This window comes from Vicia villosa, linkage group LG6 (assembly GCF_029867415.1).
Source record: "Vicia villosa cultivar HV-30 ecotype Madison, WI linkage group LG6, Vvil1.0, whole genome shotgun sequence".
In the NCBI taxonomy this organism is placed as follows: domain Eukaryota; kingdom Viridiplantae; phylum Streptophyta; class Magnoliopsida; order Fabales; family Fabaceae; genus Vicia; species Vicia villosa.
In genome coordinates, this window is record NC_081185.1 from 111,387,267 (window position 1) to 111,531,445 (window position 144,179).

General features: G+C 34.6%; 10 protein-coding genes, 1 long non-coding RNA gene and 2 pseudogenes across 14 annotated transcripts; 7 read left to right on the top strand and 6 right to left on the bottom strand.

The window, feature by feature from the left end:
* The first annotated feature begins 8,414 nt into the window (after positions 1-8,414).
* On the top strand, positions 8,415-12,573 carry LOC131609603 (FT-interacting protein 3-like). Of its 2 annotated transcripts, none has more exons than XM_058881348.1 (2): positions 8,415-8,712; positions 9,346-12,573. In XM_058881348.1, exon 2 carries the CDS (start codon positions 9,355-9,357, stop codon positions 12,385-12,387), a length of 3,033 nt encoding a protein of 1,010 aa, XP_058737331.1. In that variant the 5' UTR covers positions 8,415-8,712; positions 9,346-9,354; the 3' UTR covers positions 12,388-12,573. The 2 variants fall into 2 exon arrangements, with proteins under 2 accessions (XP_058737331.1, XP_058737330.1); XM_058881347.1 differs by having other exon boundaries at positions 8,415-8,708.
* Positions 12,574-15,339: 2,766 nt separating this feature from the next.
* Positions 15,340-19,260, top strand: LOC131612099 (exosome complex exonuclease RRP46 homolog). 2 transcript variants are annotated; one of them, XM_058883913.1, is made up of 7 exons: positions 15,340-15,542; positions 15,744-16,060; positions 16,153-16,173; positions 16,251-16,323; positions 16,410-16,477; positions 18,383-18,515; positions 18,654-19,260. In XM_058883913.1, the coding sequence occupies exons 2-7, from the start codon at positions 15,746-15,748 to the stop codon at positions 18,767-18,769; spliced, it is 726 nt and encodes a 241-aa protein (XP_058739896.1). In that variant the 5' UTR covers positions 15,340-15,542; positions 15,744-15,745; the 3' UTR covers positions 18,770-19,260. The 2 variants fall into 2 exon arrangements, with proteins under 2 accessions (XP_058739896.1, XP_058739895.1); XM_058883912.1 differs by having other exon boundaries at positions 15,710-16,060; positions 18,654-19,255.
* A 3,309-nt stretch (positions 19,261-22,569) lies between these two features.
* Positions 22,570-24,638, bottom strand: LOC131614344 (tyrosine decarboxylase-like; annotated as a pseudogene).
* A 3,307-nt stretch (positions 24,639-27,945) lies between these two features.
* On the top strand, positions 27,946-29,631 carry LOC131609605 (large ribosomal subunit protein uL2x-like). Its single transcript, XM_058881350.1, has 2 exons — positions 27,946-28,460; positions 29,160-29,631. Exons 1-2 carry the CDS (start codon positions 28,021-28,023, stop codon positions 29,497-29,499), a joined length of 780 nt encoding a protein of 259 aa, XP_058737333.1. The 5' UTR covers positions 27,946-28,020; the 3' UTR covers positions 29,500-29,631.
* A 778-nt stretch (positions 29,632-30,409) lies between these two features.
* LOC131609607 (uncharacterized) lies at positions 30,410-33,731 on the bottom strand. Its single transcript, XM_058881352.1, has 2 exons — positions 33,081-33,731; positions 30,410-31,065 (listed from the first exon to the last, which is right to left on the bottom strand). Exons 1-2 carry the CDS (start codon positions 33,639-33,641, stop codon positions 30,583-30,585), a joined length of 1,044 nt encoding a protein of 347 aa, XP_058737335.1. The 5' UTR covers positions 33,642-33,731; the 3' UTR covers positions 30,410-30,582.
* Positions 33,732-38,790: 5,059 nt separating this feature from the next.
* On the bottom strand, positions 38,791-47,068 carry LOC131609604 (kiwellin-1-like). The gene is made up of 2 exons (XM_058881349.1): positions 46,508-47,068; positions 38,791-39,273 (listed from the first exon to the last, which is right to left on the bottom strand). The coding sequence occupies exons 1-2, from the start codon at positions 47,066-47,068 to the stop codon at positions 38,791-38,793; spliced, it is 1,044 nt and encodes a 347-aa protein (XP_058737332.1).
* Positions 47,069-49,039: 1,971 nt separating this feature from the next.
* Positions 49,040-52,862, bottom strand: LOC131614345 (uncharacterized; annotated as a pseudogene).
* Positions 52,863-53,818: 956 nt separating this feature from the next.
* On the top strand, positions 53,819-54,494 carry LOC131609606 (kiwellin-1-like). The gene has a single exon (XM_058881351.1). The coding sequence runs from the start codon at positions 53,819-53,821 to the stop codon at positions 54,383-54,385; it is 567 nt and encodes a 188-aa protein (XP_058737334.1). The 3' UTR covers positions 54,386-54,494.
* A 1,929-nt stretch (positions 54,495-56,423) lies between these two features.
* On the bottom strand, positions 56,424-63,886 carry LOC131609608 (AT-hook motif nuclear-localized protein 9-like). 2 transcript variants are annotated; one of them, XM_058881353.1, is made up of 6 exons: positions 63,320-63,886; positions 61,828-62,329; positions 60,283-60,350; positions 59,680-59,811; positions 59,373-59,534; positions 56,424-56,919 (listed from the first exon to the last, which is right to left on the bottom strand). In XM_058881353.1, the coding sequence occupies exons 2-6, from the start codon at positions 62,246-62,248 to the stop codon at positions 56,665-56,667; spliced, it is 1,038 nt and encodes a 345-aa protein (XP_058737336.1). In that variant the 5' UTR covers positions 62,249-62,329; positions 63,320-63,886; the 3' UTR covers positions 56,424-56,664. The 2 variants fall into 2 exon arrangements, with proteins under 2 accessions (XP_058737336.1, XP_058737337.1); XM_058881354.1 differs by lacking the exon at positions 63,320-63,886 and adding an exon at positions 62,440-63,249.
* A 13,444-nt stretch (positions 63,887-77,330) lies between these two features.
* LOC131609609 (serine/threonine-protein kinase BSK3-like) lies at positions 77,331-81,579 on the top strand. Its single transcript, XM_058881355.1, has 12 exons — positions 77,331-77,570; positions 77,710-77,762; positions 78,630-78,888; positions 78,992-79,212; positions 79,471-79,606; positions 79,704-79,837; positions 79,911-80,016; positions 80,138-80,223; positions 80,352-80,540; positions 80,667-80,816; positions 81,003-81,116; positions 81,212-81,579. Exons 3-12 carry the CDS (start codon positions 78,807-78,809, stop codon positions 81,464-81,466), a joined length of 1,473 nt encoding a protein of 490 aa, XP_058737338.1. The 5' UTR covers positions 77,331-77,570; positions 77,710-77,762; positions 78,630-78,806; the 3' UTR covers positions 81,467-81,579.
* A 216-nt stretch (positions 81,580-81,795) lies between these two features.
* LOC131614346 (uncharacterized) lies at positions 81,796-83,039 on the top strand. The gene is made up of 2 exons (XM_058885943.1): positions 81,796-81,818; positions 81,878-83,039. Exons 1-2 carry the CDS (start codon positions 81,796-81,798, stop codon positions 83,037-83,039), a joined length of 1,185 nt encoding a protein of 394 aa, XP_058741926.1.
* Positions 83,040-95,635: 12,596 nt separating this feature from the next.
* On the top strand, positions 95,636-97,123 carry LOC131612100 (uncharacterized). The gene is made up of 4 exons (XR_009287282.1): positions 95,636-95,907; positions 96,025-96,149; positions 96,355-96,826; positions 96,945-97,123. It is a non-coding gene; the product is annotated as an uncharacterized LOC131612100 (long non-coding RNA).
* Positions 97,124-137,853: 40,730 nt separating this feature from the next.
* LOC131612101 (subtilisin-like protease SBT4.3) lies at positions 137,854-140,089 on the bottom strand. Its single transcript, XM_058883914.1, has 2 exons — positions 139,675-140,089; positions 137,854-139,550 (listed from the first exon to the last, which is right to left on the bottom strand). The coding sequence occupies exons 1-2, from the start codon at positions 140,078-140,080 to the stop codon at positions 137,854-137,856; spliced, it is 2,103 nt and encodes a 700-aa protein (XP_058739897.1). The 5' UTR covers positions 140,081-140,089.
* Positions 140,090-144,179: the final 4,090 nt, after the last annotated feature.

A 144,179-nucleotide genomic window follows, 5' to 3' on the forward strand; every position in this document is an offset into this window, starting at 1 on the left:
TGAGTATCATTGTTATCCATGTTAAAGTTTTCATATTTCGATTATGGTTAAGTTTTAACGCGAACCAACGATACTAATAAGCTTCTGAGGTCAATTAGAGCAGGTCTAACGATCTATATTAAAGCTTCAGGTCCTGAACCATAATCCACCATTGTTGAGGGTTTAAGCTTGCCAAGCTTCGAATCCCATGTGTCGGGGCGCTTTATGCAAAACGAGTATCATATTCATGTCCAGGAGATAATTTTAATGTGATTTGGGTTATTAAATTTCGTGTTTAATCGTGTTTTTTGCAAATTTCATTTTTTTCAGATTTTGTTACGGAAAATTGCAACAAAATCCGCAGCAAAATCCCAAGTAATATCCGCAGCAAACTTTGGAGACGATGATGAATAGTAACCTGAGATGGTTGACCGCACGCGTGGCTCGTGAGATGTCCTCCATTGGCCAGTCAACCAACTATGTTTCTCTCACCACGTCTGATTGGATGAGGCGTGAAGTTATGGGCCCAGTTTGACTTAATTTGGAATTTCCCGTTTAGTTGCTTGTTACATATTTGATAATTGTTTCTTATTTAGTTGACAATCAAAAGAAGCAGCACAAGTGGCGAAGGTGCTCATGTGAATGACCAAGAGGACCTGGGTTCGATCCCATCGTCCTACAACTTATTTTTATCAATTGATTGGTCGTGTCTGTCCTTAAATCCCACGCGCCCAGCCCCATGCGCGCCTATCATACACTCTCAGCGTTAGCCAGTGGATCGTTGTGGGAACCAGATCAGAAGGATCGCAATGCACGTCCATCATAGACCTGCAATCCGTTACCATACTGGATCAAACGCAAGAAGAATGGGCTCCTCTTGCTGGGCCTGATTTTTTATTCTTCACATCCCTTTTCCAGACTACACCCCCAGGTTTGTTTAAATATTTATTTATTTATTTATTTTTATCCTTTTATTTCCTTTTATTAACCTGTTTAAAATTATTTTTTTAATTAAAATCAACCATTAAAAATATATAAAAAATGTTATGTAAGTATTAATTTACTAATTAGGTTTTATCAATTTGATTTTGGTTGAATTTTAATTAGCTAGTAATTAGTTTTATTAATCTAACATTAATTTAATAATGATCATTTAGACTTAGGATTATTTTCACTTATTTTTCGTACTTCAAAACTCAATTCTCGCGATTCTCTTCTCATCTCTGAATCCTCTTGATTGTCACATGTGTGGTTATTTCTTATTAATTTAATTTTTGTTATTTAATTTCTAGAAACTATGTATAGGTTCCAAGGTTTCTGATGTAATAGTTAATTAGGTTTTTATTTCCTTGCACTTTACTTTCTGCATCTCCCCGACAGGTTTTTATTGTAATCCCCCTCCCCAAAGCCATGTAATAGCGTAGGACCTTTACTTCCCGCAATTTATCTTCCATCAATATATTAACTGTGTGGTTAGTAATAATAGGGAGTGATAAGATTGTTAATTAATTTAGATCACTAATTTTACAAGATAAATATATCTAAATTGAATCACCTGATTGTGACACACACACACACCTTCATGGTAACCTTTCTTATGCTGCCTTCGAGGGTGCAGTTACCGTGCATAGATAAAAATCTATGCACCATGCATATATTATTATGGACCCTTGGATCAAATTCTAGACATCAATTGTTATTACTCAATACTCAATACTCAATACTGGATTAAAAACATGATCCAATGACTTATGTAGGCTTATGCATGGTGCATAAGTAAATCCTTATGCATATTAGCCAAATCCTGCCTTCGATATAAAATAGTCAAGTCCCTCAAGCGTGGGGATGCCTTAGCAAATGTTGCCCTCAGTTTATTATCATCATCAAAGATCATAAGTCCCTTTCAAGTTGCCTAAACAAAAATGATCTTGTCCCTCGATGTTGCATCAGTTAAATGATGATCGTCCCTTTCGAATGCTAAGGTATCCTCATTGGTTGCCTAAAATGACTATTACATCCTTCCCTAAAAGACTACTTGCCGTCCTTATGGTATGGATAGCCTTATGGCAAACGATGACTCTCGATGACCCGATACATCCAATGAAAAGACTACCTACCCTCCTTATGGTATGGATAACCCTTTCAAACGAAAAACTTAAAAGAACAAGAAAGACTTAAACTTAAGGTAGGTGCTCTTAAATGCTTACTCATCATTCAATTTCAAATACGTTTTTCCACTTCTTTTCAAAGAATATTTTCAAAAAGACTACGCTTATTTACAAGCTAAAGTTCTTATCCAAATATTTTCTAAACACACACGACACTTTCCAAACTTTTCAAACAATTCAAAGTGAGCTAAGCAATTAAGAGCCCATGGATAACCATGGATACAAAGGGTGCTCATACCTTCCCTTTGTATAACTTACCCCCCGAACTCAAAATCTTTCAAAGGTCTTTCCTGTTCTTTTTGCCTTTTCAATTGGATAAAATAAAAGTCGGTGGCGACTCTTGCTATCCGCAACATTTAAAAAGTCAATTCTCCCACCGTATTACAATAATAATCAAGTTACTATTAAATTTATATGCACGACCTTGTACAAGACCAGCCGGGTATGCAACAAATAGTCTCAAATTTTGGAGTTTCAAATTTTAGGTCTAATTTGTTCATTAATATTAATAGAATAATAAAAATTCAATAAATTAAAAAAATACTATGAAAAAAATATAATACATAAATAAATAATATTAATTAAATTTTAAAATAATTATAATTAAATTTATTTTGTATTAATATATAATTATATTTTTATATATCATTTTTAATTATTATACAATTATATTTTTTATTTCAAATTCAAACAACTTTTTAAATTAAGACGAAACCTTTAAATTAATTGAGCCGATCCTATGCAAGATTCATGCAATAATAATAGAATAATTAAAAATCTTAAACTCTCACAGTAAGGACATGACGACTTGAAAATATGTTTTTAGTAAGTCTTTGTTTAAAACAAAAGAACCCTCAACCTTGATCTCCTAAGTCCTAATGGCACTATCAAGGAAAATGATCACCAGTTTTTGTAAGACTTTTAATGGTTAGAAGAAAATCAACTACCATGCATTTTATTCTTTTATTACTTTTTCTTCCGAAGACTATTAAATAATTAATCAATCTTATAGGCAGAAAAGACAAGGAGAAGGACGTTGGATGAGTACATTGACTTTTCATATAACTTGACTAAAATTTGCTACCTAACTTTTTAGTTTATTAGCATGATTTTTATTTTTCTATATTATATTAAGTTTTGTGTATTTGGGTTTCTGAGATGATATATAATCTTAATTTTTCTAATATTGATTTTAACGTCGTGACTATCCACTCCCAAATAAATAAAACAAGAGGAAGACTTGAGCTATTACAAAACTTTGGGTTATATGTTTATTTTGAATAATACAAATGGTAGACTCTCTTCTCTTCGTTCATAAATCTTTTGTGTATATCCATACACCTCATTGACCATTTTATTTAGAGTGATCATATGATATATAGTGTATGATGTGAGATATGTTGGTCAATGGATAACAATATAAAGATAGAGAAAAACGAGTTATCGAATGAATATTGAAGAACTAAGCTTCTTGTTTGTGGTGAATTTTTATTTATCCAATTCAAAAAGTTGGGTAAGATTATCCGTAGTGTAAAATGTATTAAAAACGACGAACAAATGTAAAAGTTAAATGGTGTTATGTAAGATACACGACCAATCTTTTTGTGACGTAAAGAAGTTGTCCTTTTTTTATAGTAACTTTTTGTAACTGTTCATTATTTATCTAGTAAAATAATTTTATATTTCTTAACTACTGATTAAATAAACACTATTTATTATGGGCCGCCATAGTGTTCATTGGTTTGAACCAAACTGGAATCCAAACCAAACCATAGTGTTTGGTTCAAATATTTTTTAGTTCGGGAAAAAATCGAATCAAACCAACGAAACTCGATGTTAATTGATTCGAGCATCAGATTTCTAAAACTTTACCCGCGGGCCGTCTACCCGAACCAACCATAACTAATTTGAAAATTTTATATCATAATTATATGGAAACTAGTATAAAGTATTCAACTTCAAGAAGGAAAAAAAAAAGAAATTTCATTTGTGACATTCACAATCTATATGGAGAAACAAAAAAATTAGAGATTTTATATTATCATTGAAAATTAGTTGATGTAAATTAGATTTTTTTTAAAATATTGGTGCACATTTGTTTTTAGTGTATTCGATTAATGCGACCCAAACCAACCCGTTGTTTCTCGGTTTGGTTCGGTTTGGGCTTTATCTCAAAAATGTGCAAATCCAATCCAAACCAATCCATATATTTTTGATCGGTTTGGGTATCAGATTCTCTCAAAACCGAACTAAACCGGCCCGCGAGAACCCCTAGGGACAATGATGATTCCTCGAAGAATAAGCAGTCCCTAACCAAAACAATTGATTTTTTGATCTGGGGGAAGGGAAGCAAGTAGAGAAGAACAAGAGGTGCATAAAGGGAAGCGTCAATACATTGCATCCATCATAGGAAGCCCCTCACGAGAAAACGCCCCATCTAAAGGGACGACGAAATGAAAAAATTGTTGTAGGCTAATATTTTTATAATTAGTTCGGCATAGAATAAAGTTGTATTTCTTTTTGCTATCTAGCATATGATGGAGGAATATGGAACCTACCCTATTTTTCTCGATTTCATTTTCCAAAAACTAGACTGCAGGAGCGTCTGATTTTTGGATCGTGCAAAAGTTACTTTTTCTTGGGAATAGGACATGATTCATTATATAATGAATCAGCCTACAATCAGGGTGAACAAAACCGACGTTGAAGGGGTTCTAGATGAGGGACTAACCAAGAGAGAGTGAACATGAGTGTCAAAATTAAATTCATTACCATCAAGATTGATTTGATCAAAGTCTTGTTCGATGAATGGTAGATTGCAAACTCATGCAAAATCTTCGAGAGATAGAATGATGGGGCACTTCTTTACTTCGGAGTTTATGACGCCATCTTTGTACGTGAGATTTGCACAAAGCATCCTTACCACTTCATGGTATCTCTCTTGAGGTTTCTCAAAGACAAAGTCCTTTAGACTGGAAAAGTTGAAGGCTTCTATGAAGGAATAATTCTTGAAAAGGTCTTCACCTAAGTGATGGGATGCATTCAATTCTCTATCTGCATTTACCGATTGAAATTGTTTTCTCGAGCTTGAGAAGAAAAATCTTCGAAGAAGTAGGAAGGTGATGATTAAGAAGATTGGTTCTTTTTTAGGCCATTTGGAGGTGATTGTGGATGATTGAGATAGCTAAAAGGTTTCTAATTCAATGGACAAGAGAGAGTACGATGATATGAGAATAGTGAGAAGTTTACCTCTATATATAGCTTATATCCAATTGATTGGAAGGATATGCCAATCGATTGGAAACCTCAAAATTAGTGTGTTAGCTATTGCATTTATGTCTCATCCAACTAGTCGACGTGATGAGCTCAAACGTTTAAGTTTTCTCTTTTTATCTTTTGTCCAGAGAGAATTGGGTTTATCTACTGTTTTTCCATTTACTTGGTAAGTAGTGATAAAAGGACCATTGATTATGGTTTCTCATGATTCAGAGTTAATATTTTGAATAAACATTATAAACCTATTTTTCCACTGTTTAAACTTAATATTATTAAAATGTGGAGGTGTATTTAGAAAAGATCTTTTGTTGGAAATCATCTTCCTTCTAAGACGATTAGTCTTTGGATAGAAGTTAGGCTATGATGTCACTTGTTGGACATATGACTTCACACACAAGAGAGGGGGGGGTGAATTATGTGTTTCATAAAAATTTAGGTTTGAAATTTTTTTTGGATCAAAATAAGAGTTTGAAAATATTTTTGAAAAGATTTGAGAATAAGCAACAGAAAATAAAAATGCATAAATTAAAAAGTTAAGGGAAGAGAAAAAACGCTAGGAACTGTTCATGTTCAGTAAAAATCGACTTAGTCTCATTCTCAAAATTTAATCTTGAGAGTATCCAATAAACTTAAGAGCTTTTAGTAGGTTAAACTCTCAAACCCCCCTTATATAAAGAAAACAAAGTTTATGGCTAATTTCCAATCAAATAGTAAACACGGTAGACATGCAGCGAGTCTTGCTTCCAAATGATGGATTAAAGTTGTTAGTATTATTTCTACAAGAAATTAGAACGATTAGTCTTCAAGCTTCAAACCAAGATTTTACACAGGCTGATCTCGAACCCGGATCATCTTTTAATATCAGGCTGAACTTAAACAAAAACAAGCTTGTAATATCGGGCTAAGCTTGAACCTCGATTTTATGTTGGGCTAACAAAGAGCCTATGAGATTTTAACATCAGGATTATCTCAAACATATGAATACTTTCACACGGACTAAGTCTTCGAACCGAACCGATGACTTAAGTAAATCCCCGATAAACAGAAGCTTTTTATAGGATAATACTTGAACCCAAAATAAAACAATCCCTTAATGAATGAATTGTTCAACCAAGGTAAAAATAAAACTTCCTTAGTGAACTTAAAAATCTACCCTTCTAGAGTTACAACTTCCTCACTCGCAAAAGAACTTTCTCGAGAGCACTACAACTAAACTTTATTGATAATAAGTAAAAACAAGTAACCCTCGTTAATTATGCAACATACCTCCATAAATTTGCATATTGCTTATCATCATCTCATTAAATAACCTTCTTTGCAATCAACTTTGTCTTCTATGCTCTAGCAATAGTAATCCCCACAGAGTAATTTTGTCTCATTTCTTGCATAATATCACGAATTCTCATTGTCTCAGAACTTGGTCACCCACTTTGAGTTTGCAGATCTATTATTCAAAATCCTAGCACATATGTGGGTATCCACCAATGTCTTTATAACATAAATATACTTCTTGTGGCCCACTTTAGAGCAAAGAGCTAAAAAACCACATTTAGCCTTGCATTCTACCCTTACCCTATAACTCTCATTTTTCACAAAGCTAATTTCCTTCCCATTTACTGACCACTCATGAATTTCATCTCTAAAATCAGCAAGAGAATTAAATTTTATACCCCACTTAAACTTGTAATCCTTATTGAGCTGCTCTTTCCTAAAATTTTCAACTTTGGCCCTTTATCATCATCAGATTCATCTGGATATGAGTTGTCCAGTTCATCATTAACATATTCACCATCTTTAATTTTCTTTTTGGAACTACATAACAATCTTGTAACTATGGCGCCATCATTTATTGGTAGATTAAAATCAATTCCATCAAATCCATCAATAATAGCAGTAGTTTTATCATCCTCACTATCATCAAAGCCTTTAACACTTCATCATCAAATCCTTCCATATTTGTCATCTTATTAATGCACTTAGGCGCCCTTACTTTAAGTTCTATGTCATTGACGTCATGTTCCAAATAACTATCACCATCAACTTGAGCTGCACGAGCATATGCAACAAAATCGTATACATCATCATCCTTACTTAGCTGGAATTTTTTTCAATCTATTTCAAGAATTTTCGTCCAAGCCCTATAACTTCATTCTTTATAGCTTCACCCCTTAACCAACTTATGAATTTCAAACATTGTCAAATTTTCAACATGTTGTCCATAAACTCTGTATAATATATCATTCTCATTGACCCTTATAAATTCACCTCCATGGTGAAAAATTACATTTAACAATTGTATGTTCTGTAAAAGGAGTTCCAAACAAAATTCAATGTTCTGCATTCGACATTACATTCACTATAGAAAGAGAGTTAGAAAAAACTTACCTCAGGCATTAGAAGCTTCAATGACGTCTTCATGCTCCATCCTCGTTCTTCGTCTTCGTGCTCCAATGGCATTCTTCGTCTTCATGTTATGTCGCTTGTCATTACACTTGGTCGTCTTCTTCGTGATTTGGGAATTTCAATGAAACCCTAATTTTTAAGGGGGGGGGGGGTTAATAAGAACGATAGTCTAGTAAATAAATAAATTAAAATGGATAATTGAAAATCATAAAAAATACCACATAAGATTAAAATAAGATTCTAAGTTGAAATAGTCAACCAATGAACCATACACACGGAATCTAGACATTAGAATAGAGTAATCTAAAAAAAATCTTACATGGATAAACTGAAATTCGCTAATATTACGAAAGGTATATTTAACCCAAAAAAATTTAAAGAAAATAGATTGTCTAATAGAGACAAGCCTAATTTCCCTTTTATACCAAAGAAATTCCTATATTATTTATAAAATAAAATAGCAAGAGTATATATAAGATTAATAATTAATAAATTACATATTTATTTTAAAATATTTTAACGCGGTTAGAATTGAGACAAAAAAAAAAAAAAGCGAAGCTAAGACCGAGGTTGTTTGTTGGTGTTGTTGTTCTCTTAAACTAAACAAACAGAAAGAAACACCAGAAACATAAACAAACCAACATTCTCATAAGTAATACTATTGCAACTCTATATCTCTGATCAAAAGGGTTAGTCAAAGCATGTCATTTTCACGACTCTTTCTCCCTTTCTCTCTTATTTAACCATAGGAACCATCCCAGAACCCACTCCTTTCTTCCCCCTTCTCCTCTCTCTCTATGTTATACTTCCAAGTTCCAACCTCACAAAACCGTTTCTAACTTGCTTTCACTCTTCTTTCTCACCTCTTCAAATCATACCCTGGTAGGTACGTTTCATCTTCTTCTTCTTCACCCCTTTCAACTTGCTGCTCAGTTATTACGTGAACCATTTTTTTATATTTCACTTTTTAATCTATACAAAAGGTTTATTTATATTCTTGTCTCGCCTTTTGGTAACAGAGAGTTTTCGGATTGGTTGCTTTTTGGTCTGATTTTCTGTTCTCAAATCTTCTTTCTTGCTTGTACTTGATGTATGCCTTGTTTAACACGTCAATATTCATCTCTTTTTTCCTTTGACTTTTTATTTTTCTTCCTTGTCTATCAATAGTATTTCACAACATATGTTACTTACTTTATGTATAAGATTCATATACTGGTGTAACTTATGTATCTCAATTGTGGTCGATACAGGTGTTGTGACACTGATTGCGGTCGTTGCGGTGTAAATTAACCATAATTTGTTCTTTAACATAAAAACGTTGAATAACAATATCGGTATAGTCTGCGGATACCGTTTTGTCGCGGCCGTTTTTGCGGTCACGGACCGCTTTTTAAAACCTTGGTCAAACCATGATGATATCTGTTATCAAGCAAATATCATGTTTTTACTTGATGGATGAAGATTACAAGGTTATTGAAATTTATATGTGATAATAGTACTCTTGAATTTTATATTTCAGGTACTTTCGATGAACAGTCTCAAGCTTGGTGTGGAAGTTATTGGTGCTCATGACCTTGTGGCCAAAGATGGACAAGGTTCATCTACTACTTTTGTAGAGCTTCAATTTGATGATCAGAAATTTCGTACAACAACTAAATATAAAGATCTTAGTCCAATTTGGAATGAGATTTTTTATTTCAACATCACAGATCCAAGCAATTTACCAAATCTCAATCTTGATGCTTGCATCTACCACTTTAACAACAAAGGCAATGGCTCCAAAACTCCCATTGGTAAGGTTAGGCTCACTGGAACCTCGTTTGTTTCGTATTCTGATGCTGTTGTATTACACTACCCTCTTGAAAAGAAAGGCTTTTTTTCGGGGACAAAAGGCGAACTTGGTTTGAAGGTGTTTGTTACTGCTGACCCTTCTTTAAGAGCCTCAAATCCTCTTCCTGCTATGCAAGAACCAGTATTCGACGGATTCGTTAATAATACTGATGAAAGCCTTACACAAGATCAAATACCGGTACCAGCTTCGTTTACGAATCAAATCCTCAACAATGTGTTGAAAAAGAAAAAGGAGCCAGTGCACACATTTCACAACATTCCTAAGTCAAATGATGGAAAGGAAAAGAAATCATCAAATGTGGCATTTGGGATGCATGAGATGAAATCGGGACAGTCTGCTCCGAAAGCTGTTAAAGCGTTTGCAGGCGCTGCAACGGACTATGTACTGAAAGAGACTAGCCCTTCTCTTGGAGGTGGAAAAGTTGTTGACGGAAGAGTTATTCGCGGGAGTAATAAAAATCCTAGCAGCACCTATGACCTTGTGGAACCAATGGAGTACCTTTTCGTGCGAGTTGTGAAAGCTCGCGACCTTCCGAGGAAGGACTTGACAGGTAGCCTTGATCCTTATGTGATAGTTAAGGTCGGAAACTTCAAAGGAACTACAACTCACTTTGAGAAAAACCAAAGCCCTGAATGGAACCAGGTGTTTGCATTTGCCAAGGATAATCAACAAGCAACTACTGTTGAAGTTACTGTCAAAGACAAGGACACAATACATGATGATCTTGTTGGAACTGTGAGGTTTGATCTGTATGATGTTCCTATACGCGTTCCCCCTAATAGTCCTTTGGCTCCTCAATGGTATAGGATTGTGAACAAAAACGGCGAAGTGATGAATAATGGAGAGATAATGCTTGCTGTCTGGCATGGCACGCAAGCTGATGAGGCTTTTCCTGATGCTTGGCATTCTGATGCAATGTCCCCCACTGGAAGCTTTTCAGCTAACTATGCTCAGATTCGGTCCAAAGTCTACACTTCGCCGAGGTTATGGTACCTGCGCGTGAAAGTGATCGAAGCACAAGACTTGGTTTCACCCGACGACAAGTCTAAAGCCGTGGATGCCTTTGTTAAGGTGCAACATGGTAACCAGGGCTTCAAGACGAAAACGGTTCAATCAAGGGTCAATAACCCGCAGTGGGATCAAAGTACACTGTTTGTTGCGGCTGAACCTTTTGAAGAACCTTTGATCATAACGGTCGAAGACAAGAACGAGATTATTGGCAGTATTGTAATTCCTCTCGGCTCTGTTGAAAAGCGCGCTGACGATAGATCTATCCGTAGCAGGTGGTATCCACTTGCAAAGTCCATGTCATCAGCAATGGAAGAGGGGGAGAAGAAAATGAAGGACAAGGAAAGAAACAGGTTCGCGAGCCGAATCCATGTTAACGTCTTTCTTGATGGTGGTTACCATGTGCTAGATGAATCGACTTATTATAGCAGTGATCTTAGGCCTACTTCAAGACAACTTTGGAAGAAACCAATTGGTGTATTGGAACTGGGAATTCTGAATGCTGATGTTCAACCAACAAAAATTAGAGATGGAAGAGGGGTATCAGATGTGTACTGTGTGGCAAAATATGGTCACAAATGGGTGCGAACTCGAACGGTCGTAGGCAGTCTAAACCCGAAATTCAACGAGCAGTACACTTGGGAAGTTCATGATCCATCCACAGTTCTCACCCTTGGTGTGTTTGACAATGGACAACTCAATGATTCCGATGACAGCAAAGATTCAAAGATCGGTAAGGTTCGGATAAGGCTCTCAACGCTGGAAACTGGTCGTATTTACACACATTCTTATCCGTTACTGTCGCTGCAAAGTTCCGGTCTCAAGAAGATGGGCGAGGTTCATTTAGCCATCCGTTTCTCATGTACCTCAATGACCAACATGATTAATCTGTATTTCAAACCACATTTGCCAAAGATGCACTACACAAAACCTCTCAACATTTTCGAACAAGAGAAGATGAAACTCCAAGCTATGATCATTGTTGTAGCTAGGCTTAGCAGAACAGAACCACCTCTTAGAAAAGAAGTAGTTGAGTACATGTCCGACACAGACTCTCATCTATGGAGCATGAGACGAAGCAAGGCGAACATAAACCGTCTGAAATCCGTTTTCTCAGGACTAATCTCAGTTGGAAGCTGGTTAATGGAAATTTCAACATGGAAAAACTCTGTCACCACAGTATTAGTCCACATCCTCTACATGATGCTTGTTTGTTTCCCACAACTCATTCTACCAACCATGTTTCTCTACATGTTCATAATAGGCCTATGGAAATGGAGGTTTCGACCGAGGTACCCTCCACACATGGACGCGCGACTTTCTTGTACTGATGTAACAAATCCAGAAGAATTCGACGAAGAGTTTGATCCATTTCCAACGAAGAAAAGCCAGGATATAGTCCGTTGGAGGTACGATCGGCTGAGAAGTTTGGCTGGCAGGGTCCAAAGTGTTGTTGGAGACATAGCGACACAAGGTGAGAGGCTTCATGCATTGCTGAACTGGAGGGATCCTCGTGCAACAACTATATTTATGTTGTTTTGTTTTGTGGCTGCGATTCTGCTGTATGTGATACCGTCTCAGATATTGTTTCTTTCGGTTGGATTTTATCTTATGAGGCATCCTAAGTTAAGGGGGAAGTTACCACCTGCGCCGGTTAATTTCTTCAGAAGGTTGCCTGCTCTTACTGATAGTATGCTGTAAAAGTTGAGTCTTATGTTTTTTCTGGAAGTGATTGTAGAAAATCTTTGGGTTTGTTTGTTGTCTATTGAATCATTATTAGTGTGATGTAAATGTACACATGATGTGAAAAATTGCAATGTCACTCTTGCTTTTGTATCTATCGATCTGAGAAATTCTTGCATAAAAACGCATATACTATCCAGTAATTTTTCACATCTAATGTGTCTCAGAATTTTTTTTTGGTATTGTTTTTTCCGATATTTCTTTAAACAAATATGTTTTTTAAGTAAACAATTGCACAAATAATCATTATTTCAATAATAAAAATTAGATTTACTGAAAAAAAATGATATACCTGTATGTTTGCTTGTCTTTTCAGCAAATATTTTTCATCACTTAATTCTAAATCATGTGCTTCCACTTCGACTATCAATGTAAAAATTACAAATTTATCTGTGATAAACAATTATATATATAAACTTTTATTAAAATAATACTTATAATAATATGCAGAATGACCGTAAATATGATTGTATCAATGGATTTTCTGAAGATCAAGTAAATAAGAAAAATATATATAGAAAAAGAATTTAATTAAAATATACTGAAAATGTAATTTACAAAGTTAATCATAAAGGTATTTTTTGTCTAAAAAATTATGAAGAAAATTTTCAGCTTTTTAACCTACGTTTTGTCAGTTTTAAAATTACAAATAATCATTAATATTTGAACAAAATAAAATAAAAATTATATAAACGACAAAAATCTACTATTGATATAATTATTTTTTTAACAGAAATAAATTATAAATATTTTTATAAACGGAAAAAAATTTATAATTGATACAAATATTCTATAAACGGAATTAAGTTACAAATATTTTTATAAAAAAAAAATCTATTGTTGATACAATTATTTTTATAAATAAGAATAAATCACAAGTAATTTTATAAACTCTACCATCAATATAATTATATTTATAAACGAGAATAAATTATAAATATTTTTATAAATGAATTTAAGTATATTGGTGATACGATTATTTTAGTAAACGGGAACAAGTTACAAATATTTTTATAAACAAGAAAAGTCTATTAATTAGTTATACAAATAATAATAAATAAATAAATACTTTTATAAATTGAAAAAAATTATTTTTGATACAATTATTTTTATTGATTCACACGCGGTTTTAAGTGCTTATTTTAAATAAGATAAGTGTATTGTTGTTACAAATATTTAAAAAAACTACTTAGGTTAGGTTGATACATATTATTAATATATACTAGTAAACTACCCGTGCTGCCGCACGGGTACATTTATTTGATATTATATATATAGTTTGTTTAGATATTTAGAATATTGAATGATAAGTATAATTATATAAAAAATTAGATATTCATGAGTTTGTATAGGTTAAAATAATTTTGTATAGTTAATTTGTATTCAAATGCATATTGAAAGCAATTTTTATCAAAAAAAAATTTGTGTGAATTTAACTAATCGTGTTCCGTTACAAATAAGAATTGTTAATTAAAATAAATAGGTTATTTAATTGATAGTGCCCCGTGAGAAAAATAGAAAATTTTGACATTTGAAAATAAGAATTTTGTGTCTCAAATAAGTATAATGTCAACTAAAACAAAATATGTATTTTGTTCATAGTGATCCGTGAGAAAAGTAGAAATTTTGACATGTGAAAATAATTTTTTTAATAATTATGAATAATTTTGACATTTGAAAATAATTTTTTTAATAATTATGTTAATTCAATTTATTAAAATTGTGAGCGAAAAAATAATTTGTATAAAAAATTAATGATATTCATGAGTTTGTATAGGTTAAAATAATTTTGTATAGTAAATTTGTATTCAAATGCATATTGAAAGCAATATTTATCAAAAAAAATTTTGCGTAAATTTAACTGATCGTGTCCTGTTACAAATTTATTTAATATGATATAGATTTTATTTAAATATACATCTAAATTTGAAATGAGTTATTTAATTATAAAATGAATAATAATAATTTAAATTTAATTTGAATATTTGAAAATAAAAATTTTGTGTCTCAAATAAAGATAATGATTAATTAAAATAAAATGATTATTTTATTGATAGTGCCCCGTGAGAAAAATAGAAAATTTTGACATTTGAAAATAAGAATTTTGTGTCTCAAATAAGTATAATGTCAACTAAAACAAAATATGTATTTTGTTCATAGTGATCCGTGAGAAAAGTAGAAATTTTTTTTAATAATTATGAATCATTTTGACATTTGAAAATAATTTTTTTAATAATTATGTTAATTCAATTTATTAAAATTGTGAGCGAAAAAATTAAAATAAAAGTGAAAATATTAGAGAGAAAAATGCAAGAGAGAAAGAGAGAGAAAAGTAAGTAGAAATGAAATGAAAAATAAATGTGGAGAGAGAAGTGAGATAGAATAAGAGTAGTGTAAGAAAAATAAGAAAATAAATATGAATAAGAAAGTTGAAATGTAAGAAAGTAAGTGTAAGAAAAAGAAATGTGGGGGGAAATTTGAAATTTGAATGAAAAGAAGAAAAGGAAAAGGTGAGGATATGTGGGAAGTGTAGAAAAATAGTTGGTTTATGAAATGACCAAACTAACCCTTAGGTAGAAAATTAGTTAAAAAGGAAGGGCAATAATGTAAATGTGCAGGACTATTGTTTTGATTGCTAGATAGTAGATTTATGAGTATATGAATGTTTCTGATCCGTTCTGTACAATAAATTTTAAAATTGACCAATGAGATATAAAATTGACCAATGAGATATTGTGACGTGTAATATAATTCAGACAATATCTGTCCGACAGGTATGAAGAAAATTTTCAGCTTTTTAAACTAGTCAGTTTTAAAATTACAAAATAATCATTAATATTTGAACAAAATAAAAAATATATATATATATTTGAGGAGTAAGAAAATCTATACAAAAAATTAAAATGACTATAGTCAATACTAGTAATACATTTTTGAGGCATTTTGAACTACCCTAGTTTTCTCCCAAACAGAAACAAACATAGAACTGAGAACGAGCACAGTCGCACCCTCTCGCCTCCGCCGCACCGTCGCCGTCCGTCCGTTCCGCTCTCCCCCCTGCATACTCCTCTGAGTTCTCACTTGCACGGCGGCCGTTCCCTACTCAGAATCAGGTACTTTCAGTTTTTTTTTTTTACCTTTTCAATTTCTTTCCTCAATATTCCCTTCACCCTTATTTACTCATACATTAACTTTATAGGGTTTATTGTTAATGTGATTAAGGAGAAGTTTAATTAGTTTTTTTTTTTAATCTTTTCAATAAATTTTGATCGGAGTTCAGAACAAAGAGTGGTTTTATTTTATCAATTTTATAGAGATGGAGAGACCTGACGGAAGGACTCCCAATCAACTGAGGCCTCTAGCTTGCTCTCATTCCGTCCTCCACCGAGCCCACGGCTCCGCCACGTGGGCTCAAGGAGAAACCAAACTCCTTGCTGCAGTTTATGGACCTAAAGCCGGAGCCAAGAAGAACGAAAATCCCGAGAAAGCTTCCATTGAAGTTATTTGGAAGCCTAGTACAGGCCATGCCGGTCAAGCCGAGAGGGAGTATGAAATGATATTGAAGAAAACCTTGGAAAGCATATGCATTCGTACCATTTATCCTAACACCACCACTTCTGTTATCGTCCAGGCAAGTTTTTCGGTCCTTCGAGTTTATAAACACAAACTGCTTCAAGTTAAGAATGTTTTATTTCTTACCTCGCTTCTTTGGGTCTAATGCAGGTTGTCCATGATGACGGTGCTGTATCCTAATGAGATTAAGATATTTTATTAATATGCTTCGAGATCATATGCTTCTTTTTTCTTGACTTAATATTTAGCTTCTTCCATGTGCAATAAACGCAGCATGTGCTGCACTTGTTGATGCGGGAATACCTCTAAAACATCTTGCTGGTAGTAGAGACTTGTTGGTTATTGTTTTTTGGTTACTTTTATAGTTTCATTTTGTTAAGAAATAATTATTTCTCTTGTTTCTGCAGTTGCTATATGTTGTTCTGTAACAGATGATAATTGTATTATATTGGACCCTTCCAAACAAGAAGAGAAGGTTCGTATATTCAGTTTTGGTCAATTAAAGCATTTTTTATGTTCCGCTTATTTCTAGTGAACTAAGTTAGGTAAACAAAGTTTGTTCTATAATTTTGCGACTATGCTTACCGTCAGGCTCAGCGATTAAGAGTATACACATAATCTTATTTTGGTAGAATTGGGTGGAATCTCCTCTGTAAATCGTTTAATCATTTAAAGTACGATCTTTTGAAACTTATCTGTGATTCTGATCCCTGTTAATGAGTTATGAGTTTGCATGACTTTACTTATTGACTTTCTTATGCTATTATTTATGCAGCTATGCTTATGCATGCATTTAAACTTATATAAGTATTTAAGTGTGATTTAAGGTTTTCACGATTTTACTCCCCCTTTCCCATTTTGCGCGAAGTCTTGATTTAGATGAGTGGGTTTTGTCATACATGCTATGGGAAATCAGGGTTGATTGAGTTCATGGTGGGTGCCTCTGGGTGGGGCATTGTACTAGAGATTCTTACTATTCTAACTTCTACTTGTGTCAGTTGTGTGATAAGCTGCTATTAAGAATTCTTCCTTTACCGCATGGCGAGTTACAATTTCTTTTTTTGTGATGAAATTCTGCTATTGACATGTAACTTCATGGCTCTTTGTTTTTAGTTCTTCTGATTTAAAAATCCTGAACTCATTAATAGTTTAGTACTATGGGCATTTACTTATCCAATTTGTAGTTTGTGTGTAGTAGTATAAAAGTAAAACTGCCGGATGTGACACATAATTTTGCATACCAGAAATAGTTGGCTTCCTAATTGAGTTGGATAATTGCATGTATATTTACTGTGAAGTCTCCCTTGATCCTGTCTATGATACTCATACAAATAAAATATTGAAAAATTAAACCAATATTCAGCTATGTAAGTGAAACAAACTAATTCGAGTTTTGAGGTAGAATATGCATCCAATAGACAATGTATGGTTTAGTGCAGCAATAGTTGTCAGACTTGCGAGTGACTCAACTTGTAGACTCAGAGTCTAGGAGGTTAAAACGAGTTAGCTCACACTTAGACTTGTTTTCGTGATAGACTCGGTCAAACTCAGATAGACTCATTCAGATTCGGACAGATTCTTGAGTTTGAGGCGCGGTTATGAGTTTGGTGTGATTTTGAAGAAAAAATCCCAAAACACACTGGGCCCCGTGTAACCAAAAAAGCTTTAAAGGAAGTTAGACTTAGAAGACCTTTGTTATCGCCTCCTTTCATTTTAGAAGCTAGACATTCCATATGAACAACAAATCTTTCTCCCCCTCATGCATTCACAATGCACATTTCTTGTCATCTTTGGGCACCGCAATTTCTTGTCGTTTCACGTTTGCACTTGCGTGTCTCTTGCAATCTTGTGTTCATTCCTATGGTTTGTTTTAAATTTTCTGCTTTGCTCTGTATGCTGTGATGTGTTCTGTTGCTCTGCTTATTTGTGTTGATCTTTCAATTTCTTGCTCTATTCAATATGTTGCGAGTGCTTACTGCTTGTGTTGCTCACATCTGTCTGTATTATTGTTTGTGAGTACTCTAAAAATGGCCTTGATTTTTACTGTTGTTTTGACCTTTTGTTGTTCTGTGTTTTGAAGCAATGTTAATTTATTCCCTTCGTTTCCTTTGCTACTTTGATTGCTGTGTTATTGAGTTTGTTTTGACAAAAACTTTATTATGGAGTTTGAAATTGATTTTTTTATGTGAATTGGTGTTCTATTATGTACTACTCAACAAGCTTGAGTGCAACTCTGCATCTAGTATTTTTAGGTCACTGCCCATAAACGTGGCCTAGTTGTTTATATCTTCAGTTGTATAGACAAATTTATTAATTGAAGACCTTGATCCCATGTTGCTTGTGCCCCATTCTAATTCGATGCATTTTTGTTTTCTGGCAGAAAGCAAAAGCATTTGCCTATTTAGTTTTTCCAAATACAACTGTTACTGTCGTACCAGAGAAATCATCGCAAGGGGGTAGCGATCCCACGGCACACGGAATCATCACATCTGTTACACACGGTGCTATGTCAGGTATTTTGTTACACTTCCTTTAGAACTTCAATAGAAATGTTGATGCCAAGTGTTCAGCATGTTTCCATTTTTCTCAGCACTTGCCTAACTCTTTAATATTGGATATAATAATTGATTTTCTATTTAATTTTCTTTTAGTGGATAATTATCTTCATTGCCTAGAACGAGGGCGTGCCACAACTCAAAGGTTGTCTGAATTTTTGAGGAAGAACATAGAGCCAAAATCTATCCGCGAGGCATCCAAAGCTGGATAATTTACAAACATTTGTAGCTTACTTGTATCTAATTTTATCCTTACAAGGGTTGAAGAAGATGGAATTTTGTGTAGGACAATTTTGTGACATTTGCTCCATACCTGCTAGTTATCTAAATTTATGATTAGTTTTGTAGTTCTACAACATAATGAAATTGCTATTAAGATGATTAAGATGATAATTTATGTCTGATTATAAAATTGCCAGTTCTTTCATGATCTCTTCATTAGCTACTGTGTTGGAACTAGTTTTTGTGCTTTGTTTTGCTGCATAATTCTGCAGAGAACCGAGGGAATAATCAATTTACTGGTGTACACCATTGCAGCATGTGTTTTACCTTATGTAATCAATTTTCAAAGCATTGAGTACTCTTTAAGGTCTTTACAGAATGCCTCTTATAATACTCATTAACATTTTCAAATACTCTCAAGTCTCAAAATGAGTAACCAGATTTCCATTTTAAAGCGAATAAGTGAAATTTCTATAAATGATAGAGGGAATAATGCTAGCATCTTTATCTTGTATTCACCTTACTAAAAAACCATAAACAGACGGAATAATATTGAATTGAGAGTTACGCTAGTGCTAGTAATATGTATTAGATGTTAGAATTAGAAAATAATAATATCACTTTGAAAAGTTCAATCGGTTAAAATGGTGAATTCTTATTTATTCGATACAAGATGGAAAATGTTTTGAAAATAATTAAATATAATAAAATTAAATATTACTAACTTATTGGTAAATTATATTATTTAATAAATAATTGAATAAGATGAAATTATGTTACTAGCTTATAAAATTTGTCACTTTTTGAAATATTTTTCTTGTCATTTTAGGGGAAAAGAAGTTGCTTAAGGCACCATAAATATTGTTTTCTCACCTTAGTGAAAATTCGAAAATGCTCTGAAAAATATATTTTCAGACGCATTTCAAATATATCAAATATACATTTTTATTTTGTAAAAATAAAATAGTTCAAATATGTACTTATGCAATAAATTCGACAATGCACTTCCAGATAGGGATGACAACAAAACTCGTACCTGCGGGTACCCACCCGAATCCGTTTTGAAGTTGACGGGAAAAATCCGCTTTGACTGGGTTTGGGTTTTCCCCGATTATAAAATATGGGGACAGGTTGGATAATGGGGACACTAGTACCCACTCCGAACCCGCCCCGTTTATTTTATTGTTTATATTATTATATATTTTTGATATTTTAGAATATTAAATACGTGGCCAAAATTTTGATATTTTGATTTAAATTTATTATTTAAAATATTTGAAGTGTATGTATGAATTTTTTTGAAATTGTTTCATTTTATTATTTATAAAGTAATTTAATTTTGGAAAAAATAAGTATTTCTATTAAAAAAATTGATTTCACTAAACGGATGGTGGCGGGGCGGGGATACCCGAACCCGTTTAGGTCGGGTTTGGCTTTTAATTCTCCATCCCCAATTGGATTTGGGGCGGGGAACAGAGATTATTTAGAGATTCGGGTTTGGGTTTGGGGAAGGTAATAACCGTCCCCGACCCGCCCCGTTGCCATCCCTGCTTCCAGATGCACTCTAAATACATCAAATATATCCCTGTAAGTGAGTGACATCCTCATTTTTTGAAAAAATAATTGTCTAAAAATATGTTTCTAGAATTGGGTGTGGCAAACGGGCATTGCCCATTCCATTAAATCACGTCTTGCAAAAGCTCGTAAAAAGCGGAGTAGGACGAGTTTTGTTGAGGGTTTAGACCTAAAATTTTACTCTGTCTCACAAAAAATGTGTGGGGAGGGGCGGGCCCACGTGTGTAACATCCCAAAATTTGATTAATTTATTTAATCGAATTATTTATGTTTTTATTTAATCATTTGATATGGAGTATGTTTTTAATTAATTAAATTATGACTTTTACATGTGTGTGTGGTATATGGTGGGGTGTAGTTAGAGCTGTCAAAAGGGTCGGCCCGGCCCAGCCCGTTTCGGCCCGGTGGGCCAACGTGTGTTAATGGGCTGGGCTGGCCCAGCCCAATTGCTTAATGGGCCACATAAGATGAGCCTGGCCCATTTTCCAAAGGCACGTGCGGCCCGATGGGCCAGCCCGGCCCGTATTTCAATATTATAATTTTAATTTTATAAAAAGGGTGTAATGGATAAATGCAATACAACATAGGTAGAGAGTTATCATAAACGTATATAAGTGATGTTTAAAATATTTATCCATAAATATATATATGAATACCACAAAATCATCCATGTAAAAGTATAAAGTAACTTAATATTATCACCAATACTTATCAAATTTTCTCTCCATCTCACAACCATTTCCTTGATCACATCATCTTGAAAATATATCTTGATCCTCTTTAACTTTTCTTTATGACTTGAAAACACATTTAAGAAATCATATCTTATTTCAATCTTTTTTCCCCAAAATTTACTAAAATCTTTTTTATGGGTCAGCCCGAAGCCCGCTTGGCCCGGCCCAGCCCATAAAAAACATGGGCCCGGTGGGCTGGCCCAAACAGGGCCGCGTTTTTTAAGGTATTTTGCGGGCCGGCCCGCGCTAAATTGTTGGGCTTGTGGGCCGGCCCGATAGGCCGAGCCCATTTTGACAGCTTTAGGTGTAGTGAAAGTATTGATAAGTTGATAGACTAATTAGAGATAATTAAATTTAATATTTATTTTTAATTATTAAAATAATATAGAAGAAAATAGTGAATATTATTAGATTTTGATGGAATAATGAATTATTAAATTAAATAATAAAATAAATGAAAAATAAAAGTAGTAAGGGTAATGTGGGAATTATAAAATGAAGGTGAAATAGGGAGAACCAAAATAAGGGGTTTAACTTTGTTTTAAAAAGAGAAAAGTGAGATAAAGTTGTTTTACTAATACGTTGAATTGAGAGAAATAACGTAAAGGAAAAAGGAGGTAACCTAGGACTCGAGGTTGAAGAAGATCTTCATTGTTGTAAAACTTACATAGCTATAAAATCAGACAGGGGGTTACTCTAAAATATAATATTGTGTTAATTGCATGAAGGAAGGGGATAAGTCTTTAATCTCCTATAGTTTCTTTCTATATCCATGTTGCGTTTGAATGACTTGGTTTATGATTAGAAATAAATGATGATGATGATGATAATGATGATAATGATGATTCTTGTTGTAAATTAATGTTGTGTTGTTATTAGAAAATAGGGTTAAATGACTTTCACCCCCTGCAATAGTAGCGAGATTTGATTTTCCCCCCTATTAAAAAAAATTTAGTCTTCGCCCCTTAGAATAAAAGATTCTGTTTTCAGACACCCCCTATTCCATGTTTGCTGACTGGGCTGGGAGAATCTTGCTGACTGGCCTGCCACGTCATTTTTTTAATAGTTTTTTTTTATATATTATCTTTTTTATCTTTATTATTTTTTTAAAATTATTTCTATTAATATTTTTTAAAATTATTATTTTTTTACTTCTTTTATATATATTATATTTTTTTACTTTTTGTATAAATCTCTTTTACGTTTTTTCTAATTATTTATATTCATATTTTTTATGAATTATTTTTTTTAAATTATAAAAATATCAGTTTGGGCCTATACCCATTTATGATGCAATAGTAGCCCATTAAATAAGCTTGTTTACAATTTATTCACACTAATGTACTTTGGCTTTATAAACACTCATATTGTGTTTGTGAAAAACAATGTGGGACTTTTAGCTATTGCAACATGCTGTCACCATCTTTGCAACTTGAAGCAAACCCACCATAGCACCTTGAAGCAAACCCACCATTGTTTCATCACCCTTTGGTTTTTATGACTCTAAAATTTTGTGCATGAATTCCAACAATTTGAGTTGCTTTTTGAAGTGCACTGTGTGTTTGATCAGAACAATACACAACAAGTTTTCCGATATTTTCTTTTCCAATTTTAGAAAGCTTTTCATCTCTAGCAGCCACTAGTGTACACAAGATAGCCTCACATGTTGTACCTAACAAAACACCACCACCACCATCTTTAAAATTTGATGAAAAAATGAATGATTTTGGTAAGTTTAACATTTTTGCAAGCCAATTCATAACAATGGTTTCAAGCTCAGTTGCAGCAGGTGATGATAACCAATTGAATCCAACAACATTGAATCCATTGCTTAACATTTCATCTACAAAGCCTGCTATGCTACCACTACTAGGGAAGTAAGCATTATATGCTGTTGAACATCTTCAAGGATTGATTCAATGGATTCTGGTTCAAATGGAGGTGAAGATGGAAGTTTTTTGGGCAAGGTAACCAGGCTGTACTTTGCTTAAAATAAGATAGTTTTCAATGTTTTTGTAGTTTTCAATGGCTATGAAGATTGTGCAGCTTGCAATAATGAAATGAAGCTCTATGTATTTGCTTAGTTTGGTTGGAAACCATAGGCTTGATGGGTAGGATTTGAGAGAAGAAGAAGAGAGGAAATGGAGTTTGATGTTTGGAGTTTTCTTGACTTGCCTCACTCTCTAATAGTCCCACATCGTTTTTTTAAGAAAGCATATTAGTGTATATAAAGGTAAAAAAACATATGATGTAATGACTTGAAAACAAGCTTACAACAAATGGGTCATATGCCCATTATGTTACAAATTAAAATTTTGTTAAAATAATTTCTAAATTTAAAAACAAAACGAAAAAATATTAATTAATATATATTTAATAAAATGACAAATAATTAAAAAAAAGTAAAAAAAGAATTAATAAATATTTATAAAGTAAAAAAATAATTAAAAAATATTTATAATTCCACGTCAGCATCCAATACACAATCATCAATATATCATATGCCAAGTGTGAAGATTCCCTGGCCATGTCAGCACGAGGGGGGACACAATTTGGAATCTAGGTTTCTTAAGGGGCGAAGACTAAATTTTTTTTAATAGGGGGTAAAATCAAATCTCGCTACTATTGCAGGGGGGTAAAAGCCATTTAACCCTAGAAAATATATGTGTGGAATTTATGAGTTCTATGTGGTTATTGATTGATTCCTGATGTTGGGGATTGAATATGTAAGTGATGATGAACACAATTATGATTTTCATGGTGAATAGTTGTTAATGAGTAAAGTGATGGAAATTACATGTCAATTGATAGAATTAGGATGAAATAACTATAGGTAATTGACCTATAATAATAGATTTTTGAAATAAGATATTTTGACATGTTAGGCAATATGTTGGGTAAGGTTTAGAAATAATTGATTTTGGTGTACGTGCTAAAACTGATTATTTTGGAAAAATGGATCATGTCAAGCGATTGCACCATAATGTCAATCGATTGACCCTTTTAAAATTGTGAAAAATGAAAAGTGATCAATCGATTAATTGGGGAATTAATCAATTGTTCTTATCCAAAAGGTGAAATTTGAGAGAAACATAATGCACACAAAAATGAGAATAATCGATTGTTAAGTCATGTCAATCGATTGAAGCTATCCAAAATGTGAAAAATAACTATTTTAGAGTGAGCACAACCGATTGATCCCACATGTCAATCAATTGCTCCTTTATATTCTTAGTCAAATACTATTTTGGTCATAACTTGAGATTCGCGACTCCGTTGGCGCGATTTAAAGCGATGGAAAGGTAACGCGTAATATTATAAAGTGGTAAAGTTTTAAGAGGCTAAATATGATGTAATGACATGAATAATTGATGATAATTATATGTATAATTGTGCTGTTATGAGATGACGTGATTGGAAGATAATTATATTATGTGCAATATAAATGTGAATTTCTTATGATTGAGATGTGTGGGTTAGATGTTGGAACAAGTGTTGAATCCATCTTTAATGCAAGTTCGTTTACAGGTATACGTGGAACTATAATCATTGTTAAGTTGTTTTTGCTGCATTAGAACATGTCATACATCATATGTCGTCATGTTGTGAAAGAGGCGAGTCACAAATTCAGATCAGGGGATTAATGACTTGTTCGAAGCTCATATGAGAGGGCTCGAGATTTAGATGCTGGGACCCGGTTCGTATGAAGAACCATTGTTGAGTTGGTACTACATGCATTTAGATTTGAGTTGTTGTCTCATTGCATATACGTCTGCATTCTGACTTGTGGTTGGGGATGATTGTAAATGGAATTAATTGACTGAACCATTAAGTTGTATTGTTGATTACAATTGAGTCGTGTTAAGTTGTTGTGATTGAAATGTATAAAGTTGATATTATGCTTAGGGTTAACCATTGTATTCTTTTGCACTATTATATATTTTTGAGCGTATTCTCACTCCTTTTGTTATTGTGTTTGTGCGTTGATGTACGATGTGTACAGATACTCAAGATCAGAAGTAGTAGTTGTTGTGAGTTAGAAGGTGGCCTAAGAGTTCATCTTCGTTTTTTTATCATCATTGTACTTAGTGATTGCTATGATCTATCTGTAACATCGAGAACAAGGCATTTATTTTGTTGTCGAGTTTTTTTTGGATTGTGATAATTCGTTAAAGCATTTGTTTTGTTGAGATGATTGAAGTTAGGTTGATTAAGTAATTTCCGTTGCGAGTAATTGAACCAATGAAAGTACGTATGTTTTGTTTGAGTAGCATCCTAAAGCACTGATTAATTATTTTTAGATATGTTTCAGGATGTAGGGTGTTACATAATGGTATCATAGCAGGTCGGTCCATCCGACCAGGTTTTAGTATGTTGTTAGTTTCCTGTTAGTTGACTAGTGTGTGAATACTGTCGAATGCATTGTTTCCTTTAATGTTGTTTGCCTATATTTAGAGATATGGTTGGAGGAAGAAACAATGATGGAATTGCTGAACCTTTGGAATCATTGGCTCAAGTGATGGCTCATAATAATTAGAACAAATGGAATGCTGGAACTAATGATGAATTCCGTGGATTAGGAAAATTTAAGAAGAACAATCTGCAAACCTTCAAAGGCAGGCATGATCCAAATGGTGCACAAACATGGTTCCATGATATTGAAAAGATTTCCCGAGTAATGGCTTGCACTTATGAACAGAAGGTGTTATTGGTACTCATATGCTGTTTGAGGAAGTCAAAGACTGGCGGGACAACGCGTGCCAGAGCATGGAAGATGAAGGTACTGGGACACATGGACTGTTTTCATGGCTGAATTTTTAGAGAAGTACTTTCCATAGGATGTGTAGAGTAACAAAGAAATTGAGTTCCTTGAGATGACACAAGGAAATTCGACAGTTGCCGAGTATGCTGCTAGGTTTGAAGAGATGGTGAAGTTTTGTTCACACTATAATAGTGCGGGTGCTGAAGGATCAAAGTGTATCAAGTTTGAGAGTGACTTACATCCTAAAATTAAGTAAGGTATTGGGTATGAGGAGATTTGCCGGTTTTCTGTACTTGTAAATAAGTGCAGGATACATGATGAGGACATCAACACCCGTTCTGCTCATTATAAAAGTTTCAGTGAGAAGAAAGTGAAGGATAATAACTGTGGTAAATTGTATCTGACTCCGATTGACAAAGGGAAGTGGAAGGCTGATTAGAAATTTGCAGGTTGGAAGAAGAAAGGTGGGGGGGGGGGGGGGGGGAGAAACTCCTACTTCTATAAGATGGTTTAAGTGTAATGAGTTTGGGCATCGTAATTTTGAGTGCAAGAGCACAACTATGAATTGCTTCAAGTGTGGGAAGTCAGGCCACCCAATTGTTGATTGTAAGAGTAATATTGTAACTTGTTACAATCGGAGAGGGTAAGGTCACATTAGTACTATTTTCTAGAAACCAAAGAAGGCTCAATCGGGAGGGAAAGTATTTAATTTGTCTGGGACAAAGACTACTAGTGACGACAGGTTGATTTGTGGTACATGCTTTATTAATAATATTCCTGTGATTGCTATCATAGACACAAGTGCAACACATTCTTTCATTTCTCTTGATTGTGCTAAGTGATTGAATTTAAAGTTGTCTTATATGATTGGGAGTATGGTTATTGATAACCTAACTAATGGTTTAGTGACTACCTCTTGGGTTTGTTTGAATTGTTCGCTGACTATTTATGGTAAGAGTTTTTGGATGGACTTAATCTCTCTATCGTTGACTCAACTTGATGTTATCCTTGGAAAGAACGAGTTGGAGTTCAACCATGTTCATATCAACTGCTTCGACAAGGCCGTGATGTTCTCTAAGATTGGAGATAATGGAGAACTGATGTTTATATCTGCTAAGCAAGTAGAAGAATTATTGAAAGATGAGGCTCTATTATTCACAATGTTTTCTTCTCTGAATATCGACTGTAAAATTGTAACTATAGAACTATCAATTGTGTGTGATTTTTCTAAGGTGTTTTGAGATGATATCAACGATTTGCCGCTAAGTTTTCTATAGACTAAATTTTTTTGTGCAAAAAATATAAAGAAAAATATTTTTTTTGACACATTTATTAGAATGACATAACATGATCAATTAAAATAATGTAACAATTATAATAAATATTAATTAAAACTAATAATTAAAGAACAAAAAAGTTTCATTTGATAAAATTTGTCTTTTAGATTCTCTATACTGACATATCGCAATTTTTTTGTTTTAACATTTTATTTCAAAAGTTTATTTGAAGAGATTTTGAAATTTAACGAATAGTTTGTACTTTGTACACTATTTAACATTATATTTTATTGCGGCCAAAAATCATTTAACACTATACTAGTATATTTTTTAGACACAGACCTATTTCTTTTATATGTAATAAAAGTTGTCTTTTCAACAACAGAATAATAGAATAATCTATTTTCACCTCCACAATATTACCTCTCATCCCCAAAAGGTATAAATATATTGCAATATCCTTTTGAAAACACTAAAATATATAATTTTTTAAAATACAAATTGTTTGTTTTTTTTGAAAACTTTATTATAAAAAAAGTTAGAATATTGAATTTAAGAAAAATCAGAATAATTTATATCATAGAAAATTTGAATACAAAAATAATTCAATATATTTATTTTATCAAGATTAAAAAATGTATTTCTTTCTCATTTTCGTAAATTAAAAATGCAAATTTTTGGAATAATGGAGTGGCAGTGTAAAATCTAAAGCAGACTCTTTCAACATACAACTATATTGGGCTTCCATAACCCGGCCCATAAACACTGCCACTAACCTTCCCGTCCAATTCTCACTATATTAAAACCCTAGTTCCTCATTTCTCAGCCAAAACTAGGTTAGAGCCGTTTTCACTCTCCATCCCCTCCCCCAACCAATCTCCAGAACCCTAACAATGGGACGTGTGATTAGAGCCCAACGTAAGGGAGCAGGCTCCGTCTTCAAATCCCACACCCACCACCGCAAGGGCCCCGCTCGCTTCCGCAGTCTCGACTTCGGCGAGCGCAACGGTTACCTCAAGGGTGTCGTCACCGACGTCATTCACGATCCAGGTCGCGGTGCTCCTCTCGCTAAGGTTACCTTCCGTCATCCCTTCCGTTACAAGAAGCAGAACGAGCTTTTTGTGGCGGCTGAAGGTCTTTACACCGGTCAATTCATTTATTGTGGGAAGAAGGCTACTCTTGTTGTTGGTAATGTTCTTCCTCTCAGATCTATCCCTGAGGGAGCTGTTATCTGCAATGTTGAAGGACATGTTGGTGACCGTGGTGTTTTTGCTAGAGCCTCTGGTGATTATGCCATTGTTATCAGTCACAACCCTGATAACGACACTTCTAGGTATTGTTCTATCTATTCTGTTTTATTTATTTTACTTTATTTGATTATTTATAGTGTATTGTTTGGATGATTATTATATTTATGGTTCTTGATTATTTATTGTGTAATTAGTTTTAGTGTTTAATCGTAGATTATGATTTGAAATGAAAATGCTTGATCTGGAATTTAATATGTTCAATTTAGATTTGTCTTTAATTATACTTTAATTTGTTTTTAAATTGGATTAGTTGTTGAAATTTCTGTGTTTTAATATTTTGTTGATTAACAAACTGAAGTTTGATTTTGCATATTGAAATGTATGACTTTCATGATTTTATGTTGAATATTTAACTGGATTAATTTGAACTTTATGCTGTTTGATATTTGTAATTTAGTTCATTTGTTTATTTTGATAAAAAGTTGCACATTGTTTTTTTCGTTTTAATTTTGTTGTTGAATATCGGTAACAAATTGAAGTTTTAGTGTTATTAGGTCATTTATGGATTTGATGTTTCTACTGATTATTTTGAATTAATTGCTGTTTGGTATTTGTAAATTTGTTATTTTGATTTTGATTAATAATTCCACCTTTTTAGATTTCAAATTGCTTTTTTTTAGAGTTACTTTGAATTTGTGTTTTTTTTGTTTGTTTAATCTTTTACTTGCCTTATGATGGTATTATTGTGTAAGGATTGTGATGTTGAATTTGCCTTGTTATAGGATCAAGCTTCCCTCAGGTGCCAAGAAGATTGTACCAAGTGACTGCAGGGCTATGATTGGGCAAGTTGCTGGTGGTGGAAGAACTGAGAAGCCTATGTTGAAGGCTGGTAATGCTTACCACAAATTCAGAGTGAAGAGGAACTGCTGGCCTAAGGTTCGTGGTGTTGCTATGAATCCAGTTGAGCATCCCCATGGAGGAGGTAACCATCAACATATTGGTCATGCAAGTACTGTCAGGCGTGATGCTCCTCCTGGACAGAAGGTTGGTCTCATTGCTGCCAAGAGGACTGGTCGTCTTAGAGGACAAGCTGCTGCAAGTGCTGCTAAGGCTGACAAATAAGAAGTTTAAGTTTAGATTGTTTGAACCATATATTATTGCTTGTGTTCCAATTTTGATTCTCGTTAAACTGTTTCTGTTTTGTTTTGTGAACCTTTTCCCTAAAAATTTATGGAGTTTTTGTTAGACAGCTTATTATGGTTGCATCATTCTTCTTTACCGACTTATTAATTAATTGTGTTTTTGATGGATAAAATTTTTTTTGCATTGCAACATGAATTATCGACTTAATATGACTATCTTTAGGCTGAAATTCAACATGGCATCGTATGTGGGGCATTTGTTTTTACTGTCTTTAGGCTGAAATTCAACATGGGCTCGTATGTGAGGCATTTGTTTTTGCTGTCTTGTTAAAAATTTAATTGCTTTATCAATGTTTTGACTGAACATATGGTCAGTCTTTAATCTGGTTTAGCAACTGTTCATGACTATGCAATCTATTGTAGTAGTTTCATTTTATAATTCCAAGCTGACTAAGCTGTAAATTTTATCTCTTGTCTTAAAAGTTGTAATTTAGAATAGATTTAGACAAAATACAACTTTTAAAATTCTTCTGATGTTTTATTACTTCAATACCACCATTTCTGATTTTCCCCTATCTTTATTCTGAATTAGTAAAAAAAGCAGAGGAAATTCAATGAAAGGAACTTATTGATACTTTATTTTCATCTGTTATGTTCTCTTATAGCAATATTTGTTTGTCTTACGAACATTACATTTCAGTTTGCTTAATTTGCAATCCTAGGGATTTGTTAGATTGTCCCATAATGAGCAAATTTGTGTGTGATGTTTAAAAGTCAATGCAAACAAGAACACAATTGCAGGCATATCATAAGGTGATTCATTTCAATATTGCAGTCATATCATAAGGAGATGAAGTTAAATGTTGCAGTTATATCATCAGGTGATACAGTTCAAGTTTTAAAAACCATGGGAAATGTAAAAAACTCTTAATTTATAACAGAGGTCTTACTTGTAACAACATATACATAATATACACATAAGATGAGTAATTCAAGTACACAACATCAAATACTAGTAAGTATTACGCCACAAAAACTCAAACATATATTTCATCTTTTACAATCAAGCATCTGACCAAGTAATGTCAAGGCCACCCCATTGATCTTTAGACACACCTAAAGCTTTCCACACAGCCTTGGAAGCATCCACAATGTTGTTTGGACATGGAGGTTGGTAATCATGTTCTTCATCACACCCCATTGTAGAGTCACACTCATCAACAACCATGGCCTCAACACTTTTTCCATTACCAGTGATAGTAATCTTGTTCAAACATCTGCTCTTGTCGTTGAACCATCCGGTGGAAAGTGCAACAACTGGAGTGTCATCAGAATGGTACTGATTATCACATGCTGAAGGGCCACCTCCATCTCCACCTTTCTCAAAGCTATTAAGTGTGAGATAAGCTTTAGTATGAGTGGACACAGACGGTGAACACTCATAAGTTGTGTACATTTTTCCTCGGACACAACAATCAGAGTCATTCTCTTTGTTGCATTGTCCAGATGGAGCTTTCTTTCCTCTAATTCTACCGTTTGGACGACACTTGTGAGCTTGAGAAAATGTGCAACTTGTTAAAATAAGAGTAATCAATAAAAGAAAAGAAACTTTGGGGCAAAAACTCTTCATTTTGTTTATATAACTCTTAGTTCTTCTTCTTAGTGTTTGATGCTTTGATAGAGGTTTTAGTAGGGTATATATACTGTTTGTAAAGTAAATTGTTATGAAGAAGTAGAGGGTGGAGGTTAGTTTTTGGGTCAAGGCAATGAGTTCTACCTGCCGTGTTAGGCACAAATGACAACTACCACAATATATGATTTTGCTTTTGAGGTCAATGGACCAGTTCTATACTGTCTTCTTCATTTTAAAAGAAACAAAAAACAGAATCATATTCAAGAAACCAATTTGAGCAACATCCTATTTATTTATATCAGGCACTCAAAAGAACAATACAAACTACAAAACAAGGTACACATACAATGGAGTGCTTCTTCTCAAATACATTCATTCTTCTCTTATTCTTTTTCTTCTTAGCAAATTGTCTATGCATTGAAGCTCAAAAATGTCACCCTAATGGTATAGTTAAAGGTAAAAGTCCTTCGGGGCATTGCAATGACGAGAATGACTTATGTTGTGTTCCAGGTAAGAAATATCACACATATAAATGTTCACCGCTGGTGTCTAGCCACACAAAGGCGTATCTCACTCTTAACAGTTTTGAAAAAGGTGGAGATGGTAACGGCCCTTCGACATGTGACAACAAGTATCATTCCGATGAAACGCCGGTGGTGGCACTTTCCACTGGGTTCAACACTAAGAGAAGGTGCCTTCATAATATCACCATAAATGGGAATGGTCAAAGTGTGGTTGCAATGGTAGTTGATGAATGTGACTCATCAAAGGGGTGTGATGCAGAACATGATTATCAACCACCATGTGCCAATGATATTGTTGTTGCTTCAATGGCTGTGTGGAAAGCCTTAGGTGTCCCTAGGAACCAATGGGGTGGGTTGGATATTACATGGTCAGATGTTTGATATAACAAAATTTGATGCATTCTATTTATATCAGTATATGTTTTGATCTGTGAGGTTGTTTGTAATTTTTTTTACTGCTATTCTTCATATTTTATCTTTGAAATGTTATCCTATAAGTATATCTACATAGTTTATCTTGTTTCAAAAGTGAACTTCTTATTTGTTCATAGAACATAGTACCTTATATTAATTTTACCATTGATTCACCTATTTTTTCTTGTCTACATGAGTCTTGATGCGGTGAATTTACTGAAAATTTCATCAAGCATTATATGAAAATTAATCTTCATAGTATTGACGAGAAGCTATAATCAATTGTAGTAGAATTCCCCTTTTTTGGTCGAGGAAATTATTATTAACTACGGTGACATTTCTCCATCCTGCTGTGATTACTACTACATATCATTATAGGATCAGTTTTGAGGTCAAAGAACAAGTTGTACACTACCTACCTTGTTGTTTAACCAATTTCAACTACTGATTCTGGTAATTTGTTCTTTTCAATTCACAAAATATTGCAGACATCTGAAAAATCCCTTCACTCAAGGGTTGTCACAGATCATATAGAGTGGAAGACTACTTCTAATGGTAAATACACATTATAGTCCGTCTATAAACATTGTCTGGAGCAGAAATGCCTCAGCCAGTTTGCTTAAAACCAGTGGGAAGATACTTAAAGTGCAGCATGGATCGTGCCATGTTCATAAATTAGTCCAGCTTTGGTGTTGGAATCGGTTTCAGGTACAGTGCAGGCTCACTAGTTTTGGCTTAAACAAAATGGTTTCCGTCAAGGGGGTTCGGTTGCAGAATGTGAACACACCGATTCAATAACACTGTTGACATTTAAAACCATGGAAACCATGGAAAATGTGTCGAATTTTCTTAATTGATAACACAGTGCACACTTGTAACAATATTTACATAACATACACATATGACAAGGAATTAAAGTACACCATATTACATAAGTATTACAACACAATACAGAAACACTGAAATACATTTGATCTTCTACAATCAAGCATCTGACCAAGTAATGTCAAGACCACCCCATTGATTTTTTGGCACACCTAAAGCTTCCCACACAGCCTTGGAAGCATCCACAATGTTGTTTGGGCAAGGAGGTTGGTAATCATGTTCTTCATCACATCCCTTTGTGGAGTCACACTCATCAACCACCTTGGCCACCACACTTCTTCCATTAGCACTTATAGTAATCTTATTCAGACACCTGCTCCTGTGGTTGAACCACCCTGTAGAAAGTGCAACAACAGGTGTATCATCAGAATGATATTGATTGTCACATGCTGAAGGGCCACCTCCATCTCCACCTTTCTCAAAGCTGTTAAGTGTGAGATAAGCTTTAGTATGAGTAGACACAGACGGTGAACATTCATAAGTTGTGTACAGTTTTCCACGAACACAACAATCGGAGTCATTCTCTTGGTTGCATTGTCCTGATGGAGCTTTCTTTCCTCTGATTCTACCGCTTGGATGACACTTTTGCGCTTCAGAAGATATGCAACTTGTTAAAATAAGAGTAAACATTAAAAGAAAAGAAACTATGGGGCAGAATCTATTCATTTTGTATATGCAACTCTAGCTATGTGTATCCTCTTTGTTGTTGTTGGTGATTGATGATTTGGGGGGAGATTTAAGTGAGTATATATAGAGAACTCCTCTTTGTTTGTAAGGTAATTTGGTTATCTTTTTGTAATAACAAGAAAAAGAAAAAGATATATTCAAGTTAGATTTTGAGTCAAAGGTTTTCCATCTTGCCGTGTTTACTACTACATCATTATAGAATCACTTTTGAGGTCAAAGAACAAGTTCTACACTATTTACTAGGGGGTGTTTGTGGTTCAGTTTGGATCAATTTTGAGGTAAAAATTCATTTGATTCGAAGATAAATTTATTTGTAGTTCGGTTCAATTTTAAATGATTAATTAAAAAAATCCGATCCGATCCGTTCCGATCCAATTTCATACGGTTAATTTTAGACCAGTTTTTGAATATCCAAATTACAAATTTTATTATTGATTAAAATTATAAAAATGCTAATAAATAATAGATTTGATATAAATATACTGTATTAAAAATTAATATTTCCAAATGAGAATGATCGATTAGGGTTGAAACAAATGAAACAATAAAAATAAATAGATATAAATAAACTAAAAAATATAATTAAGAAAATAAGTATAATCAACTAATAAATTAACACAACGGATTATATTAATAAAAAATAAATAAGTATAAAATATATACTTGCGGATTGGTTTGGTTTGGAACGATTTTGAAAAATCAATATGAAATTTAATCCGGACCGTGAGGTTTTTTACAAAATGACATACAAACACATTCAATAATATTCGAATTTTTTGCGATTTTTCAACTTTTTCTAGAACAATTTGCGATTTTTATTTGAATCGGTTTGGATTTGAACACCCTTCTACGTACGTTCATATGTTTAGCGAATTACAACTAAGTATCTATTTATTTACTTCCTTTTTATCAAAATAAATGTTGTATTATAAAAATTATTTGTCCCAATTGGGTGTTGTTTTGCAAAATGAGTGTTGTTTATCCGTACCCTTATAGTTTTCAATGCAATTTTAATTTTTTTTGTACCTTTTATAGTTTTCAATGCAATTTTAATTTTTTGTTTTCAAATGTATTACTCATATTTACTATTTCTCTCATATTGCATTATGATAATTAGAATTACACCAATAAACAATAAAAATAATTTGATAATATTGTTATTCTCTCTTTTATTTATTGTATTTTCTTAACCTGTGTTAAAGTGTCAACTGTGAAACTTATTTTAGGACGGAGAGAGTATCTATTATCACTACAAATATTAAAATAGATTTTTTAATTTTATTAAAATTAAAAAAATTATTTATTTCACGAGTCACTATCAACCTAATATCTATTTTATTTTAATTAGTTATTATTTTAATTTGCGAGACAAAATCTTTATTTTTAAATATTATACTTTTTTTTACCATCTCACGGTTTTTTCGAATGATTATTTAATACAATTTATATGATTATTGGTCGTTTTACAATTTTACAATTAAATAAATCATTTTAAATTTTTCATAGGTATGTATATATATTTTATATTCCATCAAATAAATTTTTTATCTTACAAATCATTATCAGCGTAATATTAAATATTTTATTTTATTTTATATTTTCATACTATTAAATTCATATAATCATTATTCATTTTAAAATTAATAATTAATTTTAAATTTAAATAGATAATAGGTATGTAAGTACAATTTTATCGTATCAAATAAATTTAGGACCAAATTGATATTTGGGTAGTTGATATGTCAATCCTTAATTATGCAATATTTATTTTGAACACTAACAACAACTTGTTATTTATTATGTATTAACATGTAAAACATTTAATAAGTACACAGTTATTCGGTTGAATGATAGTTTTTAGATTCTTCTTGTAAATGATTTTCTCTAATGATTTATTCTCCGATTAAGAGTGCTGCAGGTTTTTTTTCTGTCTTTCCCGACAGATTGTTCTTTGTTGTCCATGTAAATTAATTAGTTTGTTATTTTTGTCTAATAAATTAAGGATAAAGTTAACATGTGCCTACATGTTAAGAAATTTAAATATAGTAAATTTGTATTGGATAACGTAATAAACACATTAATTATAAAAAGTTTATAAAAACAATACATAATTTCTAAGTAAAAATTTCTACATTTAGCTCTTAACATATGCCCTAAGGGCACATGTTAGCATGACCCATAAATTAATCAGTTATCCCTTAGGTTTTAAAATGTGCTTATCTCAAGATCTTGAATTTGAATTTTTGTGTTGGACCAAAGTTTTGATCTAAAATGAGCCACGGCAAGTGGACGGTGAGATTAATCCTGAATTATTAAGATTTAAAAAAAAACAAAAAATAAAATCAGAGATATTTATCTGTAAAGAGCTTATTCCATAAACCTTTCCGGAAACTTCACATATTTTAATCTCATCAACTACAATGTAATACGTATCAAATTGAATTTATCTTAACAACTCTTTTTTCTAATTATTATTTACATATTGGATATTATTCATCACGTGAGTGCTAAATTGGCGGATTAGTGAGAATCACACCGTCACACAGGACAATAGGATCCTTATGATATAAAAATAGTGTAAGTAAACTCTTTAAATTAATAATGTATCGGAGAAATTTATTAATTTAGAGAGTTATTAATTTATCGATAAATTAATAATTATTATTTTAAAGAATTTTTAAGTAATTATAATGTATATATTAAACAAAAAGGCAAATTAGTTTATGCCTCTTATAATTACGTTGCAGTGAGCCTTGAAACTCAACCTAAATTATTAACTACTGTGTTCATATGCATTGGAAATCAATAATGACTTTTGAAGTACAGTAAATATAAACAAGAAAAACAAATGTGTTCAATGTATTCTCACAGGAAAACAAACAACTAATCATATATCAATAGAGTGTAATATATTTTGTTCCGTTTATATGAATTATTAATTTATGGTTTTCTTGGGACCGAAAAATTATAAAGGGATCTTCCGAAAAATTATTATCTTATTATTTTATCGAATTTTTCAATTTCTTACATTGACCCAAGTTTGAACCGGACAAATTTATTATTTTAGAGAGTTTATTAATTTACAGAGTATTAATATAAATGGTTTCTATTGTATATTTTACATTATTAAATATATAAAAAATTATTAAAGCAAATGAATGGCTAGGATCGCATAACCGTAAGCATTTGACTGTATGAAATTTATTTTGGAAAGGGAATTTTCTTTCAAAACTTGATAAAATAAAAAGATATCACCACTTTTAAAGAAAAACAAACAAATTTTTTTTTACGTAACTTCAAATCCAAACAAACAATCTCTAAATAGATAAAATGCTCAACCAAGATAAAATAAATTTCTTTGGTGAATTTAAAAAACTACCCTTCTAAAAATATAGTTTCTTCACTTGTAAAATGACTTTTTTAAAAAAACACAACAACTACATTTTTAAAGAGAGAAGGTAAACAGAAGAATTTTGAGAGAGAATGAGAAATGAAAAATGAAATCACGTTTTTTTAATGTAAAAATATGTGAGAATGACCTCTATTTATAGGCTAGCGGTTGACACAAAAAATAAAAAAATTTAGGGTCATTTAAGACTTGCCAAACGATTTACAAAATGCACCAATCGACTTGTTGCCTTCAAATTAATTGATTACTAAGTTAAAAATGGTAAGGAAAGATATATAGACGTTACTTATCATTAAGATGTTATCCTAATCTCTCAGGGCACATTTTTAAACCTTCATAATTGATTGGGATAAAGTTCCAAAGGATTGACACATACAAAATGTTGCCTAGAGCTATTTTGACAACTTCAACTCATCAGGCACGATTTCAAGACAATTTTGAAAAGTTTTCTTGAGAAAAATAAATTTGAAAACAAGTTCTAAGGAAGGTCTCTAAAACTTATAATCAGCGGAGAATTAAAACACCTTCATGAAAGCTTAAGCTCTAGGATGAAGCTGCGAGGGGCAACCCTCAAAGAATCCATCACGACCACCTCAAAATTGGGGAAAGGAGAATGTAACCCGAACCTGGCGAAGAGGAATTCATACAGAGGAACCAAACAACCCTCATAAGAGCTACATATCCTCTCATCCGGGCGTACTGGAAAAATCAACCAGTCTAAGGCGTTGCCGACAATGATGTTAGTATTTGTTATAACTTTGAAAGAATTCAAGATGAAAGGAGTCCCAATCACTTCAGCAGCCATCAAGTGGTTTCTATTGGCATTAGTCGGCTCAACTAGCCAAAGTCCATTGTGGGCCAGTTCACCTGCTCTATAATGATCAGCAGGACTGATCCAAGATACAGTGTTAGATTGTCCCTGGCATTATAAATGATGTGCAATTTTAGCGTCGCTGGACTCATGCCCACTTGTTCGCCTATATATTCGGGAAAAGCTACTGACACATTCCCCCCTCTGTCGAACATCTTCTATTTCTGCCTCTATCAAGACAGGGGGATGCATATGCTCCTTAACAAGGTTCTCACCCGTATAGATTTCTCTGAAAATAGAGCCTCTGAAGAATCCCTGAAAGGAGCTCCATCTGAAAGAAAGAAGCAAATGTGGATCAACAGTCAGATTTCATCTTAAAAACACAACCAAACTCAAATGCACAGTAAGTTACGTTATACCACTCCATACCTTTTTCAAGTCACACGTTAAGAAGAAAGCGACGAAACGTTTCAATGATGAAACTACATATTCACGTTTCAATGATGTGTGATTTATTTCACATTTCTTCAATTTCTCTACATTTCTCAATTTTTCAAAAGTGCGCAACTCTCTAAAACAATGGTTCATTCTTCTAGCTTTCTTTGTTTAGTGGTGCTAAAAATATGTAACACTGGAAAATTGCACAATTATCAAATCCTATGGAATCTTGATTGATTCTAACATTTCTTCAGATGTAAGTAAAAGTTTACTACCACGCATCGCATCGTTGATTGTCATTATTGCATTGTAAAACAGAAAACTAGTAGTTATAAATCTTATCTCAGTTTGTGAATGTGTGAAACTCACTAGTAACAATATTTACATAACATACACATAAAATGAGGAATTAGAGTACACCATATCACAACAAAGCACAGACACACAAACATACATTAGATCTTCTACAATCAAGCATCTGACCAAGTAATGTCAAGGCCACCCCAGTGATTTTTAGGCACACCTAAAGCTTCCCACACAGCCTTGGAAGCATCCACAATGTTGTTTGGGCAAGGAGGTTGGAAATCATGTTCTTCATCACATCCCTTTGTGGAGTCACACTCATCAACCACCTTGGCCACCACACTTCTTCTATTAGCACTTATAGTAATCTTATTCAGACACCTGCTCTTGTGGTTGAACCATCCTGTAGAAAGTGCAACAACAGGTGTGTCATCAGAATGATACTTATTGTCACATGCTGAAGGGCCACCTCCATCTCCACCTTTCTCAAAGCTGTTAAGTGTAAGATAAGCTTTGGTATGAGTAGACACTGACGGTGAACATTCATAAGTTGTGTACAGTTTTCCACGAACACAACAATCAGAGTCATTCTCTTGGTTGCATTGTCCTGATGGAGCTTTCTTTCCTTTGATTCTACCGTTTGGACGACACTTTTGAGCTTCAGAAGATATGCAACTTGTTAAAATAAGAGTAAACATTAAAAGAAAAGAAACTAGGGGGAAGAATCTATTCATTTTGTATATGCAACTCTGGCTATGTGTATCCTCTTTGTTGTTGTTGGGGATTGATGATTTAGGGGGAGATTTAAGTGAGTATATATAGAGAACTCCTCTTTGTTTGTAAGGTAATTTGGTTATCTATGTAATAACAAGGAAAAGAAAATGATATGTACAAGTTATATTTTGAGTCAAAGGTTTTCCATCTTGCCGTGTTTACAACTACATCATTATAGGATCACTTTTGAGGTCAAATAACAAGTTTTACACCACCTATTGAGCTCTTCACGGTTTGATTTGGATCAGTTTTGGGGTAAAAATTAATCCGATTCAAAGATAAATTTATTTGTGGTTTGATTCAGTTTAGGATGATTAACTAAAAAAATCTAATCCGATCCGATCTAATTTTATGAGGTTTATTTTGAATATTTTTTTAATATTCAAATTATAAATTTTATTGATGATTAAAATTATAAAAATGCTAATAAATAATAGATTTGATATAATATATAACATATAGTGTATTAAAAATTAATATTACAAAATGAGAATAACCGACTAATAAATTAACACAACATATCATATTAATAAAAAATAAAGGGTTAATGAACTTTTTGGTCCCTCTAAATATTGCGGATTTCATTTTTAGTCCCTCCAAAATTTTCCTTTAAGAAATCGTCCCTTTAATATTTTTCGTCTAAACTATTGGTCCCTAACGTCAAATTTGCTAGAGATTAGCTACGACTTTAGCCACCGATTAGCTACGAAATTTGACGTTAGGGGCCAATAGTTCGGAAAAAAAATTTTGAAGGGACGATTTCTTGAAGGAAAATCTTGGAGGGACTAAAAACGAAATTTGAAATATTTAAAGGGACGAAAAAGTTCATTAACCCAAAAATAAATAAGTCTAAAATATATACTTGCAGATTAGTTTAGTTTGGGTCGGTTTTAAAAAATCAATCTGAAATTTGATCAGAATGGTACGATTTTTACAAAATGACATCCAAACACATTTAATAACATTCATTTTTTTTTTGCGATTTTTAATTTTTTTTTAGATCGATTTGCGATTTTTACTTGGATAGGTTTAGATTTGAACACCCCTTCCTACCTTCAAGTATAGCGAATTACAACTAAGTATTTAGTTTTTTTTCTTTCAATTGTATCATCTAATTAATAGTCATATTTACTACTACTCCCGTCCCAAATTATACAGCACGGATCCTCTCCTGCAGAATCCCTTCTGCTATGTATTGTGCTGCTAATCCAATGGCTAAAAACTATTGCAATAAAATGATAAAAATTAAAATATAGTCTCCAAGAAGAATGAATGGTGGAGATTATAGCAGGATCATGAGAATGAGACAAGCAGTTGGAGATGATCCATATCCCAAATTATAAGACGTTTTGGACATTTCACGTTAATTAAGAAATATAATTATTACTTTATAGAAAAATGAAATAATTACAAAATTGCCCTTCAATAATTACATTGGAAAGTGAAATTAAAAGAGTATGAAAAAGGAAGAGTAATAAATGATAGAGCGTATATTATAAAAAATTATATTAATGTTGCATTGAAATTGTAAAGTGACTTATAATTTGGGACAAATTTTTTCTCCAAAACGTCTTATAATTTGGGACAGAAGGAGTATTTCTCTCCCATTGCATTAATAATAATTAGAATACACCAATAAATAATAAGGATAATTTGGTAATATCGTTATTCTTTCACTTATTTTGAGAATGAGAGTATTTATTATCACTAAAACTATTAAAATATATTTTTTTAATTTTATTAAAATTAAAAATTTATTTATCTCATGAGTCACTATTATAGTATCTATTTTATTTTAATTAATCATTGTTTTAATTTGAGAGACAAAATCCTTATTTTTAAATATTATTCCCTCCGTCCCAAATTATTTGTCGGAATCACCCACTTCACACCGATTAAGAAACAGTAATAAATGGAAGAGAGAATTGTGACTTTACCAAATTATCCTGATTAATTATTGGTGTATTTGAAATAACATTAAAATATTAAATTAAGAGTATTTATTAGAGGGTACAATTGAAAGATTAAATATAAAATTGCATTGGTAATGTAAAATGACAAATTTTTTTCTTCTAAATGTGACATTTATTTTGGGACAAAGGGAGTATTTTTCTTTCACCATCTCATGGATTTTTTTAATAATTATTTAATACAATTAAATTTATATAATTATTGTTCATTTTATAATTAAGTAAATCATTTTAAATTTTGTGTCATTATATATATATATATATATATATATATATATATATATATATATATATATATATATATATATATCGCATCACATAATTTTTTTATCTTACAGATCATTATAAGCACAATATTAAATATTTTTTTTATCTGACGGGTCTTTTTTTTTCTCTTGTTATTTTAATAAAATTGAGTTTATATAATTATTACTTATTTTAAAATTAATAGTTAATTTTAAATTTAAATAAATATATAAAATAGATTTTTATTGTATCAAATAAATAAATTTACCCGTGTCATCGCACAAATGTTTGAGTAATTGATATGTCAATACTTAATTATGCAATATTTATTTTGAACACTGAGAACAACTTGTTATTTATTATGTATTAACATGTAAACATCTAATAAGTACACACTTATTCGGTTATATTTGTAGATTTTTCTTGTAAATGATTTTCCCTAATGGTTTATTCTCCGATTAAGAGTGCTGCTGGTTTTTTTTGTCTTCCTTGACAGATTATTCTTTGTTGTCCATGTAAACTAATTATAGTTTGCTATTTTTGTCTAATAAGTAATAAGTTAATCAGTTACACATTTGTTTTGTAAGATAAAATAATTCAAAAATATCCATCCAGATATACTTCCATAACATATGTATACGTTGTTGGAACCTTGCCTGAAGCTTATTCGATATTTGTCTGTAAAGAGCTTATTGCATAAACCTTTCCTGAAATTTCCCATATTTTAATCTCATCAACTACAATATAATATGCTTCAAATTGAATTTATCTTAACAACTCCTTTTTTTTTTTAAATGATTATTTATTGGATATTATTCATCATGTGAGTGCTAAATTGGCGGATTACCGAGAATCACACCGTCACACAGGACAATATAATCCTTATGATTTAAATTAAATAGTTATATTTTACGATTAATTGAATATATAAAAAAATTATTATAACAAATGAATGGCTAGGACCACCTAACTGTATGAAATTTATTTTGGCAGGGAATTTTCTTTCCAAACTTGATAAAATAAAATAAAAATTATTTTGCTAGGGAATTTTCTTTCAAAACTTGATAAAATAAAAAAATATCAACAAGACTTTTAAAGAAAAAGGGAAAATACACTTTTTCGTCCTTTAACTTTGGCTCGGGGTCCATTCTGGTCCCTTAACTTTTAAAAAGTGCAAATCAATCCTTCAAGTCTTAAAAACGGAGCACGTTTGTCCTTCCGTCTGACTCTGTTAGTGACCGTTCAAATTAAATGCATATGTGGCATTTTGATTGTCTTACGTGGCATTTAAATGTTATATTCTTAACATTTTGGGAACAAAACACTTCATTCTGAACATTTGAAGTACTTACCCTTTGTGAAGAAAAACCTCGTGGTGCAGAGAAGAACGTTGAAGGCGAATCGTCGTGCAGTGAGGAAGGCCATCCTCAAAGCTTTTGCAATCAGGTTAGAAAGTTCATGATATGTGCCTTGCCTGATTGTGGTAGAAATAAGGGTTTTTGCCATGTTTCAGTGTTAGAAATTTAGGTTTTTTGTGTAATGGTATTTCGTGTTGCTTTTGTAATGCTAATGTCATGTTGAACAAGGTTATCTTAAGTGTTGCTTATTATAATGTTGAAAGTCACTATTGATTGAAATTAAGTGTGTTACTTTAACAATTCTTCTTTTCTGATACTTGTGCAACGTAAATACAGGATTAAACTGAAAATTGGATTGAACATAACAACTCGATTGAACATAACAACTGAAAATTGGATTGAACATAACAACTGAAAATTGTAATACAGTAGATGAAGAATTATAGCTTGAACATTACATTACAATAGATGAAGAATTACAATACAATATTTCTCACAAAATTGTAACTGAAAATTAGGCATTTCATTTCATCATTATCATAATCACAACTGCTGCACCTAAAATAACAAACAACATCCAGATTTTTCTCAACTTCATAATCTTGTTTATCTCCTTCCTTAATTCTTCATTTGTCAGCTTTACTTTTTCAATCTCCATTGTTGCATCATCCAGTTTTTTTGATAACTTTTCCAATCTGGCCATTATAATTTGACCCTTGTCATCTTGAACATCCTCATAAAACCATTCAAAAAACCCACACCCAGGTTGCCTTGTTCCCTGCATTTTACAAAGGACAGTTGGAAATGAACAATGGAGATAAAATGAGAACAACCCCGAAAATACAAACATACCTTAAAATGAGAACAACCCCAAAAATATTTTCCATAGCTCTTCGACGTTGATGACCTGCGAAGAGTAGCTGTATCTCCACAGTGACAACTTGGTTTCCATGGAAGATTCTCCCCCGTAAAAGAACTGGTTTTCATACTATCTTCGCTTTTCTGTTTCATGGAGGACGAATTGAAACTTGATGTTATCCCTAAATCCCTAACTTGATGTTTCATGGAGGACGAATCGAAAAGAAGAACCCAATTAATGTTATCCCTAAACACAATTCTGGACGCGGCTAGGGAAAATTTTGGGGGAACAAGGGAGAATGAAATAGAAGATCCATGTCATGTGCCACGTATGCAGAAACAAACGGCCGTTTGCTCTAAATGGATGGAAGGGACAAACATGCTCCGTTTTTAAGACTTGAAGGATTGATTTGCACTTTTTAAAAGTTAAGGGACCATAATGGGCCCCGAGCCAAAGTTAAAGGACGAAAAAGGGTATTTTCCCAAAGAAAAACAAACAATTTTTTTATCCATTTAACTTCGAATTCAAAGAAACAATCTCTAAATAGATAAAATAAACTTCTTTGGTGAACTTACAAAACTACCATTCTAGAATTATAATTTCCTCACTCGCAAAATGACTTTCTCGAAAAAACACAACGGCTAAACTTTTAGAAAGTCAAAGTAAACAGAAGAATTTTTTGAGAGAGTGGTAAGTGAGGAATGGAATCACGTTTTTTGAATGTGAAAATATGTGGGAATGACCTCTATTTATATTCTAGAGGTTGACACAAAAAATGAAAAGTTTTAGGGCCATTTAGGACTTGCCAATCGATTGACAACATGCACCAATCGATTTGTGTTGCCTTCAAATTAATCGATTACTAAGTTAAAAACGGTAAGGAAAGATATATAGACATTACTTATCATTAAGATGCCCTCCTAATCGCTTAGGGCATATTTTTAAACCATCTCAATTGATTGGGATAAGGTTCCAAAGGATTTACACATATAAAATTTTACCCAGAGCTATTTTGACAATTTCAACTCATCCGACACAATTTCAAGACAATTTTGAAAAGTTTTCTTGAGAAAAATAAGTTTAAAAACAAGTTATAGAGAAGGTCTCCAAAACTTATAGTCAATGTTGAATGGAAACAGCTTCATGAAAGCTTAAGCTCCAGGATAAAGCTGCAAGGGGCAACCCTCAAACAATCCATCATGACCACCTCAAAATTGGGGAAAGGAAAACGTAACTCAACCTAGCAAAGATGAATTCATACGGAGGAACCAAAGAACCCTCATAAGAGTTACATATCCTCTCATCCGAGCATACTGGAAGAATCAACTAGTTAGAGGGGTTGTCGACAGTGATGTCAGCACTCGTTACAACCTTAAAAGAATTCAAGATGAAATGAGTCCCAATCACTTAAGCGGCCACCAAGTGGTATCTATTGGCATTAGCCGGCTCAACTAGCCAAAGTCCCTTGCGGTCCATCCACCTGCTCTATAATGATCAGCAGGACTGATCTAAGACACAGTGTGTGCGATTTTAGCATCGCTGGGCTCATGCCCACTTGTTCGCCTATATATCTGAGCAAAGCTACTGACACATTCCCTCCTTTGTCAGACATATCCTATTTCTGCCTCAATCAAGACGAGGGAGGCATCGGCTCCTTAACAAGGTTCTCATCCCTATAGATTTCTCTGAAAATATAGTCTCTGAAGAATCCCTGAAAGGAGCTCCATCTGAAAGAAAGAAGCAAGTGTGGATCAACAATTATATTTCATCTTGAAAACGCAAACCAAACTCAAATGCACAGTAAGCTACGTCACGTCACGCCACTCCATACTTTTTTCAAGTCACACGTTAAGAAGAAAGGGGAGAGACGTTTCAATGATGAGACTGCATTTAATGCTCACTTTCAATGATGTGTGACTTATTTCACATTTCTCTCATTTCTCAATTTTTCACAAGTGCGCAACTCTCCAAGACAATGGTTCTTTCTTCTAGCTTTCTTTGTTTAGTAGTGCTAAAAATATGTAGCACTCAAAAATTGTGCAATTATCAAATCCTATGTAATCTTAATTTTTTTTTTTTGATAAGCTATGTAATCTTAATTGATTCTAACATTTCTTCAAATGTAAGTAAAAGTTTACTACCTTGCATCGCATCATTGATTGTCATCATTGCATTGTAAAATATAAAACTAGCCGTTATAAATCTTATCTCAGCTTGTGAATGTGTGAAACTCATTAACTCCCATCATTGTCACTTCCAAAACATTCCTTCAGATGTAACCGATTCAACTAAAAGGGGAAGCCAATCATCACCTTTGATTTTTTCACCGGTTCACCAATCACCATCAACAGAAATTTTCTTCAATGAACCTCTATTTAAATTTTAGAATATGATGAGGGGGAAAACAGTGTTGTGATCTTGAAGTTTGATATAGTACTATGCAATTTCCAAACATTATTAAAATTGGAAATGCAATCATATCATAATAAGGTGACCCAGTTCACATTTAAAACTATGGAAAATGTATCAATTTTTCTTTATAAGTACCAGAGTGCTCATTTTAACAATATTTACATAACATATACACATAAGATGGAAAATAAAAGTACACCATATTACAAGGTATTACAACACTAAACAGAAACACAAACATACATTTTATCTTCTATGATCAAGCATCTGACCATGTTATGTCAAGGCCACCCCATTGTTCTTTTGGCACACCTAAAGCTTCCCAGACAGCCTTGGAAGCATCAACAATGTTGTTTGGACAAGGTGGTTGGTAATCATGTTCTTCATCACATCCCATTGTGGAGTCACACTCATCAACAACCATGGCCACTACACTTTTTCCATTCGCACTTATAGTAATCTTGTTCAAACATCTGCTCTTGTCGTTGAACCATCCAGTGGAAAGTGCAACAACTGGAGTGTCGTCAGAATGATACTGATTATCACATGCTGAAGGGCCACCTCCATCTCCACCTTTCTCAAAACTATTAAGTGTGAGATAAGCTTTAGTATGAGTAGACACGGACGGTGAACACTCATAAGTTGTGTACATTTTTCCTCGGACACAACAATCAGAGTCATTCTCTTGGTTGCATTGTCCAGATGGAGCTTTCTTTCCTCTAATTCTACCGTTGGGACGACACTTTTGAGCTTGAGAAAATATGCAACTTGTTAAAACAAGAGTAATCAATAAAAGAAGAGAAACATTGGGGAAAAAGCTCTTCATTTTGTTTATACAACTCTTTGTTTCTCCTCTTAGTTGTTCTTGTTAGTGTTTGGTGCTATGGTGGAGGTTTTAGTAGGGTATATGTAGTTTTTGTAAAGCAAATTGTAATAAAGAAGAAGAGGGTGGAGGTTAGTTTTTGGGTCCAGGCAATGAGTTCTATCCTGCCGTGTTAGGCTAAGATGACAACTACCACAATATAGGACTGATTTTAAGGTCAAATAACAAGTTTTACACGATTTTTTTATAAGTAAATTTATTTCATGCTGCCGGGTTTCCGGTGATAAGGTATACTAGTAAAAGAAACAAAAAAGAAGAATAAAAGCCACTAATTTGTCATATACTGATAAGATAAACTGTAGTAATTTGTCAAACAGTTTTTTTCTTCCAATTTCCCAAAAATATATTTTTTATCATCAATATTTGAAATAAAAGTTACAATCTTACACACAGATACTCACTTCTTATAATACATGATCTGATGCCTGATCTGATGCCTTTTTCACTCACTTCTTTGTAATTTTTAAGTTCACATTCAAGCAGCCTTTTTGGAATGTTACTTGTTCATTCAGGTCTCCAGTTCACCTCAACATTTAGAACTTCCATATCTTTTTCAGATAATTCATCACTCTCATAATTGTCATTAAGTAATGGACTCACCTTATATTTGCTTGAACTTCTCCCTGATTGCCAATCTCATGGGCTTCCCTAATTTATCACCATATCTCTGCTGATAGGCAGCTTTTGAGTGGTAGGATAATGCATTTTGCAGGCATCAGTTGCATTATAACAAACTAAATTCATTGTGTGCTCTTATCATCCAACTTCCTTCTTTTGACATCAAGTGCATGTTTATGACATGTTGCACCAAATACTCTGAAGTGATGCACACTGGGATTCTTTAATCTTATAGTTGGACATTTGTTTAACACATGTGCTACAGTATTAACTTCTTCAACCTAAAATGATTTTGGCAATACCTCTTTGCTTTACCATACATATGATTGTATAAGAGATAGTTTTGTTTCTTCTTTTAGCTAAACGTTGTGGTGTATAAAGATCTATGACTTAATGTTGTATACCTTGATCGTCACAAAATGACTCAAAGGCTTTTGATGTGTATTCACCACTGCTAGAAGCTCTTAGAACCTTATTTATTCTAATGCTTTAGTTTTCAACCAAAACCTTGAACTTCTTGAATATGGAAAACACTTCACCCTTATATTGAATCAAATAGATCCACATCTTCCTGCTATGCTCATCAACAAATGAGATGAAGTATCTACTGCCTCTTACCTAACCACCATATTAACTACTAACTTCTAACCAACCTAGGATTGATTAATTAGCCGGTATATATATATCCCATTTTAATTTGGAATCTGATGATTTTTAGTGCATAGAAGTTCAATTTCAAAGGATCAATGTCTCTCAATGGTCTTTAGACAATGTTTAAGGAAAAATTAGGAAAAAGCTAATTTAGGAAGAATCATTTGAGTCACTGCTCCCTTTAAAGCATATCATGAAACTTGATTACAGACTTCAACAGCTTGCAGAAGCATGGTTATATACATCAAAATAATTTGAACTTCAAACAAATTTGATTCGAAATCTTTGTTAATTAGTTTTTGCTTCTTTGTGCAACAAGCCACATAAGTTTTTGTTTAGGTTATCTTTCATATATCATTAATGCATCAAAGATTTTGAAAATTATGTTTGCTGATTAATTGCAGAGAGTCAGAGACCTTTATCTAACCTAGCTGTGCTATAAAAACATGATATCTAGTCTTCAAAGAACAAATTATTTATATAAGACAAATATTTAATTTAGGATTTGAGTTCAATCAATAAAAGTATGTACTGTATTTTTAAATTTATAACAGAATATGGTTACATCAAGTATATGATACACATTTAATATTAAATAAAAGTACAAAATATCAATCACACACTAAAAAACGTTCATTTCATGTTCTACAATGAAGCATCTGACCATGTAATGTCAAGGCCACCCCATTGTTCTTTAGGCACACCTAAACCTTCCCACACAGCCTTGGAAGCATCCACAATATTGTTTGGACAAGGAGGTTGGTAATCATGATCTTTATCGCATCCCTTTGTGGAGTCACACTCATCAACTACCATGGCCACCACATTTTTTCCGTTAGCACTGATGGTAATGTTTTTGAGGCACCTGCTCTCGTGGTTGAACCATCCGGTGGAAAGTGCAACTACTGTCTACTGGCGTGTCATCGGAATGATACTGCTTGTCACATTCTGAAGGGCCGCCTCCATCTCCACCTTTCTGGAAACTGTTAAGAGTCAGATATGCTTTGGTATAAGTAGATACAGATGGAGAACATTGATAAGTTGTGTACATTTTTCCTTGTACACAACAATCAGAATCATTCTCTTGATTGCATTGTCCAGGAGGAGCTTTCTTTCCTTCAATTCTACCGCTTGGGCGGCAACTTTGAGCGTTAGAGTGCAAAATACTTATCAAAATAAGAGTAACAAACAAAACAAAAGAAGCTTTGAGACAAAATCTCTTCATTTTGTGTATGCAACGGTGTTTTTTCTCTTTGTTGTTGTTGTTTGATGATTTGGGGGGAGATTTAAGTAAGTATATATAGAGAAGTCCTCTCTGTAAATTAAATTGGTTGGCTTTGTAATAACAAGCAAAAGAAAAAAATATATACAAGTTAGATTTTAGGTCAACAAATGTATTATAAGTGTTCCATTGTGCTGTGTTTATTACAACATCACTATAGGATCACTTTTGAGGTCAGAGAACAAGTTCTACACTACCTTACAGATTCTTGTATTTGGTCCTTGTTAATTTAAACTATTGAATTTCATATTCTTGATTTCTTGTCCTTTGTGCTAGCTAACAAAAAACTAAAATTTTAGAAAGTATATGCAAGCAAGATGGATAGTTTGTTAACATGTACTTGAAATATTCTTAAAATCAATTCAATGAAAGCTTAAGACTTTAATTTTGATAGTTAGTTATTGAATGAATATATATCTCAGTTTCTTGTCCTTTTGTTCTAATACAAACTAATACTTTAGAAAGTAGAATTTTTGTATATACGCAGAGTGCCATAACAAGTATTAGTATTTCTTGGCTGAATGACATTTAGATCATTAAGTTTAACTTAATATGATATAGAATGCAACATTTAGATCATTATGTCAATATGAACTTATAAGCATATTTTTTCTTACAACTAAAATATACATTTTATATATGATTCATTCATATTGTTGTCTCAATTCTAATTCACAAAAAATATTATAATATAAATTTATTGACCAATTTAAAAAAATTTTAAAATTTATTACAAAACCAACAAATTCTAATTTACAACCACGCATCGCGCGGATTTTATTCTTAGTTTTCATATATTTAATGTTTTAATTTATCATAGGAGATTAAACAAGCTTAAATAGAGGTAAATTTAAATTTAATGGATTTACTAACGGATCTAATACTAATAAAATAGAATAATTATAAATGTTACTATTTACAAGTTAAAAATTAAAACACTCCAGCTTAAGATGGTGAATTATATCAACCATTTCAAATAATGCAAGTAAGTTTGTTGAACTGTTTTATTGGTAAATCTTTTGTTAACACAATTGGTAAATCCTTTGTTAACATATTTGTCAATTAATGCCTAGAAATTATGTTAGTGGTAGTTATCAATTCATTCTAACTTTTTTTGATGAATTATTGGTCAATCTCAATGTGTTTTGTCTTGTCATGTTCAGGTGGATTATTGATGGTCGATTTGTTCTCACAAAACAACTTCATAGGGCCTTCACTTTGTCTCTTCAAATATTCTACACTTGTTTTTATCCATAATAGCTCAAAATTCCTAAATCCATAGTTCTTAGTCATGCTTTAGTGCTTGATCGAGCAACTGCAATTTGCTTCTTACTCCTCGAAACAACAAAGTTTCTACACAAGAAGGTACAATAGCTCAAGTAGATTATTTATCAATAAATCAACCTGCATCAACATCAATGTAAGTCTCCATAGTTAGGCTTTCAAATATGTAAAACAAGAGTCCTCCTAGAGTGATTTTGATATATTTTAGAATGCGAACAACATCATGCAAATGTCTCACTCTTTGATCATCGCATTATTTGCAAATGTCAAATTCGGCCTAGTGAGTGGTTAGTAAATAAACTTTCTCATTAATTTCTTATTCTGAACCTTGCCAATTTTGGCTTTTCCTCATCATAGATCATCTTATGATTTTGTTCAATAGGAACACGGATAGATATGCATTTAAGTTTTTAAGTTTTTGTAAAAGATCAAATACATATTTTTTTTTTAGAGATAAAAATGTCATTATTTGAATGGGCTACATCAACTCCAAAGAAATATTTGAATTCATTAAGGTCCATCGTTTTAAACTCTGCTGAATTTTTCTGAATTTTTTTTAAGTAGTTGTGTCTCAATCAAATCATTTGCTGTAATAATAATATCATCAATATAAATAAGAAGTATAGTCTGCTTTTCTCATTGTGTATGTTTAACAAACAAAGTGTAATATTCATGACTTTGCTTAAAGATCAAACACATCATTTCCTAAAATCGAGACGCTTGAAGTTAAAAATTTGGAATCTGATGATTTTTAGTGCATAGAATTTCAATTTTGAAATGACCAATGTGTTCCAATGGTCTTTTGACAATGTTTAAGGGAAAATTTAGAAAAAAGCTGATTTAGGAAGAATCATTGGAATCACTATTCACTTTATAGCATCTCATGAGACTTGATTAGAGACTCCAACAGCATGGTTATATACATCAAAATAATTTGAACTTCAAACAAATTAAATAAGAAGTAATAGATTATAAAACTTTGTTGTTAAGTTTTTGCTTCTTTATGCAATAAGCCACATATATTTTGTTTAGGTCCTCTTTCATCTATCAGTAGTAATACATCAAAGATTTAGAAAATTATATTTTGGTGATTCAAATGGAACAGATAGTCAGAAACCTTAATCTTTACCTAGCTGTAATTTAAAAACATGACATCTAATCCTAAAAGAACAAATTATTTATATAAGACAAATAATTAATTTAGGATTTGATTTCTATCAATAACAGAATATGGTTACAACAAGTATATGATACATATTTGATGAGAAATAAAATTACAAAATATCACAATATTAAACCATATAAACGCTAAAATGGATTTCAAATTATACAATATCAAGCATCTGACCATGTAATGTCAAGGCCACCCCATTGATCTTGAGGAACACCTAAAGCTTCCCACACAGCTTTGGAAGCATCAACAATGTTGTTTGGACAAGGTGGTTGGTAATCATGTTCTTTATCACATCCCATTGTTGAGTCACACTCATCAACCACCATGGCCACCACACTTTTTCCATTAGCACTTATGGTAATGTTTTTGAGGCACTTACTCTCATTGTTGAACCATCCGGTGGAAAGCGCAACAACAGGAGTGTCATCAGAATGATATTGATTATCACATTCTGAAGGGCCACCTCCATCTCCACCATTTTGAAAACTATTAAGAGTGAGATATGCCTTCGTGTAAGTAGACACCGACGGAGAACATTGATAAGTTGTGTACATTTTTCCTTGAACACAACAATCAGAATCATTCTCTTGATTGCATTGTCCTGGAGGAGCTTTCTTTCCTTCGATTCTACCGCTTGGACGGCAACTCTGAGCTTTAGAATGCACACAACTTGTCAATATGAGACAGACAAACAAAAGAAAAGAAGGTTTAGGGCAAAATCTCTTCATTTTGTGTATGCAACTGTATTTTTTTTCTTTGTTGTTGTTGTTGGTGTTTGATGATTTGGGAGGAGATTTAAGTATATATAGAGAAGTCCACTCTGTTTGTAAAGTAATTTGGTTGGGTTTGTAATAACAAAGCAAAAGAAAAAGATATATACAAGTTAAAATTTGGGTCTACACATGTTGTAGACTTCTCTTGTAAATGATTTTACCTTAGATGATTTATTCTCCGATTGGGAAAGCTACTGGTATTTTGGTCTTTAGCAGATTCTTGTTTGTTGTCCTAATGAACTCACAGTGCTATGCTATGATTCATTTTTGCCTAATAGTGCTAGACAGTTTATTGCATAAACAAGCAAAATATGATTACAGACTATGATTGATTCATTTATTATTGCAATATTTTATTTAATCCATGCATAAACAATAAGAATTGCATCTCTAATTGTTTTATCTTGCTATTGTCAATTTCACTTCTCTACGGTTTGTCTGAATTTATTTATTCATGTTATTTAGGAGGAAGGAACCTCAAAAATTGATAAAGAACTGTTTAATAAGTGTATTGTAATATCAAATAAAACCGATAGCTCACCTTATGCATTTTAATAAGTAATCATATTTTATTAATAATTTAAAAGTCTTAAAAAGAACAAATTACAAGAATCAGTAGTTGTCATTGGCTAAACAACAAGCTAGTTTAGAACTTGTTCTTTGACCTCAAAAGTGATCTTATAGTGATGTAGTAATAAACACAGCACAATGGAACACTTACAATAATACATTTGTTGACCCAAAATTTAACTTGTACATATCATTTTAATTTGCTTTCTTATTACAAAGCCAACCAAATCACTCTATAGACAAAGAAGAGTTCTCTATATATACTCACTTAAATCTCCCCCCAAATCATCAATCACCAACAACAACAACAAAGAGGAAAAACTCAGAGCTGCATATACAAAATGAAGAGCTTTTGTCCCAAAGTGTCTCTTGTATTATTTGTCTGTCTCATATTGACAAGTTGTGTGCATTCTAAAGCTCAGAGTTGTCGTCCAAGCGGTAGAATCGAAGGAAAGAAAGCCCCTCCAGGACAATGCAATCAAGAGAATGATTCTGATTGTTGTGTACAAGGAAAAATGTACACAACTTATCAATGTTCTCCATCTGTATCTACTTACACCAAAGCCTATCTCACTCTTAACAGTTTCCAAAAAGGTGGAGATGGAGGCGGTCCTTCAGAATGTGACAAGCAGTATCACTCCGATGACACTCCAGTAGTTGCACTTTCCACCGGATGGTTCAACCACGAGAGCAGGTGCCTTAAAAACATTACCATCAGTGCTAATGGAAAAAGTGTGGTGGCCATGGTTGTCGATGAGTGTGACTCCACAAAGGGATGCGATAAAGATCATGATTACCAACCTCCTTGCCCAAACAACATTGTTGATGCTTCCAAGGCTGTGTGGAAAGCTTTAGGTGTGCCTAAAGATCAATGGGGTGGCCTTGATATTACTTGGTCAGATGCTTGATTGTAGAAGATCAAATGTATGTTTGTGATTGTGCTGTAATTAATACTTGTGTGATTGATATGGTGTACTTTTATTTCTCGTCTTATGTGTATATTATGTAAATGTTATAAATTAAGAAAATTCAATATATTTCCTATGGTATCTTAAGTGAACAATAATTTGAGATGCAATTCTTATTGTTTACGCCTATATTTGATTGTCTACTAAGTCAATAAAAACTTGAACAACGTTTAAACATGAGAAAATAACAGAGACAAAAAAAAACCAGTGGCTCTCCAAATGGGAGCATAAATCATCTTAAGTATCATTAAACTGAATAATTGTGTAGTTGATTAGATGCTTACCTTTTAATACAAGTTCCCATCATGAAGGTGTAGCTTCAATGCATGATCCAAAGGAATGTTTTGAGGCTTGCAATTGCTTATACATGAATTTTCAAGTAATTTGAGACAGTATTTCATTTGACATTCTCTAGTGAAGAATGAGCTACTCTTATGCCTGAAAAGAACTTGAGTCGACCTAAGTTTTTGATGCAAAAATTGGAATGAAGATCTACTTTGAGTTAGTCAAATCTTTTAGGAAGAGTTTTACGAGTTGTTCTTGTACCTTGAGCCTAATAATGTGGTAATCAATATCCAAATGTTAAGTGCGCTCGTGAAAAACAGGATTGACATTTATATAACCCAAATAACATTTTCTTCACCATCTAGATGACCAACAAATAAATGTTCATATGATCCAATTAATGATTATGTATTCTACACAACCTATTAAACTTTCAATCATTAGATGTCATATAGTATTTATGTGATTTAGAAGGACATTCACATTTTCTTTATATGGTGTCATCATTTTTCAACTTTCTATTTATTTCTTTATACTCATCACCTCTTCCACAACTCATCACAACATAAATTTTTCTTCTATCATAATATCAATCACACTTTTTAATAATTTTTTTTTTCTTTCGCACCGGTTCCGACCTACATAGTAGATCGACTAATCCGGCTCGTACTACGGAGGCACGTGCACTGGTCAAGCGTTGTTTCTGCCAGAAATCGAATTCGGTATTCCCCGAATATTATCCTTTGCAGAGACTCGTTTGCCACTCGAACCCAAATACTTGATTATTTCAACAATTTTTGCATGAACTTTTTAAGTATATGATCGCGTAACGTAATGTCAATTTAGTGATAAAATACTTTCCAATATGAACTTAGCAATATCGAGTTTAGAAATACTCAGATCACCAACCTCTAATACATAAATTTCTAGACCAACACTATTTGTTTCATTAAAGACAAGGTTCACAATATTTATATTCGTTGCACATAAAATAAAATAAAAAGCAGAATCAAACAAATACTTGTTCAAAAGGATCCTTTCGGACAAGTTTGAAAGACTCTAAAATGATCCTTCAAAATGATGTCAGCAAAGAGATATAAAAAAATACATTATCTGTAATTTAAAAAGTTTATGAGGCTAATTTTGTAAAAAAAAATAGATTGATTGTATGACCAAACTCAATAATTCAATAAAAAGGAAATATTTGTGAAAATTTAGGAAAAATATGAGAAAGAATGTTGAATAAAATTTAAAAATTTCATATGTATAAATAAACATATGCTCTACAAGAATAATTCCTTAACAAGTTGAGAATTCTTCAAAAAGATCCTTCAAATTAGGATCACGATAAAAAATTTATAAGGTCTCTGAAAAATATACATATGGAAGGATTGAGAATTTCACTAAAATTTTAAAAGGTCTCTGAAAAACACATTAGGTGCCATATAGAAATATATAATGAAAGGTGAAAGTCAAGCTGACAATTTTAAACTTTTTTGGTTTAAAGATTATATATACCTTTTGCTCGCAACTATCAAAATTAATCTCTCTAGCTGGATAAGTGTTTGTTTGGTTTGGCATTTCAGCAATCAAACGTAGGTCTAGGTGCCCTTCTGGCTCAGACGTGCGTGTTTATGAGTTATCCACCGCGGAAACAAACATAGCCTAAAACTATTTTAATGGAAGACGAAACTCAAATAAAATTGACACACTTGCATTCTCAAAGTTATTTTATTCAAACAGGCCATTTATTATTATCACCAATCAGGAACATGAAACCATCACATTTTAAAATTCCTCACAGCTTAAAATCATGACAACACCAAGTGAAATCATGGATGAAGAGTAGCTAAGTGAGATTTATCAGTCAGGTTGCTCTATCCTGATGTTGGTACTTACTGTCATGAGCCTGAAACAGATATACACAATGCGCGTCAACCGCGCATTAAATCAATGTCAGCATTGGAATCACGCATCTCCATTGGACGCGATGCTGCTGCTGCTGACGACCAAGGGCTTAAGGATGAGGTTGGAGTCAGATTCTGACTAGATGAAATGTTGTTCGGTGCACCAGGATTGCGAGCTCCTTGCTGAGAGGATTCAGCAGCCAGTTCTGCATCATTTGAGCGTTCCTTTCTCTTGTTGTTCCTTACCTTCAATCTTCCAATGAGAAAGGTCCCAACCATCACCTACAATCATGAATTTTGTGTTTAGAAAATATCTGAAAATTATATATGAATTTACCAGGAAATTTTATTACACTATCAATCAATCATAATTATCAATATCATTTTCTTTAAAAAAATACGTGTTGATAGATAATAATCACAACAAAATTCCATTGGTTCATCCCACTTTAACCTTTCCAAGATTATCTTCAACCCTAGTTGTTAATCTCAGATTGCGGCGTGTAGCGCCGGATCCCCAAAATGCTATAGCAGCATAGCAGATAGCGGAATGACCGCTATTGTGAGCTTTAAAAACCAAGGTAAATACTTAACATGAATACATTACATAAATACTTGAAATAAGTTCCAACAACATACATTATGTCTTAAAAACAGAAGTTGCAACAACATACATAAATTGCAGCAACAACATCAATATAAGTTCCCATCGAAATCAAATTATAAATGCACTCAAAATGACAAAGCCGTTCTATATGTAACACTTGTGTTTAGCAAGTTCATACACTTCAAAACAAAGACTCTCAGCATCTAAGTTTAAAATAAATAAATAAATAAAACTTTTATTTTATGACTCTAAATGAAGGATGACCAAAGCGACAATGGTGCAGAAGAACTTTTCTTTGTCAATGTGATCAATTGCGAATTGCAAACAATAGCAGATAGTTCAAATTTCGTTATGCAATAGTGTCGTCAAATTTCATTGTGCAATAGCGTCGTTAACTTATTGCAGCTGTCTTGCACAGTAGAAAAAAAACACCAAATAGTAGTAAAGAGCCTCCAAGGTGCTCGAATAGCAAAGTGAACACCCAAGATGAATAGAGGATGAACAGATATAAGTTCAAGATTGTAATGCAGAAACAAAAGTGGGAGAGTTGGAGAAAAACTCAGAAACAACAATAATTAGATGAACAATACCGACACATTTAACAGTCAACACAATGAACTGTGTGGGGAATGAAAATTGCTCATGTTGAATTGTATTTTATGATGAACAATATTTGTAATGAACATAATTTTTTTGATGAAGAGTTCTTAGAATTTGGGTTGAACATAAGTCAACTCTACAAAATCAGCTTGTAAGGTGAGAATTGTCCGTACTTGTAAACACAACTTATGTCATATCTCGAAGTAATGTGGGACTAAATTCATCCCCTTCAAGCCCAACATAATGTAGGTGTTGGAAGTTACAATTAAGGCAACCCAAATGCTGCAATTAGGCTACTAGAGCCAGACTGCAATGTAGTCAGAATTTCCAATACACCCACTCACGCTCGGGCCTCAATGATCCCGAAGAGAGGAGGATGCAGAAAACCCAACAAAAGATCTAGTATGGGCTCGAATATCAACTTAGAATTTGAGGTTAGGTCAAACTAAACCTTACAAAATCGGCTTGTAAGGTATAGATTGCCCCCACTTATAAACACAAGACGGGACATATCTCTAAGCAATTTGGGACTAAATCCACCCCCTTCAAACCCATGCCAATGTAGTTGTTGGAGGCTGCAATTAAGGCAACCCGAATTCCGTAATTAAGCAACTAGAGGCAGACTGCAAAGAAGGCAGAATTTTCAATATTTTAGAAATGTGGTTGGGCCTAACACAGCCTTACAAAACCGGCTTGTAATGTGAGGATTATCCCCGCTTATAAGCATATGTTCATACCACATGTGGGACTCTCAACAAGAGTATTCATAGTGAACAGTATTTTTTGGATCTAAAAGAAGTCGAATGAAGGAAGACAAACAAATGAAATCGCATTGAAGCTGGAAAAAAAACTTAATTGCAATGAAGGCGAAAAATAAAATAAAAAACACAGACGACAGCTGAGACTTATGCGAAAGCAAGGCCCCTCAAAATTGAGGTGTCTGATGACATGTGAAAACTGAGTAATATACTAATATATTTTAAGTTATAAATAAAGTACAAGCACTAACCTATTTATATAGGCAACTCTAACCCCATGGCATAACTAATAGATTAATGGGCCAAATACAAGTTACTACTAATAATAAAAACACATTACTTACAACACAAAGAGTTAAAAACATAAAGTATTGTTTTACAAGAACTAAGGTCCAGTTTGAATAAACAGCATTATATGTAATTTATAGCATAAACGCTTGCCATGATAAGCGCCTATTTATAAACTATCTCTATATCAAAAGATAAAATTAAACTATTTTCACATAAGTTATAAGCTGTTTTCATAACCTATCTTGAAGAGCTTATGACAATAAGTTGAAAACAGCTTATAAACATATCATAAACTGTGTTTTCATAAGTTCTCCCAAAAAAGTCTCACAAGTGCTTATGTTAGTAAATATGCTAAAATAAATCAATCCAAACAGACCGGAAAAACAAAACAAAAAAATTGTATATTTGCAAGGACTAGAAACGTATTTAAACCTTATGAATAATATCATGATTTATGATAACACTGAAAATGTTGTTACCTGGACAGGCCCAGCAGCAGCAATCACTCCAGCAACTCTTCCACCAAAGAGACTGCCATCAGAATTACTAAGCATAACACTTATTCCACCAGTTCGGTCCATTAAGCTGCCAGTCTCAGTAGGCAAGTAAGAGCCAGACATGCACAAAATGTCGAAATTTCCCTAACAAAGTCAAAATCAAGCAGACAATTTAACACCTAAAGATAAATAAATATATAAACATCCTTATAATGACAGAAACAGTAATTCTATGTGGACCTGTAAGTGTATCTAAACTAACACAATAACAGTAAGAGAGTGTTCATACCTCATGTGTGATAGTGCCACCTTGAGTTGAAGGCTGACGAAGGGTCACGCTCGAGACCCTGCCATGACATGAAATAACACATACAGCAGTAGCCCGCTCCTGAGAAAATTCCATGATTTTTGGTGCAATATCCTGTAAGAGGAAAAAAAGTTAAAAAGATTAATTCTTCAATATTTACATAATACCACTACATTAGGCACAAACTTGAAACAAGTAGCATAAAAGAATAAATGGAAATCAGGTCAACTTTTCCTTTTAAGAGTAAAATAGCATATGCGAAACACAAGGTAATATTATCTTCTGACTCGGAATCAAAAGGTAATATTACCTTCTGACTCGGAGTCAGAAGATAATATTCATTTAAATAGGTAATCTGTACTAACTAATAACAAGTACTTCACTACAAATGATAGATGCAAATAGGTTTATTAGGTTAGTGATTGTAAAAAATTGCATATCAACACATCATCAAAATGTCATTCGGAATTCCAAGTCTTAAAAAAAGAACATAATGTCATTCAGATTCAGATTTCTTCTCCCTATCTTTTCCATATATTTTCCCTACAAATTTAAAACATATACTGTCAAAACAGAAAAACATACTTCTCCACTTGCAATGTTGATCGTCAAAGGAGTGAATGTCGTCCAATTTGAACCGTGCATCGACTCACCTGACAATAAGTAACCACTAAAAACATCAGAAAATGCAGATAGAGAACTCATTGAACTTATGAATTGTTGTGATAAATATAAGTATTATCATATGCTGTTATGATGGAATTCTTGTTTTTTATAATTTTATGCGCGTGTTTGAGCCATGCAACTTTGATTATTGCAAATTGCCGTGAAGAATGTTTTAATGATATCATAATAAAAACGTAATACCCACCTTGTTAACATTTTTTATACCACACACATGCGTGCGCCGTGCGCGCATGTATAGGCATGCTTGGTTAGAAACATTTAATTTGTCAAGATTGATAAAATATCTGTCAATAGCTTGATTTCTATAATCTAGTGCAGTAACCAATGAATCAGGAACGGCATCGTGGCATATATAGATGAACATTAAAATCATAATCGGCGAATTAAATTGTAATCAGATATTCTTTCATTCATAATTAAAAATGCATCTCGGTCTTTGGAGGTCAACAAAACTTTAAATTAAAGAAAATCGGCGACGATATACAAGAACTTAAATGACATTTCTTTTTCATGTCTTTGTGATATTAGCAAATCAAGCTGTCCACATAAATAAACAACTAAAATAAAACTTTGAGCGAATAATATTGGAATATAGATTTACAAAAACTTCAAAGCATACTTTAAAAAAACAATTACCAATTTGGCGTGATGTTCCGCAAGAAACTATACCAGGCATCTTCGATTCACAAAACTGGTGAGAAAGCGGGGGCTGGGACAACGGCTGATTCGCAGCAGAGGGAGTGTAACACTAGAGCGGCGGATCTGTTCTGTGGTCACAGAAGAGAAGAGGATATTAGGGTTTTATCTGAACAAAAACCCCAAAAATACCCCTGTAACGGCTCCGTTTTAAGGGCATTTTAGGATCTTTCAAACCCTAAAAACAAGTGTGCTCCTATAGTGGCGCCTCCTTGGCAAAACACGTGTCTCTCATGCGCAAACACGGCCGCAACTCTATTCAATACAACCTCACCACGCGTGGGGGAGGTTATACAATGTTCCACTCCACTCCACTCGGCCCCGACCCGACTCTATCATGCGGCCCAATCCGCTATTGACAAGATAAGAATCAATAAGACCAGTCCAGAATCACAGATGAAGAACCGGTATGAACTACTTGTATTATTTTTATTAACTTTTTGTAATTTATAAATATATTCAGAATAAAACAATTTTTAACTCAATAAAAAAATCAATCTCATGTTAAAAGTATAACAAAAGAACATTCAACAATGAATATGAATTATTGTTTTGCTTCTTAATATTGAATTTTTTTCCTTACAAGATTTAGATTATGATCATTTTATGTTCATTTGAATATTTATCTGACTTAATTTCATGACCGGTTTGAAAAATTGCTCCAAACCCCAAACATATCATTCATGCATCGAATATTTATCATTATTTATTAACACAGCAAACTATAAATTGCAATAGAGAATTTACCAGAAGAAGCCAATTGCTGTTTCTTCCCACTCCCAAGTGGACGCCCTCTCCCTCGTTTCGGGCCATCTTGCGTCACGGTTCCAGTATTACTAGACGGTGTTGGACTTGGACTAAGAGCCAATGACACAACTCTATCAGCACCATATTTTCTCGGCCTTCCTCTCTTCCTTTTTACAGTTTCCCCGGACTGTACCCCGGTAGGACCACTCACATTGACGCCTTGAGATGAAATTGCCGAAGATTCTAAAGGTAATGTGGATCCAATGTTACTACCACCACCACCAATGCTGGATTGAAATTGTAGATTGGGATTAGACAGATGATTAAAACTCGATGAAACATGTAACTCGGGTTGTGCTCCAGAACCAGCAAGTCCTCTCTGCTGCATATAGTAAGACGCCATATGGTCCGCGTGATCCATGCATTTACTTTCAAAATGCCTTCTTTCACAAGAAACTTGGGCCTCCGATATTCAAATATACTAAAAACCTATCACTAAGCTCTGTCCATAGAGCATCGTGACAAAATTTAAAGTGAAAAAAAAATCCACATATTAGAATACCATAAAATATATGAAATTCAAAAAAATATTACCAACAAAAAGTTCCATACAGTGCTTAAGCCTTAAACTATATTATCGGTAACAGTATTTTGAGAAGAAAGACTAAGAAACTCTTCAAATCAAAATAAGGTAGCTTCAAGCAGATAAAGCTTCTCCTTGATAGCAACATATTAACAAACATATGAAAGAAAGTGAAAAGACACAAGCCTCAAAGGTACCCCACAAATGTAGAAGATAAGACAACCACACTATCCAATAAGTCCATAAAGCAGAAGATATAATAGAAAAAAAGATGGAAAGCCAAGGGCATCCACACAAATAAGGGAACCACATTATCCAATAATAACATGTACATGCTTAACAGAAGACAAAAATAGAAGCTATATCACATCTTACCAAACTTAAGAAGCACAAAACATAAACTGACACGTAGACGACACCGCTAATAATTTGAAGAAAAAATGGAAGTGACTGAACATGAACAATTGGGTCAGTGTCGAACGCCGTTTCAATCCTACATGGAGCTACACATGAATAAAAGTCTTCATGTTGAACATGGAAAGGTCCACTCTACCAGCACCAATTATAAACCTTAAACACAAAGCAATTTCAAAGATAACCCACATACCCATTACAGATAAAACTCAACCTTCCATGCCAACACTAAGACATAAAAGTATTGCTTCAAACCAATGGCATAAAAAGCTCACAAACCCAGTTTCCAAATAAAGAGGACCACAAAATGCCACAGCACAACAAAGGAACCTCAAAATAACATACATAAACGAGTATAAACATAAACGTCAGCCATGATATTTCCAACATAAAAAGTAACAATTTTTGGTAAATAGGGTTTTGTATTAGAACAAAACTCAACAACCCAAATACATAAAAAATAAAATGCAACATGCAGATAGAAAGTATACATACATTTGTAGGCAAGATCAAAAGGGTATACTCATGCACATCACCAATTCCACCTGTGAAGAAATTGAAGCTATTGATTGCAAAAAAATATCAAAAAAGTTATGGTTTTTCTGCACTTGGAGAAGTGAAGAATGCAAATTTCTCAGCAACAATGGAAAAGAGAAAACGGGTTATTATTATTAAATTGGAAAAAAGAATGTTTTTTTTTCTCTCTCTATCACTAAATATCCAGTGTAGTGTATGAGTTACACACCCAAGTCCTTATCTGGTTGCATAAATTTCTAGGGCTATGCTTACTTTCTCTCTCTAAAAAAAAGTTTTTTTTTCTCTCTCTTGTTTGGGTTGAGAATTGAAAAATCGGTGATTTCCTGGGATTTGGGAATTGGGGTTTTGGGAAGCGAACAGAAAAAGCGCTTTTTTGGTACTCAATAAAATAAGTAGGGTAAATAAAAAAGTAAAATTGTGGGGTTTGTGAAGGAAAAGGGGATTTTGTGCCTCGTAGGATCCGATCAATATTCTGTTGCGGCCAGTGCAACTCTCCCGCTAAATGAGGATAGGGTGTTGCACAATGCATTGGGCCTAGATCATCCAAAATATCTCTCAAATCTTGGAGAATCTATGCTTATATTCTATGCAAACTAATATTTTATGGAGATTTTCTCTTTCTTATTTCTCACATATATATTACTAGAACTTTTCAAATCTAGTATATTTTGGATTTCATCAATAAACTGTTTTTTAGTCATGTTTAAAGAGGTTAAAGGTAGTACACTGACAGTGTAAAAAAGTTTTACACTGTCATTCAATAGAAACAAATCGTTTTGCCATGTCATATAAGTTTTTTTAAAATTACAGTCTGACTTGTCCTGATTCATGGTCGTGATTGGTTGACAGTGTAAAACTTTTTTACACTGTCAGTGCATCACCCATTTTCTCATGTTTAAATTAACTTAATTTTAAGGGTAATTTGGACTAATTACACTTTGTTTGATTGGTAGAAACTTGGCAATTAAATTTCCTGATGTGTCAATTTCAAAATGCATTTTACGAATTTGAAAAGACACTTTACATTTTTAACTTCTCAATGCAAAAATAAATAGTCATTTTTCAACCTTCAATAAAAATTTGAATTAACATTTTGCTCAATAGAGCAACCAAAAATCGCATAGAGTCTGAGAAATTGTCTCTCTATTTCTTCTTCAAAACATCATCAATATCAGATATAAAAAATGCACAATTATTTGTTTCTCCACTGTCGTTTTCATTTTTCTATTTCTGGTTCGCTACCACGAAAGCTTCATCCCACGAGATCCACCGCAAACCACGACGTGAAAACACAAAACCGCATCGATTCAATCGTCAACTCAAAAGCGCAGTCGTTGCAAACCACCTTTGAATCTGCTACGGCAAGACTTCCCTTCGCAACTCAGATGTCATCACTGAAAAGTTCTGCATCTGTTTCCATTACAACCACCAACGTGACCGTTTTCAGTCACCCATCTGATTTTTGTTTTATTTTTTTGAATTTTTTTAAATCAATTTTTTTGTTTGTTATTTATTGAGACTGTTTTTTGTTGTGTTTGAATGAATACATTGGAATTTGTGATTTATTGTTTGTTTTGATATGGTTAGGTAATTCACTATGTTGTTGTTAGGTTAGGGTTTGATTTTCTCAGTGGAAGGGGTTTTGATTTGCTTGAATTAGGATTTGTAAAATTGATATTACTTTTGGATTATGATTACAAAATTACTTATTTTATGGATTGGTTATTGGATTATTCTATTGATGAAAATGTTGGTGTGATATATGTTAATATGGTTTAGTTTTGTTGTCTGCATATTATCAGTATTGAGTATGAGTTTTTCCATTGTTGATGCGGTAAAGCAGCAAGCAAAAGTAAGTATTTTTGTTTTATTGTCTCCATAGGAATTAGTGCAAGGGAAAGAATATTGTTCAACAGTTTACACGTTTCTGAGCTTGGGTTAAAATGTATTTATAAGGTATGAAACGTAAAACTACGAACGAAAAAATAAATGAATTCTTTAGAGATAAGATAACTGTCTAGCATGAATTTAATCTACTTGTCACAAACTTAAACTTATCGATCAGTTGCACTCAACATACAATATTTGTCATTATCATCGTGTATCTCTCACATCAGTGTCCATTTCTAAAACACCTACGAGATGCATTCACAACAAAGGTTATGTCTAACGCAAAGTTGTGAAAACAATTGTATTAATCTCGTCGGCGATGTCTCGCACAACTCAAACAACACAGAGACATTAAGCTTTGATACCCACGGTGAATATTAGCTTTAAATCTATCTCTAGAATCTAAAAACTAATAAATATTCATCCTCAATCAAGATTTGTGAGGTATATATCTATAACAACACAAATCCAAACATAAATGTAAAAAGATCAAGGAAGACAACAATAATGATTTGTAAAACATATATTATACAACACCATGATCAACAAATATACATAGGTTCAGAGTAAGCTTACAAACACAACCCAACAAATAGAAAAATACATATAGAAAAAGAGAAATGAAGCAAACATCTCACGGATTGTCAGTTCCGATTGATGAGAAGTCTGCTCCGGATCATCAAAATGCAAACTCCAATGTTGTTTTCCAAGCCTCTCTACCAAAGAATGAAGGTGATGGAGTTGGGGCTCAAAAATACTCAAACCATAACATAAAAATCTGATTTTAACCTATTTATACAAGTTTCAAATCTGTAGTGCCCGCTTAGTCCATTCTGATCCCACTTAGCGTGAAACATGTTGTCTCGAGAAAAATTCAACACTTGTTTTTGCCATAACTTTTGAACAGTAACTATGAATTACACACGGTCGTAAGTGTTAGAAAGCTTATTCAATGCCCTATATTAAAATGAATAAATATCACTGTTTGAATACCTACAAAAAATGAAATAAAAATCAATCAAACTCAATGATATTTACATGATAATGCAACTATACACAATATTTACACGAAAATGAAATATAAACATATTTACATAAAAGTTGAGGGTTTTACTATAAAAACCAAAAGAACAAAGTCAATAAATGCCACAAACTAATGCTCAAAATAACGATATTTTGTCACTTATCAGATGCTAATTGCTATGATATGTAGGGTTACATGCTGAGAAAACAAGGTAATTCAATATATATTTCTTAATGTTGACATATACAAGGTCATTTTAACAAATTTATCTTCCCTTCAAGGTTTAGTTTAATGAAAAGACTATAAATTTATCTTCCTCTCTACAATTTTGTTTAAAGTTGATGTTTTTAGTGTTTGATTTATCTGGAACTAAATAAGGATTTCATTTCTAATTTTAAGCTTATGTTGGTTCTTTGGCTGTAATATTTTATGATAGTGTAAAATAGTAAAGGATCACTGTGAAAATATTCATCTACGAAATATGTATAATGTAATGGTCTTTCATGGTACATTTTAGTGTTATATATAACTAAGAAAAAAGTTGTATAAAATTGGTGGTACAAGTGTGTACTAGCTTTTAACGGAGCTCATATGTATTTTATTTTTGGTTTATCTCATTTAGTAGTGAAAGTGAGAAAAATACACAAGAATGATGGGTTGAATTGTGTATTTGATAACTTTTGTTTTTTCAAAACAGCAACTTTTGAATCTGACCAAGTTTAGATTCTAAGCTAAAGTGAGTAGCAGCGGAATAATTTAAAGTGCATAAGCAATAAGTAAATGGCACATAAATTATCATAGTTCTTTTATAACAAGAGTAGTCCAGTCCCCTTGTCACACAAGAGCTTTTCATTATAATCAAAACCTGATTGCAACTTGCTTAGACACACTAGTCCAAGACTTCCTGCTCAATCACACCTGAAAGACACTTCCTTGCCTAAACACACTCGTTCAAGACTTCTTTGCTCAATCAAACTAAAAGAGACTTCCTTGACTAAACTCACAGTTAAGGACTTATTTGTTCAATTTAACTAGAAAGATACTTCCTTGCCTAAACTCAGAGCTTAGGACTTCCTTGCTCAATCTAATATAAAAGAGACTTTCTTGCCTAAACACTTAGTCTGAGACTTCCTTGCTCTAACACATTATTTGAGACTTTTACAAATTATAAATAAACTATTTAGGATTACAACAAAATTTACTTGATATACAATCAAAGGTACAAAGAATACAACACAAGTAAAGACCTTGTTACTTGAGATTTCTAAGATATACAAGTGTAAGAAAATCTCAAATTTATGTGCAATACAACAACTATGTATAAAAGTATAGAGAGCAAAACAGTTCTTGTTCTATATTGTTGTATGTATTCTTGTTACTTCTTTTGAATCTTCAGCTCCTCATATAGAGGGAACAAAAGAGACGTTGGAAGCTTGCTTGCATAAGTGTCTTTGTTAAAGAAACAGTTTCCAAGAGAGAGACGTTGGAGTAGGTACGATAAGGATCTTCATCTTCTGAATAATCTCTTTATCCATTGTGTCTTTCTCAAGTAAGGAGTCCATAGGCATGCTGGAGTATACTAAAGAAATTGTGTCACACAACCTTGAACCTTGTGATAAAACCTTTAGTTGACTTTCTTCATAATTCTGGCCGTTGACAAGATAGAGCTACTTTTGCATAGAGTACAGACCAAAAGGTGATGTACTATGTTTCCAGCTTATTAGAGGCCGAGTCAATATTGCGTTGAGGTTCTATTTGAAAATCATATTTTGATCCATTAGAATATGAAAATGAGGTTGATCAAGAGGTTGAAAGTGTTGAGCAACCGGTTTCTTTTAGTGAGTTGATGTGGTCTACTTGTGATAAAAGGCCTTTCCTTCGATACCCCTCGAACGAGTATGTTTTACTTACCGATGGCGGAGAACTCGAAAGCTTTAAAGAAATTTAGGAGGATGAGAACAAAATGGAGTGGATGGATGCCATGAAGGATGAAATGCAATCACTTCGTAAGAATAATACCTTTGAGTTAGTGAAGTTGCCAAAGGGTAAGAGAGCATTGAAGAAGAGATGGGTTTATTGGATAAAGCTGGACGAGTGTATTTATCAAAGAAGATACAAGGCTCGTTTGGTGGTAAAGGGTTTTAAACAACGAGAAGGTGTTGATTTTGGCGAGATTTTTGCTCCGGTTGTGAAGATGCAATCTATTCGAGTGGTTCTTGGGCTAGCCACTAGTCTTGATTTGGAAGTAGAGCAAATGGACGTGAAGACGGCTTTCTTTCATAGTGATCTACGTGAAAAAATTTATATGGAGCAACCGGATGGATTCCTAAAAAAGGGAAAAGAATATTATGTTTGCAAATCGGTAAAAAGTCTTTGTGGTTTGAAACAAGTACCTCACCAATGGTATCAAAAGTTGAACTCGGTGATGATTGAACATGGGTACAAGATGACCAAGGCCGGTCATTGTGTGTTTTTCCATAATTTCTCCGAAGGTGATTTCATTATTCTGTTGCTTTATGTGGATAATATGATAATTTTTGGAAAAGATATTTCAAGAATTAAAGAGTTGAAGAACACTTTGAGTGAATCTTTTGCCATGAATGATTTAGGAGAGACTCGGAAAATTCTTGGTATTGAAATTGTTTGAGATCGAAATGAGAAGAAGTTATACTTGTCACAAGAAAAAGTATGTGGAGAAAGTCCTTCAACATTTTAATATGGATAAGGCTAAAGTAGTGAGCATTCCACTTGCTTTTCATTTCAAGCTTAGTCATAAACTATATCCATCTACGAATGAAGAAAAGTTGAATATGAAGAATATTTCGTACTCATCGATCGTAGGTAGTTTGATGTATGTCATGGTTTGTACGAGACCTGATATTACTCATGTTGTGGGAATAGTGAGTCGTTATCCCTCAAATCTGGGAAAAGATCATTGGGAGGTCGTGAAGTGGGTGATGAGATATTTGTGTGTCACTTCAAATTCAAGACTAACTTTGATATGTAAGAAGCCAATGTTGGTTGGACATACAGGTTCAGATTTGGCTGGAAGCTTGATTGATCGAAAATCTACTTCACGATATATGATGACTTTTGCCGGGGAAGTTGTTGCTTGGCAATTAAAGTTGCAAAAGTGTGTTGCACTTCTACTACTAAATCAAGTTTATAGTTGTTGTGGAAGCGTCAAAAGAGTTGTTATGGTTGAGGAAATTTGCAATAGAACTTGGTGTGAAACTAGAAAAGTATGTCTTGTTTTGTGATAATCAAAGTATCATTCACTTATCGAAGAATTTCTCCTTTCACTCGAGGTCGAAACATATTGATCTTCGTTATCATTGGATTCGTGATACATTAGATTCCAAGTTGATGGAGCTTGAGAAGATTCACACCGATGACAATGGTTCGGATATGTTGACAAAGGTGTTGCCTGGGGGAAAGTTTGAGTTTTATCGTATAGAAGTTGGATTGGTATTGCCCTCCAACTAGTCGGTCGGGAGAGTTTGTTGGGCTTTCTCTCATATTTGGAGAGGCCCAATTGGATGTGGGTCAGTGACTCATGTGTGTGTAAGCCTTTGTTATTATCCAACAAAGAGGAATAAGGTTTAAATATGAAAAACCACAAGAGAAAATAAGTGAGAAGAGAGAAAAATCAATAGCCACATCAAAATCTCGCAGCCCTAATTTCAGCATTGTTCAGTCCCACGAAATTGGAGCTTGCGCAAAATCCAACGGTCGGATCGTCCTGAAATTTTGATACAACATTCATGACTTATAAGAGCATATTTTGAACGGTGGTGATTGGATTCAAAGCTTTCTAAGTTGGTATGTCGAGTCCATATTTGAGGTCAAAATTTCTTGGTGTTTTTGGATTGTTGTGTCTCTCTTGATTCTTGCCGTATTTCAAGATTAATTGCAAATCTTGATGATGTTGATGAAAACCTCTAACTAGAGTTAGAGAGAACCTTGTTTGTAATCATTGTTGATTATAGTGGAGATTTTAAGTGGCCTACAAGTTCCGTAGTTTTTTACTCCTAGTTAACAGAGGTTTTTCCACGATAAAATTGTGTTGTGTTATTTGATGTGTTTTTTTATTGTCGTTGCATGTGATATTCGGGAGAGTTTATGTTGAATTTTTCCATTGCGTTTGTGATTTATTTCCAACAGATTCAAACCCAAACTCAAAGGAGGTGCACCGGTTTGAGAACATATTGCTTTCTAACACTACAAAGTCTTTCCTCTGTCAAGGCGAATGTTAACAAGAACCGATGCTGAGGCAAAACTAGTGTATTCTAATTTCTATTTCTAAATTTAAAAAAAAAAAAAGTTTCTACCATTTGACTGAAAGCTTCACCTAAATATCCATACACTCCCACAGTCCCACTTTACATTATCATAGTTTTTTTTCTCACGTGTATCAATTTTATAAATCGAGTATCCTTTGCGCGCTATAAAGATTAATTTCGACAAATTATCCTTAAAAGATTTAATATTACTGCGTATTCAGGACTAAATTCAAATATAGAATATCTGATTAAGAGGGAGTAGACTTCACCATCTCATCCAAATACTCTTGCGTGACATGGTTGTTATTTTATTAATAAAATATTTTTAAAAAAATTTAAATTCCTTTTCTCAAAAAGAGATGCATGAATGAGAAACGTTGTAAGAGTCGTTAGATACAAATTAAAAAGCAAGACAGCTAGCTGCAAACAACAACTTTCTATACTAAAAAAGTATCATTAGGTTGAAAAGGATGCCATGAAATATAACTAAGCTAACTAACACATCTCAAAGGGAATATACATATACATATATATATATATATATATATATATATATATATATATATATATATATATATATATATATATATATATATATATATATATATATATATATATATATATATATATATATATATAGGGAGCATATCAAGTGAGAGCATTTTTAAATGAGAGGATGAGAGGAATAAATATCAACTTTTAGATTCATCAAGAGAGAGAAACTAATAGCCACATTAATGTATTAACATTCTCTCTCTTCATGAATCTAAAGGTTGATATTTATTCCTCTCATCTCTCATTTAAAAATGCTCTCACTTGATATGCTCCCTATATATATATATATATATAAATTTTCAATTCATGTTTTCTTATTTTTTATTAACGATAAAAAGAATAAATTAGCATTAATTCTTTTTGCTAGAATTTATTTCAATTCTTTTTGACAACTGAAATACAGTACTACTACTAGTAGATGCTTTTCTAAATAATGCACACATATGAAGAGTATGAACTCAATTATTGGATGAATGTGCATGATTTGACTTTGTAAGCCCGATTACAGCCAATAAATCAAAATAATCTAAAATACATAGCCGGTGGAATTTTAAGAAGAAGAATAAAAAATGCATCTTCAAATAAATATAAAATAAAATTTAATAAGAAATACAGCACACAATTAATAATTTACAATAAATACAGTCCTTTTATTTAGATAAATTTTTACTAATTTTTAAAATTATACATTGACTATAATTTTTATTAATTTAAATAAAAACAATATTTATATACTTGAAAAAAATATCATCATTAACTACGTTAATAATGATCATTTTAAAACTAATTCAGATAAAATTTGAATTATGTTAATTGAAATTATAAAATCAAACTCTTGATACTGAAATAATGTGATCGACATTGAAAGGAAATTTAAAATATTTAATGTCAGAATTGAACTCCGAACCGAACTATATCGGTGGTGTAAAACTAAAAAAACATGGATAATGCTAACTTGTGCTCCAAGGGCACAAGTTAAGAGATAAATATAGCAAAAATTACTTGGAAATTGTGAAATTTAATACTAGATTATAATTAATGATATTATTGTTTTTTTCAATACAAATTTACTATTTAAGAGTTTTTTAATATGTGCCTTTTGGGCACAAATTAGCATTACCCAAAAAACATTACTAAAATATTAACTACTTTTTAAATTATAGTCTTAATATTATTAACACATATTTTCTTATGGGGTGTTTGTTTCAGGAATATAAATGTTATTTTCGAAAATGTGACATTGGAATTCACATATTCCCTTGTTTGCTTTAAATTTTGATAAATTATTCTCATATACATTTTATTCTCAAAAATATATTTTGTTCATGAATTTCTTTATTTTCATTCTCATCTCAAAGGATGAAAATCTTACATTTTCATGGGAAGATAAAATAATCAACCATAACTTTCCACTCTCATATTATTTTAATATATTCATTTTTTAATTTTTAAAATTTAATTAAAATAAAATTTAAAAATAATCCTAAAAACTTTATTTATTTGTCAAACACATTGATATGAATAAAGTTTCAGGCAATAATATCCATAAGAATGATATTCTCAAGATTATAATTTTAATCTTTCAAACAAACACACTCTTAGTTCTTGATATAAAAAAGGTAATTTAGAAAAACATAAATATATTTTTTTCCACAATTTATTATATCAGTTGTATTTTTATTCTAAAAAAACATTTTTATTTAATGTATATTTTCTATTAAAATTTAAATAGCTAAATATAATAGATACCGATTCACAAAATAATAAGACTATATATTTCATAAGAAAAACTATGTTTGAATGAATAAAAACCCTATGTTTAGTAAAAAAAGAAATAGAGAATACCATAAAACTTATTGCATATATTAGATAATCACATTGATAGTGAATAAATTAATAGAATAAACTTGAAATATTTAACAAAATTATTGGTACATGAAATGATAAATAAAAATGATATAAAAAAGTATCTTTTTAATTAATATTTAATATTTTTAATTAGATAAATAAGAGAAAAATGAAAAAAAAAAAAAAAAAAAGATACTCTGTGTTCTAATATGGCCAAGCACTCGAGCAAGACATGACAAATGGACCTTCACTATAAGGCCATAAATCAAATTTGAGCTACTTGCTCATCATTAGTTGTTCGATCCAATTCAACATTCTTGTACATTATGCGCCGCGCTAACCAATAGCGGTTTGAATCGTCTGTCATATTTAAACTCATCTACACACCACTATAAATACTTTACTCATTCACTCTTGTGAAGTTTCACCTCTATGACCTCGTTGATTTAGGTGTTGAAGTGCTAATCTTTCAGGAACATCCCCGTTTCACCGTACCACAGATCAGTACTGACTACTGACACATCAAAGAATTTTGAATCCGCACATCATCAATCTTTTGTTCTACACAGAATAATGACATATTCTGAGAGAATCGTCTTATGATTCTCACGATTTTCCATGTCAAATTCACAAGATACTTTCCATTACGTCGCTGCAACCGATATATCAATTTATCTAATCTCCATTAAATCTCTTAACCTATAATAATGGTTTCCAAGTCACAACATCGGTTTGGCAGCCAAAGTCCTTGTGCCACTCCTCGTCTCTGTTTAATAAGTTCCATCTCCTCCCGCCAAGGGAGACAATCTAGTCCTAGTAACTTCTTTGACAATCTCATCTCCTTGGGCTTCAGTTCTTCCACCTATCAATCGAGGCTCCTTTAAGATTCTTTCGCCTTTCATACATTTTTAACAACTGTTTTAAGGCTAAACTTCTAAGCAACATCAACTGCAAGCTCATGAATCATAAACGTTCTAGAGCCTCCAACAACTTTATACCACACTTGGAATGCAAGTAGCAAATAAATTCAATAATAACATTTAAAATTTAGAACAACAGTAGAATGAAAACCTTATGGGTGAGAAGTTTTTGTAAGTAAAAGAAAATTCGTAAATAGTTCTGCCGCGAGGCCTCACATAATGGGAGCTAGTGTAACATGATTACCATTGAGCCACACCTCATGCAATTCTCAGCAACGTTGCCTCATAACAATGGAGGGCTTCCAAATCACCTGAAGTAGTCACACACCTACCTAAGTTCATTGCCCTAGGAAATCTCCATCATACCATTCTCACAAAAGAGATGGGCAAGGCATTGAGGATCATACACCCTCTCATTGTTAGAGGAACCCATTCTCAAAACAGATTATCGACAGTATGATTCCCAAGCCTTTCGAAAAGTTATAGAAGCTGGATAATTACAATGAAATCGGGGATTTGGACAAGCATATTGAACGCTACATACTATAATCGACTACAACCACAAAGGAACGCGGCAAATTGTTTGTACTAACTCTCAAAGTATCTGTCATGACATGGTTCACAACCCTACCATACAGTTCCATTAACTATATGAAGAAGTTGTGTGATAAAGTTACATCTCAGTTCACGACACATAAGCGGTAACCAAAGACAATAGCCATCCTTAGCAAGATCCATCATCAACAGAAGGAAACCCTCAAGGAGTATATCGACTTAATCATAAAGATAACGATAGAGGTAGGCAGATTAAATGACGGACTGAACAATTGGTAAATAAAGGATTATGGATATACTGCATGGTATGTGAAAAGTTAGGACTAAAAGGCACTAGAAGCACAAACCACCTTATTACTAGGGCTCAACCATATGTCAATTATGAAGAAACACTTATAGAATAAGATGTACAAACAAAAAATGAATAGGGAAACCAAACAAATGAATGGTCTAGAAATAGAGACACATACTTTCGCCGAGATGATGAATATCATGATACTCACCAAGGAGTACATGCTAGATTTTCATTTTACACCTTTCTCAGCACATCAAGAGAAAATATCATACAAGAGTGCATGAATACCAACTTCAAAGAAGCCAAAGTTAGATACATATATCCTGTCAAACAATTAGCCATGATAGATATGACAAGGTTTTGCCGCTTCCATAAAAGCCACATGCATAACATGGATGGGTGTGTCCATATGAAAAACATAACAAAGAATTGATAAAGAAATAAAGATTAAGCCTATATTACCTAGAGAAAGGATGGAAGGATGGTCAAGAGAGGAGAAAGGGATCCCTTAGAGGATTCAAGAGACAAGATGACTCACCATGAAAGTAGTGCCTCCCCTGTCGAGATAAATAATCACAAAAAAGACGATTGAAGTCGTTATGAAGATCAAGGAAGGAAAAGATAGAAGCTACAACGAGGAGGAGGATCAAAGAGGGAAACAAAAATTCATAGAATCTATCATAAGAGGATATAACTTCATTGCATCTTTTATTGGATGTTTTTCCTATCCGATGACACCGTCAAATGGGATGGTAAAAAGGAAGATTGACGATTCGATGTTAATCAATAAGAAAGAAGATCCCATCATGTCAGCCTCAGACCAAGTTTTTACTTCGGAGACAAGGAAGAGGAGAAAACTATTGGTTGGAAGCGCTCCTTAAAGACGTCCAATCAAGGTTTTAAGCACAACCTCATAACAACTACCAAATACCAAGAACACCGACAATAGACCTAGAGTGATAACCCTCAAAGGTGTCAACACCCGTTTTCAAAAGAAAACAACAAAAAAACTTATAAACGAGAGAAAACAACAAACATGTTTCAATCATTATCAATATTATTACAAAGACGATCCTAGAGAAACACCGTTAAAAAATAAATATGGTACACTCCCTACGAGGCTAACTCAAGAATGACCACTCTCCCGTCCTTTATTTTGTGCTCTAGAGTCAGGATGAATCTGCTCCCTCAAGATTTTTACTCAGGGATGGAATAATTCCTCCAGCTTCAAGACATTCTTGAAAGCCACCTACATTATAGAGTAACTAAACTCCATGACTTTTGCATACTCTTTGGTCAAATGAACCTTTTTAGACTACATCTCATGCAACTCATATTAATATGTTTTTAAACCCTAAATTAGAGGAAGGATCCACATTGATGAAAGTGTTGTCCAAAACTCATTTGCAGACGAAGATGTAAACTGTGTCTAACGTCTCTTGGTCCATCCATGACACCCAATTTCCACCTTCACACACCTTATTGTTGTTCTAGTTACCTCGATCCATTTTCGCTTCACTACCAAAAGATAAAAAGAACAATCGTAATCATAATGACGCGATTGTAATTTTATTCTCTACCTAACTTCATTATCAGTTGGGTCACAATGAAAAGCATATTGTTGTGCCCTAATATAAGTTTAAGCCTCCCTCTCTCGCTTGAAGTCACCCACACGCTCTGGGTTGGTTAACGAAAAAAATTGTGAAAGCAGAACCTCTAGCAATTTCTTTAAGATGAATGTCACAAGAAGTACCCCCATATTGAACAACTACAATAACTTTGAGTCTTTCCTTGGCATCCACACCAAGAGCGCCAACGATGAACAAACAAAACAGTAAAAAGAGAGTAAAAAATATTACCTTTAAGAATCCATAATATCTGTTATATGAGGAGATCGAATTCCTTAACTCAAAAAATATTGTCAAAGTAGAGAAGGAAAGACTGAGAAGAAGGAGAACATAGGCACGATGGGTTGAATACAACAATTGAAAAAAGAAAATAAATTAAGGGCTTAACAAACGAGGAGATCAAAACCACTTCACCGTTGAATTGAACGTTAGAGTGTTAATTTTTCATACACATCTCTACACTACCACACTAAAGATCAGCACCACCGAATAACTTTGAATCCACATATCACCCATGTTTCTCTTTCTTCCATATTAAAATACTATTCCATATCTAAATAAAGGAAGCTATCAAATCAACCACTAATGATAATATCATAGAAAATTATATAAACTTAGTGGAAGAAGTTTTGTCATCAAATAATTTGATTATAGATATTTATACACTTTAATTTATCCTGAATTCCATTTATTTCTAAAAATTTGATATATTTTTTAAAGAAAATTGTTCTAAAATGAACTGTTTATTTTATTTACATTATTTTTTTAATTAATATATTTTTTAATATATTTAATTTTTTAATTTATAATAAAATAAATATATCAATATATAATAAAATATTTTAATAAAATAAATTAATTGTTTTTATATTTAATTAAATTTATATATTTACAATTTTTTTCTGGTTATTCATTTATTAATTATATATTTCATACCATAATGGAAAGGTCAATAAAATACACTTCATAAGCTTAGTTAGGCTTAGCCCCATCATCCCTATCTTCTTCATTCATCATTCATCTTTTTAATGCAAATCTTCAATTCATCTCAATTTCATTTCTTTCTTTTAAACTGATTTTGTTCAAATAAAAAAAAATTGAAATTTTAATATTTTACTTCATCTGGGTTGAAGAATTGTTGGTTTTTGGAAAAAAAAGAAAAATTCTTGACTTTCTGAGGAAAATTTGAAGTGGGTTTTGGTTGAATCGAGGTAAAGACTCGAACTTTGCATATTGGAAAACTTGTTTTTGTTATTTTCTATGAAGAAAATGTGGATCTTGTAAAGCTGTTGATTTAATCGAGAAAAGATGAAAAAATAACTAAAATGGATACTTTTTTTTTGGGTTTAGGTGGATCAACTTTTTCTCCTCAGCTATAGGAGAAGAAGAAGAAGCTTGAAAAGGTGAAGTAGCTTTTTATGTTGGTTTAAAAAGTGGTGCTTTGTTCATTATTGCTTAGTTTTGAAAAGTTGAAAATTTAGTAGCAAAATACATTGAGTTGACTAAAAATAGAGATGATGATATTCTACGCTTTCATAAGAAGTTCAATATTTGGGATTTTTTTTGTGTTTGTGATTTTGTCAAATGTAGTTAAATGTTCATTTATGTAGTTTTTTTTTGGGGAGGGTGCTTTAAATGCTGAGATTATTTATTACCAGATGTTAGGTTGTGACATTTAAGATTATCTGAATTGTGGTTATTGTGATTGTAAGAGTATGAGATCATCACCAATCCCAGAAAGGAAAAAAGGATGTTATTTTCCTTTTTCTTAAATGAAGTAGTTTTACATTTTTGTATTGTTGATGTTTCTTATGTCTTTAATTCTGGCAGAAGTTTAGTGGTGCTTTTGCCATCTGAAAATTTAGTACAGAATCTATAGGTGATTCTGTTTTTTAGAAGTTTGCTTGTAATCAAGGTCATGTAGCACCAGGGCCGTCTTAAGTTTTCGAGGCTATGTGTAGGTTAACTTCAGTTTAACTGACAAATATTGGGCCTTGTGTGGTAGCCTGCGCTCAAAGATGGCTCTGTGTAGCACTGACACTTCACATTGAAGGTGTGTCCTTGTGTCTGATGCATGTCCAACACTGTTTTCTCAAATTATTATGTGTTGACGCATCAGTGTCAGTGTTGTGTCCGGTTTCTTTGTCAGTGCTTTAGAGTATAGACGAAGTTTTTAGTTCATTAATACCCAAAAGTTGACTACCATAAGACTTTTCTTGCTGGTTTTTTCCCCTGCCTTTACTTAACAAGCATTCCGATATGATTTACAGGTATTTGTGGCTGCAACATATTACTCAATTATATGAGCTTTGGTAGAGTGCAATATGATAGAGACCAAGTGTAGCCGAATTGAGTGAATGCTGTATTCAGATTCGGTATTACACAAAGCACATCATTAAAAGTGGAAGAGGGTGTTATTACTTTAAATTTGATTAAAGTGTATCGAAATGGGGGTTCAGTGCTCCAGCTTGGTACCATGTTGTGTGAATTCACAAGTTAAAACATCTGATCTTGAAGTTCTGAATGATGGTAGGTAAAACTGATACACTGATTGATACTATAGTAGATACGGTTTTGCTGAGTAAACTATCATTAATACTTGCTTTTATGTTTATTGCGATGTTCGTTACAGAAAGTGAGGATAGAAATGAGGCTAATAATGGGCCTGTGTTTCGTGAATTTACATTGGGGCAACTTAATAATGCAACGTCTGGTTTTAATATTGAGAATATAGTTTCTGAGCATGGTGAAAAGGCTCCAAACGTTGTTTATAAAGGGAAGATGGAGAATCAAACGAGAATTGTTGTTAAGAGGTTTAATAAAAGTGCTTGGCCCGATGCCCGGCAGTTTTTGGTAAATATTATCTTTTTCCTTTTAATGACTTCTTCGAACATGCTCTTAAACTTTGAATTCTCCTGTTCACGGACTTGCACTATACAAAACACAGATTTGAGCTTGAAATGCCATTGACAGGTGATATCATAATAGTTCGTAAAATGGTTAAGTTTCATTATTTTTCTGAAACTAGCGCACAAAGTTGTTCCCGTATGTTTTCCTTTCACTCTGGTCTTTTCACTTTCAATTAACGAGAACAAATTTTGGTCATTGTAGGAGGAAGCTAGATCAGTTGGTCAGCTTCATAACGAAAGATTGGCAAATTTACTGGGTTGTTGTTGTGAAGGTGACGAGAGGTTGCTCGTGGCCGAATATATGCCCAATGAAACACTTGCAAAACACCTTTTCCATTGTAATAGCTCATCTCATATGTCCTCCTTTTGAGATCATGTTTTCTTTGATACATTATCTTGATTGTATTGTTGACATTGTATGCATGTCTATATCAGGGGATGCCCATCCGATGAAATGGGCAATGCGACTCAGAGTTGTTCTTCATCTTGCAGAAGCTCTAGAGTACTGCACAAGCAATGGCCGCACCCTCTATCACGACCTTAATGCATATAGAGTTCTATTTGACGAAGTAAGTTTTGTAGTCCCTTTTTTACACGTTAATCATAATTCGATTAATATAAAGGATATGTTAAATTTTACAGGATGGTAATCCCAGGCTTTCAAGTTTTGGCCTTATGAAGAATAGTAGGGATGGAAAAAGTTATAGCACAAATTTGGCATTCACCCCTCCGGAGTATCTCAGAACTGGTGTGTCATATTTCTTTACTGTTATGGTTTTATATTGTGTTCTCTTTTTCGTGTTTTTCATATTTGTCTACTTTTGAACGAGGGTTTCTATTCTAACATATGATTTTTCTTTGTTCTGTAGGGAGAGTAACTCCAGAAAGTGTAATATATAGCTTTGGTACTCTTTTGCTCGACCTTCTTAGTGGGAAGCATATCCCTCCAAGTCATGTAAGTCATCTTATTTTAGGGAAAATATAAGTATTGCAAACCTTTATTGATGATTACTTAATTCGAAATAATATAAATATTTACCGATTCCAAAGTTGAATATGGCTTAAATTTGACTTCATGAACAGGCCCTTGATTTGATTCGCGATAGAAATCTTCAGATGCTAACAGATTCTTGTCTGGAAGGACAATTTTCTGATGATGATGGAACTGAGTTGGTGCGCCTTGCATCTCGTTGTTTACAGTATGAACCTAGAGAGCGACCTAATACAAAGTCATTAGTGGCTGCTTTGGCTCCTCTTCAAAAAGAAACAGAGGTGTGGCCGTCTACTACTACTATTTTTAAGCGTACACATGAATGGCATTCACGATAATCGAACACGGCTAATCATGCTTGGAATTTCCCCTCCTGATTATTTTGTCTTACTGAAATTTTTTTCTAGGTTCCTTCCCACTCGTTGATGGGTATCCAACATAGTGCTACTATTGTTGCTTCACTGACTCCTCTTGGCGACGCATGTTCAAGAAAGGACTTGACTGCTATACATGAAGTTCTCGAAAGTATTGGCTATAAAGATGATGAAGGCGTAGAGGTTTTAATCCATTGCGATATTCCCTTTTCATTTATTTCTTCAAATATTGTATTCTTTAATAACTTTTTTATTTCTCACGGTTGTTAGTTTAAGGTGCAATATAGTAACTCACACACAAACCGTGAAATGATATATTGTACCCTATTTTCGATGCTAACTTGAGCTCTATCTCTCCTGAAATTGTAGTTATCTTTCCAAATGTGGACGGATCAAATGCAGGACTCAATAACTAGTAAGCAAAAAGGAGACGCAGCTTTCCGACACAAAGACTTCAAACTTGCAATAGAGTGCTACACTCAGGTAGAATTCTTTTGGTATTGGCATGCTATATTTGACATTTGATTTGGTTCTTTTCAGTTCATTTGTTTAACAAGAGTTTATTGTTTCACATATAGTTCATTGATGTTGGAACAATGGTTTCTCCAACTGTCCATGCACGTCGCAGCCTGTGTTATCTCATTAACAACCAACCTCAGGAAGCTATGAACGACGCAATGCAAGCACAAGTAATTTCCCCTCTATGGCACATTGCATCATATCTTCAATCTGTTTCTTTGGCCGGACTCGGAATGGCGAACGAATCTCAAGTTGCACTTTCCGAAGGAACAACACTGGAAGTCAAGCGAAATGCACATATGGGAAAAAAGTGAAGTGTTTGTACAAAGTTTATTGCCGATCGTATTTTCTGCATCTTGACACGTATCACCCTACTGCATTGTTGTCGGTTACAAATTTCATCACGTGTCTGAATTTTTTTTGAAGGGTTGGTTATATATTATGATTTGATTTCAAGAGCATGAAATAGTATTTATTTGTTTCTCCAACTGATAAGAAAAGTGATTATGAAAAATTCTGTTGTTCATAGCAGATGATGTGTTGAAATGCAGAAAATTGTTTTCTGTTTTCTTTCTCTTATGCAGATCATTGGAATTACAAGGGACCAGTTTGTGAATTTTTCTTCTTCTTTCTTTCTACTACTATGCATCTTGTGGAACTGGGAATGTAATTGTGATAATTGTTGTATATTTCATTGTTCCATTAATAAACACATCACCATTTAGTGTAACATTTTCTGTCAACACCAAGTGGGGTTGGCCTAAGGGCTCATCGCCTCTTACGGTGTTGAATCTGAAAAACAAGTTGACTAATCTTTGGAATTCGATTGGAAAATGGGGCGTTACGTCACTGGGTAAAGGCTACTTCGAATTTTCATTCTCTTCCATTGAAGATGTTAGAAGGGTGAGATCAATTTCTTCTTGGAATCTCAATTCTGGGTTCCTCAAATTGTTCCCATGGACAAAGGATTTTAATCCCCACTTCCTCAAACAAGCTTCAGCCCAAGTTTGGTTGCGTATTCATGGTTTGGCACAAGAGTATTGGAGGCCCAAGATAGTTTTTGCTATAGCCAGTAGCGTTGGTATTCCTTTATGCACGGATTCAGCCTCAAACAAATGTTGCTTTGAGAGACCATTTGGTCACTATGTTCGTGTATTGGTGGACTTGGATTTATCCCAAGAACTTCGGTACAAAGTCTTGGTTGAGAGGAAGGGTTATGCTTTTTTTGTGGAGCTTGAATATGAAAACCTACCAGATTACTGTTCCTTCTGTTGCCAAGTTGGTCATGGGCTGGAAAAGTGCAATCGGAGGAATGTGGAGGGAAATCCAGACAAGAAGAACAACAAAAAAGCTTATGTGCAGATCAACAATGTCTCATTGAAGGAGAGTGGGAAAGAGGTTCGGCCAGAAGTAGATGGAGAGCTTAGGGACACTACTGAAAATGCAAATAATGTCAAAGATGCTGCGGAGAAACCAGGTGTGAAGACAGATGATCGGATTGCAGCTGGAGTGGTTGTCACAGATGTTGTCGAGGATACAAATTTGAAGGAGGTCTCACCGGCCATTGTGGTGGAGGATGGTTCCGGTACTTCTGAGAATTCCATTGAACAATACAGTAACGAGGAGTTCGTTGCAGATACAAACCCGTTGCTTGGAGAAATTAATAGGAACATGGCTTTTTTAGACTCATCTTGGGCCAACATTGCACAAGCAGAAGCTGGTAGAAATGGGTTAGGGGTGGACAATACCCAAGTTGCAGTAGCAGATGATGAAGGATTTCAATTGGTTAAATCCAAGTCAAGAAAGAAAGCGCAGCACATTCAGGCGGCTAGGAGCAATTACATCACCAGGTCAAGGCCAGGTAGTGCTCAAAGCTCGCCGTTATGAATTGTATTTTTTGGAATGTGAGAGGTATTGCCAACTCTCCTACAAAACTGGCTTTAAAAAGGTTAATTCTAAACAATAAGCCTCAATTTGTTTTCATTGCGGAGCCGTGGATGAATGTCGATTTGTTTCCTCAAAGTTGGTTGAGAAGACTGAATCTTAAGATTTTTGCTATGAATAATAGAAATCAAGTTAATCCTAATTTGTGGTGTTTGTGCGATAAGAGTTTGGACCCTACCTGTTTGGATAGTGATGACCAACAAGTTTCCTTCACTTTCAAGGCTAACGGTAAGTCTATGGGAATGTCTGCTGTGTATGCTTCTACTTGTTACATTGCTAGGAGGTCTCTTTGGAGTAAGCTGCAGGATATCTCGTCTAGTAACCCGATCCCCTGGTGTTTCATTGGGGATTTTAACACTACTCTTGGTTCCCACGAGTATTCTGGCTCTTCTGCGCCAGCCCGAGCCCCCATGGAGGACTTCTCAAATTGGACCAATACTAATCACTTGCTGCATTTACCTACTTCTGGAGCTTTCTTCACTTGGAATAATGGTAGAAGCGGTTCCAGCCACACTCAGAAGCGATTGGACAGAGTCATATGTAATCAGGACTGGGTGGATGCTTGTGTTTCAACCTCTTGTTCAACCTTGCCAAAAACTAGGTCAGACCATTATCCTTTACTGTTACACTTCAACTGTGATAATGCCAGCTTCAAATCTCAATTCAGATTTCTTCGTATGTGGACTCTCCATAAGGATTGTATTAAAGTGGTGGAAGATTCTTGGAAGACTAAGGTTGTTGGTTGCCCAATGTTTGTGTTGACTAAAAAGCTTCAAATTCTTAAGAGCAATCTTAAGGTATGGAACAAATCTGTTTTTGGGAATGTGCAGAATCAGGTTCAAAAGGCGGAGCAGGATTTAATAATGATTCAAGAGGAGATTACGAATTCGGGACATTCTGACTTGTTAGCCGATAAAGAGAGAGTGGCTCAAAGTAATTTGGATCAAGCTCTTAACATTGAGGAAACCTTTTGGAAAGAAAAGGCCAAGATTCAATGGAACATCGAGGGTGACAGAAATACGAATTTTTTTCACAGAATGACCAAAATAAAAAATGCAACCAAGCTTATTCACTCTTTGAAAATAGGAGATTCTAATATTACGGATCAAGATCAGTTGGCCTCCCATGTGGTGGAACATTATAAGGATTTGTTTAACAATGTTGCTGTTTTGCAGGATAATGACTTGGTTCAAAACGTGATTCCTCACTTGGTTACAGATCAGACCAACAGCCTGCTTACTATGCTGCCCTCCGAGGACGAAATCTACAACGCCACCTTCAACTTGAGAACTGATAGTGCGGCTGGTCCGGACGGATTTGGTCCTCTTTTCTTTCAAACTTACTGGAAGGTGATCAAGTTTGATGTCATTAAAGCCACAATGCAATTCTTCACAGATTCTTGGATTCTTCCGAATTATAATTCCAATACTGTGGTCCTTATTCCAAAATCTCAGGAGGCGGAGCGCATCGACCACTACAGGCCTATCGCTATGGCAAATGTCAAGCATAAAATTATTACGAAGATTCTAGCGGACAGGTTAGCTAAGGTGTTGCCCCAGATTATCTCTAAGGAGCAAAAAGGCTTTATACATGGTAGAAGTATTAAGGAGTGTATTTGTCTTACTTCCGAGGTGGCTAACATTATGCACAATAAGTCGATTGGAGGGAACGTCGCAATGAAAGTGGATATTGCCAAGGCTTTCGATACGTTGAGTTGGGATTTCTTATTGAAAGTCTTGAAAAAATTTGGTTTTAATGACACATTCTGCAGGTGGATCCACTGCATTCTTCAATCCGCGAATGTCTCCATCTCCTTCAATGGTAGGCTCCATGGATTTTTTACTTGTCAAAGGGGGGTTAGGCAAGGAGACCCCTTATCTCCTTTACTTTTCTGTGTTGCAGAGGACGTGCTTAGCAGGGGTCTGTCGCAGCTAGTTTCTACGGGCAAGATTAAGTTAATTAATGCTTCTCGTGACTTGAAAATTCCTTCCCACACGTTATACGCGGATGATATCATGTTATTCGTCAAGGGGAATATTTCATCTATTGATGCCATCAAGGAGCTCTTTTGTAGTTATGCGGATTGCTCGGGTCAGTTTTGCAATCCCTCCAAATCCATCCTTTATGCCGGTTCTATGTCTTCTACTAGACATGCTTTTTTTGCGGAGAGAATCGGTTTTAACATAGGTCACTTGCCGTTTATTTATCTCGGGGTTCCTATTTTCAAGGGGAGGCCAAAAAATACTTACTTCCAGCCTATTGCGGACAAAATTAAATCCAAATTGGCCTCTTGGAAAGCTTCTCTTCTGTCCATCGCAGGTCGCATTCAGCTTGTGAGGTCGGTTACGCACAGTATGCTGATGCACTCTCTCATGATTTACTCATGGCCTGTAAGCTTAATTCTGGAGGTGGAAAAATGGTGCAGGAACTTTATCTGGAGCGCAGACATTAATCGGCGGAAGATGGTGACTGTCGCGTGGCAGCAGTGTTGCAAACCGTACAAAGATGGTGGGTTTGGCTTGAGATCGCTTCGGCTCATGAATGAAGCCACAAACCTGAAACAATGTTGGAATATTTTCAGCTCAGATGAAGACTGGGCGCGGGTTTTAAGAGCCAGAATTATTAAGAATGGACATTTGGTTAATTATCATGTTTTTTCTTCCATTTGGACAGGTAGTAAAAGTGTGTATCATGTTGTGGATGACCATACAACTTGGCTAATTGGTAGTGGTGAGAAGATTAAGTTTTGGACTGACAATTGGTGTGGGCAAAAATTAATCGACATTGTTCCGCTTCATCCAAATCTGCACAGGAACTTGAAGGCTAAGTTGAGTGAGTATATTCATAATCAATCAGTTATCATTCCTCATAATTTGTTGTCGTGTTGTCCTATGCTGCAACAACTTGTGTCTCATTTATCGGTTAACCCGCTTGGTGATGATAGGATGTTTTGGAAGGGTACGGATAATGGTTTAATCACTGTCAAAGATGCGTACACGCACCTTGCTGCTAGCCACCAGACCTGTTCGTGGGGTAAAGCTATTTGGAACCCGTCGGTCCCGCCTTCGAAATCATTGTTGCTTTGGAGAGTGATTTTGGGGAAGTTACCCACTGATGACAGAATGTCCTCTAGGGGATGGTTATTTCCATCCCAATGCAGCCTCTGTCTTTGCGATGTGGAGAATATACAACACTTATTTTTTGATTGTAAGTTTGCAAAATGTCTTTGGGGCTGGTTGTGTTGTTTGCTTGGTTTATCTTCTTCTTTTTCTTCTGTTGCGGACTGCATCTCTCTTCTTGGCAGTAGGCATTCCTTGCAGTGCCAGGTTGTCCTTCTTGCTGCGGTGGTCAACACCATCTTCTTTATTTGGAATGCTCGAAACATGGCCCGGTTTCAAAACAAGATCACCCATTGGAAGTCTGGTTGCGCTATCATCGTTTCTCTCACGGCTTTAGCCGGTAATCTCACACCTAAATGTTCCAACAACGATATTCAGGATTTTATTATTTTAAAAAATTTCGCGGTCTCTGTGCACCCTCCTAAACAGATGATTTGTATTGAGGTTCTGTGGAGCCCTCCGACTCGGTTTTGGGTGAAGGTTAACACTGATGGGGCAGCTGTTGGTACGCCTACGGTGGCTGCTTGTGGTGGCATTTTTCGGGACCATAATGGCGATCATTTGGGCAGTTTTGCTAGCTTTTTGGGTCCGGTTAACGCTTTGTATGCGGAGCTCATGGGAGCCATCCTTGCCATTGAGCATGCTCTTAGTCAGGATTGGCCTAATTTGTGGCTGGAGTCAGATTCTAAGACTGTGGTGCTAGCTTTTAGCGATGCTTCTGTTGTTCCTTGGAGGCTTAGAAATAGATGGGATCTTTGTATTCAAGCCCTCAACAATCTCAACTTCATGGAAACTCATATCTACAGAGAGGGAAATTATTGTGCAGATAAAATAGCTAATTTAGGTCTTTTAGTGACTAGCTATACTTGGTGGGATAGTTTACACCCCAATGTAACTAGTGATTTCAATCGAAACAAGTTAGGTCTTCCTAACTTTCGTTTATGTTAGGTTTGAGGTTTTGGTCTTTGTCCCCCTCATTTTTGTGTACCTAATTTTCCTTTTTATATATCATGGGCAAATGCCCTCTTTTGATTAAAAAAAAAAAGTGGGGTTCCATAAGGACAATTGTTGGTTTTGCTTTTGCTCCAAGTACCTGAACTTTTTCTAAGACTATGCACAATGGTTCAATGATTTAACACCCTTCTTTTTTATTTTTTATACTCCACATCATTTTCTCTCTCTTCCACCTAATAGTTTAACACTCTATCCCATCATTTTTATTTCATATTCTTTTATATTTTTGTTTTTGTGATTATATATTAATAATAATTATCAATTAAAATTAAATTAAAGTAATTAAGAGTTAAATAATTTATTTTAAGTTTTTTCTAATTTAATAACTTATTTGAATTTTATTTTTTTAATTTTGGGTAGTTTATAATGTAATTAGTAGAATTTTGGGTGTTAAAAGGGTTATTGTTGGATCTATTTTACTAAGAAGATGTTTAGAACTACAAACAAAAATTTATTGTAGGCTAAATAGAAAAACTAGAGAGAAAAAAGTCGATTTCTTTTGTGTTCAAATCAAATGAACCAAGTATCTATTTATAGAAAATAATGATGAATTTTAGTGAAAACAAAAATAAATAAAAAATTGATTTATTATAAAATAATTATTTTAAATAATTATGATGAAATAAAAATCTAAATAATCAAAATAACTAATAATATTTTGCAAAGTATATGATGCGGTTCCAACTCACTTCTCATTGAACATGAATATATTCATCACCAATTAATCCACATTATATTCAACATCTCATTCAACACACCATTAGAAGCATTGAATAATTGAAAAAAGAAAATTTCTTTGCCAACCTCCCAACCTTCTAGTTCACCTCTGGTGAAAAATCCAAACTACCCCTGACTTCGGAAATGAACTTCCGAACTGCATGAAAAAGGTGTTTTCGGAAGTTCATCTCCGAAAGCGCCTTTTTTTTATAAAAAATTGTCTTATTTCGGAAGTTCATTTCCGAAACCACAATTTCGGAAATGAACATCCGAAATAAGACACGTTCTGCAGATTAAGCAGAACACTCCCCCTCCCCCATTCATTTACCCTAATCCAACATCAAACAACACCAAAGGCGAAATTTTGTTAAAAGACTTCCAAGGCAACATCAAAGGCTCCAACAAGCTTCCTATACTACATTAAAAAGCACTCCAACCTCTTCAATCGGTAAGCATTTTGAGTTTTAGATCTATGCTTAAAATTGATATTATGGTGTTTACAAATAGGAAAATATGTATTAGGTTAGGTTGGTACTGGTATTTAGGATGTTTAGAATGTGTAGACATAGGTTTAAAGTTTGATTTTGGGGTCTGCCATTGTAGGTTGCAGAAAAGCTCTGCGCAGGGGTGTTTCGGAAGTTCATTTCCGAAAACACCTCCATCCCAGTTTCGGAAATGAACTTCCGAACTGTATCAGAAGTGCATTTTTTTTTGTTTTTTCATTTGTCTCGCATATTAATCGATTTCGATTGTTTACAGGAACATGTCAGGCAACCAGCCAACACGCATCAGACAGGGCAGGGAGTCCCAGACTGCGTCGGCTAGACGCGAGCGGGCGGCGGCGCAGCTGGCGTCGACACGCGGGCGGGGCCGGGGACGCCGTGTGCACGTTCCACAGGACTTGGTGGAGAGTTCATCTGCTTCAGGCTCTAGGAGTAGGCTGGCTCGGGTATCTTCTTCCCACCAGCGAGAGGAGGAGGATGAGGATGAGGAGGAGGAGGAGGTCATACCGGATGTTGACCCTCCAGTCGGGGAGGAGGAGGAGCAGGAGGAGCAGGAGGTGGATAGCTATCCGGGAGGGCCTTTTGACACTTCCCTGCTGATTCACTACCAGGATCACGTCGCTCGGCGGATCTGGGAGGGAGAGGTATTTTTTTTAACTTAGCCGTTTATTTGTCACCATTTTTTATAATTTTACCGTTTATTTCTCGCTTATTTGTTTTTTTTTTGTAACAGGAGAGAGAGCCATTGAAAATGGTGAACCACTCCAGGAAGATTTTCGGTCTGTTTAAACCAGCAGCTCAGTGGTTTAACGACCATGTGCGAGGTTCAGGGCTTAGCGGGCTCTGCATGACTGGGTACACCACCATCAGCACCGGCATGCAGGGGGCATTTGTGGAGCGCTGGCACAAGGAGACGTCTTCTTTCCACTTGCCGGTGGGGGAGTTGACGATCACCTTGCATGACGTCTAGTGTCTTCTCCACCTGGCTATTAGGGGGCCGCTGTTGCACCACTCCAGGATCCAGAGGGTCGAGGCCATTGAGTGGATGATGCACTATTTGGGCCTGCCGCACGAGGTTGCTCACTTTGAGTGCGTCACGACTTGTGGGCCTCATGTCCGGTTCACTACACTGAGCATCTATTTTGAGTTCCACCTGGACGCGGCGGCCGAGGCCGAGCAGGAGGATAACGACCTATTCAGGGAGTACCACCGCGGCTGCGCTCTCCGGTGCTGGTACATGCATGTGGTAGGCGCTGCATGCTTTGTGGACAAGAGTGCCAGGTACGTCGACGTGGCCTACCTTCGCTATTTCATGGACCTGGATACCGTTCACCAATGGAACTGGGGGTCATCTACTCTGGCATATCTCTACCAGAAGCTGAATGAGGCCTCCAACTAGAGGACGAGGCAGTTGGTCGGATCCTGCACACTGCTTACGGTACGTTTTATTTTAATACATTATCGTATTTATTTATTTATATATGTTTCGTATTTAATTTTAATACATTATCTTGTTTCTGTTTCAGAGCTGGATCATCTCCTACTTCTCCCGTATCCACGGCTTTCACATCGATCCTGCGTACGTGGACGCCATGCCCAGGGCCGCCAGATACGCTCTCCAGAGGGGGAACGATGCGATGGGACCATACCGTCTGTACTTGGACCGCACGATGCACGACGACGTCACCTGGAGGCCGTTCGTCGACTACGCTCAGATTGTCCCCTTTGACGGCATTGCTCTATATTCAGGCTGGTTGGCATGCGGGACCGGCATCATGGTTCGTTATCTCCCTGAGCGGTGCATGCGTCAGTTCGGATTCGTGCAGCGGATACCCAGGTCACCCTTTGAGGCTGCTCCCGACACTGTGACCCGAGTGCAGCTCACTGCCATATGGGAGCATTGGGAGGATCATGTGGTACCGCTGGAGTACCGTCTCACTCGGGTCACCCAGGACTGGCACAGTGAGGAGGGATACGTCACATGGTTCTACCGGGTGTCACATCCTCTTCTGAGACCCGACATTCCCGGCGCTCCTAGGCCAGCACACGAGGAGATCCTGGAGAACCAGCAGGCCGAGGATGATCACGCCATTGATCTCATGCCGATCTGCCAATGGATATCGATGATTGGGCGGGACGCGTTGGATCGAGGTATCGTGGAGCGGGGCGGTCCAGAGGCAGTCGCGGTGATGGAGATGATCGTCCTTGATGCGGACCGTGCGGCGACATACACGCGGCAGAGGAGGTCTCAGGGCGAGAGGTTTAGGCACACCCAGTAGTGGTCGGGTTTATATATTTTTTGTTATCGGATTGTATCTTTAGCACACTATTTTTATTTTTTTCGGTTTGTATATATTATTTTCATCGGATTAGTATTTTTTTTTGTTTATTTATCATATTAGTATTTTCAGTTTATCTATTGCTTATTTTATTTGGCGTTTGCGTTTAATTAAAATGCGAGACTGTTATGAAAAAACATAAAAAAAACACAGTTTCTGCATAATTCGGAAGTTCATTTCCGAAGACACCCCCCATGAGGTGTTTTCGGAAGTTCAACTCCGAAGACACCCCCCATGGGGTGTTTTCAGAGATGCACTTCCGAATTAAGGAAATTTTTTAAAATAAAAAAGCGCTTCGGAAGTTCATTTCCGAAGCAGGGGTATTTTGGGATTTTCGCTGGGGGTGACCCCCATAGGGAGGTGGCCAAAGAAAAAACCTTGAAAAAATTATTCAACACCCCATTACAAGTGGTCTAATATATCTATTGTGTATTTTGTTTTTGACAAACTTTACTTCCTTCCTTAGACCGAGGCATTTCAATGCCGAGAAAGTATTTGATCACTCTCTAATGTCTTTAATATTGAAACAACCATCGAGAATTTTTTAGAGATTAACAATGGCGGTTGGAAAGTTAACGTGAATTGAAAAGGTCATCGTATTTTTATGGGAGTTAATTTTAGTTTTATTAATTATTAATATTAATTAATTATTAATTAATAATGACTCACTCATCAAAACTTAATTTTGACTAATTAACTTCATCCCACTATTTTCTCTCAAGTTAGTTGAATCATTTACCTATTAATACAATTCTTAAGCTTTTTAAAAACAAATTATAAAAGTTAATGGAAAGATCCTTTTAAAAGTTACATTATTTTATTATTAAGAATAGAATTTTACGAAAGTGAATTATTTTCTAAAATAGTTAAATAAAAGCTAAATAAGGTTTAAATTAACGATTTTTCATTATGAAAGGTGAGAAGTAAAAGTAATTAAATTTAAAAGTATATATTAATACAATTATATATGTATATATAAAATTTAAAAAGTACTAAGAGTTTTCTATAAAGCTATATATATATATATATATATATATATATATATATATATATATATATATATATATATATATATATATATATATATATATATATATATATATATATTAATTTAAAAAGGTGAGAGTCAAATTATAATTTAGGAATAAAGAAAAAAATGAAGAGCATTCTTATCATGTTACATAAACAAATAGTAATATATAAAATATATTAAACTTAAAACGGTTAGAGTCAAAGTTATATGTTGTAATTTAAGAATAAAATAAAAAATAAAGAGCGTTCTTATCATGAAACATAAATATGTATTCCTTATATTCAATAATAAGTAAATATTAATTTTTTAAAATCATTCATGTAATTGAACTATATATAAATCAATATATCAATTATTCAATGAATTTATAAAATAAATATTTTTTCTTAAAATAAAGAAGGAAGAGAGTACATATATATATATATATATATATATATATATATATATATATATATATATATATATATATATATATATATATATATATATATATATATATATATATATATATATATATATATATATATATATATATATATATATATATATATATATATATACACACACACACGCACACACATTCATATAGATGGATAGATAGATAAACATATATACATTAGTTGATCTCTTTTCTACATAGTGACTTTTTTGTTTAGATCGCCTACCTCTTTTCTGTATTTTTAGCATTGCTATGGTTTTACTTTCAACAGGTAATGAAATAATGTTAGCTTTGTTATGAATAATTGAATATTTGTTTCCCAATAATTTTATTCCTAATTTATAACCATTTGTATTTATCACATTGTCCGGATATTGTCCTATAAATAGTATCAATCTCTTTGTAGAAATACACCGATGAAATAATACAGAATTGCTCTCATCTTTCTCTTTTATCTAGGGGTGGCAAAACGGGCCGCCCGCCCCGCCTTAAGCCTGCAAAAAATCGAGCGGGGCGGGCATGCCCGCCACGTGAAATGGACATAAAAATTATGCCCTCTCCGCCAAGATGGCGGGTTGGCGAGCGGGCTTGCCCGCCTATTTTTTTAATAGATTAATAGATTTTTTTTACCTTTTAATTAAATTTTTTACTTATTTTTTATAAAAGCAACTTTTTAACAAATTTTATTTAAAAAAATATTACATATATTTACAAATAAATATATAAAATAAACCATCAAGAATTTGAATTACTAAAATTAACTAAAAAATAGGGAATTTTGGTGGAGGGGCGGGCTTTGACGGGCGGCGGACATTAGCGGGGCGGGCTATGGCGGGCGGCGGGTTTTGGCGAGCGGCGGGCCTAAAATCCCAACCCAATCCGCCATTTTTTGGCGGGTGCGCGGGCCGACCCGGCGGGCCACGGCCCGTTTTGCCACCCCTACTATTATCTTATCTCTCCTTATTTTATAACATGTTATCAGCACAATATATCAATTTCTAATAATGTCTTAGCAAGATACAATTCTTCATCTATACGAAAACAGTGGAAAGAAGTCAAACATATATTTTGTTACGAGATACAATTCTTCACCTATACAAAGACATTAGAAAGAAGTCAAACATATACTTCGTTACCTTAGAGGTACAATAGACATGAGTTTGTTTTATACCAAAGTATCCAAATTCAAATTAACAGATTATTTATTTACATGTGGTGGTACAACTACTTCATGGAGATCGGTGAAACAAACAATAGCAGCAACATCATCTAATCATGCAGAACTTTTATCACTACATGAGAAAAGTTGAGAATGCGTTTGATTGATATCCTTAATCCAACATATACACAATAATTGTGGTGTATCTTTTGGAAAAACAAATATAACGACCATATATGAAGATTATATGCCATGCATCGCTCAATTGAATAATCATTACATTAAAAGACACTAAACAAAACACATCTCTCCAAAGATCTTTTTCACTCATTATATTCAAAAGAGTGATGATATAAACATCCAACAAATATGTTCATGTGATAATCTTGCAGACCTTTTCACAAAGTCACTCCCAAGTATCACTTTTAATCAAATAGTACAAAAGTTTGGTCCTCATCGTTGAAGAAATGAACGCTCAGCTGAGGGGGAAAATAATGAATGTACTCTTTTTCCTTCACTAGATTATTTTCCCACTTGGTTTTTTAATAGTAAAGGTTTTAACGAGACATATCCAAAACAAACATCCAAGGGAGAGTGTTATGAATAATTGGATATTTGTTTCCCAATGATTTTAATCTTTATTTATAACCACTTGTATTTATTACACTGTCTAGATATTGTCCTATAAATAGGACCAATCTCTTTGTAGAAATACACCGATGAAATAATATAGAATTGCTCTCATCTCTCTCTCTTCTCTTTTATCCTATCTGTCGTAATTTTATAACAAGCTTTAAATTTTTAGATTTTTTAACTATATAGATTAATTAACTCTAATTTGATTGTAGCATCTATGAAGTCTCAAGATCTTCTAGGATATAAATGGATAGATGGATGCATATATGCATGAAACACTCCAACTTGCAATCAAACTTGCATTGATAAGGTTTTAAAGCTGGTGGCAAATGTGTTTATAACACTCCAAATACCATGTCTTGTTATTATGCCGACAATTAAGGAAGAGTTATTATAACATTATAACCATCACAATAATAAATAAATAAATACCTCTCTCTTTTCTATTTTAGATTGTTTTAAGAAAAATGTTTGTATGAAATAATAAATTATTTACTTTAGTTTTTATAATTTCTTTTCTATTTTGAATTATTTATTATTTTTTCTTTTATAATTTCTTAAATTCATATTTCTGGTACTATCAATGAAATATAATCTTGTAAAATTATTTATAGTATTGCTTTTTCACACAATGATTGTTATACATTTAGATGGTTTCACTAGTACAAAAATATCTTTTTAGCAGAAGTTTTTAAGTCAGTTCACATGCCACCTGACTTAAGAAGTGACACGGTGGCAATTTTGTAAATATTTGTAACTTACTTAGGTCGGTTGTCTAGAAAACCAACTTAACAAGTCAAATTAATATAATTAATATAATAATTCTAATTTATTTATATAAAGAAGTAATAAATCAGACACATAAGACAACAATATCAATTTCTGAATCTCTAGATTCGCTTTTTCTTATTTGCCTTTCAACCCTTCGCCTCGACAATTTCAACCTTTCATCGCAAACTTTTCTGATAGCCGAGATTAAAATGGAAAACATGCCGCTATCGGCGCTGTTCGAACAAGCAATGAAGATCCATTTAACCGCCACAGAGTTTGGTGCGGACCAGGTACACCATTTAAGTTTTTTTTATAATAGTTTTGTGTTTGTTAATCGAGTGTTGGTTTTTGGTTGGATCAGGAGCTTAGGGATAAGGGATTCGAGTCTCTGATTAACAAGCTTGGTTTGTTCTATGCCACTTTATCTCTTTCTCGATTGAAACATTACGTTAGAGGGTTTAATTTGTGTGAGAAAGAGATTTGAGGTTTGATTTAGGAATTTAGGGTTCAATAGTTTTGTGTATAAACATTAATGTTAATTTCTTTTGGGGTTTTTCCATCCGATTTTATTTTGGATTTTAACTGAATACGGTGAAATTGAGTATTGTAAAGCTATTATTGATAAGGTTTCTGGAAAATCTAAGGGTTATGGGTTCATTTTTTTTATGAAGCAGAGTGGGGCGAGAAATGCTTTGAAAGAGCCGTAGAAGTAGATTGGGAACCGTATGACGGTGTGTTAGTTGGGCAGCGCAACCGACGACTCAATTGATACCGCAGGGCTCGGAGTATACATAGAGGAAGATCTATATCAGCAATGTTATAAACCTCCATATTCGAATTAGAGCTATGATATTAGTCGAACTATCATACAATTGCTCTTTCGGACAGGTTGTGCTTAATGTTAACAAATTTATTGAACCGTGGCTAGCTCTTTCTCTTTATGAAAAATTCCCTTCGTTACGTCTTAATCAATCTTGCAACTGTAATGTGACATATTCGTACTATGTTATAGATATGACGCGTCCAATGGTTTTTTGCAGGTTTGGTAATGTCGTTGATTGGATCATTACCAATTCTTGTAGTAAGTTCCCTTCCTTTTTTCGATTATTGCTCGTAGCACTATTGATTGCATCATTTTACAGATTAACATCAACCTTATTGACAGACTTTGATTCTATCATGTGTTTTTTTACTTAAGAATCTTGAAAGGCAAAGTCATGCGATTACCGGTATGATAGTCCGACTAATATCACGCAGATTACTTCATATTCCACATGCATGGATAATTCTTGGAACAGTCTTGCAATATTAATTTTATCACAGGTACGCATTTGATAAATTAATTTCAAGATTTAACTGCATTATATTTTATATCGCTGTAGGGTATATTTTTACAACACTGAAAATCCTCATTTTCTTATTAGGCATAATTTGTTCTTGAATGGCATGTTAATCTGATTAGTTGTTTTTCAAATGTGTTCATTTTTAATGACATGCAAAGTTCAAATTTCATTTGTTTTCCCTTCAGGTTGCCCAAAATTACACGGAAGAGATTTTCAACAGTGAAACTTTTGCTTTGATAACAATGGAACTTTGTATACACTACCTTTTTAAAATATTTCACAGGTAATTGATTTCCTGGGACTAATAACTTATTGTAGTTTCTTACTTGATTGACATTTTTGCAAAGGATATATACACGATGTAGCACAATAATGGAGTAATTTACTGTATTGAGACCAATGTGTGTCTGTTGTGTATGATTCTAGATAACTGGTTTTTATTTGAGCTACTCTCATTTTTTGCATATTTAAGGATGATTATATTACTAACTTGCTCTAATTATGATTACTCAGGATGACCTAGCATCCAAAATCAAAGGTTCCGACATTAGTTTTAGTTTACTACAAGTGTGTTAAGGAGGCTTCAACTTAGGTTTACTTATCAGAGGCTATTGACATGGTCAACTGTACAACCTTTGTTAAAGAGAATAAGTGACAGTGAGCTATTTTAGTCCAAGTCATTTTATCCATATACATACTTCCCATCCATTGAAAAATAAAATTTGATTCATTCAATAACATAACTGAGGGAGTTATTCTCAATTTTATTTTGTAGATGATGTTGTGCTAGATGATATATTTAGAATTTTCATGGTAGATGATTCCATCAGTTTATAGCAAGAGATCATTGAGGATGAGAGCTTCCAATCAAAAGGAAAATAAAATAGCTTCAAAGTGTCACCAGTTATGAAGCTCAATTTAAAGATTTCCTCATGTAACTGTACTGGAAGATGACTTGGTTTTTTAATTAGATATATTTAGTGTTACTACTTGTGAATTGGCCTTTGATTCATTTTGGTTGTTGCTGTTTTTAGTTAACAGAGTTAGGTTGGAACATATTTTAGTAAATTGATGTTGGTAACGTTGGGTTGTGTATAGAAAATAAATTGACTTTTGAAGTTTTATTTTTCTAATTCCATATCTCATATTAAATTGATGAATTGGAATAGATATTAACCTTAGATTAAGAAATAATATTTAGTTTAATTATAAAATATAATATTTTATTTTAAAATGATAGTTTGCATAAAGGCTGAATTTCATTTTTTTTTTAAATTCCCACTTGTTAGGTCGGTTAAGCATAACCGATTTAAGAAAGAAATTTTCTTAAGTCGGATTTGGACCCGACTTAAGAAGTCAAAACTTCTTATGACGGTAATTCTTAAGTCAGGTTCGGAACCGACTTAACAAGTTATTTTTAACCGACTTAACAAGTGTTTTTTCTACTAGTGTTTTGAAAGAGTCCAAATATATTTTAAAATAAAAAATGATGGAATACTATTTAGAATTTTGAAAGATCTTATACTAATCAAGTTATGAATTGATGATGGATATGTTAAATTATTTCCAAGGTCCTTTAAGTTATTTAATTTTAACAGTTTGATCCTTCAAGTTTTTTTTAATAATAATTGGGTCCTTTTGGGTGATATCTGCCTCATTTTTCTCTCATTTTAATCATTTAGAAATGTTGATTGTTGTGTTTTTGGAAGCACTTCATCGTTTTTACATCCCTCAAAATAATTGCATCCACAATTATCATATTTTCTTGGTTAAAAAAGGATAATGGTGCACACATTTGATAACATAAACAACCTAGTTGTAACGAAAATAACATGAAGGACCAAACTGTTACAATTAAATAACTTAAAGGACCTTGAGAGTAATTTAACCTTATTTTTAAAATATCCATATATAGTTGAGATGTAAGATTGATGTTGATAACAAAAATAATATTCTTTTATCTTATTAGAACTTCACTCGCTTCTTCTTCATTCATGCTTCGTACCTTGTAATTAAAATATGTAATGAAAAAATATTTTTGAAAGTTTGGTTATTATTATTATATTATTATTATTATTATTATTTTTGAATCAAAATTATTTTATTGATTGGATTCAAAAAAAATGAAGCACAAGTGACCCAAAGGTCCAACAATTCAATCTCACCTAGAACAAACCCTAAGCTAAGGCCATAATAAATAACTCAAATGCTTTCTCAACTTAGGGACATTTCTAAATCTATAAATTTTTGCAGTAATGATTCTTGATACAACACTTTCATGGTCAATCTTCTCGCCAAAGAAAGTTTGGTTCTGGTATTTCCAACATTCATATATCGTTTTCGTAATGGCACATTGGCTAATTCTGGTTAGAGCCCATTTTTTCCCGCACAAGTCCATGATCCAATTTCTTTCTTCATTCCATGCCCTGGGCCTATGGTTATCGTGAAGCCAAGCTAACACATTACTCAAAATTCTATTGATATTGCGAAAGATAAAGAAAAGGTGGTCAATCGTTTCACACTCCCCACAAAAATTGCACTTATCTTCCGCTAACATATCAAATCGATGTAATCTCTCCTTCGTTGGAAATTTCCTATGGTATGCCATCCACAATATATGTTTAGCACATGCACGTGCCACATTCCTACGAATCACACTCCACCAGTCCACATCTTGGTTAATACCAGCAATAGCATTATACAGAGCTTTTGTGGAGAAAGCCTTTTTATGCATCATGTTATTCCAAACCTGCAGACTACCAAGATCCTCCCTACTTCTCAGAATTTTCTTTAGGATCCACGATGCAGAATGTCTAATGGGGAATTGCATCAGATCTTCACCTTTTGAGTAGTAGGTATGTATCTGACTTATCCAAAGGATGTCCGCTTTCGTATTCAGATTCCAAAGGTTCTTAGCAATACATACCTTGCTCCATCTCTATGAAGATATTATCTGTAACCCACCTTTCTTTTTGGAATTACACACATCTTTCCAAGCAATGAGAGATTTGCGAGTAACTTTATCAGTTCCTTCCCATAGGAAGGATCAACAAACATGTTTCAGTTTATTGAGAATCCACTTTGGCAAAGGAAGACTCTGAAGCCATAAGTTACTGATAGAGAAAAACACACTTTGGATAAGCTGCGTTATACCAGCAAAGCTCAATAGTCTCGAGCTCCAATGCTTAATGCGATAAACAATCTTTTCAACCAGTTCCAGATAATTCTGGATAGTTCACCTCTTACTCGTGAGTGGAATCCCAAGGTATATAAAAGGTAATACTCCCTCCTCAAACTCAGTGAGTCCCAGGATATTACTTTTCTTAGTGCCTCCATATTTCCAAAGTATGCTCTACATTTGGAAGGGTTCAGAGCCAGACTTGTTGTGGATGCAAATTCCTGCAAAACATTCATGACCATAGTTATAGAGCCACTATCTTCTCTTGAGAATAAGAGGAGGTCATCAACAAAGCATAAGTTGATGATCCTCAACTTCTCACACTTAGAGTGGTAGTTGAAATTAGGATTTCCCCCATCTTTTGTAGTGTTCTATGCAAGTATTCCATAATTATAACAAAGAGGAGAGGGGACAAGGGGTCCCCTTGTCTCAAGCCCCTCTTGGCTTGGACATTTGCAGACATCACATTATTGACTTTGTATCTATATGAAAGTGTTTTCACCATAAGCATTGTCCATCTAATGAATTTGTTTGGAAAACTTAATTCAGCTAGAATATCTTCAATAGCTCTCCACTTCACACTATCATATGCTTTCTTTATATCCATTTGAAGCATACAACGAGGGGCCCCTCCCTTGGTGCTATAATCCCTCACCAATTCATAAGCCAGAATAACATGATCCTGCAAATGTTTGCCTAACACAAATGCAACCTGACTAGCATCTATAATACTATTAAGGACCTTTCCCATCCTTTTTACCATGATTTTAGAAATTATTTTATACAAGGTGGTACAACATGATTAAAAGAGCTATTAATGTTAGAGTAAAATATTTCCTAAAAAAAATAAAATAAAAGTTAATAAAAAATTCTTTTCAAAAGGGAATTTTTCTATGGGACATTGATTTTAGCTAAAATTTTATATGGAAACTTTTCTCATTTTTATTACAAGTAACTATAAAAGTTCATTAATTTTTTAAATTTAAATTATTATCGTATGTAAAATTAAAGTTTATAAAAATAATTAGTTTTATAATAAATTAAAATTAAAATCTTTTTTTTTGGAAAAATTTTGAAGATAAATAATTAAAATTTTATAATAAATAATAAAAGTTCATTAATATTTGAAGATTCTTTCACTACAAAAATCAAAATTAAAAGTAATTAAATTTAAAATGTGAGATTTAAAATGATATTTTGGTAGATAATATACAATAAAATTAATTATAAAATAATTAAAAATAGGCTTAAATGCACTTTTAGTCCCTATAAGTTAGCAATTTTTTATTTTCGTCTCTGTAAGTTATTTTTTTTGGTTTGAGTCCCTATATCTTGCTTTTTGCTTGAGGTTTAGTCCCTAAAGTTAAAATTCGCAGGAAAATCCGCAGGTTTCCTGCAAATTTTCCTGCGGATTTTGATTTTAGGGACTGAAACGAATGTGAAAGTGAAATATAGGGACTCATACAAAAAAAAAACTTACAGGGACAAAAATAAAAAATTCACTAACTTACAGGAACCAAAAGTGTATTTAAGCCTTAAAAATAATTATTTTTCAATATTGTAAGGAGATAGTTATATAGGGACACTTTTTTTAAGTAAGATTTTATATTGATGGTTTGTTGATTTTTATTATTAAAAAATCATAAAAGTTAATGGAAAGATCTTTTTAAAAGTTATATTATTTTATTATTAAGAATAGAATTTTACAAAAATGAAATATTTTTTAAAATAGTAAAATAAGGTTTAAATTAATGATTTTTCATTATGAAAGGTGAGAACTAAAAATAATTAAATTTAAAGATATATATATATATATATATATATATATATATATATATATATATATATATATATATATAATTTAAAAAGTAATAAGAGTTTTCTATAAAGCTATATATAGAATAGGTTAATTTAAAAAGGTGAGAGTCAAATTATAATTTAGCAATAAAGAAAAAAATAAAGAGCATTCTTATCATGTTACATAAGCAAATGATAATATATAAAATATATTAAACTTAAAACGGTGAGAGTCAAAGTTATATGTTGTAATTTAGGAATAAAATAAAAAATAAAGAGCGTTCTTATCATGAAACATAAGCAAACGGTAAATTCTTTATAAGTATATATTTCCTATATTCAATAATAAGTAAATATTGATTTTTTTAAATCTTTTATGCAATTGGATTATATTAATCAATATATCAATTATTCAATGAATTTATAAAATAATTTTTTTTCCTAAAATGAAGAAGGAAGGGAGTATATATATACATATAGATGGATTAGATAGATAAACATATATACAATAGTTAACCTCTTTTCTACATAATGGCTTTTCGTTTCGATCGCTTATCTCTTTTCTGTATTTTTAGCATTGCTATGGTTTTGCTTTCAGCAGGTAATGAAATAATGTTAGTTTTAAATTTTAGATTTATTAACCATATAGTTAATTAACTCTAATTTGATTGTAGCATCTGTGAAGTCTCAAGATCCTCCGGGATATAAATGCATTGGTGGATGCATAGATGCCGGAAGTACTCCAACTTGCAATCAAACTTGCATTGATAAGGGTTTTAAAGCTGGTGGCAAATGTGTTTATAACACTCCAAATACTGCGTCTTGTTGTTGTGCCAACAACTAAGAAAGAGTTATTGTAAAATTATAACCATCAAAATAATAAATAAATAAATAAATACCTCTCCCTTTTATATTATAGATTGCTTTGAGAAAAATGCTTGTATGAAATAGTAAATTATTTACTTTAATTTTTATTATGTTTTAAATTATTTATTATTCTTTATTTTATAATTGTTTAAATTCATATTTCTAGTACTATCGATAAAATATAATCTTGTAAAATTATTTATAGTATTGTTTAAAATAAAAGAAATATGGAATACTATTTAGGATTTTGATAGATTTTATACTAATCAAGTTATGAATTGATGATGGATATTTAGTTTTTAAATATCCATATATAGTTGAGATGTAAGATTGAACTTGATAAAAAAAATTATATTCTTTTCTTTAATTAGAATTTCACCCGCTTCTTCTTCATTCATGCTTCATAATTTGTATTTTCAAACGAATAAACCAAGGCATCGTAATGGCTCTAGAGCATGCGACAACTCTTTTGAGAATTATTTCTGTTCTTCTTGAAATGTTGTATCACACCCATCCAATTAAATCTGGAATTCTCCATTATATATAAGTTTATCAAAATATCTATAACATCTCTAATTCTCCAAACATGAGAATAAAAACTAAGACAGAGGCGAGACGACCTTAAAAGTTGAAGAATTTATTGTCTATTTATTATGTTTCCGATGTGATTCCATTTTGTTTTGATATTCACTTTGTAGATGTACTATGTTATGAAACCATGTATTGTATATGTTTTGAATGTCATATAAACTATATGATTATACTTAGTACCTTATATGACGTTTTGAATAGTATTACACTCTAAATGAATATTATTCGGGTGTTATAGTCATTTAAGAGTTTCATTATCATGTTATTGAAAAAAGGAGTTTCTTAAAATGAATTATTTTTTTAGATATTAAAATAAGTGCTATTAAGTAAAACTTAAATTTTTATACTAAAAAACATTGAGAATTAAGAGTAATAAATTTTTTAAAAATAAGTTAAAAATTAAAGTGATATTTGTGTGGATAATATTATATGAATTAAATTAAATAAAAATAATCAAAAGTAAATTACTCCTAGCCCCTATCACTTTTGCTTTAAAAGTTTTAAATGCATTAAAGACATCATCTTTATGCTTTAAAAGATATACATGTGTGAATATAGAGAAATCATGAATAAAAGTAACGAAAGACTTATTTCCCCCACAGGTTACTATTAAATTCACATAAATTAGAATGCACAAGATCAAGTAAGTTGTTATTTCCTTCAACACTATAAAAAAGGTTTCTTAATCATTTTTCGATTTAACACATATTTCACATTTTTTGAAATTATTAATATCAGATGAAATTAAATCAGATTTAATTAACCTTTTCATAGTACTAATATCAATATGAACTAATATATTATGCCATAAAAAACAAATTGAATCATATAAGAAGAAATATAAATTTAATTAATAACATTGTCAATAGTACAAAGCTTAACCATTACTTTTTTTTATGGAATAACCCTTTCCCATAAATACACCATTACGGGTCAACATTAACTTGCCTGATTCATACATAGATTTAGTACCCGATTTTACAAAAAAATCCCCACTAACTTGGTTCCTATTCATATCGGGAACACGATGAAGTACATTGATAAGAGTAACTTTATTTCCAAAATTGGGGTTGAGTTCTGATCGGTAAAATAGCAAGTGTACTATTTTGCCTCTGTAGTAATAATAGGAAAATTCCCCGAATGCCGATCTCAAGGACTGCACGTTAATATCGAGTTTCAATAGTGGTTCAATTAAACAAAAACTATATTTGGAGTTTTGATTTGCAATTATAAATTAACAATAAATAAAAATGATAGAAAATTGACTAAGTGGTTTTAACAAATATGAGAGCATGCTAGGGTAAAGTGTATGATTTGCCCTATAATAACCTTGAATTTTGATTTCTTCAACAAGTTCATAACCTTTAATTACCGCCCTTTAGATTATTTTCCCCTAAGTCCTTAGTGGAAAAACCTTTGAACATTCATCCTAAATCCTAAGTCCTTAGAGAATTATGATGAAATCAAGCCTTTATGTTATCAAGAGTTAATCGGTAACTATAGGGTATCCCTAGTCCTAGGTGATATCTACTATAGTCTAATCGTACAAAAACCTTAACAACCGTTGTCCAGCTGGTTGTTAATCGTAAATCAATCTTATTGGTCCGACAAAGAAAGCATAAGAACCTTGTACAATTAAATTAAATAAGAACAAATCTATTGATTAACTCAGAAATTCAAAATCATTACATAATCAAATCAGGGACACCCCCTGGCATTAGGGTTTAGTTACTCATATCGTTCAAAGAAAACAAAATATAAAATAGAAACATTACAAGAATTGAGATGAAAGTTGATCTTCAATCACTTCCGTTCATGAAAACCTTCTTCTCTCCCAAACCCTTGTTTTCTCCAATCTTCAATCGTGTCTTCTCCTTGCAAAAAAGTCCCCTAATTCTTCTTCAAAACTTGGTTAAATAGTAGACAATCACTTAAGTCGGTCGGAAATACCTAAAACACCCTTACAGGTCAGCTATTTGGCAAAATAACACAACTCTCATGATTTTTTCGAGGCTTCTAACTTCTTTATCAGCTTTTGAATTCATCATAGAAATGTAGCTCTTTCTCTCAGCTTTTCAACGAATATTAGAACGCGTCGATCCGATTCCCGTAGATCAAGTTATGAACTATTTAGTGAAAATTGATCAATCAGCGTATTGACTGACACGGCCAGTGTTGCCTGACACGGGTGGCCGTGTTGCACCTGCTGAAGCATGCTAAAAACTTTTCCGAAACTTCGAATTTTGCATTTTTTCGTCCTGATTTGTCCTGTTTTATTCCTCTGAGTCTGAAAACACTAAAACACACAACCAACGCATAAAATAAAGAAGAATGCTATAAAATTCTTAATAATATTAATCAAAGATAACTAAAATAAACGGTAAATATACGTGTAAAAACCACTGATCAAGTTCCACAATTCCTATTCCAACGATCCTCGAAAGCTCTTCATTTTCCATTTGAACCTCTTGTCCATAGGTGACTTCAGAATAGATTTTGAATTATGTTTTATCATAGGAAACATGGACAATAACACAAGTATCATACCACCATCATTGTACCTTGCCTTTGATTGCCATAATTTCGCTCATATTAACAATTATATTATCATCTCTTAAACATCATTTTCCTCGTTTTGGGACTTATAGTGCTTGCAATCTCGAGCATAATGAAAATGTTTTCCACACACATAACAACCGAATTTAGGGCCCTTTGATCCGCCAGAATTCTTGAATTTATTTTAATCCTTCTTAGGACCAAGATAGTTCATTTTTACCATCTTTTTTCTTCTTGTCTTCTACACTCACCAAATTGGCTTTAGAATATCCAAAAATCTCAAATTTCTCTCTGTTTTTTTGGCTCATCACATATGAGAACTTTCCTAATAGTATTTCAAGCAATCTCTATTTTGTCTCAGAGTCTACATGCAAGAATACTCAGGATAATTCACGCTACTTTAATTTTACACAAGACAGGTGAAAATTCGAATGTGTGGAAGAAAGAAATCTATAATTTAAACAAGGAAGAGGAATGTTCAAATTGATATGCTTTTCTGAATCTGAAACAATCTATTTATAGACTAAATGGTGTTGTTTCATGAGGTTGCGACCTTTGTTAAACACGCAATTTCACCAAGTGTTTCAACTCTTTACTAAGTATCCTCCAAGTGTTTCAATCGGATCATTGGTACAACCATTTATCTCATTTTAATTTTGTTGCAGAATAGTTTAGGTTGGGCAGAAAACTGAATCGTATTTTGTTACCATAAATAAGTATATAAAAATGTATTTGTATTGTAGTGGATAATCTTTTATACATACCACGTGTTATATATAAATATATTATAGTGAATAATCTTTTAGACATACCGCGTGTTATATATACATAGTAAAGACAATACCCAATCCAATATTTTAAAAATTAGACCGGTCATTAATTTGATGAAGATATTGGACCACTGGTCGAACCACTGAGTCATTGGTCGAATCACATGATTAAATCAGATTAAACCACCTAACTCAGTTGAATAAACTGATGTCAATAATAAAACTATATAGTTATTAAATCAGTCTAACCAAATGACTCGGTCTCTAACACAAATCACAACAACTACAAAATTTTAAATATCATATAAGTTTATTCTTAAAATTCAAATTTTAAATATAGTTATGACACTCAACAAAATAGTACAAAATACAAATTCAAATAAAATTTGAACAAAGTCTAATTGCAACATAAACAGAGTTAAAAAAAACGGCGGTACCTAATAAATTTAATTTCAAAGAGAAAAAATTGTTACAAATAAGTTTTGAATAAAGTGGACTTATATTTTTATTTTATTTTATATTTTAAAATTATCAAAACGACGTCGTTTTGTTTGAGAAAAAAACACGCATTTAACCTATGGATTTTTTAAAACCGTTGATTCACCGGTATTTACCTGTTTTGGCCGATTTCCATTGATTCAATCTGATTTAATATTCATTTCAGACTGATGACCCATCTGATTTCTAATTTGACCGATTCAACCAGCTAGTCTGGTCCGATTTTTAAATCATTGATTCAATCAAAATGATTTGTCTTAAAGAGATATAATAGTAGAAATGATGCCAATTATATTAAATGGTGATTTACTTTCTTGAACACTTATGAAATAAATTTTCCATGATTCAAAATGCAGAATAAAATCATATCAAAGGGAGAAATCGATAAAAACAAACAATAAAACAAACATTTCAGAAACATTACAAAAGAAATTATTCACATTTTGGTACAACCAGAGTTTGAGCAAACAAACTCCATACCTTGTCCAAGTAGCTTTTATTCTAATCATTCATTCTCCTAGTGAAAAACAAAGCCTAAATGACATTTTTTAACATCACAGTTATTAAAACTAGCTTGCTTCATCAATCTTAATGAACCTTAAGCTATATTAGTTGAGTTACATGGTTCATAGCAAAAGTCAGTGATATCAAGACAATCACACTTCAAAGGTAATGTCTCAAAACACCTACAAGACTTGCAAGCTGAGTGGCATGTTGGTTTAACATCAGTACAATGACACTGAGGAGGTATTGATTTTGTGCAACCACAATTATCACAACAAGGTGCACATGTTGTTGATTTGACACCATTGGATAGCACTTGAGTGATGAGGGAGTTTGGTTCAAAACGAGCTTCAATAATTGTGGCCAAACTCAAGAATGAAAATAACAAAGCTACCTTCATCTTCAACTCCATCTCTCTAATCTTTTTCTTTTATTTGTGAGGATGCAAATAATACTATTGCATTAGCCTATTTATAGATATATTAAAATTTGAAAAATGAGGGCGGTATTATGTTATTAATTAACTAGTGATAATGTCTTACTTTGCTTCCTTTTATTTAAAGAAGATATATGTGTCATAATCTTGCAAAAAAAAATATACATTTTAGGTGTTGTCATTTGGCTATACATCGATGTGGATAATCTTGGTGAGAAATTTCATGATATTTTTCTATTGTTCAATTGATCAACTAGTCACCCGCGTGCATAAGACTATTATAACAAAGGGTTTGCTTGCACGACAAAAAAAAAAATACATTTAAGATTTTGATATTAACATGTGGTTGATTCAAAGGCTAGAAAGGAATGGCAAATTATCATGTCTCGTTTAAATTTGTTTTGTAAAAACATGCGACAATTCGGGACAGACATAGTTGAGGGATCAAGTCTAAATTCTTGATCTGTTTTGAAAAAATAAGGACGAGGCGATGCAGGCATGTATACACTGCACCTTTTAATTTTAAAAAAGAAAAAAAATTATGCTAATACCTATGTCGGCAAAAGTCTAAAAAAATGGGGCGGACGGAACGAGACGATAGAGGGTACGGGTCTAAAACTTTGATTTATTTTGCAAAAAAATACAGACAAAACAAACATGTCTTATGGACCTGACCCGTTTTCCCACCCTAGTCCTCGGAGCATCGTTTTTTTATAAATTATTTTTGAATTAAAAATAATATATTAATAGAAAAGTTAAAAAATCAACAAAAATAAATATACTTTTAAAGGAAAAGAAGGGCCTAGATGACTACCAAAGATACAAATAATAATAAAAAATACCAAACAACCAACAAAATAAAATATACTAGGAAAAACGTCAAAGCAACTAAAGACCAGTCTTTTAGAATTCAAATTAGAGCTCATTTTGCCAGAATCACCTTCAACAAATCAAAACTCATCAATGTGGAACTACGTGCTTATAGGTTTAATCAGGAAGTGATCAAAGTTAAACAAAATCTATCATGGTTTTGATGATGACAACTGTAACATGACTTTGATGACAACTCATGAAGATGTAAAATCTCGATTTAACTTGGGGACTAGCGCTTAAAGCTTTGTTTGTGTTTGGTTGGAAGTACACCTGAAACTTCATATTTTCTTGTATAAGGGGGTTCATGAGCTTAACCTTCTAAAAGCTCATAAGCATTATTGAAAACTCTCAAGATCAATTATTGGGGAGAGAAGTATGTCAATTTTTTAGACCAAACCTCTATAAATTCTTGGTGTTGTTCTCTCTTTCTTTATCTCTTTACTTTCGGCTGTATATCCAAACGTTTTCTTGGAAAAAATTTTAAACTTTGATTTAGATTTTTTTTTCTTGTTTTAAACCGTTTTTAAATCTCCAAAATTCACCATCTCATGTGTGTGGAGTCACATGTTCAAGAATCAAGAGAACAACAAAATTGCATACTAGTATCTACCTTAAAAGTTAAAACCCAAGCAAACATGCAATCTACTATTGGTTAAGGTAGATGATATCGTTTTAATTCCAATCATAGTATGATCATGAGAGTTCACCCCTAATCTACCTAACAACCATTTCCAAGACAAAAAATACTCTTCTCCTCCACCTTTTTCATAATTTTTGTAACACAATTAAAGATGACATCATTACGGGTTCTCTAAATGGTTCTAACTACACTATGCTAGATCATAACAAAACTGCCCCTAGACTTGGTCTTATCACCTTAAGAAAGGAAATACTAAAAAGAAACTTATGACCACTAGGAAGAACCATCTGTCAATTCAAACACCAGAAAATCATATACCACATATACATGGCTAACTCACAACTAATAAAAGATGGGAAATCGACTCAACTGATTCCCCACTTAAAGGACAAGAGATTCTAATAGGATCAGTAATCACTCTCATTTTAGACATGTTCTCAATATAAGAGAAACTATCTTTCAAAAGCTATTAAGAGATGACTAAAACTTTTGAAGGATTCCAACTAACCCAAATAAGAGAAAGGGTCATGTTCTCATCCATAAGAGACAACAATGAACCAACAAGCTAAAGATGATAAATAAATAAAATAGAGAAAAAAGTCTTCTCTTGTATGCTTCCAAATCCACTTGTCTTTTTTCTGAAGAAGAATAACACCTTAGAGCAAAGATAGTAGATTTTAAAGCACATGTAAATCTCTAAGAAAAAAAGGGTTTCCTCCATCCGAGATCCCAAACCAGGTCCTAGTTATCCACCACAACATTATCTTCTACAAAGCCATAATATTGAATGGCGTTAGAAAACATATCAGACAACCTAAACTTTAGGGAAATAGTCCCAATCAAGGGCCTTTCCAAAAGGAAGTTTGGGGGCCTGCCGTTACTTTCTTAAGGAGAAATCTAATAAATCAATTATAAGGGTCATCCTATTTGGAACCAAGGAGATACACACATTTCCATCAAGTAGCAGTAGATCAAAACCCCAACGTATTCCCCATACAAGAAAGGAACGTCTAGAGAATTAAAATTAAGTACAAGAATATCACACCATATAATTGAACCTGTAAGGAACTTCAATCCCCCTCTTAGCAAAAGAGCTAGATTAACTAGCAGAAGGTCCCTAACTCCAATAACCTTTTACTCGTAGACTTACGAACATTATCCCATTTAATCCAAGAAATCTTAGACCCTCCCTTCACTCCTTCCCAAATAAACACTCTTTGTAACCTAACAAGTTTCTTCCAAACCCTTACATGCATCTTTGAAAAGGACAAGAAGAAGATGATAATAACATTAAACATAACAGTAAGAAAAACCACTCTACCTTCAAAACTAAAATATTTGTGCTTCCAAGAATAGAGCATACTAGTTAGCAAATTGACTAAAAGGGTCCCAAGTAGATTCATGCCTAGGATTAGCCCTTAACGCAAAATCCAAGGTACTTAAAAGGAAGGGTCTTAATCTTAAAATTAAGGAAATCACATGTAGAGGTTAGAAAGACAGGGTCCACATTAACCTCTATAAGACTTCTCTTAAAGAAATTAACCTGAAGCTCCAAAGCCAACTCAAATCCTATTAGGATCACTTTAATACTCCTTAGATTTACAAGAATGTGATCCGCCACACGGATTGAATCATATGCATACCATCTAATTAGATGATTTCACCCTAAACCTAAATAAAGACTAATATCCCCAACCTTAACAACTAAGCCACTTAGTCCATAAGGTACCAGCAGAAAAAAAAATAAAGGAGCTAGTGAAAATGAATTCTCTAATTTCCATTCTCCTAACTTTAGACAACTTTAGAAAATTTGTATAGAGAGAAAAGTGAGAAAGAGAAGAAAAAAGAGGGGAAATATGGGGTGTGTGTGTGTGTGTGTGTGTGAGAGAGAGAGAGAGAGAGAGAGATAGGAGGACTTTTAAAATAATAGATAAGAAGATTAAATATTAACCATTATATTTGATAAATGTTCTTGATGAACTCACATGTAAGCATACACAATAAATTTCATCAAGAACATTTATCAAATCCAATGGTTAACATTTAATTCTCTTTTATCTTATTTTAAAAATCCTCTTACTTGTGTGTGTGTGTGACGTATCATATGAGAATGACATTTTTATGTGAGAACATGAGAATGAATCTGAACCATTGAATTTTAAAATAAATGGTGGAGATTATGTGTCATTCTTTTTTTTCTCTCTCCTCCATTATTAAAATAAATGATGGAGGAGAGAGAAAAAAGAATGACACATAATCTTCACAATTAATTTTAAAATCTAATAGTTCAGATTCATTCTCACATAAAAATAATATTATCATAGTATACGTCCTCATATGGAACATATATCTTATTAGAATTAAGAGCTTATATGAGAATGCGAGAATTAATTATCAACCATTAGTCTTTCAGAAGATTTTTGTGTGCTATACTACATAAAAATCACGAAGTTGGTTAAACTTGCATACATTAGTATTTTGGAAGATTTTCGTGTGCTATACTACATAAAAGTCACGAAGTTCGTTAAACTTGCATACATTGGTATTTTGGGAGAATTTCGTGTGCTATACTACATAAACGTTACGAAGTTCGTTAAACTTGCAAAATTTGGTCTATTGGAAGATTTTCGTCTACTATAGTACATAAACGTCATGAAGTTCGTTAAACTTGTATCCATTGGTATTTTGGAAAATTTTCGTGTGCTATACTACATAAAAGTCACGAAATTTGTTAAATTTGTAAAATTTAGTCTTTTGGAAGATTTTCGTGTGCTATACTACATAAAAGTCACGAAGTTCGTTAAACTAGCATACATTGGTATTCTGGAAGATTTTTGTGTGCTATAATACATAAAAGTCACGAAGTTTGTTAAACTTGCAAAATTTGGTCTATTGGAAGATTTTCATATGCTATAGTACATAAAAGTCACGAAGTTTGTTAAACATGCAAAATTAAGTCTTTTGGACGATTTTCGTGTGCTATACTACATAAAAGTCACAAAGTTCGTTAAACTTGCATACATTGGTATTTTGGAAGATTTTCATGTGCTATACTACATAAAAAACACGAAGTTCGTTAAACTTGCAATATTTGGTATTTTTGGAGATTTTCGTGTGCTATACTACATAAACGTCACGAAGTTCGTTAAACTTGTATACATTGGTATTTTGGAAAATTTTCGAGTGCTATACTACATAAAAGTCACGAAATTTGTTAAAATTGCAAAATTTAGTCTTTTGGAAGATTTTCGTGTGCTATACTACATAAAGGTCACGAAGTTCGTTAAACTAACATACATTGGTATTTTAAAAGATTTTTGTGTGCTATAATACATAAAAGTCACGAAGTTTGTTAAACTTGCAAAATTTGGTCTATTGGAAGATTTTCGTATGCTATAGTACATAAAAGTCACGAAGTTTGTTAAACTTGCAAAATTTGGTATTTTGGAGGATTTTCTTGTGCTATACAACACAAAAGTCACGAAGTTTGTTAAGCTTGCATACATTGGTATTTTGGAATATTTCCGTGTGCTATACTACATAAAAAACACGAAGTTCGTTAAACTTATAAAATTTGGTATTTTGGGAGATTTTCGTTTGCTATACTACAAAAACGTTACGAAGTTTGTTAAACTTGTATACATTGGTATTTTAGAAGATTTTCATGTGCTATACTACATAAAAAACACGAAGTTCGTTAAACTTGCAAAATTTGATATTTTGGGAGATTTTCGTGTGCTATATACTTCGTAAAAGTCACAAAGTTCGTTAAACTTACAAAATTTGGCCTTTTGGATGATTTTCGTATGCTATACTACATAAAAGTCATGAAGTTTGTTAAACTTTCAAAATTTAGTCTTTTGGAAGATTTTCGTGTGCTATACTACATAAAAATCACGAAGTTGGTTAAACTTGCAAACATTAGTATTTTGGAAGATTTTCGTGTGATATACTACATAAAAGTCACGAAGTTCGTTAAACTTGCATACATTGGTATTCTGGGAGAATTTCGTGTGCTATACTACATAAACGTCACGAAATTCGATAAACTTGCAAATTTTGGTCTATTGGAAAATTTTCGTCTGTTATATATATATATATATATATATATATATATATATATATATATATATATATATATATATATATATATATATATATATATATATATATATATATGTTGAACTAATGAATAACAAGAGCTCACTCAATGGGTAGTTGGTAAGACATGCATATCACATAATAGATCATATAAATGTTGATCTAATTCATAATACAAATATTTATAAGGGAAATGCTAACCAGTGCTCTCAAGGTATTGATTAAAATTTTAAAATAGTAACTTTATCTCGGTAATCTGCGTATTTAATATCTTAAAAATTAAAATATTAAAATTTCTATAAAATAATTTCTATTTTAGGAATGCTTAACCATTGCCCTGAGGGCACTGGTTAGCAAGACCCATATTATAATTATAAATTAAAAAAACATTTTTGATATAAGCTAAATTTTTTCACTACACACCTGAATCAAACCAATTTCAAATAATTTACTAATCAAATTCATATATTTTTTCTTCTATTAATTGGTAGCCCAAAATTATTAGAATACAGTTATCAATACATGTCTCAACATATTTAATAATAACTTAAAATTTGAGTGAAATTAAGCAAATGATAACCTTTAAGGGTTGGTCTAGTGGTTGATGTTTGGATCTTGATAATGTTCTCCTCTTAAAGTTTTGAGTTCAAATCTTATTAAAAACGAGTCATCCACTAATGAACGGTGAAATTGATCCTCTTTAATTAGTCGATCGTAAGGTCGAGTTTTCTTGGATCCAAATAAATTTAGATTTTAAATTTTATTAATAGTATTTATTTTATTAATTATTTCAGAACTCTTAAAAATATTTATTCCTAAATTTTATTATCAATTAATTTAATAAAAATAATCAATATTTTAAATGTATTTAATATTTGTTTTGTACCATTTAATATTTGAAAAATTGATTTACATAAAATATGTTTAATAGAAATTTATTTTACATACAATATGTTTAATAGATATTTTATATAAATTTTAATTTAAATTCTTTATTAAATTTTACTTTGAATCTCTAGATTAGTTGGACCGATCTAAATAAAAAATTCAAATCAACTTTAATATAAATTGTATAAGATTTAATTTCTTTCAGTTTAATATATGATATGTGAAATTCAAAATTCAAAAAATGAATAGCTTCATAATTATTGAGAAACAATCTTAAGTTAAGTTAAATTAGAAAGAATAATTTATAAAAGTTAAATTACCAAACAATTAGTAATATTATTAAACTGAACATTTATCTCAAATTTGAACTCAAAACTTATATGAATTTTAAATAGTTAAGGCCATTTCGTCTTTAAAAATGTAGCTAGTGGCACCTAAATAAAGATTTTGTTAAAACAAAAATTAGCATAGACAAAAAAACAAAAATAAAAATTAGCATATGACAAAGGATATACTCTTATACTATGCTGACTCATATAACAGTCCGCTATGGATAAAAACCAAACACCTGGCGGCATTATTGTTTAATTTTTATTGAGTTGTTGTACTTGTTGTACTTCCAATAATATAATTTTTGTTTATTAAAAAGAAGCAACTTTCGATTTTGAAATGAAATCGTAATATCAAAATAAATTAATATAGGGTTAAATAAGTTTTTGGTCCCTATAAATATTGTAGTTTCACTGTTAGTCCCTCCTGGATTTTGGCAACGGTTTTAGTTGGTTTTGGCATTAGTTTTTTTGTAAAAATCGTTGCCTAAAGGTACGGAAGGACTAAAAATGAATACTGTAATATTTATAGGGACAAAAAACTTATTTAACCCATCAATATAAATACAAAACAATCTAATTATAATTTTTTAATTGATAATTATATAAGAACATAAGAGGTAAGAGTACGGATTCGAATTTCCTAGATTTTTTTCAATATAGTAATAAATATTTATAAAGCATAATAGTGTATTCAAATCTACAAGATCAATACAAATGTCACCAAAATGCATTTCAAATGACAAGGATTGGCGAAATATTTGATGTATTTGTAAGTTCAAACCTACGATCGATATACTCTACACTCAAGTTGTTGACAGAGGTTGAATGTTGTTATTAACTTGCGATCTGTAAACCATAAGAGTGAAAGTGAATAGAAAAACAGTTACAACCAATCATACTCTTCTTCTTCTTCTTCTTCTTCTTCTTCTTCTTCTTCTCTCTCTTTTGTGAAAACCTAATAGGGTTTCTTGTGTTTGTTTGAGAAATTCAATCTTTCTCATAGTTTTGGTTTGTTCTTGACGACATTCTAACACAACAAACTAGTGCAATGAGCGTGGAGAAGAAGATGCCGTCAATGAAGTATGAGACTGAGAAATTCACTGGTGTGAATGATTTCGGTTTGTGACGCTTGAAGATGCAAACCCTTCTTGTTCATCATGGTTTACTAGATGTGTTGAAAGGAGTCGCAACCATGGATGCTGCTCTTACGGAGAAGGAGAAAACGAATATGATAGAGAAAGCCCATAGCGCAATCGTATTTAGCCTTGGTTATAAGGTTCTCTAACAGGAGTCAAAGGAGAAGACGACGATGAGTGTGTGGTCAAAGCTCGAAAGTTTGTACATGACCAAATCATTGGTCAACCGCCTCTACCTGAAGCAAGCTATGTAATCATTCAAGATGAATGAAGACAAAGTCTTGGCCGAGCAGTTGGATATGTTCAACAAGCTGATTCTTGATCTTGAAAATATTGATGTGAAGATCGATGATTAAGATCAAGCGTTGTTGTTGTTGTTGTTGCTGTGTGCTTTATCACATTCTCATACTCACTTCAAAGAAACTCTCTTGTATGGAAGAGATTCCCTGACCTTTGTAGAAATTCAATCACTTGTACTCTAAGGATTTGAACAAACAAAAGGAGCATAAACCGTCATTTTTTGGTGAAGGGTTATCCGTTAAGGGGAAATTCTTGAAGAAAGATGGTAAGTTTGAAAAGAAGAAGGGTAAAGGTCAACACAAATCTTATGGTGGTGATACTTCTGCAATCAGGTGTTATCACTATAAGAAGAAGGATCATACAAGAAAGGTGTTTTATGATCGATAGAACAATGGTGGTGTGAAGCACAATGGTAATGCGATCATTGTGCAAGTTGATTTTGAATCATCGGATGTTCTTGTAGTTTCGAGCAGCAATACTTGTAAGGAATTGATCATGGATTCAAGTTGCACTTGGAACATGACTCCAAACAAAGATGTGTTTGAGGAATTTTGTGATCAAGATGGTGATTAGTGCTGCTAGGAAACAATAAAGCCTGCAAAATTTCAGGAATTGGATCTGAAGGTTCAAGCTCCATAATGAGTCAATAAAGTTATTGACTAGTGTCAAGTATGTACCTGATCTGAAAATAAATTTGATTTCTTTTGGTAAATTTGACAAGAAATGATATGTTTTCAAAGGAGAGCAAGGTGTCTTAAGGCTAATGAAGGGGTCAAAGGAAGTCTTGAGAGACATCAAAAGGCAAGGCTTGTATACCCTTGAGACTGAGGTTGTAAGTGGTTCAGTAGACGTGGCATCCATAAAACCTGTGTCGAAGACTGAGTTATGGCACAAGAGACTTGGCCATGTCAGTGAAAAAGGCCATGCCGAATTGTCGAAATAAAATCTGCTATGTGGTGACAAGGTTCAAAAGCTGGATTTTTGTGAACCTTATGTATTTGGTAAATCCTGCAGGGCGAAGTTTAACAAAGGTAGACAAAGAATACATAGATCCCTTGATTATATCCACGTTGATCTTTAGGGGCAAGGCATTTTCTATCTATAGTTGATGATTATTTCAGAAAGCTACGGGTATTTATTTAGATAGCTAAGGATGAAACTTCTGAAAATTTCACAATTTGGAAGACTCTGGTCGAAAAAAATGGTGAGAAATTCAAAAGGTTGAGAACAAACAATGTTCTTGAATTTTTTAATGAGGCGTTCAACAATTATTATAATGTGTCTAGTATTGCAAGAAACATAACTACTATAGGTACTCCCCAACAAAATGGTTTATCTCAAAGGTTTAATCAAACCATTTTGGAAAGAATTAGATGCATATTGGTTAGTGCTTAATTAGAGAAGGTATTTTGGGCTGAGGCTGTTTCAACAATAGCGTATCTGATAAATAGATGTTCCTCGTCTGACTTTGGGATGAAGACACCTGAAAAGTATGGTCGGGACATCCACCTAATCTCGACAGACTTAGAGTATTTGGTTGTGTATCCTATGCTTACATTAGGCAAGACATGGTCGAACCTAGAGCTCTGAGATGCATGTTCATGGGGTATACCGAAGGAGTAAAAAATTATAGGTTGTGGTGCCTAGAGCTAGATCACAGAAGGTGTATCACAAGTCGAGATCAATGAAGCAGAAATGACATTCAAGAAAACTGATGATGATGGTCGAATATGCAGAAATTTCTGAAGAAGAGCTGGAACAGGAAGACATTTCTGTTGAGGTGGACCATAGTAATGCTGAATTGCATAACCCAAATGAAGTCGAAGAAGAAGCACAAGTTAGCGACGAAGATGAGGAGACTGATAATGACTACCTGCTGGCTTGAGAGATGTCAAGAAAAGCCATTGAGCTACCTCAGAGACTTGGTTATGCATTTCTCATAGCCTTTGCCTTAATGTTTACAAGTGAGGTCTCTGATGAATAACCTAGAGACTACAAGCAAGTTGTGAGGAGTTCAAATTAGACCGAATGGATGAAACCATGGATGATGAGATGAAATTTCTCCATGATAATAACACTTGGGAGCTGATCAAGAAACCTGTAGGGGCCAGCTTAGTCAGTTGTAAGTGTATTTTCAATGTTAAAGAAGGAATAGAAGGAGTGATGTCAAAGAGATACAAGGAGACATTATTTGCTAGGGGGTTCACTAAAAAAGAAGGATTCAACTTTAATGATGTGTTCTCACCTGTTGTAAAGCATAGATCCACTAAAATATTGTTAGCCATTGTGGCAAAGTTCAACCTAGAGCTGGAACATATGGATGTGAAGACTATTTTCTTGTATGGTGTTCGAGATGATACAATCTTGATGAAGCAACCTGAAGGGTATGTGAAAAAGGGAAAGGAAAATTATGTGTGCAAGATGAATAGATCTTTATATGGACTGAAACAATCTCCTCGACAATGTAATGCGAGATTCGACAAGTTCATGGCACACATAAGTTTCACTAGGAGCCAGTTCGATCATTGTTTCTTTATGTGGATGATACTCTTATAGCAAGAAATAGTGTCAAGGATGTAATGAAGATGAAGGTTAAGCTTTATAAGGAGTTCAACATAAAGGATCTAGGAACTGCATCCAGAATTCTTGGGATTGACATCTGGAGAGATAGAAAGCAGTTCAGATTATGCTTATCTCAAGAGACATACCTGAAGAATATACTCGACAAATTTGGTATGTCGAACTTAAAGCCTGTTATAACACTGACAAATCCTTAGTTCAAGTTGAGTACGACTCAAAGTCCTAGTATTGAAGTCGAAAGAGCCTATATGAATAACATTCTATACGCTAGTATAATAGGTTCTTTAATATATTTTATGGTCTGTATGAGGCCAGACATAGCCTACAGAGTGAGCCTTGAAAGCATGTATATGGCTAATCTTGGGAAGGCACTCTGGCAAGCATCGAAGTGGATTCTAAGGTACATAAATGAGCCTGTAAATAGAGTCCTGATTTATGGTAGAACTTATGGTGGTGATAGTAAAGCAGACATTGAAACATATGTCGACTCTGATTATGTAGGTTGTATGGATTCCAAAAAATCTATATCTGGATATGTGTTCACTATGTTTGGCACATCAATTAGTTGGAAAGCGACACTTCAGAAGGTTGTTGCCTTATCAACCACTAAATCAAAATATATTGCCCTCACTAAAGCTGTGAAAGAAGCATTGTGGCTTGAAGGTTTTGCTAAGGAGCTGAAACTTCTAGGTAGATTTATCACTGTTAAATGTGACAACCAATATGAAATACATTTGTCAAAGAATTTAATCTATCATGAGCAAACCAAGCACATCGATGTGAGGATGCATTTCGTTAGAGAATTAATGGAGCGTAGAGAAGTCTAAATGCTGTAGATTTCAATTGAAGATAATGTTATTGAGTATAAGAACAAGATTGGTTCTGCATCTGGCCTTGCGTTTTGATGATAAGTTTACATGTCATCTTAAAGAAAAATTATATACTCTAACAGTTTTGTCTAGTGTGTAGCTTTTGCTTTACAGGTTCTGACATTGGTAAGAAGGCGTGTGACATCATCAAGTTCTGAACTCAACACTCTTGAAGAATACCTATGATGTGTTACAAAGGAAGTCAAGATTCTAGATGATACGTCTACAACAGTTCTAAGGAATGTTAGTACAAGAGCTTCTAATCATGACTTTGCAAGGAAGCTTTGGAGGCCTTATAAAGTTTTGCTTATGTTGTCCCATGTTCTGAAGATGCTGAAGACAAGGTTCAGCTAAACAGGTTCTGAAGATCTGAAGACATCTCTTATGAAGAACAAGTGCTGAAGACTCTGAAGACAAGGTTCTGTTGAACATGTTTTGAAGACTCAAGGACTTAGGTTCTGAAGACTTCTACAACATGCTTCAATCAACTTATATCAAAAGCCTATGAAGACTTAGAAGATCAATAATGGCTTGCATGTGATTGTGAGCATAAAAGTACTAACGTAAACTATGACCTATACTCTTATAGGGTGGCGTAATGACAGTTCTATTTGTACTTTTTATCTACCATTCCCACCATGATCGTTGGGAACTTTACAGCTGTATTTGTATGTCCTATTCTACCCTTCAACGGATCTATCATTCTCTATAAACGAAGCCATTAGAATAATTTGAATGTAACACATCATTTCTACAAAACTACACCAAAGCATTACAAAAACTCTATTGAGATATTCTTTGTATAATTTTGTATTTTTATCAAGGAGCTTTTGTTCTTATCTTGCGTTCAACACTTTTGTGTTGTTGTACTTAAACATATGTAATCTGCTTATTAGAAGAATATTTGTATACACAACTTTGTAATCAACGGTGGTTGATAGATGCCTTGGGGGACTAAGTGATAGTCAGAATTCTTAATAAGACTTTGGATGCGGTCATAGTGGTTTCACGATAAGGATCAACCGAACTTGTTGGAGTTGTCAAGAAGGTTGATCAGAAGTTTATTGTGGTTGTCTGTAATCGGTTTGATTATAGTGGATTAAATCCTTGTTGATAAGGAGAAATCAACTTGGTGGGTGGACTGAAGTAACTTTATTAATAGTGAACCAAGATAAAAATAACCGTGTCATTTATTTTTATTCACTTGTTAACTTTGTGTTTTGAGTTGCGGAAATATTATATTAATTTGGTGTAACCCAATTCAAACTCCTTATTTCTTGTGTTTCTCGCACCTTCAGTTATATGATCCCCAATACATTGCCAAGCTGCAAGTTTTTTCACTGTATACAGTTGATAAAGCTGCTTGAGGAAAACTAGTTGATTCCCTTATGTTGTAATTTGTTCAAAGGTGGGGATTTGTGATATTTGGGTTAAACTCTAATATCTCGATAGGGATTGGTTTCTTTATTCGACATAGTTTAAGCATGTTGTAGAAGTCTGTTCACATGCTGATGTCGAAGTCTTTCATACTGTAGTCGAATTGTGTTCTAGCATATAATAGTCAATAATGCTAGGTTTGTTAGCATGTCGAATTTGGCCTGTTTGTTTAGCCTAATTGTTTAAGTTAGCTTGTAGCCTAAGTTAGCTTAGTAGTCTATAAATAAACTAGTTCTCTCAGGCTGTTGAGAGAGGTTGGTAATTATTATTAACTTGTAATTTGTAAACCCTAATAGAGAAAGTGAATAGATTAGGGCTAAATATATTTAAATTTTCTCTAAACTTAGATATCTTTACTTGTCGTCATTCTCATAAATTTCGTTAAATAATCACCTCTATAAAGTTAGGAATTTTAACTTTTGTCCCCTCCTGCAATTTAGCGACAATTTTTACGACTTAACAATAATGTGAAACAGATTACACTCCTACTGTAACCGATTACACTAACTTAAATTACACCATTCTCTTAACAACAAATATATATTGATTATAAAAAAAATTATAAAGAAGAATAAAAAAAAGTATAAAGAATATTAAAATCAAAACATAGAGTAGAAGAAATACTAGTATCAAAACAACAAAGCAAAAAAGAAAAAGATAATGATAACTAGAAAAAAAAATAACAGCAAGAGGAAGAAAAAAAACTAGCAACAATTAACAAGCATTGTTCTTCAATTTGTTGCCGTATAAGAAAATGCAACTTAATTATGACTTTTTTCATTGGACTAAATACAACTTATCATTTTCAGCCTGGATAATCACGTCTCTAAACATTATTAAATTCATAAATCAAAGCATGTGATGAATATACATATTAAATAAATAATAAAAGAAAGAAGAAAAGACATATATAACCCTGGTTGCACTATAAATAAATCCTTGAAAGTCTCTTCACAAAACAAAGAAAGATACATAGTAACTGATCGTACCTGATCAGAAGAATCGTCGTAGGCTGCTCGGACTGGATCTTCTAGGAAGGAGAAGGGGGGGGGTGTACCTGCAAGGTACTCCAATGCCAAAGTAAGTTGACGAGCAAAGGAGCGCAAGTACTAGCTAAGAGTGAGTAAGAATTGAATACCTGACCCTCTAGTCAAAGAGGGTATATATAGCCCCCAGCGCTGGGCCATGATCTCGCTATTGGGTTGGATCCCAAGCCCAACTAGGAGACTGTCAGGTTTCCTGAGCGGAAATATCGGAGGTGCGTGTATGCCCTCTGTCCTGGTTAACCGCTCTGAAGTTCCAGGGAGACGCGGTCTTTCAGGAGCCACGTGGAATCCGAGTTGTTCGGAGGGTTGAATATGAAGGAACCCTGCGCGGAGCAGAGTCCTCGGCAACGAAGGTGTTTGCGGGGTCGTCAGTGCCGAGCATGTCGGTGTCATATGCTCGGGGATATAGGGCTGCCGAGCATGTCTAAGGTGGGCATCCTTTCTGCGTAGGAGGGTCGCAGAGGAACGTGGGCCTCTGAGGTTTATTGGGCCGAAAATCATAGTGGGCCTAACCTTGGCCCAGTCCAGAACAGGAGCCCCCCAAGTCGGAGTTTTCTGGTCAAGAAGCTGTGACTTTACCTGATGCTCGGGCCGGGGAGATGCTCGATGAGATGGCTCCTCGTCGACCAGATGTGCTCGGAGGAACATCCTGTGGAGGGACGAAACGTCGCGCGTGGGCGACACGCGCTGACGTGGCATAGGTAATAATGGCCTAGGGTCTAGGAGGCGGCGCTTGTCAGGAGAAGCGACGCTTCGCCTTCCGAGCCCTTTCCCTATAAAAGGGGGCGAATCCTCTCATTTGGAAGTTTCACTCTCTCTGTTTACCTGCTCGGCATCAGACAGGCGTTCCTCGGAAGATACTCTTCCAGATTGTTCACCATACCGTTCGTCTACCGAGAAGCTCATCCGGTTATCATCATCATGTCTTCGCGTAAGTCCGCTTCCCTCTTCGTTGCTTTATTTTCCTTAGGGTTTGTGCGCTTTTGTGCGCTTTATTTTCGCGGTCGTCGTCGTAAACGTAGGCTGGGTCCGCCGAGAGGTCGTTGCTTCCTCCCTGGGTTATCCAGGCGATGCCCGGGGGTTAGCGTGGGTCGGTGGACCAGATGACGTAGGCGTTGGACCGTTGTGCCTGTTCGGATACGATTTTTCGTTGTCGTGTCACGTCATTTCGCGAGTCCTCGGCTGACGGGCGTCTTTCCTCGATGGGTGTTTAGCCGGGGGCTCCGCCGCTCCTGCTCTACCCTTTCGCTTGCATTGCGGTGGAAGGGTGGATTTGATGAACTGTCGAATTCACTTTCTCCCTTCTGCGTGCAGGTGAATCTGATTCGAGCGCTAGCTCGGGATCTGATTCGTCGTGGAGTAGCGAGTCGGACGCCTCAACGGCCACAAGTTCAGACGTCGAGATCGTCGAGGATCAAAATGCGCCCTCTCTGATCGACGACGACCATTTTGATTCTCCCGGCCCGGATGCCGAGGGAGGGGTCTCCCCGATGCCCTTGTTTAGTTACGAATGCACGGTTGCGGCCGACTGGATAGCCGAGGAAGCCTTAACGGTCGCTTCCCGATACACTGAGTCTCTAGACGGGGTCTTTACAGAAATCGAGGTTTTGAGGGAGGGCGAAGCGCCGAATTACCAAGTGACGTGCCCGTCTCAGGACGAGCGCATATGCTCTCGGTTCAACGGGGATGGCTTTGCGATGTATGAATATGTGTTCAAGGAGCTCGGCTTCCGACTGCCCTTCTCTGACTTTCAGAAATCGATGATGGCGTTTCTAAATTTGGCGCCGTCCCAATTGCATCCCAATGCTTTTGCTTTTATGCGAGCATTCGAGATTGTCTGTGATTATTTGGGTATTGGTGCCACGACCGCATTGTTCGGCCGGTGTTTTCGAGTCCAAAGGCAGGCGGCAGACGGGCGATATGGCTGGGTTTCGTTCAAAAATGCCGAGCGGAAGCTCTTCGGGATGCACACTGACTCTGTGAAAGGCTTCAAGGACCGGTACTTTGTTGTTCGTCCGCTCAGCCCGACGGCTTACTACGATGTGTCGGATTCCGTGGTCCTTCGTGACGCCGACGGGGAGCTAGTGAGGGGTGAGGACGGGCAGGTAGCAAGGGAATTCTGCACAAGGTTCCCGTTTTTCTGGTGGAAAGGTCACTTCTCGTCACCCCCTAAGCATTACGTTTGGGAAGATGGGGACCTGGACGAGCAGGACGCAGAGTCTTACTCGGTCCTATGCAAATACGTAGACAGCTTCACTATGTCTCGGTGGGTGACGAGGAATGGGAGTCCCGTGCTGGACGAGAATGGTGTGCCGGTTGTGGAGCAGCGGCCTATTAATACCAAGGCTCTGTTATCTTGTCGGACTCCCGAGGAGACCCGGTCGTTGTTAGGTCGTATTCGTTCGCCCTGCTTTTCCTGTTCTGTCTTGTGTTTTCGCTAACTCCTTTTATTTTTCTTTGCAGATGCCATGCCGGAGAAGGAGGATCCAGTCCTGAAGATGGCTCTGGATGCAAAGAGGAATAAGAAGAAGAAGAAGAATCGGGGAACTGGTGCTGCAGAGAACTCGGCCTCTGCAGGTTCTCCTCGGACGAAGGAGGATGAGAGGGCTTCCAAGAGGTCTCGTGCTACCGAGGGGGGACGCCATGAGCCGTCGAGCTTAGGTCCCGAGCGTGGCTTTGTATTGCCTCCTTGCTACAAGGATGGAGGTTACTTTGAGAAGTTTCCCCTGGTTACCTCTCCGGACGAAGCTCGTCGGATCGGTGAGATGGACCCTCCGTCCCTTCAGAAACAGCTGGCGTGCGACGGTGCAGCCGTGATGAGGGTTTTGGGGATGGCCCAAATGTTAGCCAATGGTGGCTCGGGCTCGTCCGAGGCCCTGAAGGAGGCGGAGGCGGCAAAGAAGACTGCCGAGGATAAGGTGAAGACCTTGGAGACCGATCGCAAGGAGTTGAAGAGAAAGATCGATGCGGTTCTCAAGCAGAAGGACGGGGAGATTGCGGCGGAGAAGAAGAAGCTTGCCGACCTTCGGCTTGAGTGGGCTCCCTCGGCTGACGAGTCGTCGGATGTGGCCGCTCTGCAGACTAGGGCTGAATTCATGGAGAAGATAGATAGCCTGAAGATAAGCTTGGCCGACATGGCTGAAGTCGGTTTCGAGCGTGCTGTTCGTCAACTCAGGCTCCTAAACCCTGGTTTGAAGGAGGATAATATCGGGCTTTCTTCGAAGATTGTGGACGGCGCGTTGGTGCCCGAGTCTCCAGAGAGTGAAGAGTAGGTAGTGGTCCTGGGCATGCGTGCCCTTCTTCTTCGGCCTGCGTGCCATTTTATCTTTTGTTGGGTAATGCCCGGACTACTTTGGGGGCCTGCGTGCCCGGCATTTTGATTGTAACTTTTGGACATCGTCGACCATGTTGGTCGGCAATTTTAATGTTTTATAATTTGCTTGCTTATATCTGTTTATCTGCCCCTTCAGTGTTATCGTTGTATGCTCGTGTTTTGATAACTTTCCTGTTGCGCTTGTATGACGAGGTATTTCCTCCATACTTAGAATATTTTTCGATTGCTTTAGGTAACTGATGACTTTTGCTCGGATACGCCGGAGAGTTACCTATATACTTGTGATATTATCGATTTTATGGACTATGCTCGGCCTAGATTGATTGCCCGGGCGTGTTGAGTACGGCCCGGGTGCGCAGAGCAGGTGTGCGCTTTTAGCGAGCGCGAGACCGCGGTTGCGGCCAAGCGTTCGCGGCGTGAACGATCCCATCGCGAGCTGGGGTTCTGCCATGCAGGTACTTCCACGGAGGGTCTAGGTGTAGAACCCGCCGAGGGGTCGGTCCGTCCCTCTGACGAGGGGGATCGACAGTTGCTGTCGTGGAATACTCACGTCCGTACCGACGACGTGGATCCGTGCCCGTCTGTTACCTGAGTTTGGGCCAGGGGCCGGGCGTTTAATTTATGTTTAACTGTAATAACGTCTGAGTTTTTCAGCGTTCCAGGGTCGAGCAAGTTTTTCGCCGAGAAGATTCTCGAGGTAGTAGGCGCCGTTCTCGGTTTTGTCATAAACTCGGTATGGGCCTTCCCAGTTTGGGGCTAGTTTGCCCTCGCGCGAGTCTTTCATGTTTCTGCGGAGCACTAGGGCGCCGATTTCAAATTCGCGCTTTATAACTTTGGCGTTATGGCGAAGAGCTATTTGCTGTTTTAGTTTAGCTTCTCGGAGGGAGGATCCTGCTCGGATCTCCTCTACCATATCGAGTTCCTCCCTCATGGCCTCGTCGTTAAGTTCTTCCTCGAGGGGGGACTCGGTTCGCCGAGAAGGTTCTCGGATTTCCACGGGGATTACGGCTTCGGTGCCGTAGGTTAATCTGAAAGGAGTCTCGCCTGTGCTTGTATGGGGCGTCGTTCTATACGCCCAAAGTACACTATGTAATTCTTCGACCCAGGCTTTTTTAGCTTCGCCGAGCCTCCTTTTCAGTCCTCGGAGGATGACTCGGTTGGCTGCCTCCGCCTGCCCGTTCGTTTGAGGATGTTCGACTGAGGTGAAGTGCTGTTTTGTGCCGAGCTTGGCCACGAATTCTTGGAACTTCCTGTCAGTGAATTGGGTGCCGTTGTCGGTGATTATAGCCTGTGGTACCCCGAACCGAGCGAGTATGTTTCGTTTGTAGAAGCGTAGCACGTTTTGAGACGTGATCTTGGCGAGGGGTTCGGCCTCTATCCATTTCGTGAAGTAATCTACGGCGACCACCAGGTACTTATTCTGGTATGATCCGACCGGGAAAGGGCCGAGGAGGTCCATTCCCCAGGTGGAGAAAGGCCAAGGAGAGGAGAGGGATTTAAGCTCGTTGGGGGGAGCTAGGTGCATGTCGGCATGCCGCTGACATCTGTCGCATTTTTGAACATGTTCTTTGGCGTCTTGCTGCATAGTCGGCCAATAGTAGCCGGCTCTGAGGGCTTTCCTCGCCAGCGACCGGCCGCCGAGATGCTGGCCGTTGATCCCTTCGTGAAGCTCTTGCAGTACTTCCAGTGCTTGCGAGCCGTCGATGCATTTAAGGAGGGGAACGGAGAAGCCCCGTCGATAGAGTTTATTTTCGATGACTGTGTACGAGCAGGCTCTCCTCTTAATGGCTGAGGCTTGCTTCGGGTCGTCGGGGAGCTCGCCGTTCGTGAGGTATTTGTACACCGGGGTCATCCAGCAATGGTCGTCTCCGATGGCAAACACTTGTACGGCTTGCGTGTTTTTGCCTATGCTTGGATCGGACAAGATTTCTTGTATCACCGACTTATTCCCTCCCTTCTTTCTCGTGCTCGCAAGCTTGAATAAAAGGTCGGCCCGCGAGTTGTGTTCTCGAGGGATGTGTGCGACGTCTGCCTTTGTGAATCCTTTCATTTTTTCTTTGACGAGCGATAGATACTCGGCTAGTGTGTCGTTTTTGGCCTGGTAATCGCCGCTAACTTGGGACGCGACCAGTTGAGAGTCGGTATAAATCATGACTTCCCGAGCGCCCACGTCCTCGGCGAGGCGTAGGCCCGCTAGGAGGGCTTCGTACTCGGCCTGGTTGTTCGATGTGGTGAAGGATAGGACTAAGGATACTTCGATGACGAGCCCCTCGTCGTTCTCCAAGATGATACCGGCTCCGCTGCCCGCGTGGCTTGAGGCGCCATCAACATAGATGGTCCACTTATTCTCGGTGGGTGTTGGGGAGTTGGAGATCGTCGTCATCTCGGCCACGAAGTCGGCGAGTGCTTGGGCTTTTAACGCTTTCCTGCCCTCGTATTGTATGTCGAATTCGGACAGTTCGAGGGACCATTTCAGCATTCTCCCGGCCATGTCTGGTCGACTGAGAAGTTGCTTGATCGGTTGGTCTGTCCGGACGATGATAGTGTGGGCGAGGAAATAGTACCTCAGTCTTCTGGCGGCCGTTATTAGGGCCAGTGCGATTTTTTCTATCTGTTGATAGCGGACCTCGGGCCCTTGTAGGGCTTTGCTAGTGAAGTACACTGGCTTCTGCCCGTCTTCCGTTTCTCGGATCAGGGCCGCGCTGGCCGCCTCGCCTGAAACGGCCAAGTAGAGATAGAGAACCTCGTTGCTGTCTGGTCGGGATAGCACCGGGGGTTTGGAGAGCACTTGTTTGAGGTGGGATAACGCTTGTTCGCATTCCTCGGACCACTCGAAAGCTGCTTCTTTCCGAAGAAGCTTAAAGAATGGGAGAGCATGCTGGGCGGATTTCGCGACGAAGCGGGATAATGCCGTGAGCATTCCGTTTAGTACTTGGATGGATTTTTTATTGGTGGGGGTAGGGAGGTCTGAGAATGCTCGGCACTTATCAGGGTTGGCTTCTATTCCTCGTTCTGTTAAGTAGAAGCCGAGGAATTTGCCTGCCCGTACTCCGAAGGTACACTTCTCCGGATTGAAGCGCATCCTGCAGGACCTGGCCTGCTTGAAGACCCGCTCGAGATGTAGCGTGTGGTCGGAGTCTTCTCGAGATTTGACGATCATGTCGTCCATATACACCTCGAGCGTGTCGCCGATTTCTCCTCGGAAGACCTTGTTCATCATCCGCTGGTAAGTTGCCCCGGCGTTTTTGAGTCCGAAGGGCATTACGTTGTAGTAATAATTGCCCGATTCGGTCATGAAAGCCGTGCATTGCTTGTCGCATTTCGCCATGGGAATCTGGTTGTAACCAGAATAAGCGTCCATGAAAGACAACAGTTTATAGCCGGCCGAGTTGTCGACCAGTCTATCAATATTAGGCAAAGGGTAGGCGTCTTTTGGACATGCCCGGTTAACATCAGTATAATCAACACACATTCTCCATTTTCCATTAGATTTTTTAACAAGTACAACGTTTGAGAGCCAAGTTGAATACTTGGCCTCGGAAATAAAATTTGCCTCTAGGAGGTCTTTTACAGCTTTCTCGGCAGCCTCCGCTTTCTCGGGAGACTGCCGACGCCTACGTTGTACTACGGCCTTGGCGGTTGGATTGATGGAGAGGTGGTGGCAGGCGACCTCAGGGTCGAGTCCGGGCATCTCTGCGGCGCTCCAGGCGAACAGGTCGGCATTGGTTCGAAGGCAGGCTACGAGTTGCTTCCTCGGCAGGTCAGGGATGCCTTTGCCGATCTTCACTGCTCTGTCGGGGTTGTCCCCCAGGGGGATCAGCTCGAAGTCTCCGTCGGGGACAGGCCGGACGGGATGAGGGGCCTTTGATTGTGTCTCTTCCCCGGTCTTCAGTTCTTCTTGTGTAAACCTTGCATCGAGGTCGACTGAGCTGACGTTGGCCGTTGGAACCTGATCTTCCCGAGGAAGCTTGTCTTCGGCTCGAGGTTTTTTGTTGGAGCTGGTCGGAGGGGCGATCAGCTCTAGTCCTTTGACGGATGCATCGAAGATTCTCCTCGCAGCTTCAATGTCGGCGTTGATGGTGGCCACTTTCCCTGTCCTCGTGTAGAACTTCATCTTCAGATGGACCGTGGAGGGCACGGCGGTTAGCTCGGCCAGTGTTGGGCGTCCGATGATGCAGTTGTACAATGTTTTGCAGTCGATCACCAAAAACCTGGTTTTGAATTGCCTGGACGCTTCCCCTTCCCCGAAGGTGACAATCAGCTCGACGTAGCCCCATGGTTTGGTGGTGGCTCCGTTAAAACCTTGGAGGTCGGAACCCACATAGGGAGTGAGGTGCGAGTCGTCCAGCTGAAGTGTTTGGAAGAGGTGGGAGTACATGATGTCGACCGAACTACCTTCATCTACCAGGACCCGTCGAACATCGAAGTTTGCCATTCTGGCTCGGACGAGGAGGGGAATGGTGGCGTTTGGAGCTCCGCCGGGCAGTTCCTCGAGGTAGAAAGTGATTGGCTCTGACTTTCCTCGGAATTTCCGCAGAGTAGGGCCGAGATCGGCATTGGCGCTGAGTAGCTCGTCGAACTTTCTCTTGACTGAACTGACGGTGAGAGAGCCGGGGTCGCCGCCGTTGGAGATGACCATTGCGGTGGGGAAATGTTCCCAGGTGCTGAGGGCGGTCGTCACGCCGACTGAAGGGATGAAGTCTTCCGGTCGGGTTACGGACAGTGCGACTTGAAGCGGTCTGCTGTCTGGTGAGTTCCCCTCGTCAGAGTTTCGAGGGATGTCTCTTCTGGAGGGTTCTCCCTTCTTGGTGTATCTTGCCAGGTGGCCCTCTTTGATCAGGGTCTCTATGGCATCTTTGAGATGTATGCATTCGTCGGTCATATGCCCGTGACTCTTGTGGTACTTGCAGTACTTGGACTTGTCCGTCCCCGGTCTCGTAGGATTTGACTTCGGGGGCCTGATGTTGGATTTCTTGAACTCGGCGTTCTGGCAGTCGGCCAGGATTCTCTCCCGGGAGGTGTTCAAGGGAGTGTAGTCGTTGAAACGCCCTGCCGGTCCTCGCCGTTCTTTGACATCTCGGGACCTGTCGTCCCTTCTTTTGTCTTGTCCTCGGCGTGACCCTGGATCCTCGAGGTTCGAGCTGCGAGCGGCATCACTGCCCCTCGAGGCCTTGATCGCGGCTGCCTCGCCTTCCTCAAAGTCGATGAATGCCTTTGCTTTGCGTAGGAGGGCATTCATTGAGTGCACCTCCTCAATCTTAATGGCTTTCTTAAAGTCACTGCCGGGGAGAAGTCCTCGCTCCAAGATGTACCTCTTCATGTAGTCGGCCGTCTGCACTTGGACGGCCTCCTTGTTGAATCTTTCAAGGTAATCCCGAAGAGGTTCGTTGGGTCCTTGTACCACGGCCTCGAGATTGGCTTCCGATTTCGGTTGTCGTCGGGAGGCTGTGAAGTGGCTCAAGAAGAGTTCTTTGAGCTCGGTCCAGGAATGGATGGAGTTCGGAGGGAGGTTCCTGTACCAATTCATTGCTCCCTTCCTGAGGGTGGTCGGGAAAATGCGGCACTTGATCGAGCCTCTGACGACGTGATAGTCCATGACCGCTTCGATGCTCCGAATATGGTCGTCGGGGTCAGTGGTCCCGTCGTATTGGTCCAATACTGGTGGTTTTTCCATCCCCCGAGGGAGGTGGGCTCTCCGGATATGGGCGGACAAGGGGCTGCGGAAGTCCTCCTCGTCGCTTGGTCCTGGTGAATGGTAGTGCCTGTTTCGTCGGGAATCCTCTTGGTCTTCACCCAGCGCAGCTTTGGAGGGGCCCCGGCGGCCCTGTTCGGGGGAGAGGCTTCTCTGTTCAGCGGCTTCAGGTTTCTGGTTCTTCCTGTTCTTTCTGGGTGGAGAACGGGAACGGGTCCTCCGGCGGCGATGTCTTCTCGGGGGAGACCTTGAAGAGGATGGATAACGCCGACGGTATCTTCTCGGCGGTGAGCGCGAGGAGGAATAGGAGCGTGACCTGTAGTGCCTCCGCGGAGAGGGGCGACGTCGTCGCTGTCTTTCCAGTTCGTGAATTCGGTCGTCCTGAATTCTGAGGAGGCTGTTCGTCAATTGTATTTCTTTGAGCAAGCGGACGGTGATGGGGTCAGCATCCTCGGGAATGTTGAGTGGTTCCTCTTCTTCTCCGTGACGGACTCTCCGCCTCTCGGAGGTGTGGGTGAATGAGGAAGCATGTTGCCCGTCTCGGAGGTCGGTCTCATTCACATTCTGGGCATGTTCCGGCACGTTGGTCGTTCTGATCTGCTCGCCGTTCTGAACGTGCCCTTCTGGAGGAACATGGTCAACATTCTGGACCTGTTGTAGGACCTGCAACAGCTGAGTGTCCTGGGTTTCATGCCCGGACCTTTGTCGCCGACGATCCCCCCGACGATGATTAGCTAGCTCGCGGGAGGATTCCTCGATCAGCTCGTGAAGGAGGAAAGGGTCAGCGTTTGGGATGTTGTTGTTGTTGTCAGCCATGACGATTGGAGATGATTAGCTTTGATCTTTGTTCTTTAAAGATGGGGAAGCAAGTTCCCACAGACGGCGCCACTGATCGTACCTGATCAGAAGAATCGTCGTAGGCTGCTCGGACTGGATCTTCTAGGAAGGAGAAGGGGGGGTGTACCTGCAAGGTACTCCAATGCCAAAGTAAGTTGACGAGCAAAGGAGCGCAAGTACTAGCTAAGAGTGAGTAAGAATTGAATACCTGACCCTCTAGTCAAAGAGGGTATATATAGCCCCCAGCGCTGGGCCATGATCTCGCTATTGGGTTGGATCCCAAGCCCAACTAGGAGACTGCCAGGTTTCCTGAGCGGAAATATCGGAGGTGCGTGTATGCCCTCTGTCCTGGTTAACCGCTCCGAAGTTCCAGGGAGACGCGGTCTTTCAGGAGCCACGTGGAATCCGAGTTGTTCGGAGGGTTGAATATGAAGAAACCCTGCGCGGAGCAGAGTCCTCGGCAACGAAGGTGTTTGCGGGGTCGTCAGTGCCGAGCATGTCGGTGTCATATGCTCGGGGATATAGGGCAGCCGAGCATGTCTAAGGTGGGCATCCTATCTGCGTAGGAGGGTCGCAGAGGAACGTGGGCCTCTGAGGTTTATTGGGCCGAAAATCATAGTGGGCCTAACCTTGGCCCAGTCCAGAACAGTAACATTCATAAATCAAGAGAGTAATAATGGAGTTTATCAACAAGAAGACAATGATGAAGCTAGCTTTGTTTCTTTTCCTGTTGGGATTCACCGCGACCGTAGTCGATGCTCGCTTCGATGGAACATCCTTCATAACTCAAGTGTTATCAAATGATGTTAAATCAACAACCAAACCATGCTGTGATTCCTGCCCTTGCACAAAATCAATCCCTCCTCAATGTCGTTGTGCTGATATTGGTGAAACTTGTCACTCAGCTTGCAAAACTTGCCTTTGCACAAAGTCTATTCCTCCACAGTGTCGTTGTGCTGATATCACTGATTTCTGCTATAAAAAATGTAACTACTAGTCTAAAGATGGAGCTTATTAAGTTTTAGTATGTACTATGTACCATATGCATATGCATCCGATGAATAAATAGTTAATCAATGGAATAAAAGTTACCACTTGGCCATGTAGTTTGCTTTTGCAAACTTTAGGGTCAAAGTGTTTGTTTTACTATTTTTATCTTCTAGTTTTTTATTATTTAAATTTTCCTAGTATGTTATTTAGTTTAGTTACTAATACATAGTTATGTTTATACATGATTCCTTTTGAAATAAATATCCCTATTATAGTTATGTGTCTTGAAAGTTTATAATTCACTAGTATTTGTTGTAAAATGTGTAATTCAAGTTCTATTATGATCGATCATCAATGTTATGTTTTGTTTTTACAATTAGTTGATCAGTAATGCTATCTTAACACCACTTTCTACATCAAATACCTACACTGTATATACTGTTCACCATATTCATATAGTGAACAGTGTTTTTATTAAAATAATATTATTTTTAAAAAATATAATTATTTTTTAAAAAATATTTAATTTTAAATTTAATTTTATAACAAAAATATAAGGTTGTGTCATAAACCAACTTCACAATTGTATTAACCATAAAAATATACGTTATTAACCACTTATTTTACTTATAATTCATTAACCACTTTCAGTACTTCATTAACCAATAAAATACTTAGTATTAACCATGTTATGACACTAAATTTTAAATGTATTAACCAATTTTTATACTCTATTAACCAACTTTATTTTACTATTTAATTTATGTTTGAGAATTCATTAACCATGTTATGAGCTATATTAACCAGCTTTATACAAACTATTAACCAAAGTCTGAACGATGTATATATTTACTTTTTATATCAGAATATATATTAACCAAACTTTGAACCATATTAACCAAGTTTTAATATTTCATTAACCAAAAGTAATTTTAAAGAAAATAAAAATATATATAAAAAATTTAAAATAATAATAAAAACACTGTTCACGTATTTGTGAATAGTGTATTGGGTGTAGGTGTATGAAATTGGTGTCATGATATCATTTCTCTTAGTTTGGTTGTAATCTTCTATAAATATCTCTTTAATGAATTAGGGCCCGTTTATTTTGACTTTTTTTAAAAATGATTTTAAAGTGTTATCAAATTTTGTGAAAAAAAAATTTATAAAGACACTTTTTATAAAAGTTTTAAATTAAAATTTTGTTTGAATAGTCATTCTTATAAAAATATGATTTTAGGTATTTCATCTATTTATGGGAAAAAAATTTGAATATCAAAATTTCAAAAAAATCACTTAATTTTGAAGCTATTTCAAATAGATTTTCATAAAAATCATTTTTGAAATACAACTTTAAAAAAAAAAAATTAGATTTTGACAAAGTTTTGATCTTCAATAATCTATGTTTATGTTATAGGAAGTCAAAATTAGTGTGTCATTTTAAAAAAAGCGAATATAAAAAAACTTGTAATATTTTGAAAAACGGTTTTGGAAAATCTATTTTCAAAAATACAAAGAAAAAATCTATTTTTTAAAGCTGAAAGAAACAAGCCCTTAATCAACTCTCTCTCTCTCCCTCTCTCTCTCTCTCTCTCTCTCACACACACACACACACACACACACTATTCGATTCGTGTTAATTGTGTTTCTTGTTCCAACATCTAGCATCTACATCATAGTTCAGTGAAAACATCATGTAGTTTTTCCAAGCCTAAGTGTACGAAGATGTTCTCCATCCCAACTGAACGCATCGTTGCAAATATTATTGTTCTTGATGCAAAGAATTATGATTAGTGATGCAAGTAGATGAAAGCGATGTTTGGTTATCAAGATGTTCTAGAAGTGTTTCAGAAAGATGTTAATCTAATTGAAGTTGATGCAACGTACTACTTCACAATAGGACCCACATAAGGAAGAGAAGACCGAAGATTTCAAAGCTTTGTATCCAATCATCAGTGTGTTGATACTGATGATTTTGAGAAGGTTATTGATTGTGTAACCTCAAAGCAAGCTTTGGAAATTATATAAAAAAAAACTTATGCAGGGGCTGATAAAACAAAGGTGGTGAGGTTACAAAGTCACAAGAGTCAGTTGGAATTAATTCAGATGGAAGATAAGGAAACTCTTAATGAATATGAAACAAGAATCACAAGATTAATGAATCAAATTAAGACATGTGAAAAGACAATCACTCAGTAGTATATGGTTGGAAAAATCTTGAGATCTTTATCATCAAAATTTAATAATGTGGTAGTAGAAATTGAAGAGTCCAAGGATATTTCGGTAATGAGCAAATAAGAACTACAAAGTTGTCATGAGGCACATGAACAGAGGATGGATGAGCAATATGTTGGCAAGGAAAAGTCTGAAATTGCATTGCAGGCCCATTTTAGTGTAAGTGACAAGAAAGTGAAGGGAAAGTGGCCAGTTAACATAGGTAGAGGGAACTATCACAATAATGGTTATGGGGATATTTAGAATTCTAACAATTCAACATTCCAAAAGGCAGAAAGTAGTAATAACAGAGGTGGTAACAATAAGGGAAAAGGTGGAAAGATGAAGTTTGATAAGAGCAATGTCCAATGCTACAATTATCAAAAGTTTGGACACTTTGCTAATCAATGTTATGAAAGTGATGAAGCATAGATGTGTAGCAACAACTGCTAGCAGGGAGGAATGGATTTAGCATTATGGGCTTTGGCATCTATGTGTCATATATCTAAATACTATGTAGAAAAATACACTACTATAAATAATATATTTCATGACAAAGCTTTCACTTCATACATTGAAAATCTGAGGTCAGATTAACCTGAAACGCACCATTTATTTATTTAATTAAAAATTAAATTCTATACCTCGATTTTACGCAAAACCGACATAAAATATTACTTAGGGTTTGAGTTTCGATTCGAAGCTCCTATAATTTTATGTTTTACTTAGAACCAAAAAGGCGCATTTATTTTATAAATCATCTTATCCCTTGGTTTTCTATAAAACCAATATAAAATGTTGATTAATATTTTATTTAATTAAATTGAACCCAGTTTTTACCTTGATTATGTTCCCTCGGTTTTTACAAAAAGTGAGATGAAAACTCTAAACAATATTTTATTCATTCATCATAATGTTATGTCTCATTCACTTTTTGCGTCATAGCGTACGAAAGAAACACTATTCTTCTCTAGTGAACGAAAGGAACAACGTTCTTCTCCACCTAAAAAAAGTGAAACACCATTCTTCATCTTTTCCAAGGAGGAATGAAACTCGAACCTCAAACCAACATTTTTCTTTGAGTCTCTCATCACATTTATGGCATATATAAATTTCTCCATGATTGTTGTTGTTGTTTCCATCGTTGATGTTGTTGTTGTTGTTTCCTTCGTCGTCGCCGTTGTTATTGTTATGGTTATGGTTTTTAGACTTAAGGTATAATATAGTATTATTTTTCAGGTATTTTTAGTTGTTATTATTGTTATTGAGATGGAATGTTCATTTTTGTTGATTGTGTACTATTTTTTATTTTATTTTCAGAAGTTGTATGTGATTATGGATCATAGTTGGATGAAAGCTAATCGAGTAAGTAAAGAGTATGAGAATTGAGTGATTCCATTTTGTTGAATTCGCGGAAAAAAACATTCCTCACAATAATGAGATTTGTTGGCGTCCTTGTAAAAAGTGCCGAGATATGCAAAAACATCCAAGGGATGTTATATTCAATCATTTAGGTTGTGATTGAATTATTCGAAACTATACGAAATGAGTATAGCATGGTGAAGTCATAAAAAATGACATGCGTCAATAGAGTTAAAGTTGATGGATATATGAATGATACTCTAGAAGACATGATCCGTGATATTGGAGTAGATGTTTTTAAGTAAGCTCGTATGGAAGATACTTTACAAAGAGACATGGAAGAATCATTATATCAGGGATGCAAAATATTTATTAGATTGTCAACTGTGTTAAGACTATTTAATCTTAAGGAAAGAGTGGGTGGACGTATAGAAGTTTAACTAAATTTCTTAAATTGTTGCAAGAAATGCTTCCAAAAGATAACACATTGCCGAACCGTAGTTATGAGGACAAGAAGATATTATTTCCAATGAATTTGGAATATGTCAAAATACAGGCATGTCGTAATGATTGCATATTATATAGGAAAAAGTATGAAAACTTGAAGGAGTGTGCAAGGTGTGGAGAGTCACGCTACAAGCAGAAGGACAATGGTGCTAAAGATGATGTTTGGTGTAACTAGAAAGGGTGTTGCTTCCAAGGTGATGTGGTACCTGCCGATAATTCAAAGGTTCAAGAGACTATTTGCTAATGTAAATTATGCAAAGAATACTATATGTCATGCAAATAAAAGATTATATGATGGAGAAATTTGGCATGTAGTTGATTTAATGCAATGGAAGAAAATTGATTCGTTGTTTCCAGATTTTTCCCTTGAGCCAAAGAACCTTAAACTTGAACTTTCCACCGAATGAATGAACCCGTTTAATAATTTGAGTACTAACATACTTGATGACATGTTCTTCTCATAATTTAATAATCTATTTCTGAGAACTCTAGCCTCCAAGACAGCAGCCCATTGCTCATTGAAATTTGTAAGGTCCCAACAATTCATCACAAAAGTATTTTGAAAGCATATTAAAAAGCCCCACTTTTCAAAATGGAAAACAGATTAGTAAAAACCTCCAATAATGTATCTACATCATCAACGCAATTATCTAATTAGTTATCTTTTCCAAAACATGAATCGGAGAACATTTGCTTAAACATAATATTAATTATTCATGATTATAATGAAATATATGTTCATTTAATATTTCAAAGAAGAAAAAAACAAGAAATAAAGATACTTTTCATATTCTATTTCAAATCAGTTTCCATTCGTCACATTCAAATACTAATACCAATTACATCAACAAAATATAGAATTTTGAAGTGGGAATATTTAATTCCAATGAACAAGAGGAGGAATGCTATGCTTACACCAAAATTTTACACCTTATCTTACACCAACTAAAATACAACAAAATTATGTATTCATTTACTTGGAAAAAGTGCAAAAAATAATTATTTAATAAATAAATAAAAACTAAACCGTATGATATACGGTGTAGTTGTCACGTTTTTGGTGTATATATATCAATTCTCGAACAAGAGTGGTGATGATCACAGTTTCAATGCGGAACTTTTTTTAATGAAGGTACTTTTTTGTAGCCATATAAATCAACATAAACATGATTTTTTTTTTATACACATAATCATAATTTATTGGATACTTGTTGTTTTTTAAGAAATCAACATAAACATGAATATTTTTTTTTTGGTTATAGAGAATCATACATTATTGGATACTTGAAAATCACTTAATAATATTACAAAAGAATCACATGTTTGTTTTTCGATAACAATAGCATAGTTTACGATGTTAAGTGTACGATGATTGGACTCTTGACATTGTGGATGCCATCTGACCAAACAAGTGACGATGAAAACAGGGTTTGACTTTGTCCTACAGTCCCAACAGCTGTGACGACAAATGATTGTGTCTTTTCTAATGATTTGAATGAAAGAAAATTTGGTTCCACTGTAATCTTGACATTTGGAATAGGAGTGACAATAGCTTTGTAGGTTGCATTAGGAGAGCCAACATTTGTAACTGTTCTAGGAAACTTGATATTGAAAGGTTTTTGAGGCGCAACATGAATCACTAGTGCAGGATAATTTAGATCTTTTACTAACAATGGGTTAGAAGTTCCACGACAACTTGAGTTATCGCCACTAACTTGTTTAATTTTTTCATCATCATAACCATAATTGCAAAGCATTTGCACATAGTCGTCTTTAGTGATGTTATAAATAAGTCCTGGGTTAACAGCTAGTCGCGGATTGACATTCCCTGATCCATAAGAAAACTCCCCAGCCAAATCATTATAAGTTCCATTCACAGGTTTTGCTGTGGTCATGATAGCAGATTTTATAGCCGCAGGTGACCAATTTGGATGAAATGATTTCACATATGCAGCGATTGCGGAAATGTGGGGACATGCCATAGAGGTTCCAGAATCTATGTTATAACCAACCTTTCTCGTGTCACCAAAACCAGAAGATGGAGGGGCTAGAGGTGAATATGCAGCCAAGATATCCACTCCCGGGGCACTTATATCTGGTTTCATAATAACTGGAACCACTGAATTTGGACCACGAGAAGAGAAAGAAACAACTCTAGGAGCAGTTGTATCATGTAAGATCTCGCTCTTCAAAATTTCAGCTTCAGGGGATCTAGTGGATTCTGTGTAAGATTGAACAAGATCAAAGTCTTTCGAATTCAAGTTAGTTGAAGGCATCTCAGAGACAAAAGCCACATCATTTAGAGACTCTTCAACATTTGAGACTATACCATATGCACCACTTTGAAAAACTAAATCTTCAAACCCTCGTGATTCACACAAAACAATCTTACCTTCCGCCAATGTCTTATTTAAGCCATTTGAGCAAGTACCCTTAGTTATTGGAACTTTTGTGCCATTTGAGGGGAAAGTGTTAACTGAACTACCAATTAGAGTCTTTCCATTTCCAAGAATAAGCTTACTAATGAATTTACGATCTATGGTAGTTGCTGCAACACTAAATAACCAAGGTGCTACACTCATAGTAGTACTTACGCCAGGACCACTATTTCCTGCAGAATGTGATGTGAGTATTCCATTCTCCATGGCATGAAAAGAACCAATGGCAATAGCATCATCCAAAAAATCTAGTGCATCTCGACCCCCAACTGAGAGTGAGATGATATCAACACCATCAGCAATGGCATCATCAAATGCACCTAATATACTAGAACCACCACATTTACCATTTGCACCACATAATTTATACATTGCAATCCTTGAAGATGGGACTCCACCTCTTACGGTTCCTTTTGCAAGATCAAAAAAACTCACACCCTGCACCTCTCTTCCCGCTGCAGTTGATGCTGTGTGAGTTCCATGACCAACCTCGTCTCTTACACTATCCCCATCACCATAAGATCGTGCTCCAATGAGTTTGTTATTGCAAGTGAAGTTAGAACCACCTTTACAAACTCCCTTCCACTTTTTTGGAATTGGACCAAGACCTAATCAATCATACAAATTTAATCACCTTAATAAATAAATACACTCAACTTATAAATATTATTAATCTTCTAATCATTTACTTTTTTTTCCTACTCTATAAACTTTGACATATAAAATTTATACCTTTGTCGTTAAAACTTTCAGATTCTGGCCATATTCCACTATCAATGACTCCAACTATTAAGTCACTCTCAATAATCGGATCTCTTTTGATTTTTTGAGGAAATCCAAGAAAATTCCACGATCGTGTCGTTTGTAGGTAAAAGTTTTGATTTGGAAACACCGAGACGACACCTTTCATGTTAAGAAGTTTTTCTCTTTGTTGATCATTGAGTATTGCAGCAAAACCATTGAAACTTCTCTTATAACTTCTAATTAAGAGATTTTTTATGTCACCCCCATCAAAGACTTGTTGCAACATGTTCAAATGATGAGAGGTTGGAGAATATGATTCTTCTTTAGGAAGTGAGCCCATGTATACAATGTATTCATTACCAATTTGAGTGGCCTCACAAGCCAAAAAACTCATTGAGGACAAAACTAAAGCAAACAAGAATTGAAAAACATTATTCTTAGCCATTGTTTGTAGTTTAGAAATGATGAATAGTTAGTTCAAAGCTCAAACCCAAATTATTATATAAAAAACAGAAAAAGACCAAATTATATCTTCTATTCTATTATAGTAATTTGCTTGGGTATTATCTTTAATATAAAATCGCGAATTAAAGAGGCCAAATCTGTTTTATAATATAAATGGAATTCAAAGTTTTGAATGCCCTTAATTTGCGTCAATATTTTTAATGTCAAAATATTGATAGCACAATTCACAAATATTTTATTTAAATACAATTATATTTCACTATTATATTGAATCATCTATGAAACTAGTAAAAAAGTTGCGGTATTGTTCCGTCTGAGAATTAAACTCGGTATTTCCCGTCTAGGAATCGAACTCGGGAAGTACGTTCTTGGACGGGGCTCCTTACCAATGGAGCTCAACCGCTTGGTTATTTGTTTTGTAACTCTTTACTCATAAAAAAAGAAGTTTATATTTTAATAGTTATTTTATTTTTAAGATTACAATCTATAATTAATTATTATCTTATATCTTAGCAACTTAATTACTTTATATTATATTGAAATTAAAATTTTTTTTTAGTCTATCATCGATATTCATCTCTTTTTTTTGGGTCCATATCCTTTGTATTTTATTTATTTAATATTCATTTTTTAAAAGATATAATATATTATCAAGAGTTAAAAATATTATATTATATTAAAACATAAAAATAATTGTACTAAAAAAGTCATTAAAAATAATAATTGATATAAATTTTACTTAGGATACAATATTATTTTATAACGTTTGTATGGTCATTATTATAATAATTATTATAGTTTTTGCACAATTAAAATAATTAAAATATAAATACTATTAACAATGTATTAATCGTAACATGAGACAAATTTATTTTTTAATTATTTATATTACTAATAAAGAAATGAATTAAACAAATATTCAGGTTACTATTCTTTTATAAAATAGAATAAACAGTAAATTTAAAATAAATTATATTAAACGAAATGTATGACAATATAATTGTTAAATACATAAGTATATATAAATTAAATTGTATTAAAATTTTATATGATGAAATGAACAACTCATAATTATTTTATGATCACAAAAATAAAATTTTCATATAATTCTTTATTTTTTATTTTGTTAATTAATTATGTGAGTTGTGTAATCATAAATAGTATATTATTAGTTAAATGAATTTTAATATAAATAATATAACAATATATAAAATTGAACGGGTAGAAAATTTAAAATATTAAAAAATAGTAACGTAAATATTTGTGATTCAATATCGAATATACGAACCTATTTTATATATTTTAGATAATAGTGAAGTATAATTGCATTTCTTTAATTATAGTACATATATTCCTTATTGGTGATATAAAATAATAATATATTCCTTATTAAATAAAGTAGATTACGTCAAAAATATGTCATATGATGTTTGATTACTTTTAGAGAAAAATAATGGGTGTTTATGGGTCTTGATATATGTTTCCCTTTGTATATTGGTGATATAAATAATAAATTTATTCCTTATTAAATAAAGGATATTACGTCAAAAATATGTCATATGATGTTTGATTACTTTTAGAGAAAAATAATGGGTGTTTATGGGTCTTGATATACGATAAAAAATCGAATAGGCCTAATAAAATTAAGAGAACTTCAGTTTTATTAAATGACTATTATTATTATTTGGATGGGTGTTTTTAGCAACATTATCTTTAGTTATATTTATATTTTTGTTTTGCTGGCCCATGGCTTATTATAGGGGGTTCTAACCCTAACTATTTAAGTGTATTTCATTTCTTTGAGATTTCAGAAGAAAGTATGAAGTTGTTTTAATGTAATTTTTTTTAATGTCAATTTTTTTTAATGTCTTTTAGATCTAAAATTAGCCTAACTTAAATCTATCATTGGTGCTCTCATTTTTAGCTCTCAATCCTCCCATGACCCCCCTTAAACCCCCAAACCCTTCTTTTAAAGAGCTTATATAGAAGAAGCTGTCCAAATTTCCACCCTACACCTAAACAATGCTATGAATTAAACTCAAGAACAAATTGATGAGATATTTGCTTAGATTCCTGCAGATTTGGCCTAACAAGTGGGACAGATTCAAACTAGGCTGGATAACGGAAAATCTGTGGAAGACTCAAGATATGAAGCTCTCATGATTGCACTTAGTAAAATCTCTCTTCAACATGACAAACAACCTTCGGTGGCTTCTCCTGCTGCTGTTTCAGGAGCAAGCTCCTCAGGTATGACACCACAACCCTCTTCCACTTCCTTTGGGTCACCCCTTTTATCCATATTTTAAGCCCATCAACTTCCCCATTCAGGCATTCCGCAAACATGGTTCACTCAATCCCTCAACCCATTGCTTCTGTCCAACACCGTTATACCGATGCACCACCACCACCCTTTCCTACTTATTCACCTTTTATTCAACCAATACCACCATTTATACCAACCCAAAATTTTCAAACACAGTTTTCAAACCAAAACCCTTACTAGTAGACCCCATAAATACCACCCTTACCCCCTTTGAGATCCTCTAAACTTGAACTTCCTCCTTTTGATGGGTCAAATCCATTAGAATGGTTATTCTAAGAAGAACTGTCATACCCCAAAATTTTCCCATCTCATTTCACTTTTCAATCTCAGACAAAGGTTCAAGGTTCAAGGACTAACCCCAGACACACTCTCCTAAACAAAGGCTTACTAGGCTAGGGTTTGAATTATTTAAAGGAAATTAATGGAACAAGATCTCCAATGGATTTCATGTGGCCTATGATGTTTCAAACTATCTCCATGGCAAAAATACAAGCTTCAATTCCAAGGATTGTTCAGCCAACTGCTCAGAAAGTCAACAGTCGACTAGTTTGACCTAAAAGTCAACTGTGGTCAAAGTACAGTCAAAATTCCTGATTTTTGGGCAACATCCTTATTTTGAAGCATCATTCATCATTTGATCAAGTATTGATCACGATTCATCAAGGAAAGTTTAGAAATCAACAAAACTCAAAGTTTCTAAATTAGGGTTTTTGACCTAAAAGTCAACTGAACTTTGACCATCCATGACTTTCACATGGAACATCAGAAATGTTCCATCCAAAGCTCATTTTGAGGGAAATTGAATTCTCTACAAATTTGTCTCTCACATGCCAAGTCTAAAAATGCTTATTTGAGAGATATGGATCAAAAGATTATAGGTCCTTTTTGGAAATAACCCAGAAAAAGACTTTCGTGCGTTACGTCTTGATATCAACCTCAAGTTATACTCCGATGAGGAAGCTGACTCCATTTCCTGTCAAGAAAAACAACAATCAACAAAGTTAGTTGAGACCCAAGGTCACGGCGCTAAAAACCTCACATGTAAACATCAATCGTTCAACAAACCTGAATCTTCCATCACCACAGCGGAGAAAACTAAGAAGAGTGGTGTAGTTTGTGAATAGGTGAGAGAAACAAGTGAGAAGGGAGTCCGCTTGCATAAGGGTTTAGAAAGAGTTTTTTAGAAGTATGGGAAATAAAGCATGCATTTTGATAAAGGAGTGAACGAGAAGTCTATTTTAACTTGGGAACAAGGGATTGAGTTTAATGCTTCACAACACCCTAGTTTGAATAGTCTAAAGTACAGTTTTGACCACTGTATCTATGCTACTAGTACACGCCTCCAGCTGGATCCCACTCCTCTCAACGATCCTCTCCAAGATTTTTCTCACCTGTATGATGCCCATCTGTCATACCCCAAAATTTGCCCATCATATTTCAAAATATTTTGGCTCAAGCACTGAGAAATAAGTTTGACTATCTCTCTCCTAAGCAATCAACACACAATTAGGGTTTAGCTTCTCTCAAAGATCAAATCAAGCTCTAAGACCTCAAATGGATCCCATGGCCTCTCATATGCTTCAAAGGGTCCTCATGCCAAGCTTCAAGCTCTGATTCATAAGATTGCTCAGTTAACTGCTCAAATGGTCAACAATCGACCAATTGGACCTAAAAGTCAACTATGGTCAAATTACAGTCAAAACTC

Excerpts from the sequence above, each read along its gene's own strand:
- LOC131612099 (XM_058883913.1), top strand. The coding sequence starts at position 15,746 with ATGGAGAGACCTGACGGAAGGACTCCCAATCAACTGAGGCCTCTAGCT. Across the intron at positions 16,324-16,409 it reads ACCTCTAAAACATCTTGCTG|TTGCTATATGTTGTTCTGTA; the intron begins GTAGTAGAGACT and ends TTGTTTCTGCAG. Across the intron at positions 18,516-18,653 it reads TACACACGGTGCTATGTCAG|TGGATAATTATCTTCATTGC; the intron begins GTATTTTGTTAC and ends ATTTTCTTTTAG.
- LOC131609605 (XM_058881350.1), top strand. The coding sequence starts at position 28,021 with ATGGGACGTGTGATTAGAGCCCAACGTAAGGGAGCAGGCTCCGTCTTC. Across the intron at positions 28,461-29,159 it reads CCTGATAACGACACTTCTAG|GATCAAGCTTCCCTCAGGTG; the intron begins GTATTGTTCTAT and ends GCCTTGTTATAG.
- LOC131612101 (XM_058883914.1), bottom strand. The coding sequence starts at position 140,080 with ATGAGTTTTTTGGCTTGTGAGGCCACTCAAATTGGTAATGAATACATT. Across the intron at positions 139,551-139,674 it reads TGAAAGTTTTAACGACAAAG|GTCTTGGTCCAATTCCAAAA; the intron begins GTATAAATTTTA and ends ATGATTGATTAG.
- LOC131609608 (XM_058881353.1), bottom strand. The coding sequence starts at position 62,248 with ATGGATCACGCGGACCATATGGCGTCTTACTATATGCAGCAGAGAGGA. Across the intron at positions 59,812-60,282 it reads TCAACATTGCAAGTGGAGAA|GATATTGCACCAAAAATCAT; the intron begins GTATGTTTTTCT and ends TTCCTCTTACAG. Across the intron at positions 56,920-59,372 it reads CTGCTGCTGGGCCTGTCCAG|GTGATGGTTGGGACCTTTCT; the intron begins GTAACAACATTT and ends TCATGATTGTAG.
- LOC131609607 (XM_058881352.1), bottom strand. The coding sequence starts at position 33,641 with ATGAATAGATTCTGCCCCATAGTTTCTTTTCTTTTAATGTTTACTCTT. Across the intron at positions 31,066-33,080 it reads TTGACATTACTTGGTCAGAT|TGTCGTCCAAACGGTAGAAT; the intron begins GCTTGATTGTAG and ends CAAGCTCACAAG.
- LOC131609606 (XM_058881351.1), top strand. The coding sequence starts at position 53,819 with ATGAAGAGCTTTTGTCCCAAAGTGTCTCTTGTATTATTTGTCTGTCTC.
- LOC131609609 (XM_058881355.1), top strand. The coding sequence starts at position 78,807 with ATGGGGGTTCAGTGCTCCAGCTTGGTACCATGTTGTGTGAATTCACAA. Across the intron at positions 79,607-79,703 it reads TGCAAAACACCTTTTCCATT|GGGATGCCCATCCGATGAAA; the intron begins GTAATAGCTCAT and ends TGTCTATATCAG. Across the intron at positions 81,117-81,211 it reads CAATAGAGTGCTACACTCAG|TTCATTGATGTTGGAACAAT; the intron begins GTAGAATTCTTT and ends TTTCACATATAG.
- LOC131614346 (XM_058885943.1), top strand. The coding sequence starts at position 81,796 with ATGCATCTTGTGGAACTGGGAAT. Across the intron at positions 81,819-81,877 it reads CATCTTGTGGAACTGGGAAT|TGTAACATTTTCTGTCAACA; the intron begins GTAATTGTGATA and ends ATCACCATTTAG.
- LOC131609603 (XM_058881348.1), top strand. The coding sequence starts at position 9,355 with ATGAACAGTCTCAAGCTTGGTGTGGAAGTTATTGGTGCTCATGACCTT.
- LOC131609604 (XM_058881349.1), bottom strand. The coding sequence starts at position 47,068 with ATGAAGAGCTTTTTCCCCAATGTTTCTCTTCTTTTATTGATTACTCTT. Across the intron at positions 39,274-46,507 it reads TTGACATAACATGGTCAGAT|TGTCGTCCAAACGGTAGAAT; the intron begins GCTTGATCATAG and ends GAAGCTCAAAAG.